The sequence below is a fragment of the Schistocerca serialis genome, chromosome 3 (genome assembly GCF_023864345.2).
Source record: "Schistocerca serialis cubense isolate TAMUIC-IGC-003099 chromosome 3, iqSchSeri2.2, whole genome shotgun sequence".
In the NCBI taxonomy this organism is placed as follows: domain Eukaryota; kingdom Metazoa; phylum Arthropoda; class Insecta; order Orthoptera; family Acrididae; genus Schistocerca; species Schistocerca serialis.
Genome location: NC_064640.1, coordinates 773,856,273 through 773,978,168, shown reverse-complemented (window position 1 = coordinate 773,978,168; position 121,896 = coordinate 773,856,273). Strand labels below are relative to the sequence as shown.

At 40.1% G+C, this 121,896-nt stretch overlaps 1 protein-coding gene and 1 pseudogene across 2 annotated transcripts; both read left to right on the top strand.

The window, feature by feature from the left end:
• The first annotated feature begins 1,763 nt into the window (after positions 1-1,763).
• On the top strand, positions 1,764-90,942 carry LOC126470618 (WASH complex subunit 1-like). 2 transcript variants are annotated; one of them, XM_050098575.1, is made up of 9 exons: positions 1,764-2,077; positions 6,209-6,474; positions 14,712-14,855; positions 49,096-49,241; positions 57,226-57,437; positions 58,914-59,272; positions 67,343-67,474; positions 71,890-72,006; positions 90,199-90,942. In XM_050098575.1, the coding sequence occupies exons 2-9, from the start codon at positions 6,241-6,243 to the stop codon at positions 90,331-90,333; spliced, it is 1,479 nt and encodes a 492-aa protein (XP_049954532.1). In that variant the 5' UTR covers positions 1,764-2,077; positions 6,209-6,240; the 3' UTR covers positions 90,334-90,942. The 2 variants fall into 2 exon arrangements, with proteins under 2 accessions (XP_049954532.1, XP_049954533.1); XM_050098576.1 differs by lacking the exon at positions 1,764-2,077 and adding an exon at positions 5,528-5,703.
• On the top strand, positions 14,905-15,022 carry LOC126471723 (5S ribosomal RNA; annotated as a pseudogene).
• Positions 90,943-121,896: the final 30,954 nt, after the last annotated feature.

The following is a 121,896-nucleotide window of genomic DNA, read 5'->3' as shown; positions in this document are numbered from 1 at the left end:
ACTTCACTTGCTATGTGTCCAACAGAGCACTGTTCATCCATGTTATTGCATTCCAGTTAATCTCTCAAAATTAATTACAAATTACACACAGTACAAAGTACATAACACACTCTACACTCTCGATGAAGTATGTACATCCACTCTAACAGAGGTTTCAGAACAGACTGACTACAACAGTGCCACACCCAGGAATAATGTATTTCTACAATGCCACACCCAGCAATAATGTACTTCTTTATTGACAACAAACCTAAATGTAAATGGGCATTTCAAAAATGCATATCTTTGTTCTGAGTCAGATGTCAATGTTGAAATTTTAAAAGTACATTGCTATCATGTAGGTCTACAAACTGTGCAAAAATAATGTTTTTTGTGTTCCGTCTCACCTGAGATAACTAACACCAATATTTACAAAAATCGAAAATTTTCAAATTTCAAAAATTTCTAAAAAAAATTAAGGAAACATTTGTAAGTGTTCTTGCGCTATATGAGGCTAGTTGTGTACGATATCTAATTATAGGAAAAAAAAATAGACTCTCATAAATCACTAAAAAGTGGATTTTTGAATATTTGGATATGTAGCTTCGGAGATCATTTTGACTGGTTAATTTTGAATTTAGGATGTTTTGTGTAATAGACAGTTTTGTAGAGGACACTTCTATAAAAACAATCATGTCAGTTGCTGTGTTGTAACTTAAACCAGTGCAGAGATATTCAAATTTTCGCTAATGTCTCCAGACTGAATAATTTTCGCGCACCTACAAATAAAGATGGCCGCCATCCAGTAAAGTTACAAGATAAATTATTTTAAAAAACTGTTTTGAACGTCTCAAATATAGGGCAATCACATATCAAAAAATTAAAATATTTAAAAATGGTCAAGCAACCATCACTGGACCACTTCATATGGATTGACTCAATGCTGAAAAAATCAAGGTTTACATCGATAGATAATAAACTTTTTGGCATTTTTTTTGCATGACCTCTGGGCTTGGGTAAGGTCGTTGTAATGTCTGATTTGGAAACAATGAATACATCCAGCAAACTGACGAAAACAAAATTTCCTATGACATTCCATATCTTTTGAAGAAAGCTTATTTCAAACTCACAGTATTATTTTGGGCAAGATACAAGCTTACATACATAATCAGTTTCGTGCTTAGCTTTAAATTCAACAATTATATAATCATTATTTGTAGTTCACAGTCAAAGTTCACCAAATATTGTCAGTTTGGGCTCAGGTAAGCGGTTCTCTCTACTCAGATAATTGTTTCCTTCTCTTCTTAATTTTTCACCTCTGAAAATCTAGTTTCACTCGAGTGTCATTTGCAGTTCTGAATTTTTCTTTAGTATCTCTTTCTTATCCCTGTTCGTTCTAACTTACGCAAGCAACTTGCTCTACATTTTGTGGGGCTGTATCTATCAGGTTTCTGCCTAATCCTGTTCGCATCAGCCCAGTTTATGATGACTCGGTCATTTCACTTATTGGTTGAGGACCATCAGCCAAGAGGTTTCAGCTATCAAGCACACTATTTGATGTCCATCTATTTCTCACTGTCAATCAAATGGGAATTTTTCAACTTTTTTAAATACAGATATGACACTGAGAGCAGTCATTGCCAACACAAGAGGCCACGGTATAAATTGCAGTCTTTGCCCTATGACATCAATTTTGATGTGGAGATCTAGTGCAGCTAAAACGTTTTGTCACAAATTTTACATACGGTTTTCTTTTATATTGACCTAACTTTACATTCATGCTGTGGCGTTGCCGAATGAATTCACATGAATTCTTCCTCAGCATAAAAGTATTATCACATAACTCACACATTCCGAACTGCCTTGTCTGTGTATCTTTGAACGGAGCAAAGTGAAGTGGAACTTGCTTGAAGTTGACATGTCAACAAAAACTTGCGTACCCAGAGTTCTGTTCGGTCATCGTCTGTTTTGATGAATTGTATGGTATAAGTTTTCGCGAAATAGCTCCGCTTGACGTTTGCGGATTGTCAAACGTCATGAATGTACAGCATAACGTGATGCCAATACATTAATTATATAATAGTGCAAGCATAGAAAGGTAATTGTACTTGTTAATTATTGGTCCCAGGTTCATTTAATGTCCCATTGTACGAGGTGCCGATAACTACACACCAGCTTTAAAACATACACGACAAAGTCTGTACAAAATTGAATATACGCGTTAAACATTAGCGCACAGTGTGTACCACATGTCCCCGCAAACTTATGAGAAGGATTACTGGAAAATTTGTTGCTGTTACTCCTTTGGACGCAAGTAGTCTACTTCTGCATTGATTGTAATTCTTTCTCGTTGCGTTTAAGTGTGGCATAGTATTTGCAGTCGCAAGAACTGTCAGTGTTCTGTTATTTACCCGAACATATGAACTGTGTTTGCCACTAAGTTGCATAAACGATTGACATTCAAATTGCTAATCATGAATAGTGTTACGCACTACTGCATAGCAGCAAGAATAACAGATATAAGAACCTGAGCATTTCAGTTATTGCACACGAAGTGCAGTGTCCAAGCGCTTAATGATGATAACCACATTTAGTGCTTCTAGCCTTTGATGTCTATGAAGCATCAATTTAGTTTGTTAAGTTGCCTATACTAATTGCAAGCGACTACATAGGCTTCAAGGTTTTCACAATAAAAATATGTAAGCTGGAAGGCTGACACATGAGCATGTTTTTATGTTTCAGCAGAGTTAAAGCTTTCTTCTGTTACCTCTCTTTCCTCCTCCTTCTTTGTTGTTGTTGTTGTTGTTGTTGTTGTTGTTGTTGTTTGTGTGTGTGTGTGTGTGTGTGTGTGTGTGTGTGTGTGTGTGTGTGTAGGGCACTTCTGATTTGTACCAGTATACTGTGGTTTAGCATGAAGTTTAGTAGGAATGTCTGTTAGTAAATATGGATAGGTTGCACTGTACTTTCGTGAACCTCGTAAATATAGTACGAGTTCTGCTTTATTGAGTGAGATTTTACTGCTGGTATGTACAGTCTGCTGTCAAAATTTGCAAAATGAAAGGAATTTTCTTTCTTAATGTATCATTAGAGAACTACAAAAGTCTCGCAAAAACAATTCTACAACAAAACAGTATTATGTGACATGTAAATATACATGTTTGTTCATTTGTTGTGGTTGTCCACTCCTCAGGGGCGGGGACAGCCTTAACATACCACTGTCCATGCAGGTGAGGTGGTTTGTATGCTATGGATCCTGAGGGCCACACCGATGGTAGCTTAGCTACTGAAAGGGTCACCCAAGCCAGACAAAGTGTGTCCCACAATGGCCTATTGGTCCCTTTCTCCTATATGAAACCTCTCCTTACTGTGTCCTTTTTCCTGTCATCTCCAGCTATAAGTGAAATTTAGGTAGGACTCTTGGGCATAGGAAAGTCAAGCTTCCTAGGAGAGTAAACCCATAAAAGAACTTAAAATTTTTTTTTCTTTCTAAAATTCAGTCTTAATCGCACAACGTATGCTACAAGAACATAGGTGACCGGTTTCGGCCATATCAAATGACCATCATCAGACCCATGGAATCCTTTGAAGATGGTAGGTGGAGCACTCTTCTCAGCTGATGTGATGTCAACTGCCTTAAAAGAAAATTGGACAGGTTGGAAGGCTGCAAAGTAGCAGCCCCCACCATCCAACTATACTTGCACAACCCCCATAAGTTAGCCATATGAATTCTCCCAATTACTAATAGTACCCAAAAAACTGGGTACTGTAACAGGCAAAACAAAAGAAAGCCCTTATGCTTGAAGTGAAGAAGATGAGATGAAGAAGAAGAAATTTCTGCTTTAAAATTACAGACCAATTTTTAATGCATCCTGAATTTAAATAGCAATTTGTGAGCTGATTTTACAGAGAATAGAAATATTTTACTGCCAGGAACATAAGAATTCTTGGGAGGAAACAGTTGTGACTGATTTTAGTTTTCTCTGCTGTAAAAATATTTATATATATTTTACCCTGTAACATTTTTCCCCCGCTTCTAAGGAGATGCGACTTCAGTTGTAGCTCTCATTTAAGAACTTGGAGGTGTGGGTTGAAGAGGCAGGTTTCTCATTGTATTTATAATATAAAAAATTTGCAAGTGAGGTACACAATTAACATGATGTTTCTGGGTCTCATACTTGATTTAAAGTTGTCATGGTTAACACAGACGCATGTTTACTCCAGTTCTAGAAGGCTTGTGTGTGATTCTGGCTAGATTAAGAGTGCCCTCTGTAATGAGCAGTGAGACCTACCTATCTAAACAGCAATGATGGTATTGACCCAAAGGGATTGTGTTGGCAATATATGCCCACAATACCAGCATTGTACAAAGTTTTTTGGCTGAAGCTAGAAAGCCACTGTTGCCAACTGGTGGCAGTTTTTCATGATGATTTAGGCTTACTAATACTTTACTCCTCTGGAGTTCAAACTGTTTCTCCTTTTGTTTTAAAACCAGTCTCACAATTTATTTGTGAACAATTAGCTTGTTTCTGTTACATACATTTTTAATTTGATGTTTTGTGAAGTATTATATGAGCATATTCTTGGCTTCTCTATGGTTTTCCCCTGATAGTATCCAAAATACATGAGAGGCTTCATTGGGCTATTATATTCCCCATCTGCTCTGCCTAAGGAGTGCCCTTCAAACTATTCAATGCATATACTTGGAAGTTAAAATAACAGAGAAAATGCAGGACATCCTCTTCCATCCACAAAGCCTCATGAAGGAAGGTAATAAATTCTCCTGGCTTCCAGGACAAATGTTAATTCAGGGAAAAGAATAGCAGTTATTGCAGTTGAGAAAGCATGCACTGAAAAACTTGGGGCTCAGTGTTTTGTCCCCTACATTCTATTGTCTCATTGTGTAGTGTCGTATGTGGGTAACAATAAGTATGCCTAGGAGAGATGTACAATAAGCTCCTCCTAGTAAAGCCAACCAGTTGACAGTGGTGTGCCTCTTCCTACCCATTTAGAGGAGATGAGGTGTTTCTCATTTGTCTTTGTGTAGGACATAGCCTGATGATTTGTAGCTTTCTGTTCTGGTGAGATGATCCTACAACTTATGGTTTACAGATATTTCCCATCTCTGGCGACTACATTTTCCCATATTTTGGATAGCATACTAATCCCGTGGCGGAAGAACTGGGTGTCTTTTGTGGGGATCCATGAATCGATTCAATTTTGCACTTGTTCATATGTTCGGAAGTGCTGGTCAACCAGACTGTATGCCACTGATCGAAGAAGGTGGTAGTCAGAGAGAGCAATGTATGGAGAATACGGCGTGAGGGATAGGACTTGTCATTTCAATGTTTCCATGTATATTTTGACGGGTTTTGTGACATGGGGTCAAGCACTGACCTGCTGCGAAATTACCTTTACATGTCTATCACTGTATTGTGGCCATTTGTGTTTCAGTGCTGGGCTCAAACGCATCAATTGCTTTTGATAATGATGTCCTGTGACTGTCTTCATTTGTTTCAGTAGCCATGAAAACGTTCTGTCTTCCCACACCGTGCTGGTCATAGACATCAAAATCACTGTTCTTAAGGCGTTGAAAACATTCTCTGCACGTTCTTCCACTAATAGTTCCCTCACCATTGGTCTTACCCAGCATTTTAAGATCCACAGCCACAGATTTCTTCTTGTTATAGCAGAAAATTAAAACTTCCCGCAAATGGCCAAATGGATGTAAGTTAACATACTTAATCGAGAATAACCTTACAATGCAATCACAAATTGACTAATATTTTTATAGCATTATGTATACAGATGCCTAAGCTTATTGTATTACACCTATGACCAACCACCTGAACCCCACTTGCCACTACTGCCATCTAATGCAAAACAGCAGAAGCAAAGTTGTAGACCGAATAGAGAGAGAGAGAGAGAGAGAGAGAGAGAGAGAGAGAGAGAGAGTGGGGGGGGGGGGGGGGGGAGAGAACTGGTGGGAATGGTGTAGGGTAGGAGGAGAAAGATGTAATATTTGTGTCAGTATGGTATCTCATTGTGGATTTGAACATTTAAGCTTTTTCAAGTGTTTATGTTGTAGCAGTAACTCTGTGATGATTTATTAAAACTTTAATTTAGATAGTTTGATGTGGGCAAGCTCTCCTGAATAATAGCAGGCATACTGATATTTAGTATTTCTTTTCACTTTTATGGAGAATTAATCATTTTACCATTTTTCTTATAGCTCAAAGAAAAAGAAGAAAGAAATAAGAAGAAATGGGGCTGGTTAGCTATGAAATGCCAACTGTCCATTGTGATCTTCGTCAAGAAGAAATGATAATCCAAATTGCAGATGCCTTAGATTATTTGAATAATGTTGTGAGTGACATGTTACAACGGATCGACTCAAAGATATCGAAGAGCAAGATGAAACTAAATGAGCTGAAGCACAGAGCAGCTGTGGCCAATGCTAAAGTAAACAAACTGACTGGAAGTAAAAAAGCAACTAAAGTGAGTAACAGTTTTCCACATTGTGAATTACTAAAAATTATGAATTATTTAAACTATTTTGTGTTTGTTGTCTCTGTTTTTGTTTATAAAAGCTACTCATTCCTGTTATGGTACAACTGATGTGCAGGAGTTAGTTACCATTGACTAAGTTTTAATCTGTTGCCATGTATTAGATCATCTGTGTAATTGTTCTAATTTATGAGTCTATTTTGTAGTGGTTTCAAACGTAAATTCCCCAACCCATTGGCCAGAAGTGGCCGAGTTGGGCTTGTAGTTTAGTTTATGCTGACAGCCCATAAACCCTATAAATCCCATGGATTCCTCAACTACCATTGTGGGACCTAAGGGTGGAATATATTGTGTTTCTGAGATCAAGGAGCTGGAGTTTGGTGAAGACGCAGATATCTGCAGCTTATGGTGAACAACTTGAAAACTAGTGAAATAGTTGTTAACACGGAGTATTTTATCTCCAATAGACAACACCCCATAGATCGGTTACATTAAGCTTACTGAGTTGTGTGGAATCTGCCTGGGAAGCCATGTATTTTGCTTGATTATTGCTGCAGACCAATATGGAACCCAACAATAATTCACAGAACACATTGGTAGAATGAAGAGTTTGGGACAAGTAACAAAAACATGTGAAGCTGTGTGGAGTTTGGCAAAGTGGTAGTCTTGGAAAAGTGTATTTTAAAATGTTGTGTGGGGGAAGGGGGTAGAGTGGAAAGGGGGGTTGATAGGAGTGTGTGGAGGGAGGCTGGAGGCTTTTGCTATGTAAGGAAAAAAGCATTCTGAAGAGGATCAATGTCAAGGGTTTGGTCACATTTTTTTGATATGAAAGGGGAAAGTAACTTGAGGGAGATGCAGTCCAGATGCACACAAAATAGATACTACAGTCAGACATGCAGGTTTTAATTATTTGAAATGATGGTAGCTGAAGTATGTGAGAAGACATGTTCTTTCATGCGACCTTTAAGTGAATACATTTTTGTGCACCTGGTGTCACATCTAGTTGTCAAAATCAAATAACTGATATAAGTTTTCTGCCCATAAGGTTTATACCATAGATCTTTCCAGGAAATTGAGTGTCCTATTGTACCCTTTCATCATAGCTACTCTTATCAAAGGAGGTGCAGGTAATGAAAAGAACCAAAGAATAAATGAAATCAGTCAAAGCCATAGAAAATCAGTGAAGATGACCGTAGCATGGGAATAGCAGACCTACAAAGATATATGAAATTTATTTTACCACTCTTCTCTCCACTGCAAAATTGTCGCTTATCTGGAAGAACAAATCACAATTCAATTTTTCTAAATAGGCAAATGATGTGAAGAAAGCAAAGTTTACATTGCAGTGTGGATTTATGTGCCCACATTTAAAAGTAGTACTTGCTTCTTTTCTTAGAGAGAGAGAGAGAGAGAGAGAGAGAGAGAGAGAGAAACTTAGACAACTTGAGCATGGAATAGCGCTGGACTGGGGAGTTTGAAGAAACCAGCCACTAGACAACAACCCCTTATCACATGTTATATTGTTTTTCACTGCCTCATATAAGATTGTCTTGCACTTCGTACTACCCATGATGATATTGTCAGACAGACCATTACTGGAATTACCCAATTGATTCACCACATAAGTGATTGTGAATCATGTAATATTGTGTAGCACTCGAGGTTGAGTAAGTTATAACCATAGGATCCTTGTGCCTTCAGAGTAAGTGACAAAAATTTTGCCTAATGTCAGGGTCATCTTTTAATGTGAGTCCACTTCCTTGCTTCGTGGATACTGCCCAGTGAAGTTGGGAGTGTATGTGATGATTGAGAAAGCAGTGACAGAAACAGTCTACAGCACTGGTGTTAACTAGTATTCACAATTACAAATTATTCAGTTTAGTTTTAACTGAAGTGGTGCAGTTTACTGATCAGGAAAGCAAAATTCTTTAAGACAGATGATGCTATCCACCATGATGGAATTGGATTAGCACTGTAGATTTTGTAAAACTGCTGCCATATAGTCATGTAACACTTAATTATTGACATAAATCATAATCAGTGAAGTGGTGTGTGTATGTGCTAGTTAGTCTTGTGGAATCAGTGCAGTGAGATTGGTCAACATGGAGATGTGACAGAATGGTGGAAATGATCTAGTGTTTAGACGTGCACCTGGGTACACTGTGAATGAAGTTGCTAGATTTGTTTGTGTATCAATGCAAACTGTCCAATGTACGTACAAGGAAAACTGTACCACTCCCAGCCACATAACAAGGCATAAGGGCAGTAGGCATTAAAAGATCCTGATCTACAGGGACTGGATACGTGTGTCATGCCTTGTCAATTACAATAGGTTTCGAACCCAACAGGAATTGCTGCCATCAGTGAATGTAGGTCTGTCCCAACTAGTTTCAGAACGAACATTGAGAAAGGAACTGCATGTTGTGGACATTTGAAGTTAGATACCCTGCAGAAGACCATTGCTCACAGCACCATAAAAGCAGCACATCTTCATTGGGGCAAACAACACAGAAACTCGGCAGTAACTGACTAGAGGAAATGGTGTAATCCAGAGTTATGATTTTGTCCCTTCTGTTTTTTTCCAAATGATGCAAGGCACAGAGTGCACTGTTGGCAGACATACATGGTGTTGTGGAGGATTTAGTTCAGGCCAGAGGAAAGTCTGTGATGTTTTGGAGGTGTTTTTCATTCTGTGACTTGGGGCCACATATTCAGTTATCCCCCTGCGGGTCCTGGGGTAAGAATAGGTCTGAGGTATTTCTGCCTGTCGTACGAGGTGACTAAAAGGAGTTTCACACGTTTCGGCCTTTATGTGATGGTTCCCTGTAGGGTTTGACCTCCATTCTTCAAAATTTTCCTGAAGTGCGAGCCAACTGGGGAAGAGCACCTTACGTGGTGCATTGTGCCGATCGTGCATTGAGAACTTGAGCCCACTTTCTCATCATCGCATTGCAGTCCCACCCATTCTCTATCTCTTGGGTGAGGACACCTTCCTGGGTGCGTTTTCCACCATGCACTATGCAGTGTCGCTTTCTGCATCGACGATAACCATGGACTTCTTTGCACCTGATATCCAGCACAGTAGCCAATCCGTTGTGGTGGGGCTGCCCCTGACCACACAGGGATCACTCTGCTGATGCCTGCGCCGTTAACTACCCATGTATGCCCATCCCCCTGGGGCATCGGGACTCCTAGCAAAGGCATCCTGCCAGGTGGCCTTTGCTGCAGCTGGGTGGCGCCCGTGGGGAGGTCCCCTGGTCGGAGCGGGTGGCATCAGGGTGGATGACACGCAGTTAAGCATAGTCCGTCATCTCTTATTGGTGGTGAAACACCAGCAGTTCCTAAGCATTCACGAGCTCAAGTCAACGCACAGAATTATGACCCCAAATCGTTCCCCTCCCTGGCCACACAAAGGGAGGGATGTCAGGCTAAGTATGGCAGCGGATCTTATTTGCCCCAGTACCTGGGGAATCTTTCATGATGATGAAGCCTCAGTTTCTTGTTGAGAATTTAGAGGACAGGTTCTGGGAGGTGGAGGGCTTATCCAAAATGCGGTCAGGGTCGGTCTTGATCAAAACAGCATCCTCTGCTGAGTCATGGGCGTTACTCACTTGTGACAAGCTGGGGGATGCTTCTGTAACCATCACGCCCCGTAAGAGCTTAAATATGGTCCAGGGTATCATATTTCACAGGGACCTTCTTTTGCAGTCTGACGATGAGCTGCGCGCCAATTTAGAGTGGCGAGGTACACAGTCGTGCACAAAACGAGCGAGACCCCTCGCCTTTTCCTTGTGCTGATCCGCACAGCTTTAAAGTCTGCTACACAGCATAACAGGCAAGGCAACGAAGTGCTACCAACATACTATGCATAGGTGTGAAATTGACAAACTACCCGAACTTTGTCAGACTGTATTCGTCACATGTAAGACCATATTAATGCTGATTATTGTGTTAAACACAACACGTAAATATAAAAAGTAAATGAAAGAAGAAACTGTAATTGGTATGAACTGTACTAATAAAAAGGAATTTCAGCTTTTCAAGATAAGATAACTGTTTTATTAAGACAAAGTACCCAAGATCATTATGAATTAGCAAAATAATTATGCGCATTCGGCCGCGAAACGATCTGTGTCAATGTTGAGACCAGTCATACTGGAATATCGTTGCTGACCTACCATGAGAGTGTGCAAATTTAGTAATGCGTGAAGATTCATAACAAAATTCAGTTAAAAATCATTCAGTGCCACACGTAACTCAATTCAATTGTTGACAGAAGCGGAAAAAGTAGGCAGTAACAAGTATGAAATCCTACAAGATCTTCACATTGACATCCACAGGTTGCCGGTACAGAATAAAGGTAGCAATAAAACGAATTGGGGGCGCAAGAATTTCTTAAAATTGCTTTGCTGATGGTCTACCTCCCATGCAGTAGCAAACACCTTTCCCTACGCTAACAGACAACCCAGGCAAACAGCCCTCTATTATTACCCCAGACATGAATAAGCTGGCAATTTCGCAATGAAAATGGCAAAATGATCTGCACTTTCTGTTGCATAGAGCTTTCTGGACTCAAAAACAAGAATTTTCTACTGTCATAGCTATTGAACATCTCTCATCATCTTCAACTGGATCTGGTGCGGTGGCGTCTTTCCACTGCAATGGTGGGAGAACACCATCATTCCAGTGCCCAAACCCAGTAAAAACCCGCTTGATGTGGATAGCTATTGGCCCATCAGCCTCACCAACATTATTTGTAAGCTGCTGGAATATGTGGAATGTCGATGGTTAGGTTGGGTCCTGGAGTCACGTGGCCTACTGGCCCCTTTGTCAGGGTGGCTTCCGCCAGGGTCGCTCTACCACTGATAATCTTGTGTTCATTGATTCTGCCATCCGAACAGCCTTTTCCAGGTGGCAACACTGCTTGCCATCTTTTTTGACTTACGTAAAGCATACAACACTACCTGGTGACATCATATCCTTGCCACATTGTATGAGTGAGGTCTCTGGGGCCCGCTCCCGATTTTTATCCAAACCTTCCTGTCGCTTCATACTTTCCATGTCCAAGTTGGTGCCTCCTATAGTTCCATCCATATCCAGGAGAATGGAGTCCCGCAGGGCTCTGTATTGAGTGTCTGTCTATTTTTAGTGGCCATTAATGGTCTAGAAGCAGCTGTCGGGCCCTCCGTCTCACCTCTGTATGCAGATGACTTCTACATTTCATACTGCTGCTCCAGTACTGGTGTTGCTGAGCGTCGCCTATAGGGAGCCATCCACAAGGCACAGTCATGTGCTCTAGCCCACGGCTTCCAGTTTTCAGCTGCAAAGTCGTGTGTCATGCACTTCTGTCGGCGTCGTACCATTCATCCGGACCCAGAACTTTACCTTCATGACGATCCACTCACTGTAGTGGAGACATACCGATTCTTAGGAATGGTTTTCAACGCTCAATTGACTTGGCTTCTTCATCTTCGTCAGCTTAGGAAGAAGTGCTGGTAACACCTCAATGCCCTCCATTGCCTGAGCAACACCAATTGGGGTGCAGATCGCTCTACAGAGGCCTTGTCCAATCCCGAATGGACTATGGGAGTGTGGTTTATGGTTCGGCAGCACCCTCAGCGTTGCATTTTCTCGACCCTGTGCACCACTGTGGGTTCGACTAGCGACAGGAGCTTTTAGCACAAGTCCGGTGACCAGCATACTGGTGGAGGCTGGGGTCCCTCCATTGCAGATCAGACATGCATTACTACTCGCCAGTTACGCAGCACACATTTGTAGTTCTCCTGAGCATCCTAACTACCATCTCCTTTTCCTGCCCGCAGCAGTCTATCTCCCACATTGGTGACCTAGGTTGGGGCTAACAATTGCGGTTCGCATGCAGTCCCTTCTCTCTGGACTTGAGTCCTACCCTTTACCACTTCTACTCGCGGTCCGTTCATGTACACCTCCATGGTGTACACCTCGGCCGCAGCTTCGTCTGGACCTTTCGTGTGGCCCGAAGGGCTCCATTAACCCTGCACCCTGAGGCTCTCCGCTGTCACTTCCTCTCGATTCTTGATGTGTTCCGCGGCTCTAAAGTCATTTACACCAACGGCTCGATGGGTGATGGTCGTGTTGGCTTTGCCTAAGTTCATGGGGGCCATATTGAACAGCATTTCTTACCCGATGGCTGCAGTGTATTCACTGCAGAGCTGGTGGCCATTTCTCATGCACTTCAGTATTTCCGTTCATGCCCCGGGGTGTCTTTACTTTTATATACTGACTCCTTGAGCAGCCTGAAAACTATTGACCAGCGCTACCCTCACCATCCTTTGGTAGCGTCCATCCAGAAGTCCATCTATGCCCTGGAACGGTCCAGTCGTTCAGTGGTGTTCATATGGACCCCTGGTCACATCGGAATCCCAGGAAATGAACTTGCTGACAGGCTGGCCAAACAGGTTACATGGAAACCACTTCTGGAGATGGGCATCCTTGCAACTGACTTGCGTTCATTATCACGCCACAAGGTTTTTCAGCCTTGGGAGACGGAATGGCAAAATCTCAGTGTGCACAACAAACTGCGAGCCATTAAGGGGATCACGAATGTGTGGAAGTCCTCGATGAGGGCATCTTGAAGGGACTCCGTGGTTCTCTGCTGGCTCCGTATTGGCCATCCCATGGTTTCTTCCTGCGCCGTGAAGACCCACCTCAGTGTCGGTCGGCGCCCGGTTGACAGTGGCCCATATTCTTTTGCTATGTCCTTCTTTGGCTGCCCTGCGACTTCATTTGCGGTTGCCGGACTCAGTATCACTGATTTTAGCAGACAACGCCTCATCGGCTAAATTGGTTTTATGTTTCATTCATGAGTGTGGGTTTTATCATTCGATCTGAGTTTTAGCGCATGTCCTTTGTCCCTCTGTGTCCTCCAACCTAGTGCTTTTAGGATGGAAGTTTTTTGCTTTTTATTTTTGTGGTTGGCCAGCCACTGTAATCTGCTTCCTTGTTTTACTCTGTTCTAACTGTTTCCTCCATCTCTCTGTTGTTTTCTTGTCCTCTTTTTGTTCCATTTAGTATTTCATTGCCTTTCCTTCGTTCTTGTGGTCTTTCTTTTCTTTCAGTTTTTTGTTATATGTCTTGTCTGTTTTATTCTCACACTTGTGGCATTGTTTTATTAGGAACAAGGGACCGATGACCTCGTAGTTTGGTCCCTTTCCCACTCTTTTAAACCAACCAACCGACATTCAGTGACCATGAACAAGAACCAAGATATTAGTTTCAACGTTCTCCGTGACAAAACTTTGCTTGGTTTTCTACATCTCCGTGATGAGTATGGTGTGGACACCCATGTCTTCCAAGATAACAGCCCTGTTCTCACAGGGCTGCATACATACTTCACCGACTTGGTGAACACTTGGGCACCCTGTTGCATCTCAACTGACCTGCTAACTCAACTGATCTCAGTACCACAGAAAATATCTGAGACTATTTTGAACAGGTGGTGAAACATAATATTAGACATCCCCACAATTTGGTGGCTCTGTGGAATCTAATCATCAGTGAGCAGCTCCAGATAGATATGGCATGCTTGAAGAAACTTGTGGAGAGTATTCCTTGGTGAATGGAGGCTATTATCAACACTAAAGGTGGTGCACACAACATAAGTGTGATGTCTTCTTAACTGAAGTACTGTTCTCAGTTTCATACTGCTCTTTTTCATCAGTGTGCCATATACAGTGCTTTTCACAGGGATACTTATTACTAGATGTGCTTTTCTCCCTTAGTTGAAAACCTGTGCTTTTATACTGGGACTTGAATATATTAGGTACAACAGCAGCAGATCGAGCTGTTGTTACGGCAAACGAGCTGTTGTTACGGCAAAATACAATGGGAAACCTTACTCTATCATCAGTGTTTGTAATGTTCAGTGAAACAGTGGAAGATTGTGACACCTCACCTATTTGTTGCATCATTACACCACTTCCACACTTTTCATGTAATGTCTGCTGATTTGCAGTGGTTATTATTCCCCCCTCCCCCCTTCTCTCTCTCTCTCTCTCTCTCTCTCTCTCTCTCTCTCTCTCTCTCTCTCTCTCTCTCTGTGTGTGTGTGTGTGTGTGTGTGTGTGTGTGTGTGTGTGTGTATTTTCTCATCTATCTTCAGAATTTCAGAGAGTATCAATAATCTATTACCTGATGCATCTTAGTATTGCGTGTACGTATTTTAATGCAGTTGCCTATTTTTTTTGTCAGGTCCTTTCCAGTGCTAAGTATCCAGCTAAAGATGTTCACAAAAATTATGAGTCCATATTCAACATAACCAAACCATTGGAATTTAAATATTCTGATATAAATATCAAATCTAAACATCAGCATCCAGATGCTTCTGAGTTGCAGGTAAGTGCAATTTATTTTGAAAATTTGAATGATAGAATAACCCTGTGTAGCCAACGGCCTTGCCGCAGTGGTAACACCGATTCCCGTCAGATCACCAAAGTTAAGCGCTGTTGGGCTGGGCTAGCACTTGGATGGGTGACCATCCGGTCTGCCGAGTCCTGTTGGTAAGTGGGGTGCACTCAGCCCTTGTGAGGTAAACCGAGGAGCTACTTGATTGAGAAGTAGTGGCTTCGGTCTCGGAAACTGACATTCGGCCAGGACAGCGGTGTACTGACCACATGCCCCTCCATATCTGCATCCAGCGACGCCTATGGGCTGAGGATGACACGGTGGCCTGTCGGTACCATTGGGCCTTCATGGCCTGTTCGGGAGGAGCTAAGACTAACCCTGTGTAGCTATTGACAAAGGATTAGTGTGATCAGATTTGTTATGTTACTAGGTCAAGGGTCTAATCTATGTTAATTATATTGGTTATTCATTATTCATAAAAGGGCCACACTCATGTGCAGGCTATATAGGTTGCAATCTAGGGGCCCACACAAAAATTAAAATAAAAAAAATCTTAGCTTTAATACTATGAAGCAAGGCCACTTTTAATTGTAAGATACAGACGTGATTGCTTTATATAGGGTTATTTGGCTGCAATGTTTTCAGTGGACAGCTGATAATTCATATCGCCTTTCAAACCACGTGCAGGCTCACATCAAATTCTAATTATGACTGGTCAGGATCGTGATATTACAGTTGGAAAAATCACACGAGACTTGACAGAATTTTTACGATTTGATGCGAGCTCAATTTTGCAGAAAGCTGACTTTTCTGTACCTCATTTCATTCAAATCACGATGCATTACATTATTATTATTATTATTATTATTATAAACCTGAAACCATGCAAGTTATAACTTAGCAATACAAGATCTTACAATATAAAATTTCATCTTCACGTGCCTTCCAATAGTTTACAAGGTGAGGACAAAGTTGATGATTTTTCTAAGAACAGCTATTTTTTAACCACTTTTACAAAAAAGTCTTTTACAAACTCTTTTTAAAGCATTTTTCATTAGAAAGACTATATTTGTAAACCACTTAAAAACTGGATTTGGGTTTGCAAAGTGAGCATATAAGAGCCTAAAAACAAAAAGGTGGAGGTGCATTGAAAATGGGGCCCATATTCTTTTGGTACTTAAATCTGATGTCTTTTATTATGTTCTAAAATTGAGTAATACTCTTTGTGGAAGGTAATATCAAAAGTTTTGATGACCAAGAAATGAGCTTGAGTCAGAAAAACTTGAAATGAATAATTTTTTGTTTTTGTTTTTTAAACACCTCTACAGCTTTCAACTCTACAAAATTCTTTTATAAAAAATGAAATGGAATAAGGAATTCTATAAAACATATAGTTTTCTCTTTTTCATAGCTCTAATAGTTTGAGGTGATCACATTTGAAAAGTGTAAGTTTTTGGTTTCTGCCTTATCAAAATTTCATCCCAATCAATCCCATCAGTGACATCATCTGACAGCCATTGTAGTTTTTCACGTGACTTTCTACGTCAAATTAATGAAACCTGTAAAAAAATTAAAGTATCTTGAAGTAAACATAAGCCTAGGCCATAAAAGAGACCTTATCTGACTTTACCGAGCAAGGTGACACAGTGGTTAGGACGACAGTTCAAACCCGCGTCCGGTCACCCTGATTTAGGTTTTCGTGATTTCCCTAAATCGCTTCAGGCAAATGTTGGGATGGTTTCTTTGAAAGGGAATGGCCGACTTCCTTCCCCATCCTTCCATAGTCTGATGGGACTGATGACCTCACTGTGTGTTTCAGGTTTATCCCACAATTACTTCCAGAAATATAAAAAGGTAAAATTTACATTTTATCAAGCGTCTGTGTGTTTTTTGTTTTTTTAATTATCCATATGAAAATTGTTCAGGAAATCTCTTATTTTTTGTTATTTCACTTAAGGAAGTGCAAAAAGTTGTACAAGATTGCTTAGTTTTATTTCTTTCAAGAAAATATTGCCAGAGCATATAATGTCTCAAAGTTTCCGAAAACTCATTGTTGCACTGTTGGTAGCTGCACTATGGGGTAGGGATGCAAAAACAGACCAGTTAAAACTGATACCAAAACTTTAGTTCTGAATAAGTGGTATTTTTCAGTGTTTGTTATGCTTCAGTTGTTTAACAGGTTTTTCATTTTTACTAATAACAGAGTAAAAGAACCGGCATATCAATTTGCCACAGCAGCTGTACTAAAATTTTCGGTTTTTAAATAAAACTTTTTTAAAAAGTGAGTGGTCTTTATCCATAAAATTCTCGTTGCTCTCAAGTATTGGATTATTATAAAAATTGGGAAAATCGATCAGCATTATTTTAATATCTACACCTATAGTTAGAAACTAGCAACAAATGCACGACATAAGTATCGGTACAGCGATGTAGAGACAGTAATGCCATCTCTGGTGTAGCCTGTTTGATGGCATGTGTGAAAGTGCAGTGTGAAAGATTTTCCCCCACCTGGTTTATACGGCAAATTCTCGCTGTCGTCCTCGGACATAGATTGATTTGCAAAATGGCATCATCCCTAGTTTGGAAATATTTTACGAATGCTCTATTTGCATTAAAAGATTAAAAGTGGGTGGAAGCACTTACGTCATATAAGGAGGAAACATCCACAGAGTTCTTTGGAAGAGATGGTAAATTTGAAACATATACCTTTAATTTTATTGTTGTGCTATAAACTTGGGATAATAGCTGAATCCTTAGTTTTGTGGATGAAAAATTGATGCCATCGAAAAGCGACTATGCAGGGAACTTATCAACTTGTGACTCTTTGCTCTCGCTGTCACTTCACCCCTCTCCTCCACATTTGCCATCTTTGCTGGAGACAGTGAGACCGATTTCTGCCACAGCCTCAACCCCATTCTGATCGTCCTCTCCTACTTATTCACCTTCATTAGAATTTTTCAGTATTTCTTTGAAGTCTTCATTTATTACTGGAAATAGCAGTAATGAAAAATGGAAAATCGATTATATGAGAAACTGGCATTTTTGAGTCATTTTTAATTACTTTTACTTTACTTTACATGAGTAGGCCCAGAGCACCGCACGCTGCTGCAAGGTTCCTCCTCCTTCTTCTGTTTTGTGACTCCTGGCGCCAATCATTCTCTATTCCAATCTGCAGCAAGTGCTCAGGGATTCCATCTCTCCATCTCTTCTTTGGTCTTCCTAGTGGATGTCTTCCATAGGGAGTATAATCCATAGCTTTCAAAGGCCATCAGCATTTATCCATCTGACTGACATGTAATGCCTATACAGGGCACTTGGTTCTCATCAGTCCTACAATGTTTGGTCTATTGTACATTTTGTCTGGTTCACAATTATGTCTGATCCTCCATTCTCCGGTGATCTCATCTTGTACCAGACCAAAGATTTTCCTTAAGACTTTCCGATTGAAAACAAGAAGATTATTCTAGTCTTTTTTCCGGACACTCCAACTTTCACAACCATACAGTACTACGGGTTGAGTCATTGTTTTATACAGCTGGAGTTTGAAATGCCTCGAGAGACCACGCAATGCAACAAACTGACTGAGACCAAAGTATGATTGGCTGGCGGCTTGGATCCTCTCTTTGATTTCTGCTTCGCATGCTGCGTCTTCTGTAAAGATTACCCCCAGACATTTAAATTCACAAACCCTTTTGTATGATCGGTTTCCAACTATCAAAGGCTGGAGTGGGTCTCCTGAATAAGCATGGGTCCTGCTCATCACCAGATATTCCATCTTTGATTTATTCACAAGGAGTACAATTTTGCTTGCTTCCGCCTCCATGTTTTCACTCATCCTCATTAGTTCCTCATTAGATCTGGACAACAGGGCCACATCATCAGGAAACATGAGATGTGTGATTTTCTCACCCCCTACCGGTATACCCTCAAAGCTTTTACGAGAGACTTCTCTCATTATCTTTTCAAGTGTCAAGTTGAACAATACCGATGACACACCATCTCCTTGTCTCAGCCCTGTCTTTAGCTCTCTGCGAGTTGGTTCCCGAGCTTCACTTCATTTTTTGAATCAGTGAGACAAATTCCAACTAGGCTGATGACTTTCTTAGGCATTCCAAACTCCATTAGGCAGGTCCTCAGGCTCTCACTGTGGATGCAGTCATATGCTTTCTTAAAATCTATGAAGAACAGGTGAAGTTCTTCGCCATACTCTCACAACTCTTCGGTGAGTTGTCGCAGCACAAAGATGTTGTCGACATGATATTCACCAATCACTTCTTCTGCAAATGGCTGTATTCTATCCAGTATACAGTTGGACAAGATCTTGTAGCAGACATTCAGTAGGGCAATTCCTCTGTAGGTAGTGCCATTCATTTTGGCACCTTTATTGTGTATAGGGCATATGACAGCTGTCTTCCAATCATCAGGAATATCCTCCAGAATCCGGATCCCCTTGATTAATTGGTGAATTTTTTTGTGGAGTCCCTCCCCTCCAGCTTGAATGATTTCTGCCTGGATTCCATCTTCTCCTGGGCTTTTGTTCTTCTTTAGCATCATTATCTGATTCTTTATTTCCTTCAGTGTGGGTGGAGGATAGTCTAAATCTGCAATGTCAGGACACTGAAGTTCATACAGGTCTTTAGGTTCCTCACAGTTGAGGAGTTCCCTGAAGTATTATTGTCACCTTTTAGCAATGTCAAGCTCACTAGTGAGTATGCTCCCATTATTGTCTTTGATGAATTTTTGGCGGTTTTGATATCCCTTCTTGAAGAATTTTACTTTCTGGTACATCTTTTGCACTTATTTCCCCAAGAAATCTTATTGAGCCTCATCTATCAGTCCTTTAATGTACATTCTCTTTGCTCTTCTCAGGGTTGCTTGAGTAGTTCTCCGAGCTGTGCTTTGCCTTGTGCAAAATCAGCCCCTTGTTACCAGCTCTCCGTGGCTTTTCTTCTCTTATCTAATGCCTTAATACATTCATCCCCAAACCAAATCTTTTTGCCTCTGATCCGCTTCTTGATGACTACATTCGCTACCTCATTTATGGCATCCTTAACTTCTTTCCACATTTCATCTGGTTCTCTTGTGATACCTCTTCCTGCAGATTTTGAAAGCAGTTGCTGAGCTGGAACTGAAATTCTTCTTTCTTTGTGTTGTCTTTCAGCGCATCGATAGGATAGTGGACAACTTGTGTAAGGTTGCTTCTAACTTTAGGTCTGGTTTGTATTTTTAGCCAGCTGTTTACAAGGAAATGATTACTCCCACACTCTGCACCCTTTGCTGTCTTCACGTCCCTCATCCAGTTCTTTGCTTTGATATCTGTTGCAATGTGGTCTATCTGATTAACTGTTTCACCATCTGGCGGTACCCAAGTTCCTTTATGTATATCCTTCCGTTGGAAATTTGTGCTGCTTATGAATATACCTTTGGATGTTGCAAAGGTTATGAATATGATGTCATTGTCATTGCTGAGTTCATGAAGACTGTGTCTTCCAGTTGTTGACTGGAATGCATTCTCTCTCCCAACTGTAGCATTCATGTCTCCTAATAGGACTTAACAATTATTTTGGAGGATGGCATCTATGACTACCCCCAGTTCCGCATAGAATTCATCCTTAATGTGGGATGTACTTTCTTTTGTAGGTGCATGGCAATTCACAAATGATATTTTACATCTCTCTCTGTTTTTTTTATTAAAACTGCTATTCTGTGGCTCACAGCCTCAAACCTAGATACATTAGCAGCCAGAGCCTTACTCACAGAAAATGCCATACCCAGTTTGTGCCCTGTCTCACAGCCTCCATAAAAGATTGCGTACTTCTCAATATCTGTCATTTTAATAGCCAGGTGAAACTGGAGAAGAAAAGAACTGGTGGAACCAAAAACCAGGTGTTTCAGTAGTAAATGCCATCCCTATGATGGGGTCAAACAAATGACTATATATCCAGAAGTATTGAATTAGTGATAGTGAAAATTTGCCGGTGTTAATTGGGTACATGTGCAAATGTTCATACACAATTTCATCAAAATCTGTGACAGATGTGCGGGAACATCAAAACCACTTAGCATGGAATAATTATTATTATTATTGTTATTATTATTATTATTATTATTATTATTCTTGGATAAGCCAACAATGGATCACATGCCAATTTTAATTCATTGTTCTCTTCTTTTCTTCCAGTATTCTTTCACATGTTAACTGTGTTTTCTCTTGGTTTCTTCTGACCACTTCAGACCAGTTTCTTCACTCTCCTACCTTTGAATCCTTTCACATTCAATACTTTTTCCCTAAACACTTCTTCAGTAGTTTCTTCAGCTTTTATATTAGCTTTTTTTTTTTCTTCAAAACCCTTTTTTATTTTGTGGAGATATCGTGTTGTTGACTTCTTGTCCCACAAATATTTGTAGATCTTTTAGGTTATCCACACTCCTGCATTTAATATTAATGTCCAGAAAATACCAGTCATCTTTTTCTTATTACTTCGTATATGTTTTCTCAGTTTCGATCAGTTTCATTAATACTACATGATTTCCATCTGTCCATAGTTTTTTGTGAGCCTAATGTTTTTTGAATGATTCACCTTTCTAATATTTCTATGTTATTGAAATTATAGTTTAATGCTTTACGGTCACTTGCATATAGACAGACTGGCTTCGTTATTGTATTGTGATGCCTTATTTTTTATCTTTAGATAGGCATTTTTGTTGTAAAGGTCTTCAGCTGTACCATATGCCCGTCCCATTTTATGTATCATTTCCTCAATACCAGCGTTTTCCAAACCATCTTTTTGGACTATGTCTCCAAAATATCCAAATTTTTTAACCCTTTCGATTTGTCCAATATCTGTTTTCAGAAAGTTCGGTACATTTTTAATGTTTGTAAAAAATCTGTTTTTTTCTGCAGAAATTTTTACAGTACCTACTGGCTATTTCTTGTAAAAGATTAATTTGTGTTGCAACAGAAGTCACATTTTCAGATAGTGTAGCAGTCATGTGCAAATGCAAGACAATTTACTCCTCTTCCCAGCCTTATCGGTCAAATCTTATATTCATTCAATTTTTCATTCATAATTCTTGCAGTTCTTTCTAGAACTCAATTAAAAAGAATTGAAGATAGGCTATCACCTTGTTATGTACCACTGTTTATTTTGAAGGGCTGAGATATTTGTCCCATAAATTTAACTTTAGATACTGTCTGTGTTTCACAAATTAGATTTTCTGATTATTATTATTATTATTATTATTATTATTACTAATTTTTACTATTATTACTACTATTATTTTACTTTCTGTTACCAGATGTGGATTCTTCAGTTCTTGAGGCTGGTAAAACCATTTTTAGATAACTTTATTTGTTAATGAGATATTGTGGGAAACATAACAGATGCATTAATATATACATTGTGTGAGAGATAGTTACTTGTGATGTCATAGTGAAGTCATGCGACCTCCATGAACACTTGTGGTAAAGAAACTTCCTGGCAGATTAAAACTGTGTGCCCGACCGAGACTCGAACTCGGGACCTTTGCCTTTCGCGGGCAAGTGCTCTACCATCTGAGCTACCGAAGCACGACTCACGCCCGGTACTCACAGCTTTACTTCTGCCAGTACCTCGTCTCCTACATTTCAAACTTTCCAGAACATCTGGAAACATCCCCCAGGCTGTGGCTAAGCCATGTCTCCGCAATATCCTTTCTTTCAGGAGTGCTAGTTCTGCAAGGTTCGCAGGAGAGCTTCTGTAAAGTTTGGAATGTAGGAGACGAGGTACTGGCAGAAGTAAAGCTGTGAGTACCGGGCGTGATTCGTGCTTCGGTAGCTCAGATGGTAGAGCACTTGCCCGCGAAAGGCAAAGGTCCCGAGTTCGAGTCTCGGTCGGGCACACAGTTTTAATCTGCCAGGAAGTTTCATATCAGCGCACACTCTGCTGCAGAGTGAAAATCTCATTCTGGAAACTTGTGGTAAAGTCGAAAGTCACATAAAGGGATGTGTATAAAAAAATATGAATGTATTTTACAAAAATATATTTTGTGGTAATAATTATACTGATACCAATATATTTGTTCACAGCTATGTTAAATAGCGTGGTGAACACCATGATGATTTCATTCTGTAAATTTTTAAATGTTGTTAATTTATTAAATTACTGTATATTAAAATATTAGATGTTGTTGTTGTTGTGGTCTTCAATCCTGAGACTGGTTTGATGCAGCTCTCCATGCTACTCTATCCTGTGCAAGCTTCTTCATCTCCCAGTACCTACTGCAATCTACATCCTTCTGAATCTGCTTAGTGTATTCATCTCATGGTCTCCCTCTACGATTTTTATCCCCCACGCTGCCCTCCAATACTAAATTGGTGATCCCTTGATGCCTCAGAACATGTCCTACCAACCGATCCCATCTTATGGTCAAGTTGTGCCACAAACTTCTCTTCTCCCCAATCCTGTTCAATACTTCCTCATTAGTTATGTGATCTACCCATCTAATCTTCAGCATTCTTCTGTAGCACCACATTTCGAATGCTTCTATTCTCTTCTTGTCCAAACTATTTATCGTCCATGTTTCACTTCCATACATGGCTACACTCCATACAAATACTTTCAGAAATGACTTCCTGACACTTAAATCTATACTCGATGTTAACAAACTTCTCTTCTTCAGAAAAGCTTTCCTTGCCATTGCCAGTCTACATTTTATATCCTCTCTACTTCGACCATCATCAGTTATTTCGCTCCCCAAATAGCAAAACTCCTTTACTACTTTAAGTGTCTCATTTCCTAATCTAATTCCTTCAGCATCACCCAACTTAATTCGACTACATTCCATTATCCTCGTTTTGCTTTTGTTGATGTTCATCTTATATCCTCCCTTCAAGACACTGTCCATTCCATTCAACTGCTCTTCCAAGTCCTTTGCTGTCTCTGACAGAATTACAATGTCATTGGCGAACCTCAAAGTTTTTATTTCTTCTCCATGGATTTTAATACCTACTCCGAATTTTTCTTTTGTTTCCTTTACTACTTGCTCAATATACAGATTGAATAACATCGGGGAGAGGCTACAACCCTGTCTCACTCCTTTTCCAACCACTGCTTCCCTTTCATGCCCCTCGACTCTTATAACTGCCATCTGGTTTCTGTACAAATTGTAAATAGCCTTTCGCTCCCTGTATTTTACCCCTGCCACCTTTAGAATTTGAAAGAGAGTATTCCAGTGAACATTGTCAAAAGCTTTCTGTAAGTCTACAAATGCTAGAAACGTAGGTTTGCCTTTCCTTAATCTTTCTTCTAAGATAAGTCGTAAGGTCAGTATTGCCTCACGTGTTCCAGTGTTTCTACAGAATCCAAACTGATCTTCCCCGAGGTTGGCTTCTACTAGTTTTTCCATTCGTCTGTAAAGAATTCGTGTTAGTATTTTGCAGCTGTGACTTATTAAACTGGTAGTTCAGTAATTTTCACATCTGTCAACACCTGCTTTCTTTGGAATGTTGTCTACTCCGGGGGCCTGGTTTCGACTCAGGTCTTTCAGTGCTGTGTCAAACTCTTCACGCAGTATCGTATCTCCCATTTCATCTTCATCTACACCCTCTTCCATTTCCATAATATTGTCCTCAAGCACATCGCCCTTGTATAGACCCTCTATATACTCCTTCCACCTTTCTGCTTTCCCTTCTTTGCTTAGAACTGGGTTTCCATCTGAGCTCTTGATATTCATACAAGTCGTTCTCTTATCTCCAAAGGTCTCTTTAATTTTCCTGTAGGCAGTATCTATCTTACCCCTAGTGAGATAAGCCTCTACATCCTTACATTTGTCCTCTAGCCATCCCTGCTTAGCCATTTTGCACTTGCTGTCGATCTCATTTTTGAGACGTTTGTATTCCTTTTTGCCTGCTTCATTTACTGCATTTTTATATTTTCTCCTTTCAACAATTAAATTCAATATATAGTCAATATTAGATAGTTGAACAATAAACCTTTTATTTAAAAAGTCTTTAAAATGATGATTTTATGTGTTAATTGACTTAAAATTTCCCCTGCTAAGGTCCGCATCACAAATTCAAGCTAGGGTCCATAGATTCTAAGTATGGTATGGTTCACTTAGTTGTAGCAAATCACAGTTGGAGAGAATAATTAAAGTAATGCGAGTGTGGGGGCATTTGCAATTAAAATTAAATGGCTTAATTCACAATACAAATTATCTGTCTCAAACCCTAGCTAAATTGCTGAGAGCTTCTATTTACAAAATTTCTGTGAAGAGTTTAAACAAAAACAACCAACATCTCTCTACCACAAACTAAAAATACCGATTCTGTTAATCATTGTGTCAGGGTGATTTTTCTAGTGAGGAGTTATTAATGACTTTCAGACAAACTGTAGCTATTAATGACTTTGAGACAAACAGTACATTAGCACTTGTGAACTTTTACTAGTTTGCTTTGGTGCATTGTGATTGTCTTATGTGTATCAGTAGCAGGTGGTAATTGCTGTATCAGCCATGTTTGATTAGGCATGGGATTTGTGCTACACATGGGAGAAAGTGACATGTGCAGGCTGTTGGTGTTAGGTTTGTGTAGAGACACTCACAGGCTGGACTGGACTATACTTTGTACCGTGAAAGAAGAGACCAGGCTACTGGCAGTACTGATGTTGCCAGCTTTCAACTGTGATGTAGAAATAGCTGCTGGCAGTACTGAAGCCATGTGACAAAAAACGATAGCCAGCACCACCATAGTATTTTTAGTTGATTCCAAAATCACGTTACGTGATCAGTCAAGGTAAATGCACGAAGCAGCCACACAGGGGCCACTTTATCTGTTGGGCCACTTGTTTTACTGTATGGACTGTAGGTATCTAACGGAAATGACTCGGATAATAATTGTTTATGCAGCCAGTCAACTGACATTCAGACATAAACTGGAGAGTCGCATGTAAGGCGTAGCAGCAAAATGTCCCTGAGTAAGAGTACACTGAAACCCCAGTAGTGTTCTGGCTTGGGGGTTGCCTTGCTTTTGTTAGCAGTTTGTCACCCTTGTCTTTGATGAAAGTAAATATAAAAACTGACAGAATATTGAATGAAACCAGTGTTATAGCTTTCTTTGAATTTAATTGGTACTGAATGCATAATTTGTTGTCAGACTGTAAGATGTATTCAGGAAGGGAGCAGAAACAGACTATGCAATTTATTGTTTTGTGTGTTTTGCGCTTGCAGTTGTAAAAGATTATTCAAGGATAGAAGGTATATTTCTTGATTTTGCAACATAATTTGATTATGTAGCCTATGCTGTAAATTTGCATTATATGGATCATTCAAGAATTGGGGAAACACCTCCACAATGGTTCATTGCATATCCAGCAAATAAGGAGGAAGAATATTTCTTTCAATGTCATCAAACAGGGATCAGATTTGAATCTGACTGGCAAGCTGTAAAAAGAAAAAGTGAAGGGGCGGGGTCCACTGCTTTTCGTAATATATATCAGTGATCTACCGCTAAACATAATGGAGTATTACAAAAATTTTCTTCGTAAAATATGTAGAATGTGACATTACTAATTCAGCAGACAGATTCATTGTTAAGTTCACCTCATCACTTACAGAGAAGAGATTGTTACTTAAAAGCAACAAAACACTGCTTTTGCAGTTTCTGATGCAGAATTCTTGTAAAAATGAAATGTTACCACAGGGTGATCAAATAATCAGTAAAGTCAAACATTAAAAATTGTAGGATTGAAGACAGGTTAAAAGCCTTTCTTGTATGTAATGCATTCAGGAACTTGTGCAGAAACTCAGTACTGCAATCTTTCACTGTAAGAATAGCCTCCACTGTCACTGAGAACGAAACACGAAAGCTTATTTACTTTGCTTACTTCTGCTCCATTTTCTCTGATGGTATTATAGTTTGGGTAACTTTTTGTGTTCATAAAAATATACTTAGATTAGAAAACGGTAGTCAGGAAAATTTATGGTGTCTGTTCCCAAACTTCATTTGAACCATTATTTGAGTGTCTTGGTATTCTAACTCTGCCATCCTTTTAAGTATACTGTCTTGTGAGATTTCTGGTTAATAATAGAGTCACATTCAAAAGGAATTAAAACATTCACTCAACAGAAAAACTATTTGCATTTTTGAAAATGCTTCTTAACGATTGAGTAGAGAGGTGTGCAAAACTCAAAGTTGAGGGATAAACCTCAGATTTTAAAATCTAAGTTGACAGGCTTCTATGTGGCACAGTCCTTTTGTTTTCATCAGTGTTCCGTACAGTGTAATGTGCCATTCATTTTTATGCAGTATCTGACCAAAAAGCATCTGGACAGCCCTTTGTAATGTGAAATTGACCACTAGATGTCATGAGACGCAGACCCGCCAGTATAACCGGTGGTGGAGTGAGTATTGTGTTGTCAGTAGAGAAGCAGTAACAGTAGACTGAGCTGAGAGAACCTCAAGTAATTACAGGTAGATGCTGCTTTTTTGCATGAAGTCCACAGCCAGGGCTGAAAGAGGGAATCCCCCTGGCTACTAATGTAGAGGCCGAGGTTATGTTTTTAATTGAATGGGTACGGGAAGAATTGTACCCCAGATTACATTTTGATACTACTTTTTGCATTGCCGCCAAGATTTTATTAGTGTTTACACCACTGGGTCTAAGCAGGGGGACTTTGTCAGCTTCTCTGTCTTGTTTCCTGAATTCGTCCTTAAGAAAGGGTTCTGGGATCAATTTTTAGTTTACTCATGTAGAATTGTTTCCTATCTTGTAAGTACTAGAGCAGATGAGATGGCACCTGCTCAGATTCACAAAAAGTGCTCATCTTGGTATTGGTCAGATATACCCAGCGGTTAGGGTGGCACAAGAAGTCCAGGACTCTCTCTCCCTCTCTCTCTCTCTCTCTCTCTCTCTCTCTCTCTCTTTCATAGCAGAAAAAAGAAATAATTTACTGTTGGGTTCCAGGGTCCAGGGCACATGGGGATTCGGGGGCAATAAATTTAGTGATGCGGCTGCCATGGATGCTTGGTCCCTTCCATCACCTGGTCACTGTTCAGTCCCCCTGCGATCTGTTACCACATATGTGACTTGGAAGACCATGTGTTGCTGGAAGGCTCAGGGACTGTAAATGAGGAGCAATAAGCTGCAGTCATTGAAACTTTCAGTGTGACATAGCTTACTTACTTCCGACCCTGACAAGTCAAAGAAGAGTGGGACATTGTTCATTGACACATGGCATAATCTTAAGTCACGAGGTGCCACCAGTGTCAGACGTGAAACACAGCTGTCAAAATGACATATTGTAATTGAGTGTGTTTTATATGACAACCTGAGGGTAGATGTGGATCTTTCACAGGACCTGCCCTTTAACTGATACTGAAGCAAGTGCGGTTTGTGTTTTAAGGTTTGATGTGACGTCAGGACTCCTTTCCAAACTGTTGGGTGTGAGATTTTAATGTGTAGAGAGTGGTTTGTTCACCCATTATTTCTAAGTACTCACCATGTCACAATAACCTGGACCCTGTTCACTAGATCTGTACTAGTTGTTTAGCCTTGATCCTATCTTGTTATTCTGCAGTGTTTTATTAGCATGTTGCCAGGACTTTTATGGATTTCAAAATGTCAGTGTTGTATTTTAAACTTTCATTTGTTGGTATAGCTTGCTATTAAAATTAAAATTTATAGTTACTTTTAATGTATATTCACCACCCTTATTTTCATTTTATGCAAGGGTGTTAATGACCTCATTGTTAAGTGTCTTAAAACACTAATCATCATTTTCATCATTAGTTGTCTGCCACCTGAGTAGCAAATCCATCAGGGACATTTCAACCATTCTAAAGCTGCACAAGTCAACTTTTAGTGATGTGATTGTGAATTGGAAACATAAAGGAACAACCACAGGTAAACTAAGTCGAAGCAGACATTATGTACTACCAGACAGGGACTGTGGAACATTATGGAGGGTGGATGTAAACTATCTTGTATCACCACCAGAAGGAATCACTCGAGTTCCAAAGTGCTACCAGTAGTCCAGCAGAGGGAGTAAAGAGTGAACAAGACTCTGGTACAATTGTTGAGCAGCTCCTTATAAGCCACCCATTTCTGTAGTCAAAGCACAGGGATGCTTGAAGTGGTGTAAAGAACAGCACCACTGGAAAGTGGATGACTGGAAATGAGTGATTCAATGATGAGTCATGCTACACCCTGTGAAAATCCAGTGGAAGGATTTGGGTTTGGTGAATGCCTGCAGAACATTACCTGCCACCACGTATAAGTGCCAACAGTGAAGAACAGTACAGTGGAAATGCTGTTATGTTATGGTAGTGTTTTTCTTGGTTATGGTGTGGTCCCCTTATGTCCCTTGAAAAACCCTAAATGCAGAAGGATATGAACACATTTTACAGCATTGTGTACTGTGCACAGCAGAGGAATAGTTTGGAGACCATGACTGTATCAGCATGGCAGTGCATCTTGTCATAAAGCAACATCCTTTGAGGCAACAATTTGTGGGCAGCAAACATTCCTGAAAAGGACTGGCCTGCCCAGGGTCCCGACCTGAATCGTATGAAACACCTTTGGGGTGAATGAGAATGTTGACTTCGCTTCAGACCCCAATGTCCTACATCAGTACCTTCTCTGGCTTTGGCTGCTGAGGAAGAATAGGGTGCCATTGCTCCTCAGACATCCAGACACCTGATTGAAAGTGTACCCAGCAGAGTCCAAACTGTCATAAAGACAACTGATTAAAGTCCACTTTAAGTGTCCAAAAACTTTTGATGAGAGAGTGTGTACAGTGAAACCTCTATATAACATTTTTCAAGGGACCACAAATTCTGAACACTGTATAGAGCTGTGTCCGGCCATCCTGCTTTAGGTTTTCCGTGATTTCCCTAAATCACTCCAGGCAAATGCTGGGATGGTTCCTCTGAAAGGGCACGGCCAACTTCCTTCTCCATCCTTCCCTATTCCGATGACCACGCTGTCTGGTCTCCTTCCCCAAACCAACCGACCAACCACTGTATAGAGGAAAACACTATAAAGAGGAAGACTTCCAAATAATAATTATAGGGCATTACTGAAGATCGGGAACCACTAATCAGCTTTGACAAATGGTGCCATAGATGACATTTTAAATTTTCACAACACTGTAATACGATACTCATTGCAAATGATCATGTATCAGATGGTTAGTTTTTTGTAATTAAAACATGGGGCGCGGTAGGTGGATGGGTGAAAGTAAATGGCGCTAAAAAGATCGCAAGTAGAATGTATGTCATATATCACATGACCAGGTTCTACCACTGACATATGAAACACGCTGAGCGCGGGCTTTCTGAGCCGGTGCAAACTGTGAATCCACACAACGGAAAACGATGCATCTACATCCAGTCACTTAAAAGTTATAAAGAGGTAAATAACTGACCAGGGTTCCAAAAATATAAGCATTACATGGAGGAAATTGCAATAGAGAGGAAAAGCAGTCAAGAGGAAAATTTAACATTGTTTATATGGGCTTTTAGCCGGGACTGAAAAAAACAGATGTAACATAGAAGAAAACATTATATAGGGGACCGTTATAAAGAGGTTTCACTGTACTATCCCAAATCCTTTGTTTCAAATTTTTAAAGACAGTTAAGTGTCTTTAATTTTTAAACCAAACATCATCCTGTGAATTATGTAGAGACCTGCTCATATAGTATAATGCACAGCAATCTAGCTTGGAAGGTATGGAGGTGAACAAGACTTGGATCAAATCTGCGTGGCAGATTAAAGACCATGCGGTGATACACTGGCCAGCCTGATGGTGCTTTTAGCCACTTTCCCACACTTGTTTAGGCAAATGCTGGGCTGGTCCCCAAATTCTGTCTCAGAGAAGTCCATATTCATACAGTTAAAATGCAATAACACATAGAATAAAGTTCACACTATTCACAGGCAGACGACACAAGACGGAACCTTAGGTTACATTGGCGAGTAACGAATCAGGAAAGGCATTGAGCCACAAAGTTAAATAACAAAACAAAATTTGCTAAATCCTGTAAACCTGGACCCCATACGAGGTGGTATGAACGCTAGGGAGAAGAAGAAAGAAGACTGTGTGAATTGTGTACCGACTTTTTTCATATTCAAGTAGCTTTGGCTCGCATGATCTCTCAGATCCATAGAAATATAAATAAATAAATAAAATTCTCCACATAATGCATAATTAGTTAATTTTGTAACTTGCGGCTGTGTGAAAAATGAGACGAAAAATATAACACACATGAAGAATAGGTTGCTTGTAGCAAGTATTCAAAGATGAAGTGAGTTTTTCTGCATAGCAAACTGGAGTTGAGATTCAATTAAATCAAAAGATGAAAGAAAAGAAAATAGGAGGAGATATCTATTATTTAGCCTTTCGTGGCTGTTGCCATAAAATGTAAAATCTTCTAGACTATTACACTATGTCATATTCCTCTGCAGTTTCTTCTTACACATTTGACACTGAGGCCTCTGCTGAGATCATATTCAGGATCTTCTGGTGTTCCCATATAGCTGAACACTGTTAAAGATCAGTGTCGATTTTACTTACAAAAAGGGAGTTTTCTGACACTTATGGAGAAGTGGGATTACTGGATGAAATTTTTCCAACCACTATTAATGGACCATCATCCTTGGATTGGTAGGGAAACAGGCAGAGCAGGAAAGGGGGAATTTCTTCAAAATATTAATTGGCGTGCAGCAGAGGTTGCTTCCTGGTAGTTGTTTATGTTACTTACACACCATGGCTGCATATTTACTTCCTAGATGGTGAGAAGCCATGAAGCTGGGAGACCTATAGTCATCATTGTGGCATCTGGTTCTGAGCTGAGTGGAAGGCTTCAGTCAAAGGCTTACGTGTTAAAAAGTCTGCTGTGATCTGTGCCAGGGGGAGGCAAGTGCAAAAGGTTAGGGGTCTGTCAGTCATCAGAATACCTGGCTAGGCTGTGACTATCTCAACATACACCACAGGGTTGATGAATCATAGGGTGCCATAAATGGGTCAGGTGTACACCACACATCAGAGTCTGCAATACTGGTGACTGATTGTGAGTGGGGTACACACAAGATTTTTTTAGATTAAGGGAATCTCCATCCAGTCCAAATAACTACAGTTGTAGGATACCACAAAGTGTTAGTGTCAGATCCAAAGAAATGGCTCCCATAGTTGAGACTTTAAAATGACAGTGATCAACTGCCAAGATATTCACAACAAAGTGCCAGAGTTTGAAGTTAAAAAAAAGATATTATACAAGGTACAGAAAGCTTACTAGAACTCAAAATCGATACTGGTGAGATTTTTGGGGTAAATCTAAGCATATAATGAAAGGATATATTAATGGAAAATGGAAGTAATGTTTTTGTTGCAGTAGACAGAATCTCAAATCTACAAAGATAGATATTGAAGCTGCATTTAAGATTTTTTTGAGCAAGACTCAGGATCAAGGAAGGACATAACCTTATAACTGGGTCTTTAACCTCAGATACTAGGATGTTCAAACTGCATGGTTGGCCGGGTGTGATGGGAATTAGTAAGTATGTGCATGGTTTGGTTTAGCAATCAATTCCACTTTTATTTGGATGGATGGGTTTCTCAATAAGTAAAATTGGCGCATATGGGGACTGAGAATCCACATTTCACAATCGAGAAGTCTCTTCACCCTCAATGGGTGACTGTGTGGTATGCAATTTCCAGTCACGGAATAATTGGTGACCAATATGCTATGATGGCACGGTGACTCCTGAACAGTATGTGAAGGTAGTGTAAGATGATTTCATTCTCATTATCCAAAGTGACCCTGATTTCACAAGACGTGGTTCATGCAAGACAGAACTCGACCCCATCGAAGCAGGAGAGTGTTTGATGCCGTGGATGAGCACTTTGCGGACTGCATTCTGGCTCTGGGGCACCCAGAGGTCACTGGCATGGGCCTTGATTGGCCGCCATATTCTCCAGATCGGTACACATGAGACAGCCTTTTTGTGGGGCTGTATTAAATACAAGGTGTACAGCAATGACCCCAAAACCATTGCTGAGCTGAAAACAGCCATTCAGGCCATCGACTGCATCGATGTTCCGACACTTTAGGGGGTCATGCAGAATTTCGCTATTTGTCTGCACCACATTATCGTCAGTGATGGCAGGCATGTCGAACATGTCATGACCTAAATCCGAATATCTGTAATGACGTTTATATGTTGAATTAAGTGTGTGCACACTATAGTTTGTAACTAATTTACATTTTTTTCATATAGTTCAATAATAATAATAATAATAATAATAATCATCACCATCATCATTTAAGACTGATTATGCCTTTCAGCGTTCAGTCTGGAGCATAGTCCCCCTTATAAAATTCCTCCATGATCCCCTATTCAGTGCCAACATTGGTGCCTCTTCTGATGTTAAGCCTATTACTTCAAAATCATTCTTAACTGGATCCAGGTACCTTCTCCTTGGTCTGCCCTGACTACTCCTACCCTCTACTGCTGAACCCATGAGTCCCTTGGGTAACCTTGCTTCTCCCATGCGTGTAATATGACCCCACCATCTAAGCCTGTTCGCCCTGACTGCTACATCTATAGAGTTCATTCCCAGTTTTTCTTTGATTTCCTCATTGTGGACACCCTCCTGCCATTGTTCCCATCTACTATAGATGTACCTGCAATCATCCTAGCTACTTTCATATCAGTAACCTCAACCTTATCGATAAGGTAACGTGAATCCACCCACCTTTTCTCCCATACAACAAAGTTGGTTGAAAGATTGAATGGTGCACAGATAACTTAGTCTCAGTACTGACTTCCTTCTCAGAAGAGAGTAGATCGTAGCTGAGCACTCACTGCATTAGCTTTGCTACACCTCGCTTCCAGTTCATTCACGATGTTGCCATCCTGTGAGAATATGCATCCTAAGTACTTGAAACCGTCCACTTGTTCTAACTTCGTTCCTCCTATTTGGCACTCAATCCATTTATCTCTTTTTCCCACTGACATTACTTTCGTTTTGGAGATGCTAATGTTCATACCATTTACTTTTACTTTACTTTACTTTACACGTGGCTAAGGCCTTATCGACCATACACCTGCTCTACGAGCCTCTTCCAATTATTTCTATCCAGGGAAATTGTTGTCCAATCAGAGTTGATGCCCATCCTAGCTGCATCTTCCCGGATATTCTCCATCCACCTAATTCGAGGTCTTCCTCTTCTTCTCTTTCCTTCTAATTTCTTAGTGGATGCTATTTTGGGTAGTCTGTTCTCCGGCATCCTTGCTACATGACCAGCCCAGTTCAGTCTTCTCTTCTTTAACATTTCCACAATGGTACTATGTTTGTACAGCTCCCGTAGTTCTTCATTTTTCCTTATCCTCCACTCCATGACATTTTCATCGAAGATTGGTCCAAATATTTTTCTTAGTATTTTTCTTTCAAATATCAACAGTTTTTCTTCATCTTTTTTCCTGAATGTAATAGCTTCACATCCATATAATGCTACTGGTACAATAGTTGTCTGATAAAAACGGATTTTGAATTCAGTACTAAGTGATCTCATCCTTAAAATTTTGATACAGCTGTAAAAAGTTCTATTAGCTGCTGCTAGACGGGCGTCTATTTCTATTTCTGCTCCATTGTCTCTGCTAAAAAGACTCCCCAAGTACTTGAAGTGGTCAACTGCCTTGAAAGTGAGACCATTTACGGTCAGTGGTGTATTCTTTTGGAGTTTTTTACTTATGACTAGATATTCTGTCTTTTCTTCATTCACATGAAGTCCAGCTTTCTCAGCTATTTTGTAATAATTTTGCATCATCCTGATTAATTCAGCTTTTGAAGTGCTTATTAAGGCTACATCATCTGCATAAGCAAGTCTAGTAATGTTCTGTCCCTGCAGTTGGATCCCTTGTGGATTAGTTTTGGTGAATTCTCTATCAATCTTCTCTAAGATAATATTAAATAGAATAGGTGAGATGGCATCCCCTTGTCTCAGTCCAGTGTACACCTTAAAATTTTCAGTCTCTCCTGCAGGTGTCTTAACTTTGCATATGGTTTCTTCCAAACACATTTTAACTAATTTGATTAATTTTAATGGTATTTCAAATTCTTTCATGGTGTTTAAGAGTGTCTGTCGGTGTATGCTATCATAGGCCTTCTTGAAGTCTATAAATAGAATATGGATATCTACATTAAATTCCCATGCCTTCTCATTTATTTGTCTCAATGTGAATAAGTGATCCAAAGTGGATCTGTTAGTGCGGAAACCACATTGGTAGTCCCCAATCAGTTCTTCGGTTATGGGAATCAGTCTGTGTAGTATACACATCGACAAAATTTTATACGTGACATCGAGTAGGGCAATTCCTCTGTAGTTATCACAGACAAGGGGATCATTCTTCTTAAAGATGGGGCATATAATTGCAGTTTTCCAATTGGCCGGTATGTTTTCTGTCTCCCAAATTGTTTCAATTAAGGAATGTAGTTCTATTTCCAATTGTGGTCCTCCATTTTTTAAAAGCTCAGCATATACCTGGTCTTCCCCACAGGCCTTGTTGTTCTTTAATTTCTTTATTGTTTGTCTTATTTCATTTACTGATGGTGTGGTGACTTGTATATCAACTGTATCTGGTTCTTCAAATGTAAAGTAATATTGTGGATCATTGCAGTTGAGCAGCTGTGTAAAGTATGTCTTCCATGTTTCTTGTATGTCATTCTTGTTTGTAAGTATTTTCCCATTATGGTCCTTTATAAACTGTTCCCTTTTAGTGAATTTTCCCAAGGACTTTTTTATATTCTGGTACATCTGCCTTGCTCTGTGATGCTTGAAATCATCCTCCGCTTCTCTTACCATGTTGTTGTAGTGTTTTCTCTTCTCTTGTCTTAGAGTTCGTTGTGTTTCCTTGCGGATTTTATAGTATCTCTCCTTTAGTGTAATATTGTCCATGTCTTGTAACCATGCCTTCCTCGCATTTTGCCTCTCCAGTACTCTTTCTTGGCACTTTATATTAAACCATAGTCCTTACATTTCTGATCTAGCTCTGAAATACTACTTTGCAAACTTTCAATCGAATCTGCCATCACAACTAAGTCATCCGCATATGCGAGACTGCTTATTTTGTGTTCACATATCTTAATCTCACCCAGCCAGTCTATTGTTTTCAACATATGATCCATAAATAATACGAACAACAGTGGAGACAGGTTGCAGGCTTGTCGTACCCCTGAAACTACTCTGAACTATGAACTCAATTTACCGTCAACTCTAACTGCTGCCTGACTATGTATGTAAAGACCTTTAATTGCTTGCAAAAGTTTGCCTCCTATTCCATAATCTCGTAGAACAGACAGTAACTTCCTCCTAGGAACCCGGTCATATGCCTTTTCTAGATCTATAAAGCATAGATACAATTTCCTGTTCCACTCAAGAAAATATCCACACACATTCTAAATGAACACACAAACTTAAACACAAATACTATCTTGAAAACATTATTGACATAATAAATATGAAACGAAATTGTTATATGGAAAACATATCATGCAGAGGCTATAGACAAAATTCAAAGGAAAATAAAAACAACAAAATGTAACATCATATCTGTAATAAAGAACTGTCAAAATATTGATCTGTCAACATATCTACCAAAAATGTATTTTTTTTTAAATTACAAAAAATATACTCATCACAACTTGACAGAAAAAATTTACTGTAGATGGAATATGATTGTCACTTCCAACTAGACGTAACTACCATCCAACTAGACGTAACTGCCAATACAAATGTAAACATAAAACAGTCACGATTTATGTATAGATAATCTTATCACTTGATAATGGCAGTTAAGCCGAAACAGGTCTGTCGTGTAAAATATAAAACAAATTATCTTATTGCAGCTAGTTTTAGAGCTGTGCAATAGTTGTAAAACAAATCGTAGAGCTATATAGATAGAAAAATGGTAAATAAAACTTGTCTAAATGTCAGAAGTGAATTTGTGAAACCTTCAGTGACTAGGCCCGCGGTATTCCTGCCTGTCGTAAGAGGCGACTAAAAGGAGTCTCAACTGTTTCGGCCTTTAATATGATGGTCCCCTAAGGGGTTTGACTACTACATTTCAAAATTTTCCGTTAGTGCGTACCATTTGGAGAAGGACGCCTTACGTGGTGCATCTTACATCCATCTTGCCCTAAGATCTGGCACACCCAGTCTTGTCATGGAGTTGGATGTACATCGAGCTTCAGGCCACGTCCGCTGAAGTGTGTTCCGGATAGCATACATTCCCTCCATTGTGCACTTCCATCTTTGCCCTCGTGATGTACATGGATATTTCGACACCCGACATCCAGCACGGTAGCCAGTCCGTTGTGGTGGGGTTGTCATGTACCCCCTTGGTGGTAGCCCCCTGACTACACAGGGATCGCACTGCTGATGCCTGAGCTGCTACCTCCCCACGTATGCCGAGGAGTAGATGCCTATCCCTCTGGGGCATCGGGACTCCCGGCAAAGGCCATCCTGCCAGGTGGTCTTTGCTGTGGCTGGATGGCGCCCATGGGGAGAGCCCCTGGTCGGAGTGGGTGGCATCAGGGCGGATGACCCGCAATGAAGCGTGGTACATCGTCTCTCGCTGGTGGGATTCCTCCAGCAGTCTCTAAGCGATCGAAGTCTAACCTCAACGGCAAGCAATTCAATCCCAGATCATTTGCCTCCCTGGCCACTCCGTGGGAGGAACGCATGGCTAAAGACAGCAGTGGAGATTATTCACCCCGGTACCTTGTCTGTACGCTGGTCGATGGTGAATCTTTTATGCAAACCAAGCCTCAGTTTTTTGTGGAGCATTTAGAGGACAAGTTCAGGGAGGTGGAGGGCTTGTCCAAAATGCGCTCTGGGTCGGTTCTCATCAAAACAGCATCCTCTGCCCAGTCGCGGAGGTTGCTCGCTTGTGACAAGTTGGGGGATGTTTCCGTCACCATCACTCCCCATAAAAGTTTAAACATGGTCCAGGGTATTATATTCCACAGGGATCTTCTACTTCAATCCGACGATGAACTCCGCGCCAATCTAGAATGACGGGGTGTTCACTTCGTCCGGCGCGTCCATCGGGGTCCGAGGGATAATCAGGTATCCACCAGTGCCTTCATCTTGACCTTCGAAGGTGATGTTTTACCCGAAAAGTTCAAGGTGATGGTTTACCGCTGTGATGTGAAGCCATATATCCCTCCTCCGATGTGATGTTTTAAATGCTGGAAGTTTGGGCACATGACATCCCGCTGTACTTCCGGCATCACATGTCGAGATTGTGGACGTCCTTCGCATCCTGATACTCCATGTGCTCCACCTCCCATCTGTGTTAACTGCGGAGAACACCATTCCCCCTGCTCGCCGGACTGTAGGATCTTCCAGAAAGAATGGAAGATAATGGAATATAAAACCCTGGACCGCCTGACCTACTCTGAGGCTAGGCGGAAATATGAGAGGCTCCATCCTGTGCCAATGACATCAACGTACGCCGCTGCTGCAACGACGGTTCTTCCATCTCCTGTGTCGTCCCGTACGGTTGGTTCTATGATTGGTCAGCATCCAACGGCCCCCTTGATTGTGGGGGGCACTTCACACCCTGTTGCTCCTGCTCCATCTTCTTCAGGAGCAACACCCTCCCAACCATCGGGGACGTCAGCTCCCCCTTCCCAGCCGGAGAAGCGTAAGACTTCTTCGGCTACTCTCGCCCGTAAGGGATCCCTTGGGGACCTCCCTTCGCAGGTTTCGACCAGTGGAAAAGTGGACGCCCGCAAGTGGTTGAAACAACCACCAGTCCCTGGTCGTAGGGCCTCACGGTCGTCGTCTGTCCCTGAGACTGACCCAGTGAAGCCCATGAAGCCTGAACCACCGAAGGCACAGCGCGACAAGCAGAAGAAGAAGAAAGTCCCCAAGACCAACGATATTGCGGTGGCACCCGTCCCACCGCTTCCTACAAGCTCTGCCTCTGAGGACGAGGTGGAGATTCTGGCGTCCGCTGAGGACCTCGATCTCGCCGGTCCCTCGGACGCACTGGATTGCATTTGCACGGGTGCTCCATCGGAGGCAGCAGGTGACCCAGCAGCGTAATCTGCCTTCCCAGTCCCGTCACGCCTTTCACAGACATGGAAAATACCATCCTCCAGTGGAACTGCAGCGGTTTCTTCCACCATCTAGCTGAGCTCCGGCAACCTATCAGCCTTCACCCTTTCTTCTGCATTGCTCTTCAGGAAACTTGGTTTCCAGCAATGCGAACCCCCGCCCTCCGAGGCTATCGGGGTTATTATAAGAACCGAGCAGCTTATGAAAGGGTGTCTGGTGGTGTCTGCATCTATGTCCTTAACTCTCTTCACAGCGAGTCCGTCCCTCTACAAACAGCTTTAGAGGCTGTCGCTGTTAGGGTGTGGACGCCACAGGCTATTACTTTCTGCAGTCTTTACCTTCCCCCGGATGGTGATGTCGCGCAGCATGAGCTGGCTGCGCTACTAGCCCAGTTGCCGTCACCTTTCTTCTTACTGGGCGACTTCAACGCCCATAACCCTCTGTGGGGTGGGTCAGTGGCAACAGGTCGAGGCGCCACCATTGAGCATTTATTGGCACAGCTCGATCTTTCACTCTTAAATGATGGCTCCTTCACCCACTTCAGCGTGGCGCATGGCACGTACTCTGCCATCGACCTTTCGATCTGTAGCCCTCGCCTCTTACTGTCTGTCCAATGGAGTGTGCATGACGACTTGTGTGGCAGTGACCACTTTCCGATCCTTCTGTCACTGCCACCACATCACTCTTCTGGTCGCCCCAGCAGATGGGCTATGAATAAGGCTGACTGGGACTTGTTTTCCTCCACTGCCGCTATTGAGCCTCTCTCTAGTGATGACACTGATGCGGTGGTTCAATCGGTCACCACCGGCATCGTTACTGCCGCCGAATCTGCCATTCCCCGTTCTTCTGGGTCCCCTCGGCCGAGGGTTGTGCCTTGGTGGTTGCCTGAGATCGCTGACGCGATTAAAGATCGCCGGCGGGCACTCCAGCGTCACAAGCGACATCCCTCCATAGACCACCTTATCGCCTTCAAACGGCTGCGTGCGCGGGCCCGCCTCCTTATCCGCCAAGGCAAGAAGGAGTGCTGAGAGCGGTATGTGTCCACCATTGGCCTCCATGTCACTCCATCGCAGGTGTGGGCCAAGATTTGACGCGTCTTCGGCTATCGGACACCTGTCAGCGTCCCTGCGCTCTCACTGAATGGAGAAGTTTGTACTGACTCCGACGTCATTGCATACCACTTAGCAGAGCATTTTGCTATGAGTTCCGCTTCTGCGAATTACCCCCAGGCCTTCTGCTCCGTTAAAGAGCGGATGGAACTTCGGAGTCTTTCTTTTCGCACCCACACTTCTGAATCCTACAATGCTCCATTCAGTGAGTGGGAATTTCACAGTGCCCTTGCCGCTTGCCCTGATACCGCTCCCGGGCCAGATAGCATCCACTGTCAGATGCTGAAACACCTTTCAGTGGACTGCAAGCGACGTCTCCTCGACCTGTACAACCGTCTCTGGGTCGAGGGTGAGTTTCCGTCGCAATGGCGGGAGAGCATTGTCATCCCCATTTTGAAACTGGGCAAGAGCCCTTTGGAGCTGGACAGCTACCGCCCCATTAGCCTCACCAACGTTCTTTGCAAGCTTCTCGAACGGATCATGAGCCGGCGCTTGCATTGGGTACTGGAGTCTCGGGGCCTTCTGGCTCCATCTCAGGGTGGGTTCCTTAAAGGCCGCTCCGCCGCCGACAATCTGGTGAGCCTGGAGTCAGCCATCCGTACTGCCTTTGCCCGCCGTCAGCACCTGGTCGCTGTCTTTTTCGACATGAGGAAGGCGTACGATACGACATGGCGTCATCACATCCTTTCTACGCTTCATGGATGGTGTCTTCGGGCCCCTCTGCCGATCTTTATCAGAAATTTTCTGTCGTATCATACCTTCCGCGTGCAAGTCGCGGCCTCATATAGTTCCTCCCACGTCCAGGAGACCGGTGTGCCACAGGGTTCTGTTTTAAGTGTCTGCCTGTTTTTAATAGCCATTAACGGGCTCGCTGCGGCCGTGGGAAATTCTGTCTCCACTTCCCTGTATGCTGACGACTTCTGCCTTTACTACAGCTCTACTGGCATTGCAGCTGTTGAACGTCAGCTACAGGGCGCTATCCGCGAGGCGCAGTCTTGGGCTGTAGCTCATGGGTTCCAGTTTTTGGCAGCCAAGACCTGCGTTATGCATTTCTGCTGGCGACGTACTGTCCACCCGGAGCCGTGGCTTTCTCTTGCCGGCGAACTTCTTTCAGTGGTGGAATCACACAGGTTTTTGGGGGTGGTTTTCGATGCCCGGTTGACTTGGCTGCCTCATATCCGGCAGCTTAAACAGGCGTGTTGGCGGCATCTAAACGCTCTGAGATGCTTGAGCCACACCCGCTGGGGCGCCGACCGATCTACCCTGTTGCGGCTCTACCAGGCGTTAATCCAGTCCCGTCTGGATTATGGGAGCCTGGCTTATGGCTCAGCATCCCCATCTGCATTGCGGGTGCTGGACCCAATTCTCCACAGCGGGATACGCCTTGCCACTGGTGCTTTCCGCACCAGCCCTGTGGACAGCATACTAGTGGAGGCAGGTGTCCCTCCACTGCGGTTACGACGCCAACACTTACTGGCTGCTTATGCTGCCCATGTTTTTAGCTTGCCCAGGCATCCAAATTACCGTGTCCTGTTCCCGCAGTCAGTCGTCCATCTGCCGGAACGTCGGCCCCGGTCAGGTTGTCCGATCGCCGTACGTGTCAAAGAGCTCCTCTCTGGGCTTGGGTTTCTCCCTGTTCCACCTCCTTTCCGGGCACCTCTGCGCACGCCCCCATGGTATGTGCCTCGCCCTTGCCTTCGGCTCGATTTGGCACAGAGCCCGAAGGACTCAGTCCCTCCGGAGGCCTTCCGATGCCACTTTTATTCCATCCTGGCCATGTATCAGGGCTGTGGAGTTGTTTACACTGACGGCTCGATGGTTGCTGGTCGTGTCGGCTATGCTCTGACTTTAGGGGATCACTATGAACAACATTCATTGCCAGCTGGCTGCGGCGTTTTTACTGCTGAGCTGGTCGCCATCTTTCGTGCCCTAGAGTATATCCGCTCCTGCTCAGGTGAGTCCTTCGTCATCTGTAGCGATTCCTTGAGCGGTTTACGAGCTCTCGACCAGTGTTTCCCTCGTTCTCGTCTGGTGATGGCTATCCACGAGTCCCTGCATTCTCTTGCCCGTTGCGGCCGTTCTGTGGTCTTTGTGTGGACCCCCGGTCATGTCGGTATCCCGGGCAATGACCATGTTGACCGCCTGGCCAAACAGGCCACCAGTGAACCCACCCTGGACATTGGCCTCCCGGAGAGTGATTTGAGGGCAGTCTTCCGCCGCAAAGTTATCTCGTTTTGGGACGCTGAATGGCGCGGTCTGACTACCCCTAACAAACTCCGTGCCATCAAGGAGACGACGACTGTGTGGCAGTCCTCCTCGCGAGTCTCTCACAAGGAGTCTGTCGTCCTCTGCCGACTGCGTATTGGGCACACGCGGATGACCCACGGCCACTTATTGCGCCGTGAGGTCCCTCCTCTCTGTCGCTGCGGCTCGGCATTGACAGTGGTCCAAATTTTGTTGGACTGTCCACTTTTATCTGTGCTCAGGCAGACGTTTGCGCTGCCTGACGCGCTCTCTGCACTTTTACTAGATGACTCTGCCATGGTGGACTTAGTTTTGCATTTTATTCGGGCAGGGGGTTTTTATCATTTAATATGAGTGTTTATGTTTTATTTTCTTGTCTTGTGTTGATTCTGGCCTTTGGCCTACGGTTTTAAACTCAGTTTTTAATGTGTTTTCGGTGGTTGGCTTTTCCTTTTTTTGTTACTATGGTCGGCCAACCACAGTCACACTCTGTGTGATTTTATTTCGTTTTGTCTGGTCCTTGTCTACGTTTCTTTTGTTCTGTGTCGTCTGTCTCCTATTATGTTGAACGTTTTTAATTCTCTGTGGGTGTTTTTAGTATTTGGAAAAAGGGACCGATGACCATAGCAGTCTGGTCCCTTTAATCCCACAAACCAACCAACCAACCAACTACTGTGATAGAATCTTATTAGAATAGCTCATACAGAACCTAAAAAATTCTGATCATACATAAAGGCTGTCAGTGACACTAATGTTAGCATTTCCAGGTATCTGTGGATGACACAGGAACTGAAATTGAGTGTAGCAAAACAAAAGTAGAAATGCTGATCTCCGTTTTCAAATGTTCCTTTACAAAATAAATTCCAAGAGTACAAACATATGGGGTATCAAATGAAATTTCTGGCTGGATAGAGGATTTAGTGTTAGGGAGGACACTGCATGTTATCTTGGACGGAGTCATTGACAGGTGTAGAGGCAACTTCTATGGTGTCCCACAGAAATGTGCTGGGGCTTTTGCTGTTCACATTGTTTATTAACCTTCTGTCACTCGCTTGACAATGGAATGTGGATGGAATGTGTCATCTAAAACATTAGCAGTGAATTTGGATTCTTTGAACGGTCTATACAAATGATTTTAGAAGTATTTTATTTAAATCTAAATATAATACACGTCATACACAAATACAGTGAGGTATACACTAGATGATAAAATATTTTTGGTAACCGTGCATAAATAGCTCCAGTTCCTCTTTGATAGCAGGCAACTTGTCATTCTCTCTGTGAATACATCTATCAAGAATGCTATAAAACTTCAGACATCTCAAGTGCGACCTGAATCAGTTTTCACTTGTGCATAAGTAGCATGATTAAAGTCCATTGCCCAATGAGTTATCCCACAACTCTACAACATTTCAGACATCCACACATATATTACAAACCGTCTGCGTGCTTAGCTGAATTGTAATGTGCTTACCTCCCATGCAGCGGGTCCGGGTTCGATTCCCGGCCAGGTTGGAGATTTTATCCACCCTTGGACTGGGTGTCATGTTATCATCATCCTTTCATCTTCGTTGACTCGCAAGTTGCCCAATGTGGCGTCATATGAAATAAGACTTGCAACAGGGTGGCCAGACTTCCCTGGACAGGGCCTCCTGGCCAATGCCTTACGATCATTTCATTTCATATTACAAACCAATGAAAGCTCTGATCTCTCTTACATCTGTCTCTTAGGCATTCCTTTCCCTAGAAAAGTTACTACAAACTTCTAACATTAGTTGGATATTTACTTTTCCTCCATTCAGCTATTCCATCATTTCCTAAAAGAAATATGTCCTCTTGGATTACTTCTTCCTGTGATTCATATTCATCATATTCTGATACTTTTTGTTCTGTGCCTGAATCATTGCCACTTTCATGTACACAATCCTTGTTCCTAGAGTCAGCAATATCACTGCCAAATCTTCTTCACTCAGCTTGTGGAACCACTCCAGCTATACATCAGAACCTCTGCTAAACTTGTCCCTATGGGTTTTAGGAAAGCCTGTGACATTTAGTCCGTACACTAAAAGTGTAGAGAATATTTCCTTGTTGTAGGTAAGTAATCTAGATAAACAGCAAATTAACGGTAATTATTTTAAGATATGCCTAAAATTACACATGTGAAAGTTGGATTGCAACTAGGCAAGCAGTGAAGTAACATACATTTACTTTCTTTTAGATTGTAGCAGTAGTGCTCTCATGGATGACAGAGGTCCTCAAAGACATAATAATGTTTCATAAACACTGCAACCCTGCATAACAGAAAGCCACTGATGGCTGAAGCTAACGGATGGAGAGTTAATGGAAAGGTACTGAAAATTGCACAAACTGCATCCAGTCCAGTCAGACAAAGTAGAGTGGGAAAATCATGTAACTGACGAGTGCCATCTGTGTGAGCAATGGAGAGTTATGACTTGGCAGACAGTACTAATAGTAACCTCAGACTTTCTGCAGATGATGCAGCTATCTGTAATAAAGTACTATCAGAAAAAAGCAAACAATGGAAAATCCAGGATGGAATAATGACAGTATTTTGGAAAGGATAGCTTGCTACTCATCATATAGAGATGATGTTGAGTCAGACAGACAACGAAAAGACTACTAAACGTGAGCTTTCAGCTAAAAGCTCACATGTTTAGCAGTCTTTTTGTTGTGCTTATCTGTGACTCAACATCTCTCTATGGTGAGTAGCAGTCCATCCACTTCATAATGTTGTCACTATCAGAAAAAAGTTGCACAAATATTTAGTCCTACCTTGACAAGATTTCAAAGGAGCACAAAGATTGGAAACTTGCTTTAAATGTTGAGGAATGTTGAATATTGCACTTTATAAGATGCAGAAACAATATCAATGAATCATGAGTGATATCATTCAAATACCTGGGGGTCACAATTTTTGGGGATATGAAATGGAATGATCACAGAAGCACACTTGTAGGCAACGCATTTGGCAGACTTTGTAGGAAAGGTAGTTGGCAGACTTCGGTTAATTGGTAGGATATTGGGAAAATGCAGTTATTCTATAAAGGAATTGCCCACATAACACCTTTGTGACCCTTTACAGAAAATTGCTGAAGTGTGTGAGACTCATAACAAATTGGACTAACATGGAATACTGAAGAAATACAAAGAAAGGCAGTGCAAATGGCCTCAGGTTTATTTGAACCATGGGCGGATGTGAATCAAATACTGAATAAACTGACTTGCAGATGCTTGAAGATAAAACACCAAGTATCCCATGATGCGTACTTACAAAGTTTCGAGAACCAGCATTAAGTGTGTGTGTGTGAATATACAACCACCCTCCACCCCCACCTATTGATCCTGTGTTGACTGCAAAGGCAAGATTAGACTACTCACGGCATGTGCAGAGGCACTGAATACATCTTTCTTTCCGCACTCCTTATATGAATAGAACCAACCAACCTTATGTGAATGAAGCAGCAAGAATCTCTAATAAGTGGTACAGTGGGAAGTACTGTTTGCCCTGCACTTCACAGGGGTTTGCAGAGTCCAAACATGTGTAAATGTTGGATTCTACAATGAACAGATGTCAATGATGTGGAACAACAGTAAGTTCTGATCTTCTGGGGAACTTTTTTGAGTACTGCTCTCCTCTACTTGATCAATTCTTTTGTTATTGCTACATCCTTGACCAGCACAACTTCGTATGTGCCATCTGCAACACCTTTCCTCAAGTGTGAGATTTTGCTGTCTTCTGTCATATTTGAATCCACTATGTTGCATTGGTCCAGAGCATTCTGTTTGTAAAACTGTGTCATTTCACTGTGACACTTGGCCCTGTTCTTCAATTTCTCTGGCTGACTTACTGTGGAGTCTCACCAGATTTTTTTCTTTTATTCGGCTTGGAATTTGTCCCAACTGTTTAGCTTCTTTTCATTGTTCCTGAACCACTGCTGGGCCGTGCTGTACAAGTAAAAGCACATATTACCAAATACATCATGTCATCACACCTTTGGTGACTGAGGACTCAGTCAAATCCTTCGTCATTTGGCAGGTTTTGACCTCTCTCTCTCCCCCTGGGAAATACTGACGGATGCCTGCTATGCAGCTGACTTGCAGCAATCCATTGGTCTCTGAATATATGGGCCCTTGGAATGATGAAGTGCTTGTATTCACATTCTTGTCAATGTAGGCTATGAATTTTACTTTGGCTAGTTACAGCCATACTGATGTAGATGTTTTGAAGTATCTGGCATCTCTATCAAATAATGTCATGTTGTAACCACAGTTTAGTCCAAATCCAAAAGCACGGTCATCAGTGAACCACAACACTTAGCACTGAAAGCAAGTTTACACTAACATACAGTCAGAATAGAACCGAATTCCTGTGTGGAAAGTGCTGATTTTCTACAAACATAGAATATTTCAGAATATGCAAATGTAATAAGTTTCAAGGACCTCCCAGAAATGACACAACTAAATAACAAATATTTGCTGGTGGCAAGTTTTGAACTGGTGACCCGCAGCATGCCAGTCAGGGTGCTAACTGCTACTCCACAAGATGCCAATACGAGATTCATTTTCTAAGATGCTGAGCTTGTTGCTTTATTCAGTCTTGTATACCACCCTATTAGTAAATAAATTCTCATAACCTAAATTTTCTACTTCCTGTCTGATGAGTCTGTTTCTTCTAACTTTGCATCTATTTTTACACTGTATCTTAAGAAACCATGATGTATAATTAATATGTTATTTAATGCTTGTACTTATTTGCATCAGTAATATCTTTTGTTTAGTTTTAGATCAAGTTTATCCATTCCATCAGAGATTTGGTCTGCCTGTAATATTTTTTTAATTTTATTGTCTACGATAAAGTCTAGACTTGCTCTGTTCCTCAGTAAAGAAATGTATATCTGGATTTAAATTTTGTGGCTGCTTATATTTGTGATGGTACCTTTAGTTCTTAAAATGTTGGCAGGTAGCAGTGAAAATATGTTTCACATTTATTGTGATTCATGCAACATGGGATTCAAATTTTCTCTGTAGGCTCTAAATATTTGCTAAATTTAAAGAATCAACACACATGGGTATAAAAGATCTTTGGTGAACTACGAGAAAGTATAAGATTTAATATTGATGTACCTCCATATCCATTGCTGTCACTGATTACCTTAGTTCCTGGGATTTGAAGATTCAAATAAATCTTATTACATTCTACAGTGGCATTTCACACTGGTTTTTAACAACATAGCCCACAAGTGTAAGATATAGAATAAGACTTGATTCCCCCTTGGGTTCAGATTTCTACCGGTCCCCCCTTACCAGGTCACGCATGCAATCCACTCAGTAAGCAGCTAGTCCAGTAGCAGAGTATGTGTGCAATGCAGATTTATTTTAAAAACAAAAAAATCAGGTTAGGGAAATCCCACTGTTTATCAGCTGCAGTAAAGTGCCAAACCATGTGCGGATCAGCAACAACACAATCAGTCGCTACTATTAAACAAAAAGTTTAAGGCATAAGGATAATTCTGATTAACAAGTGCAGTAGAAAAAGGATTGGAACAGATCTGTGCACTCGACAGCAAACATTCAGGTGGGAGAAAAAGAATGTAGAGAATCTCTGGCAGAAGTTCATACATATTCTAGGCTACGTGCCAAATAAATTGATGTCAAGAAGACAGTGAGAGATGGTAAAAACTCATCACATTTCGGCAATAATATTAGGGAAAAAAAAAAATAGGTGTATAGTCGATTAAAAAAGGGAAGAAGGCTGAACAAAGCAAAAACTAGTGCAAAGACAACCATACACGAAGCATTCAGTGAATTTGAAAGTAAAATCTCACCTTCTGAGTTGTTAAAAACCCTTAAAAAGGTTTGTTCCTACATAAATCAGTCACCGGAACAAAAAGATCATCTGTCTACAGGTTCTTTCATGATAATAGCACTGAGATGGAAGATGACAAATTCAGTGTTCCAAACCTGCTTTACTGAAGAAGACCATAGTACATATCATAACTTTGACCATCACACAGATGCAAAAATAACAGGTATGGAAATTGGGACTGCAGAATTGAAAAGCAGCTCAAATGGCATGGTGCAGGAAAGGCCAGAGAACCTGATGAGGTGTCCGTTAGATTCTGTATTGAATATATGAAGGAAATGGCACCTCTTCTAGCATTCAGATTACCACAGGTGACTGGGTCAATGAAGTGTGCCACACGACTGGAGAAGGCTACAGCCATTTCAATCAGTAAGACTTGTACACAGAACTATAGCCTTGTAAGTTTCCTACAGAATTATATTGTGCCAGCATATTGTGACTTTCCTGGAGCCCAAACAACTCCTGTATAGGAATTAACAAGGATTCTGCAAGCACCAATTGTGTGAAATGCAGCTTGCTTTGTTCATTCACAAGATTTAGGAGACAGGAAATAGTGGAGCTTATAGTGATGCAAAGTTTATTGAGTTTTAAAAAGCCTTTGATACTATTCAGCAAACAGTGAACTTGGGGCTCATTTTGAAGGGTAGCAGCAATCTTCACACACAAACACACACACACACACACACACACACACACACACACACACACACACACACACACAGAGAGAGAGAGAGAGAGAGAGAGAGAGAGAGAGAGAGAGAGAGCATATGTGGTGGTGGTGGGGGGGGGGTGTAATATTTTCAGGCATTTCTGGGAGATGACAGCCTAGTTTTATTAGTTTTGCTTTGCATTTCATTGTTATAAATCTGTTCGAAATCTTTGTTCCAGGACAGATTGCAGTTTTTTCATGTAAAAGTTAGCAGTAAACTGTTAAGAAGAAATATGGAAATTGCCCCTGAAGAAGGACTGGGGAGTCTCCCTAGTGATGTGGACTCTATTAGCTCCCTACTCCTATTCAACACTTCTGAAAACCCGTAAGTGATACTGAGAGACATGCATCACAATAGACTACATTGTGTTGTCAGTCCAGTTCTCTTATTTTACTGTTCAGCAATGGAGTGCTTCATGTATGTAAAAGAAAAAAAAATTCTAAGTAAGCTGGTACTACACATAACTCACGTTTACTTTCACTTTGATGTGCTCGGTTCACATCATACTGATGTATATTTTCAAAGAAATATATGATGACATGTAAAAGCCGAATATATAAATCTCCCTGAATGAAGTCTCTCGTGGAATGGTGCACAGTCCAGTATCCATCTTCCTGTGAGATTTAAACTGTCTGGACTGTGCATCATCTGCTGTTGTCATTGTGCCTAGTTCAGTAATTGAAGCTTTACTCAGCTCTGTCTCATGTTAACTATGTCCACAGAGAACCTCCTGTAAATGTCACTCTCAAACAAACCTTCAGGTTGTTGCAAAACAGTGCTTTATGTGAACTGATTTCTTAATGGCATTCTTGTTTTTGTGGACTTTCTACTGAGCATGTTTGGGGTCTGCAAAACTTGTAGAAGTTCTGTCAGGGACACACATTTGGGAAGTACTTTGTTATACAGCACTCCAAATTTGGAGCAGAGATGTTAATGGAATACAAATCTACATCTGTATCTATATCGACATCTATATTCATACATAACCCACAAGCCACCGTATGGTGCTTGGTGGAGGGTACGTTGTACCACTGCTAGTCTTTCTCTTCCAGTTCCACTTGGAAATAGAGCAAGGGAAAAAGATTATCTATATGCCTCTGTATGGGCCCTAACTCCTCTTATCTTATATTAGTGGTCCTTACATGAAATGTATGTTGGTGCACCAGGATCATTCTGCAGTCAGCTTCAAACCCGAGTTCTCTAAATTTTTTTTAATAGCTTTCCTTGGAAAGAACATTGCCTTCCCTCCAGGGATTCTCAATTGAGTTCCCGAAGCATATCTGTAATGCTTGTGTGTTGTTTGAACCCAGTAACAAATCTAGTACCCCACCTCTGAAATGGGTCAATGTCTTCTATTAATCCAACCTGATTGGGATCCCAAACACATGAGCAGTACTCAAGAAATGGCTGTACCAGTATTCTATAGGGTGAACTGGAAGGAAGGTACATGCTTTGAGGGATGATGGTAGTAGTAGTAGTAGTAGTAGTAGTAGTAGTAGTAGTAGTAGTAATTCTGAACAAAAAAGGTCATACGAACTTAAGTCCTGTTCTTAAGTGTTTCTGATGAAACTAGTGAAAACAGTACAGAACGGGACAAATGCAGGTGATAGTGAATGAAACATTGTGCTCTAATATTTTGTTTAATTGTGTGTGTTTCCTCATAAAAGGTGTTCAAAAAGTCCACAGTCAACTGCAATGCATTTTGCAGCTCTTGTAGACAGCTGCTGTGTTGTTAATCTGAGCTCACTTGTATGGTTCTTTAACAGAGAACATGCATGTAACATATGAGCAAGAAGTTCCACCGAGCGAGGTGGCGCAGTGGTTAGCACACTGGACTCGCATTCGGGAGGACGACGGTTCAATCCCGTCTCCGGCCATCCTGATTTAGGTTTTTCGTGATTTCCCTAAATCGTTTCAGGCAAATGCCGGGATGGTTCCTTTGAAAGGGCACGGCCGCTTTCCTTCCCAATCCTTCCCTAACCCGAGCTTGCGCTCCGTCTCTAATGACCTCGTTGTCGACGGGACGTTAAACACTAACCACCACCACCACCACCAAGAAGTTCCTCCTTTGTGTCAACTCTGCACTTGTGGACTCCACTCTTAAGCCAACCCCACAAATGGTAATCCAACGGAGTAAGATTGGATGACCTCTGTGGTCAAAGAATAAATCCGCAATGACCACTCCAGTGCTTGGAGGACTTGTTGCCCAACCCTGCACAAGTGAAGTGTGCATTGAAATGGTCAGTAAAGACAACACTAGGTAGCCTATGTCGCTTTGGTTGTATTCTCATGAGAGTGCTGGTGAAGGAGGACTTGCGACTGACACCCGTGAACAATGCTTACTAGTTTGTTCTATTTCATATTGCTTTGCAACATTGCACCTAGATATTTAAGCGACCTGACTGTGTCAAGGAACACACTACTAATGCTGTTTTCAAATATTACGAATTTGTTTTTCCTACTTATCTGCACTAACTTAAATTTTTCTATATTTAGAGCCAGCTACCATTCATCACACATACTAGAAATTTTGTCTAAGTCATTTTGTATCTCCTGTACATGTGCAGATGAAGTGACAAATGAAATTTGTACAAAGACTGGGATTCGAACTCGGGTCTCTTGCTACCTATTTTATGACATGCATGTTAACTTTGCTTTACTGAATTTTACACATTTACTCTGACCAGTTTTGGTTTTTCAGCCATCATCCAGGGACTATACAAAATAAACAGAAATGAACAATATATGTTACTGACAAAAAATACACAATCCATATTCGTTACGTACTAACATCTTACAAAGCAAAAAATAATACAACTTTTACATTTCATATATCATGCTATAGATGAATGCCATACTCCAGGGCATATTATGATACACATCAAAAGTTACCATTGAACTACTGTGACTAATTCAACTCAGGTACAGAGACTAAGCATCAAGGATACCTGTAGAACAACAGTAAATGTATGACACCACACCAAAGAGTGTATCCATTGAAGATGTTACAAACCAAGAAATAAACATGATTTACAATCGATCATTATGAAAATAGCTAATGTATAATATAACATTTTTTAATAGTACAATATATTCACAAATTCACATCTGCATGTTGCCAGAATATCAAAGTAACATCAGTAATGTCAGACTAATACAAGTACCTAATAGCCTAGGAATTACCTCATATACATGCGGAATACTTCATTGTATTGAGTATGGTGCAATGTCTAAAAACAATGAACAGAGAAATCTTTGAAAATCATGTGAGTAGAATTGTTGCCAAGCAATAAAAACTATTAAAAAAAATCACATACCACATAAACTCCAGATACACTATGTGATTAAAAGTATCCGGCCACCTGGCTGAAAATGACTTACAAGTTCGTGGCGCCGTCCATCGGTAATGCTGGAATTCCATTTGGTGTTGGCCCACCCTTAGCCTTGATGACAGCTTCTACTCTCGCAGGCAATCATTCAATCAGTTGCTGGAAGGTTTCTTGGGGAATGGCTGCCCATTCTTCACGGAGTGCTGCACTGAGGAGAGGTATCAATGTCAGTCGGTGAGGACTGGCACGAAGTCTGAGTTCCAAACATCCCAAAGGTGTTGTGTAGGATTCAGGTCAGGACTCTGTGCAGGCCAGTCCATTACAGGGATGTTATTGTTGTGTAACCACTCCACCACAGGCCATGCATTATGAACAGGTGCTCAGTTGTGTTGAAAGACACAGTTGCCATCCCCGAATTGCTCTTCAACAGTGGGAAACAAGAAGGTGCTTAAAACATCAATGTAGGCCTTTGCTGGGATGGTGCCATGCAAAACAACAAGGGGTGCGAACCCCCTCCATGGAAAACAAGACCACACCATAACACCACCAACTCCAAATTTTGCTGTTGGCACTACACATGCTGGCGGATGACATTCACCGGGGATATACCCACCCACACCTTGCCATCGGATTGCCACATTGTGTACCATGATTCGTCACTCCACACAACGTTTTTCCACTGTTCAGTCGTCCAATGTTTATGCTTCTTACTACAAGCAAGGCATCATTTGGACTTTACCAGCGTGATGTGTGGCTTATGAGCAGCCACTCAACCATGAAATCAAAATTTTATCACCTCCCGCCTAACTGTCATAGTATAGTACTTGCAGTGGTCCTGATGTTGTGTGGTACTTGCAGTGGATCCTGATGCTGTTTGGAATTCCTGTGTGATGGACTAGATAGATGTTTGCCTATTACACATTACAATCCTCTTCAAGTGTTGGCGATCTCTGTCAGTCAACACATGAGGTCGGCCTGTACGAATTTGTGGTGTATGTGTCCCTTCACGTTTCCACTTCACTTTCACATCGGAAACAGTGGACCTAGGGATGTTTAGAGTGTGGAAATCTCGTGTACAGATGTAATTCTGCTCTCTCACGATGTCTAATGACTGCTGAGGTTGTTCATATGGAGTACCTGGCAGTAGGTGGCAGCACAATGCACCGAATATGAAAAACGTATGTTTTTGGAGGTGTCTGGATACTTTTGATCATATAGTGTATGTGTATGTTCGAGGAGTATTGCATCATAATTGAAGTGTCATAGAAACAAGAAGTATAGGTCATTAAATGGTAAACAGGGAATGTCTGGTTAATCACCAGTACGAAAAAGTTTCCAAATATTTTTTGAATATGAAAGCCATCCATTCACAAATATACTAACGACTTTATAATTACATCACTGTTCTAATATGTACAACATCTAAACTCCATCTTCTTATATGAGAGTAGGTAATAGGATGTAAATATCTAAGAGAGAAACATTGAATAATATCAAGTACCTAGACATATTTCTGGGACTGACCATCATATAGGATAGTCCATCCATGGGTCAATGTAAGTGTAGAACACCAGGGAAAAAAACAGTAGTTTCATCGCATTACCAGAAATTATATGAGAAACTGAATACCATTTTTATGGGAACATCATAACAGGTCCTTGACATGGTGTAGTCGACCACAAATGACGAATGCATCATGCAACAATGCCTAAAGTACACGTTTGACACTAAACAAACTGTATTACACAGAGTAAATGTGTGATACTGTCTTTACATAAGCTGGTCCACCACGGCAAGGTCATATCACATTGGATGGGAAAAATCGGTGTTTAATTGTCCTGAGGCCAAAAACAGCATAAAAGCATCAATCAAAATCAAATCGAATTATTAATGTACGTGTGACTGGTGCAAAACATGTTCAATATGCTGTCCACCATTTTCTGCAACAAGTTGAAATCAAGAAACAGCATGTTCCATAAGGGATTGAATTGTTTCCGGGGTCACGTTCAGAATGTGTTGTGCAGTGTGTGCCTTCAATGCAGCTAAGTTTGCAATTATAACACTGAACACAAAATCTTTCAGACAGCTTCACAGCCAGAAGTCACACAGATTAAGATCAGGTGATAGAGATGGCCAGGCTGTAGGGAAATTGCAGCTGATAATTCTAGCATTTCCGAAATGGCACTTCAGCAGCTTCTTAACTGTATTTGCAATGTGCAGAGGTGTGCCATCTTGCATAAAAATGATCCCATCCACACATCCACTCTGTTGGAGAGCGCAAAAGACACTTGCAGCACTTAAAAGTGACTGTACAGGTAACAGAACTGGAAGCACCTGTCTCTTGTGGTCTGTTGGCTGCAAAGCATGTTCTGTAAGAGCTGATCTGTAAATCTCTCCTCTTTTGCAATTGCCCTTGTGCTCTTCTAGTTGTTTTTGATCATTCAAAATGGTCAAAAAACAACTAGACTGAGCATAGACTTTCTTTGAATGACTCTAAAACTGTCATGGTGGAACTGGGTGGCCAGTAAAAATTCCAACAATTAACTTGACAGTGGCAAGATGGCCGCAGGATCGGCTGTATGTTGTTAGCTCCACATTTATGTGGTGTTTTTTCGTGTTGCATGTGCCACTTTTGGCAGCTGGTTCCTGCACTTGCAAGTAGTGAAATGTCAATTATTCAAGTGTGCATTTTCTTGAAGAGACATTAAGTGGAAAGAAGGCAGGGTGAGTGACTTAAAGTTGTAAGTGGGATCGGTTGCCGCCAGCTTGAAGAGTTCGCATTGGCGTTTGCTCTGCATCAGCTGAGGAAAGGCACACAGACCACAGTGCTGTGTCAGGTGCCCACTGCTGCTGCTAGCTGCTCCGCCATCCCGATCAGCCATGACCAATATGAGGTGAGCCACACCTGACACCCACTGTACAGTGCTGCTTATGGTGACTCAATGGAAAGCAACATAAGTCAGTGGTGCAGTGTGTTTGACATCAAATGGGCTAACAGATGTAGTCACGATGGCTACCCGGAAAGGAATGGTTCTGATTCACACAGCTAATTTAAATGATAATGCTGAAGGGAAAACTGCAACAATTAGGGAAGCAGTAAATTTACAACAGTGGTATGAAGAACTGATGACATTTATCAAAAATGAATTTTCTGGACAAAATATGACACAGGCAAGTGCAAGTGAATGGCAAGTGGAATTACGGGATAAAATGTCGCAATGGGCGGTAGAGCAGGTTTTATTAATTGGCAGCTTGGAACAACTACAAAAAGTAAAGACAGTTATAGAAAAAAATTCACAAAAATGGTTGAAAACATAAGCAGTTGCGGTGCTAACAATGCCACCTTGTAGAGGCGTAACCAAAACAGCTTCTGCAGCTAAAATTGTGGCAATGTGAACAATGCAACAAAAGTAATGACCTTAATAAACTCCACCAAAGAGAAAATTTGTATAAGGAAGATCAAACAAACCAATATTATAGTCGTGATGGAAACTGCTACATGAAGTGGCACAGAAAAGATAATGAAGAGCAGAAAGGTGCAAGAGAGACTGATTTGTGAACAGCCTAAGAAAAAGAGACCTTTAATAGTACTATGCGACATCCCAGAGGAGACAGATGTAGACACTAAAAGACACAATATAAGTGCAAAACCTTGAAGATGAACTGACTAAAGAAAGCTTAGAAAGCGGCTGTATAGTATGATTAGGGACAGAACCAAGGTGAAGAAAAGTGGTCCATCAAGTTTTTGAAGCGAGCCCTCAGGTTACAACAGCCCCCATGAAGCAACAAAAAGTATATCTTGGGTTTCGTTCAGTTTCAGTGAAAGACTATCTAGTAGCGAGGTGGTGCGTTCACTGCCAAGACGTTGGATATTTGGCAAAATATTGTGATAAATAAATAATAATCTGTGGACATTGTGGGGAAGAAGGCTACATCAGAAAAGATTACAATAAAATTAAACAAGCGGCAGTGTGTCAGCCATGTAAACATATGTGTAAAGAATGCACAAGGAACACAGATGGATGTCACTCGTATCAAACCCTCCTAACAATTCAGATTTTAAAAACAGATTATGGGTAGACGTTTCATAACACTAGAAAGCAATGAGGACTCTAATGACACCATCAAGTGCTGTCTATGTAAGAAACATAAATCACAATCAAGGAGGGGGGACACTGAAAGAGCAAGAAATTCCTGGCAGAAAGTGAGCATAAAGTATCATAGAGCATACAACACAGACAAAAGCAGAGCATCATGCACCTACGAAAAAGCAGGAAGAAGCTTCTGGTGAAAACTCAGAACTCTGAAGTGTAACAGAGAAGCAAGATCAGAGGCAGATGTATAAGTGACATATAATACCATGCAATTAGGAATTTGTGACACAAATTGGGCAGTTGTACTTAGACTGCAACAGCACACATCCTGAGGAATACACTGCATTGCCTACAGAAATAAAAGAAGATTCTCCAATGCAGAATGTGAATCTGCAACAGAAACACTACGAGACTGAGAGTCAGTTCGTACAGGAAACAAACACCGACTACAAAGAAGTAAGCAATAAAACATGGGCTAGAACTGATCAGTGACAGATTTATGAAAGCATAGAGAACATTTTGCAGCTCACTAGATTGGAAGAGCCGATGATACCTACTACAGCGTTAAGACATCTATGAGGTTTGAAACTGAAATAGTGGCAACTAATTATTCACAACCGATACAAAAGAGTTAAATGTTTTCACCTGTTACTGTCCTTCAAAGTAGTCACCAGCGTTGTGTAGAACCCCTTGCCAGCAATGTGGGAGGTGTAGTATACCGTTAGCAGAGCCTGTTCTGTTGATGGTGCAGCAAGCAATTGATTTAAATAAGTTTAAATCTGTTTCCATCATTTGATTCTTTCTCTTGTTTGCTTTTGCCATTAAAACCAATGCGGAAACAAAGAAAATCAAAGGAAAAATATGAAGACTAGTTGTATTTTTCAGGTACAAGCGTTATGTCATGCTGGATCCTCTTGGTGCTCTAACAAAGTCTCGGCAAATTTTGGATGAAGACGAACACCATATGGAAGCTGCTCCACTGTCAATATCTCAGCGGGAGCAGCTAGAGCACGATACAGGAGAGAACTACTTCTATTCACCAGATCTTGGAGAGGTCCCACAAATAGATGTTCCGCTTGATCTTCCTGACTTACCAGGTTAATTTCTTTTTCATTTAAGTATTTTACCATGAGGTGCAGTTTAAAGGATCCAAGACAGAAATGAAGTGTATGGTTTACATACATTGTCTTTGATTCATGATCTGACTCCTGTTCGTCTCTAACATACGTTACAAATAATGTGTAGTATAAAATCAGTGAATCGATCAAAATTCCTCTTAAATATAATTACAAGTATACAACACAGTGCTTAGCATGTTGATAGGTTTAGGATGTTTAAATTTTTGTTTAAAAACTTGGTGAATTAATGTACATTTGTTAAATGAACCATTGACTAGCTTTAAACAATATGCAGTGACAACAATGACGTGACTTCATTTTTCTTTTCAGTGTTACGGAAATGTTTCGCAGAATATTTCACAGAATTTGTGTCATTAATTACCCCAGAAACTTATAATTTCTGTAATGTATCCAAAATTGTGATCACGATTAGGCTCTATGTTCTCAGTCAGTGAAATGCAAATTATTAGGCGCGACATCAGCAGATCAAAATTTAGACCAGGGGCAATCCTACCATCAGAGCAGTGGCATTCTGAACAGGTCAAAATGGTTTACAGACTTTTAATACAGTGTATGCAGACAAGGATAAGACTTGCAGATGCAAATAGGTATAAGGTACTTGTGGATGCAGGTAACTCTATTATCTGTACAGGCTTCTACCTATTTCCTATCCCATTGATATTCAGTCTGAGCATGTCCTGTTTCTTACATGTAGATACAGTTGATCTTGTTTTCCCATCATAAAATTTCAAAGTTAATGAATAGAGAAATTGATGCCTACTAAACTTATCTACTGTCGTAAGAGGTACTCTAAGACAGAAAAAGAAGTATTGTAAAAACATCTCTGTAGAACATTCCAAGAAACAGTTGTCATTGAGGAATTTAAATAATCTTGTAGTTGTTTTACAATCTCCTCTTAGACAATGTGAAGATACAGTAAGACTGTATAAATTAAAACTTGTACAGTGGAACAAAAGCAGTTTTTCTCACAATACATCCATTAACGAGATGGGAAGAACGTATAAATATGAAACAAAAATATTATGCCATCCAATTTACAATGATTTGAAGAATATAGATGTACATATGTAATGCCTAAATTCCTGACATTGATTCTGCAGTAACACTAATTTGCTATGAATAACATGCAGTAATTTTCTTGAAACTGAAATTTTGTGTTTTACATAACCCACATTAGAGGAACAAATCAAAATAATAAAATCTGTAAAGCCGGAAGAGCAACAGATGTTGGAGTAGCATTTCTCATTATGAACAGATGTGTGGTTTAAAAAATGTTTTGAGGTTCACTTCACATAATTTCTAGTTATCACTTAGCTGTTGGGAAAATGAGGAGGAGTGGTGGCCATCTCCAAGTGTACCTTACTCATACAGCTTTTATAATAAGCAGAACATTGTTTCTCACTCTCCACTATATACGACATTTGTGTGTGTTAGGAGTTGCCGATGACCTCCGCTACAGTACGGATTCAGAGCCTACGATCGCACCATCAGTTACTACAACTCCAGCCATGCCAGACCTGCCTGGTCTGCTGTCAGAAACACCTGTTTCGTCAATGTCTCTCCCGGAGCTGCCAGCAGTACCTTCGGCAGTTATGGCAGTGCCTGAAGTTCCGCCAGCAGGGCCTCCCCTATTTTCATCCTCACCAGCCACTCTGCCTCCAGCTACTGCTTCTCCTCCACCGCCTCCACCTCCACCCCCACCACCTCCACCACCACCCCCTCCACCTCCACCTGCGTTACTTCCAGGTGAACACAACACCACCGCTCCTACTGATGTTGACTCTGTTAAGGAGGTATGTAGATTTAGATTTGTACTTGTAGGGTACTGCAACTGGTACAGTATTGTACTCAGAATGTGTGTGTGTGTGTGTGTGCAGGCACAACTCAATTCAAGCCTCTCTCATCCCTAATGACCTCATTGTCAATGGCACATCAAACGCTTCCTTCTTTCCTCCCTCCCACCCTTCTATATCCAGTCTGGCTGATGTACCAGACAAATGATTATGCAATACTAATAGTTTATTTATTTATTTACACATCAAGTTACGTATGACCAAATTGAGGAGCAAATCTCCAAGGTCGTGAAACGTGTCCATACATGAAATTTCAACATAGACTATGTGATCAAAAGTATTCGGACACCCCCAAAAACATAAGTTTGTTATATTAGATGCCTTGTACTGCCACCTACTGCCAGGTACTCCATATCAGCGACCTTAGTAGTCATTATACATCGTGAGAGAGCAGAATGGGGCCCTCGGCAGAACTCACGGACTTTGAACGTGGTCAGTTGATTGGGTGTCACTTGTGTCAAACGTCTGTAAGTGAGATTTCCGCACTCCTAAACATCCCTAGGTCCACTGTTTCTGATGTGAAAGTGAAGTGGAAACATGAAGGGACATGTACAGCACAAAATCGTACAGGCCAACGTCATGTGTTGACTGAAGAGACCGCCAACAGTTGAAGAGGGTCATAATGTGTAATAGGGAGACGTCTATCAAGGCCATCACACAGGAATTCCAGACTGCATTAGGATCCACTGCAAATACTATGACAGTTACGTGTGAGGTGAGAAAACTTGGATTTCATGGCATACCGGCTGCTCATAAGCCACACATCACTCTGGTAAATGCCAAACGACGCCTCGCTTGTAGTAAGGAGCGTAAACATTGCACGACTGAGCAGTGGAAAAATGTTGTGTGGAGTGACGAATCACAGAACACAATGTTGTGATCTGCCGGCATGGTGTGGGTACAGCGAATGTCATCTGCCAGCGTGTGTAGTGCCAACAGTAAAATTCAGAGGTGGTGGTGTTGTGGTGTGGTCGTGTTTTTCATGGAGAGGGCTTGCACCCTTTGTTGTTTTGTATGGCACTATCACACCACAGGCCCACACTGATGTTTTAAGCACCGTCTTGCTTACCACTGTAGAAGAGCAATTCGGGGATGTTGATTGCATCTTTCAACACGATCAAGCACCTGTTCATAATGCACGGCCTGTGGCAGAGTGGTTACACGACAGTAACATCCTTGTGATGAACTGGCCTGCACAGAGTCCTGACCTGAATCATATAAAACACCTTTGGCATGTTTTGGAACTCCGACTTCATGCAAGGCCTCACCGACTGACATCAATACCTCTCCTCAGTGCAGCACTCCATGAAGAATGGGCTGCCATTCCCCAAGAAACCTTCCAGCACCTGATTGAATTAGTGCCTGCAAGAGTGGAAGCTGTCATAAAGGCTAAGGGTGGGCCAATGCCATATTGAATTCCAGCATTACCAATGGGGGACGCCACGAAGTGTCATTTTCAGCCAGGTGTCTGGATACTTTGATCACATAGTGTAAAAGCAATAACAGATGAAAATAAAATCTTTATGAATCCAAAAAAAAAAAATTCAACCCATAAGTTTTAGTAAATGCAGTCAACAATATAACAGAAGAATCAGCTCAATTTTTCAATGAACTCCTCAATAGAATAGGAGTGACCCTTGAGGAAACTCTTCAGTTTCAATTTGAAAGTGAGATTTTTGAATTATTGTGGTAGATTATTGAAAATGAATGCACCAGTATACTGCACACCTTTCTGCTAAAGAGTTAAGGAAGTCCGATCCAAATGCAGGTTGGATTTCTGCCGAGTATTAACTGAGTGAAAGCTGCTTATTCTTGGGAATAAGCTGATATTGTTAACAAGAAACGACCATAAAGAATATACACTCCTGGAAATGGAAAAAAGAACACATTGACACCGGTGTGTCAGACCCACCATACTTGCTCCGGACGCTGCGAGAGGGCTGTACAAGCAATGATCACACGCACGGCACAGCGGACACACCAGGAACCGCGGTGTTGGCCGTCGAATGGCGCTAGCTGCGCAGCATTTGTGCACCTTGCTCCGGACGCTGCGAGAGGGCTGTACAAGCAATGATCACACGCACGGCACAGCGGACACACCAGGAACCGCGGTGTTGGCCGTCGAATGGCGCTAGCTGCGCAGCATTTGTGCACCGCCGCCGTCAGTGTCAGCCAGTTTGCCGTGACATACGGAGCTCCATCGCAGTCTTTAACACTGGTAGCATGCGGCGACAGCGTGGACGTGAACCGTATGTGCAGTTGACGGACTTTGAGCGAGGGCGTATAGTGGGCATGCGGGAGGCCGGGTGGACGTACCACCGAATTGCTCAACACGTGGGGCGTGAGGTCTCCACAGTACATCGATGTTGTCGGCAGTGGTCGGCGGAAGGTGCACGTGCCCGTCGACCTGGGACCGGACCGCAGCGACGCACGGATGCACGCCAAGACCGTAGGATCCTACGCAGTGCCGTAGGGGACCGCACCGCCACTTCCCAGCAAATTAGGGACACTGTTGCTCCTGGGGTATCGGCGAGGACCATTCGCAACCGTCTCCATGAAGCTGGGCTACGGTCCCGCACACCGTTAGGCCGTCTTCCGCTCACGCCCCAACATCGTGCAGCCCGCCTCCAGTGGTGTCGCGACAGGCGTGAATGGAGGGACGAATGGAGACGTGTCGTCTTCAGCGATGAGAGTCGCTTCTGCCTTGGTGTCAATGATGGTCGTATGCGTGTTTGGCGCCGTGCAGGTGAGCGCCACAATCAGGACTGCATACGACCGAGGCACACAGGGCCAACTCCCGGCATCATGGTGTGGGGAGCGATCTCCTACACTGGCCGTACACCACTGGTGATCGTCGAGGGGACACTGAATAGTGCACGGTACATCCAAACCGTCATCGAACCCATCGTTCTACCATTCCTAGACCGGCAAGGGAACTTGCTGTTCCAACAGGACAATGCACGTCCGCATGTATCCCGTGCCACCCAACGTGCTCTAGAAGGTGTAAGTCAACTACCCTGGCCAGCAAGATCTCCGGATCTGTCCCCCATTGAGCATGTTTGGGACTGGATGAAGCGTCGTCTCACGCGGTCTGCACGTCCAGCACGAACGCTGGTCCAACTGAGGCGCCAGGTGGAAATGGCATGGCAAGCCGTTCCACAGGACTACATCCAGCATCTCTACGATCGTCTCCATGGGAGAATAGCAGCCTGCATTGCTGCGAAAGGTGGATATACACTGTACTAGTGCCGACATTGTGCATGCTCTGTTGCCTGTGTCTATGTGCCTGTGGTTCTGTCAGTGTGATCATGTGATGTATCTGACCCCAGGAATGTGTCAATAAAGTTTCCCCTTCCTGGGACAATGAATTCACGGTGTTCTTATTTCAATTTCCAGGAGTGTAGTATATTGAGAGGCCGATGTCAAAATACCCAGACTAGTGAACAGGGGTCAACAAGAGGTTTGTGAACTTGCACCACATATTGCCTGAACCGCCTGTTTCTGAGCCAAAAATATCCTTTCAGGATGGAAGGAGTTATCCCAAATTATAATACCATACGACATAAGCAAATGAAAATAAGCCAAGTAGACTAATTTTTGCGTCGAATGATCACTTACTTCAGATACCGTTCGAATAGTAAAAATGGCAGCATTAAGTCTTTTAACAAGATCCTGAAGGTGGGCTTTCCACGACGGTTCAGTTTCACTAATCAGATGGGCATTCTGTGAAATTTTAACGTCAGGTTTTGTTGAATTGTGTGTTAAAAACTGTGAAAACTGAGTCTTACTGTGATTCAGCATTAGTTTATTTTCTACAAGCCATGAACTTGTCATGAACTGCACTGTTTGAAATTGAGCCAATGTTGCACACAACATCCTTTACTACCAAGCTAGTGTCATCAGCAAACAGAAATATTTTAGAGTTACCCATAATACTAGAGGGCATATCTTTTGTATAAATAAGGAACAGGAGTGGCCCCAATACTGATGCTTGGGGCACCCCCCATTTGACCTTACCCCACATCACAGCCATTCTCAACACTGTGAATAATGACCTTTTGCTGTCTGTTGTTAAAGTAAGAGGTGAACCAATGTGAGCTACTCCCGTATTCTGTAATGGTCCAACTTCTGGAGCAATATTTTGTGATCAACACAAACAAACACCATAGTTAAATCAAAAAATATGCCTAGTGTTTGAAACCTTTTGTTTAACCCATCCAGTACCTCACAGAGAAAAGAGAATATAGCATTTTCAGTTTTTAAACCACTTCTTAAGCCGAACTGTGCATTTGGTAGCAAATTATGTGATATAAAGTAAGTTATCCTTACATGCACAGCCTTTTCAATAGCTTTAGCAAACACTGATGGCATAGAAATAGGTCTAAAATTGTCTACATTATCCCTTTCTCCCTTTTTATAAAATTGCTAAAGGAAAAATTACAAATATGGCTAAGTACTGGACTAACATGTGCAGCACAGTACTTGAATATTCTGCTATACACTCCATCATATCCCTGAGAGTCCTTAGTCTTCAGTGATTTAATTATTGGCTCAAACTCCCCCTTGTCTATATCACAGAGAAATATTTCAGACATCAAGGCATTTTCCAAGAGAGTTATATGATTCCTTGCAGTAAATTTTTATTTAATTCACCAGCAATGCTCAGAAAATGGTTGTTAAATACTGTACACATATCTGATTTATCACATAACTGACCATATGGTTTTAATTTTATCCTGTGAATTAGCTATTCTATTTTTGCACCCCTTCCTAATAACATTTTTAAGCACCTTACAATACTGTTTGTAATGGGCAACTGTAGCTTGATTGTGACCACTTCTAACATTTTGATATAATTCCTGCTTTGTTCTACATAATATCCTTATCCCACTGGTCAGCCACCCATGCTGCCTTTTAGTGCTGGTACCCCATTTGGAACATTCTAATGGAAAGCAACTCTCAAAGAGCATGAGAAATGTGTTAAGGAAAGAATTATATTTGTCTTCTATGTTATCTGCACTATAAACATCCTACCACTCTTGTTCCCTGATGAGTTCTAAACAACACTCTATTGCCATTGGAATAACTTTCCTACATAGTTCATAGTTATATGCGACATTTGTTTGAGCACAAAAGCCTTTTTATGTTAAAATCTGTGCATCATGGTCTGAAAAATGAGAAAAGGTGCCTCTCACTTCCAACATAGGCAGTACTGTATTGTGTTTTCTGGTTCAGGAAGATCTTGTGTGTGGGATCCATCAAAGTGAAGTGCTCAGTATTAACAATGTTAATGATTCATGTAGCATTTATACGCATTATTAGCATCTGAAAGTTTTACTAGTTATAGTGACATATTTTTAATAGAAATACACAAAGCCTACAAACACGTCCTAAGACCAAAGAATGAATGTATCGATGATCAAAGCCTTGCACTGCTCATTGAGGACGTAAGCATCTAATCTGACAGATCAGCTGCTCTGAACCTTACTCCAAGTGACTATTGGCACGGGATGCATTTGAAGGGCTATTTAACCATTAGGCAGTGCTTATATTTTGTGATTCTTTTCCCCCCTCAGAAATTTTGGCATATAGTCTATAGCAAAGTATATGCCAGTATATGTCATTAGTGCCAATTACACTGACCATCCCACTGCTTCTTGAGAACAAACTTGAAATGCTGGATCTGTTGTTTTGTCTATTAACATGTTTCTCAATTAGTATTGAGATAGAATCTGCTGCTTCTACATTAGGTTAGTGGAATATACCTTCTGCTAAAGACTACTGATGGATGAAACCTGAACCATCATCATCATGTTCGATCAATGTATTTAACAAAAATCCATAAACTTATGCTGTAATCTTGCATTCCATATGCAGTATACTTAAAGTTGTTGCTGATGGTCTCTTGGTTATATAAACAGTTTCGCCATCAACAACCTCTGTCACCAGTAAAAATTTGATGTCACAATCAACTGGAACTGATCATTCCAATACCTTGGAGACTGTTTAAAGCCATAAAGACTTTTGAAGAGTTTTCTTACCTTACTGATACCACCTCGAAATCCCATACACATTTCTTCCTTCAGCAGACCATTTAAAAATTCTGACTATTTCAGATTGTGCTAACTTGAAACATTCATTAGCCACAACAATTGACACTTTATATTATGTAATATAGAGTGAGTGACTGATGAACGTTTCATGATAGCTAATTCCTCCATGTTTACTGCAGGACTGTACAACTAATTGGCCTTTATAATGATAAATTTATCCATCAACATCTCATTTGACAAGAAACAAAATGAATGATTTTAGACTGCCTAAAACACTGCTGGTGCCTCTGTCGAAAGTCTCTGTAGAATTCTGCATCTAGTGTTCATTGTCGTCTTACACTGATAATTTCCAGTTACTATGACTTGATTGGGCCATAAAAGTTTTTCACTATCTTTTTCTGCAGTGTAAATAAGACCTTAACAGATAAACTCAAATGGAAAAAAGTAGGTACAGAAATAAGCATTGACTACACAAATACCAGCAAAATGAAAAGTATAGTGTAACATACTAACTTAGTGAAAGTTTGACAAAGTATTTGGTAAGTAATTATTGTATTACACTTTAACTTGCTATAAATAAATTTTATAAAGTGATGTTACTTTCACCCAATTGGGGCATCATCAGACTGTGTAAAAGTAGTTGGATATGTAACCCATCTGTCACAAAACTAAATAAAATGGAAAACGGATGCAATAGTAACTGGGTATGTAATCTACCCATCATAAAAGTATATAAAATGCAAGGTGGACCTTGAGCACACCAGCTTACTCACCATAGCAGTACAAAGTGGGGCCACACTTACAAAATGAACACAGTACAAGTTTATTTATAGCAAGTTAAAGTGTAATACATTACATTCTTGTAGCTTTGTTGCTTTTGATTTTGTGTTAGCATGTATTCCAGTGCTAAACTGTACATACACTGTTGGCCACCCAAAATGTAACATCCTGAAGGAAGTACCATTGCACCACTGCTTGTGATTACAGGCACATTGTGTGCATGGCAGTGATGGATTGTTCTGCCACATCACGAACTGTACCACAACAAATTTGGTGTATTGCGCAACAAGCAGCACATGTGCATTTCATTTGACGTTGTTTGCAGCAGAGCGTTCTGTCCGTAAGGTGTCCATTGCTGCATTTACCACTGAGCCAACACCATAGGCATTTGTGCCGGCAGTGGTACTATGAATGACAGACATGGACAACCAAATGGAATGACATTGTTTTTACTGACAAATCTGATTCTGCCTGCACCACCACAATGGTTGGATTAGCCTGGAGACACTGCGGTGAGAGACTGTTGAACTGCTGGCTTATGCATTGCCATACTGGCTCTGCACCTGGTGTTATGCTATTGGATTCCACTCCCGCACCACCCTAGCGTTGCCAGTATGCTAACCAGCCAGCCTTACATCTCTGAAGTGTTGGAGCCATTGTCCTCCCATACCTTTGGAGGCTGCCGACAGCCACATTGCATCGGTATAATGTGTGATCACATGTGGCACACAGTGTTAAAGACTTCTTCCTTACCCACTGGCTTGCACTGTTGCCTTGGCCTCCCTGTTCTCCCAGACTCTCGCTTAGTCTGGTCGACGATTGCGGGATGACTGGTCTGAGATACACCACCCACTGCTACACTGGATCAGCTTTGGTAATATGTGGAAGCAGACTGGATTACTATACCCCAAAAACACATCCAGAGCCTCTTCGATTCAGTGCTGAGGCCTGTAGCAGTGGTTACAGCCAGCAATGACGGCAACGCTCAATACTGATTTCATCATCTTCCTGATTTCACATGGGGCTGTATTTTCAATCATGTGCTCTTTGTACAACGTGTAAGCTCCCAAATTAATTTGGCAGTGATATCTAGGGTGGTTCTTGGTGCTGCATTTTGGATGGCCAGCAGTGTAGTTAAAGGTGACAATAGAAATGCACTTGAAATATGTTTTTCCAGCGTCCACCTCCCAAAGGTGACTCTGGTACTGATGTCAGAGCTAACTTGATGGAAGCTATCCGAAAAGCTGGAGGCTCAAAAAATCTCAGGTCTGTTAAAGACAGGAAGATTGAAGCCAAGAAGAAAAAGAATGTAAGTTTTTTTGTGTAACATAATGTAACTGAAGTGTGGTTATATAATTATTCTGCAGCTTTTACTGTAAAAATTCTTGGGGATTAATAATACTGCCAGATAAGAAGATACAAATAGTTTAAGTTCCTCAGTTGTACTTGGCTGTCATTATTGGTGACCATTTGGCTCTGCAAAAATAGTATATCATTACCTTGAGAAGTTGAGGTGTTCATTGAGGTGCCTACGAAAAATAATATATTTGTGTTGGAATTACATTGTCAGTATTATGTATGATTATTTTTGTGGATATACAGCCTTCTCACAGTAAATCATAGCAAGGGCAATATGGAGTATGGTAGCCTGGAAAAGAGCTACATAAGAGAGTTAACATTAAAAGTTTGATCCAACATATTACTGATGAACTTATCCTGAACTTCTACAATCAGCTTAAGTAAGTGAAAATCAGTTTCTGGGCAAGTATATGTACCTTTCAGGTGCATGAAAAGAGGAGCAGCAATCAGTATGGTTTGTGGGAGACATGGGAGGCCACCAATAAACATAAAATGATTCAGGAGTATCTGCTGACAATGACAGGCTATGTTTCATCGGTCATCACCACCAAAAACTTGGGGCAGCAAGGGTGGGGTGAGGGGGGGGGGGGGGGAAGTGGGGCAATTGGTACTTCAGATCCAGCACAAGTGAAGAGTGCAGCTATCCTTTTTCCATGTGGGTGCTGAATTTTGCATTGTTTGCGGATTCTGAAACTTCACCTGGAAAGGAGTGCATCATGTTAAGACAGGAAATGAGATGATATGATGGTTGACTGGAGACTTCCTTAAGTATGGAAATAAAAATAATCTTTGCTCCATCTTGATGCCATTGCTCTTATTTGTATTTTAATTTTTTCTTCAGTATCTGTGAGTTAAAGTTTCTGAAGTGTGTGGTCCACCTGACTCCGAGAGTCTAAGAAACTGATGTACTGTGTTCAAGCTATATGATGCACCTGAAAATCTGTTTCGTGTGACACCATGTTTGTAACAGTCATTGGTGATACTTTATTTACAGTTAAAACCCAGTTCAGTATTCATTACATGAGGATATATTTAGCTACCTTGTGAAAAGGATGGTACGTGTAACTTTTAATCATTCTACCTCACAAATTTAACCTTGGTGAAATGTGTTTGCAGTGAATTGCTCTCAGTTTCAAAGGTTCAGGGAGGGTTTGGAACTCTTAAAATTAAGGCACACTGCAGCAGCATCCAAAGGATGTGAAGCTCAGAGGCAAAATCAAAATGTCACAGCCATAGGCCACAGGGAGCAGTCTGTTTATTTCTGCACTACAAGACTTATGCTCAAACGTGACCTGACTTTAGGTGCTCAGTTATGGCCATAAAGGCCATTATATTTTAATATTGTCCATGTTGTCCACTTTGGGTTTTCAGAAAAATCCACTACAAACTGTATCTGCTCCTACCTTCTTCTTCTGGCCCATGGATTCAAACCTTCTGTTTACACCCTGCAATTTCCATATCTGCTTATGAAGATCATATTATTACTGCTCAATACCAATAGATTTAGTGTGTCATTATTTCATAACATCTACAAACTACTGTTAACCAGACTTCTTTCATGTATTAAAGACACAAGACTTATTTCATGCATTAGAGAGACCAATTACTTATTGGATGATTTAAAATTTCCACCTGTGTATCTCTACCTGGCAGGATAACCATGCATCTTAGTGCTTGTTTCTGGGTCAGGGAGGCACGCTGACTCCAGTTTGAATCCGTCCTACAGATTACCGATGAGGGCTGGTGTGCTGGCCAGACTGGATGTGATTTTCCCCACTAGGTGAAAATCTAGCTGGAACCTATATCGCGCCTCCTATACGCGTTTTGCAAGCATTTACAAGCCTTTCTCACACTCGCACAGAAATAACACTAGACGCAGACAGATGGGGTTTACTGATTTCATCCTGGGGGTGACTAGGATACTGATGATCTTAAATGTTTAGTCTCCTCAAAACCCATAACCTAAAGCAGTTGTACACATCCATTGTAAATGAAAGAATGAACAGTGTAGCACTGACTTATTATATTCTTAAATAACTTCCACACAAAACATGGGTTAACCGAATGTGGTTTTGCTTTTTAAGCAGATTGGACTTGTATTTGGGTGGATGGAGGCTCCAATCTTCATCCAGCCATTCTGGTTTAGGTTTTTTTGTGGTTTCCATAAATTATTTCAGGCAAATGCCTGGAGAGTTCCTATTATAAAACTATGACCAACTACCATAAATATCATGTTAGTCAATCCACTTGTATGACCAGGGATTTGAATAGCAACAATAATAATAATAATAATAATAATAATAATAATAATAATAAACACCAGCAGTTTTTTTTAACTACCAGATTTTACTTAAGTCTAGGCTGTCTTGTTAAGGAAACCTGATGTAGCACAAAGTCCATTACTGTTTTTCAAAGCCCCAACCACCTCTCATCTGAATGGTTGGACACCAGCACAGTACCTAGTCTATTGTGGAAGTGTTGTCACGTACCTGTAAGTTCGTAACATCCCTAACTATGCAGGCATCTCACTCTTGATTCCTGACAAGTGATCTCCTAGTGTGTGTTGTGGAGTATGCACCCACGTAATTTTGAGCTCCGGCGTTCCAAGCAATAGCTACCATGTCAGAAAGCTATTGTAATGGTGGGGAGACATGACACCAATGACAGTCTCCACTCATAGTGACTAGAAATTTAACTGATGATCTGCAATGAAACAATAAGTAGAGACATTACTAGTAGCTAAAATTAAGCAATAATGACAGTTATGAGGAATGTAGTGAGTACAATAGGAGAGACAACACAAATAAAAATAATTACATAGTTAATACAAATCTAAAATACTTTTTTCAGAGAATAAAAGATATTGCACTAGTTTAGTAGCAAACCGAGGCGGGCAACATTACGTTAACAATTTGGCTCACATACTTTCATGTTACATTGTTCACTTCTGTTAAGTTTATAACAATCATTTTGCCAGCTGCAGTCTTGCTGCATGTTTTTCCATGCTATTTCCACACATTCTTAAAGCCAAAACAGGATCTTGCACTGTTCAAAATCTTCAGGTGTTTGCATTGCAATTTCTTTCTGACACCTTGGTACATCAATCAGCACTGTTTGGTCTTTTTCTCCTTAGCTTGGGACAGACTGGCAATGGAGGATAGTGCTGTACTGGTCAGTTTACAGGAGACTGTTTACAATATGCTCCTTCATTTACCTGAGCTGAGAAAAGGAATTTAATCTTGATGAAGTATGACATGTTCACAGTGAAGTGATCCAGATGATTTAAATTGTAGTCTTTGTATCAGTCTATGATCAGAAGAGAGTTGTGTTTTTAATTAGATCTGATTACTAAATTTAATCAGTAATCAAATAAAATAACACTCTTGTAATCGGAGAGTAACAGAAATACTATAATTTCGTGAATGTAGTCAATGTACGGCCCACAGTGGTGGTGTATGAACAACAGTAAAATGTTCCCAATGTACGGCCCACAGTGGTGGTGTATGAACAACAGTAAAATGTTCCCAGTGTCTTCTTTCTTTTTGTATACCATCAGAGGTACACACACTAAAACCCCAGTTGTGATGCTGCTGCTGCTGCTGTACTGAAACTGTGACAGCAACTACCTTCACATAGCTAACCCCCGCCATTGAATTCTGAACTGTCCCGCTGTATTACAAGAGATGATGATCCAAAAAGCTACTGTCTATTAAATCGCAACAATGATGCAAGAATTATGTGATATCAGATACTGTGTCTGGAGGGGTTCACACACTAATACGCTTGTATTTCAGTGAGCAAGGGGATACACACAAATATAGCAGTTCTCAGTTAACTTCGTCAGGACGTTTTTTAATCTCCAGTCCTGCTACATGATTATTGTTGTTGATGTCTGACCAAAATTCACGTGAGTCAGTCATGCAGTTATTTTGGAACACTTTTCCTTCATAATTACCTGAATTTAATCTCATAGCATGAATTCTAGAACAAAAAAACAATTGTTGCAGTTCCCAGGGAACTTAATGTTTTTTTTTTTTTTTTTTTTTTTTTTTGGTTTTAAGTTCATCTATTGTTTTCATTTTTGATTTGTTTTACAGACAGACAAGTACAATAATTAAGATTGGTCCTGGTAGTAAATTAATGTGTATGTCATTCTCTTTTAAATCTCTGATTCATAATCATGGCTCTACTATCTCCGTGTCAACAATAAATAATTTCATGTTAGTTTATTTTCAAGGAAATGGAACTTTTGTGTTCACTGTGAAAGAAATGTGTTAATCCTCCTTGCCAATAAAAAATACTAATGTTGATGTGAGATCTTGTGTACTGTTTTCTAGAAACGATGTCACTGAGGTTTTTTTTTAGGAAGAGAAGCAGACTGGTGTGAGCAGCAGTGGTGGTGCTGGCAGCAAGCCACCTGATGTTGGTGGTGGTGGCGATTTCATGGCAGACCTGCATGCAAAATTAGCAATGCGAAGAAAGGTTTGTATTTACTTCAATGTTAGAGATTTTTTTTTCTTTTTTTCTAGCTAAGTTTTGTCCATTTATATGTATAGCTGAAGGCCTTAATGCATTGAGAAGTCTGGTGGAGGTCTTGCCCCAGCAGTGGATGTCAAATAGGTTATGGTAAAGTATGATGTGAGGATATTACTGTCTCAAAAGAAAAACAGTAACATATTGAGGAGCAGAATACATTAAAGTACTCCCGAGAAAGTAGAAATTACTTCGTAAATAATCTTTTTTTCTGTACTATAATGTCAAAAGGATAAATCAGGAAAACTTCCTTTGATAGATGTATAAAAGAACACTTTCAGTCTGGTAGTTTTTACAGCTATCTAAATTGTACAAGAATGCACAAAAAAGTGAAGCCAAAGAAACAGAAAATTACAGCACAATTTCCAAGCTGTCACCATACACAAAAATAATAAAATTAGGTTGTAAGTGAGGCTAATGAATTAAATTTGAAAAAAATTGGTAAAGGAGAATTTGATTTCAGAGATTTGGATGCAAACAAATTGTACTTTAGGCTATAGACAAGGTTGCTTATGCAGTTGGTATAATTGTAGGTCTGTTTGAGGCTGCTGACATGGTTGACCACATCTTATTACATATTTACAAAGCTGAAGGCACTGGGAGTTACGTGGATAGCTGCTGAGATCTCAGATTGTATGTGGGAAGCATAGTGTGTTTAAATATAAGTGTCTGCATCTAAAGTCCCAAATATACCGACAAAGTAGTTCCTGAGCTTAGTGTGTTAGTACCCATGCTGTTTTAATACAATCAATGACTCAACAAACACAATTATGCACAGAGAAAAATTATTTTTCAGGTGATAGCAATATAATAGTTTCAGATAAAATGTCAGACCACCTGGTACAGAAACCAAATAAAACACTATGGGATGTTTACAAATTATCAGTGTCCAATAGAGTGATCTTTAAAATGAAGAAGTCTGACACTTACAGCGCCTTAAAAAGAAGAGAAGGGCTTGCCCAAATTGAACACAAATGATAACTTGCAAATTGTGCATAAAACCCAACATTCTTAGAATTCGGATGATTGAATTAGGTTGAACTCACCACATGCTATTGTTATGCACAATGGAATGCCGAACAGGCAACAAATGACAATCTGGGCAGGACCACTGGCTCGCCCAAAAGGGTAATGACACTGAGGACCGAAAATCCGCACTGGGCAGGAATTACAACACTGCAAGTGACTTGATCCCGCTGAGCTTGATGTGAGTCAAGATGGGCAGCATAACGATGCCGCTGCACCGGAACCATCAAAGGTGACAACACAGTGACTTGGTGGGAGGCTTGGTCGCCAAGGATATCTTGCAGGACACCAGGGGCTGTTTACCATGCTAACCTAATTGGGACACCTGCAATTATCAGGAAGGATGTCGCTTGCTGCCGCCTTAAGCTCATGCGGTTTAGCAATTTGGACAACTTTAGTTAAAGACGGATCAGACATAGCCATGCCCAAGTCTGAACCTTGTGATCAGGAGCTAAATGGTTAATCATGTCCCAAATTAGGGAGTCTGATAAGAGGTAGCACATTTGGGGCACTCAGAATGACACTTGGCTGAGAGGCCCTGAAAATCAGCAATCCAGGCTGCATACAATTGCCGAGCTTCTTGCAGTCTTGGTTAAACTGCCACCGTGCCGCCACCACATGGGTTTGATGACTGAAATACTGCTTGAGCAACTGACAAAACTTGTCAAAGGTGAGTTTCTCAGTTGACAACTCCGTGTGAACCTGCACTGCTGGACAACAACAAGGCGGTCAACTGGATTGATGATACTCCTTATCTGGTAGCGCAGCAAGAACTGGTGCAGGTGATTCTCCCACCTTTCTGTAGACTCATTGAAACCAGCAAACAGCATTGGGGACAGAGAAACTGCCCAGTGGGAAGCTGCTGGTAAAGGCAGGGGCATGGAGCAAGTCCGCATTGTGGTTGATCAGCATCTGCATCTGCATCTGCTCCTGTTGCTGCTGCCACCGCTACTGCTGCTGTTGCTGCTCCTTGTTCTTCTGTAGGCATGACTGTTTTGCAAGCATTGCAGAAATGCCAAACCCATTGTAGTCCAAAATTAACACTATGAAAAGGGGGGGGGGGGAGGAGGGAGAGAAAAGAAAAGAGTCACATGAGTAAGGATGTCCTTCATCACCACTTTAGTGTTTGCACAGGTGTAACAATACTGCTAGTCTACACTGTTAGCAAATTTACTCACTGGCTGACAGTGACTCGATAGCAACCGGGAAACAGAACCCAATGAGGGAAAAGAGGAAAGAAACCATGGGAGTCAATCTATTAGAAGCCATGTATACACATGCATGGCACTAACTTTGCATATTACTGGCTAACAACTAAGCACAGGACACCATCGCTTGGCATGAAGTACAAGCTGAGGTCTGTGGTAGTTGAGCTCAGCATGAGCACTGGCACGCTCCGCTTACTGCCGCCCACAAGTAAACACTTGGATCAGGGTGTCTGCCCATAATACGCGACACAAGGGACCTGCATAATAGGTTTCTGAACTACTACTCTACTCATGCCAGCTCATCTGTCTCCATCACAATGTCTGCTGCTGGGGATATTAAACCACATTTTTTATGATGGCTGGTTATTTATTTTTTGAACTGAAGACATTTCTGCCTAATGTCTGCGAAACATAGAAAAACAAAAAGAAACCCTTTGTCTTCAAAATGTTGCTTATCCTATTTGAAATTTTACCTATAAAAGGTAAACTACACTATTTGCTTTTCAGTCTCTCTACATTGTTCACTGGGTGCAGTAGGGATCTTTCTCACTTCTTCATTTTTTTAATTGAGAATTTTGCCAATAATGTTGGATTCAAAATAATTATTTTTATTGTATTAGGTTCTTGTCCATAGTCTTCTAGGGACATGGTGGTTGAAAGGATACAGTGAATCATGTGGTGGAATGCTGCATGTTGTATGTTGAAAGGAAGCTGGCATGAATGTGTCGGTAAAGGAGTCTTTCTAGTAAATATTGAATTTATGGCTGTTGTTTTCTATTTTTAAGTTGATGTCTAGGAAATTAACAGTGGAATCCTGTAGCTACATACTGATGCTTATGTAGTATGCCACTGATTCACCTTTTCCAAGAACTTCTGGAGATGCCTAGTGGAACATTTCCACAGATAGATGACATTCATATGTTTATCCATAGTTTTTGTATATGCTGCTTAATGGATTTTAAAAATAAATACATATGTAAATGCATCAAAATTGTTAACAGAGATAATTTTTCTAGTTTAAGTCAATTATCAGTAGATTAAGAAGTTGACATGTTTATCTTTGTTTTGTTCCCATTTTTGGGATCAGTTGTGTACTAGAAAATGGGCATATACCTTGAAACCTAGGTCGTTCAGTAACAATAAAATTTGTGAAACAACATTAATAAAAACTGTTTCATTTAGTTAATATACTATACAAGGTTTCACCAAGAATCCAAAGTTGAATTGATTTAATAAAAATAAAATTTACATAACATAATAAGGAAACCATTTCTAATTGGAATGGCTGTAAATAATAATGATAATAATAATAATAATAATAATAATAATAGTTACAACTACTGGTTTATATAGGAGCACTCACTACACTAAATATACACACTAGGCAGAGATCAGAACCAACCAACACACAGAAGAAACCCACAAAACCAGCATGACAACACAGGCTACAGATCAGAATAGAAAAACTGAGAAAAGACATCGGACAGCTAACACAATTTATAAGAAATGTAATGTCAGAAAAAAAACGAAAAAGGTTAGGTAAAATCTCACAACAAGAAGCGATAGAACAATTAGATGAAAAGAAGCAGAAATTACAAGCATTGGCCAAATGACTTAGAAGATACAAAAAAAGTGAAAATAGAAGGAAACAAAACCAAACATTCAACACAAACCAAAAGAAATTTTACCAGACAATAGATAACACACACATTAAAATAGACAATCCACCAAACATAACAGACATGGAATACTTCTGGAGCAACATATGGTCAAACCCGGTACAACATAACAGGCAGGCACGTGGATACAAGCAGAAACAGACACATACAAGATGATACCACAAATGCCTGAAGTGATAATTTTGCAACATGAAGTCACCCAAGCAATTAATTCTACTCACAATTGGAAAGCCCCTGGAAAAGATAAAATAGCAAATTTCTGGCTAAAGAAGTTCACCTCAACACATTCACATCTAACTAAATTATTTAACAATATAATGGAAGGAAACATTCCACGTGGGAAAAATTATATATAAAAACAAAGATGAGGTGACTTACCGAACAAAAGCGCTGGCAGGTCGATAGACACACAAACAAACACAAACACACACACAAAATTCAAGCTTTCGCAACAAACTGTTGCCTCATCAGGAAAGAGGGAAGGAGAGGGGAAGACGAAAGGAAGTGGGTTTTAAGGGAGAGGGTAAGGAGTCATTCCAATCCTGGGAGCGGAAAGACTTACCTTAGGGGGAAAAAAGGACAGGTATACACTCGCACACACGCACATATCCATCCACACATACAGACACAAGCAGACATATTTAAAGACAAAGAGTTTGGGCAGAGATGTCAGTCGAGGCAGAAGTGTAGAGGCAAAGAAGTTGTTGAAAGACAGGTGAGGTATGAGTGGCGGCAACTTGAAATTAGCGGAGATTGAGGCCTGGCGGATGACGAGAAGAGAGGATATACTGAAGGGCAAGTCCTTCGTAACCTGTTAGTTCATCCCTATGAAATCCCCAAACCACCTTCCCTACCCTCTGGCTCCTATCCTTGTAACCGCCCCCGATGCAAAACCTGTCCCATGCACCCTCCCACCACCACCTACTCCAGTCCTGTAACCCGGAAGGTGTACACGATCAGAGGCAGAGCCACGTGTGAAAGCACCCACGTGATTTACCAACTGACCTGCCTACACTGTGATGCATTCTATGTGGGAATGACCAGCAACAAACTGTCCATTCGCATGAATGGACACAGGCAGACAGTGTTTGTTGGTAATGAGGATCACCCTGTGGCTAAACATGCCTTGGTGCACAGCCAGCACATCTTGGCACAGTGTTACACCGTCCGGGTTATCTGGATACTTCCCACCAACACCAACCTATCCCAACTCCGGAGATGGGAACTTGCCCTTCAGTATATCCTCTCTTCTCGTCATCCGCCAGGCCTCAATCTCCGCTAATTTCAAGTTGCCGCCACTCATACCTCACCTGTCTTTCAACAACTTCTTTGCCTCTACACTTCTGCCTCGACTGACATCTCTGCCCAAACTCTTTGTCTTTAAATATGTCTGCTTGTGTCTGTATGTGTGGATGGATATGTGCGTGTGTGCGGGTGTATACCTGTCCTTTTTTTCCCCCTAAGGTAAGTCTTTCCGCTCCCAGGATTGGAATGACTCCTTACCCTCTCCCTTAAAACCCACTTCCTTTCGTCTTCCCCTCTCCTTCCCTCTTTCCTGATGAGGCAACAGTTTGTTGCGAAAGCTTGAATTTTGTGTGTGTGTTTGTGTTTGTTTGTGTGTCTATCGACCTGCCAGCGCTTTTGTTCGGTAAGTCACCTCATCTTTGTTTTTATAAATTATTTAACAGTTACATTGCAGACCCATACACATTCTCTGATACCCTTACACATGGAATAACTTATCTGAAACCTAAAGATCAAGCAGACACAGCAAACCCAGCTAAATATCACCCCATAACATGCCTACCAACAATATACAAAATATTAACTTCAGTCATTACACAGAAATTAATGACACATACAACACAGAACAAAATTATAAATGAAGAACAAAAAGGCTGTTGCAAAGGAGCACGAGGATGTAAAGAGCAACTGATAATAGATGCAGAGGTGACATATCAAGCTAAAACTAAACAAAGGTCGCTACACTACGCATACATTGATTACCAAAAAGCTTTTGATAGTGTACCCCACTCATGGTTACTACAAATATTGGAAATATATAAAGTAGATCCTAAATTGATACAGTTCCTAAACATAGTAATGAAAAACTGGAAAACCACACTTAATATCCAAACAAATTCAAATAATATCACCTCACAGCCAATACAGATTAAGCGTGGAATATACCAAGGAGACTCATTAAGTCCTTTCTGGTTCTGCCTTGCTCTTAACCCACTATCCAACATGCTAAATAATACAAATTATGGATACAATATTACTGGAACATACCCACACAAAATCACACATCTGCTATACATGGATGATCTAAAACTACTGGCAGCAACAAATCAACAACTCAACCAATTACTAAAGATAACAGAAGGATTCAGCAATGATATAAATATGGCTTTTGGAACAGACAAATGTAAGAAAAATAGCATAGTCAAGGGAAAACACACTAAACAAGAAGATTACATATTGGATAACCACAGCAACTGCATAGAAGCGATGAAAAAACAGATGCCTATAAATATCTAGGATACAGACAAAAAATAGGAATAGATAATACAAATATTACAGAAGAACTAAAAGAAAAATATAGAAAAAGACTAACAAAAATACTGAAAACAGAATTGACAGCAAGAAACAAGACAAAAGCTATAAATACTTATGCTATACCAATATTGACCTACTCATTTGGAGTAGTGAAATGGAGTAACACAGACCTAGAAGCACTCAATACACTTACACGATCACAATGCCACAAATATAGAATACATCACATCATTCAGCAACAGAAAGATTCACATTAAGCAGAAAGGAAGGAGGAAGGGGATTTATCGACATAAAAAACCTACATTATGGACAGGTAGACAATTTAAGAAAATTCTTTCTAGAACGAGCAGAAACTAGCAAAATACACAAAGCAATCACTCATATAAATACCATCGGCTACACCACTGCAATTTCATAACCACTTTTACAACCCTTTAGATCACATAACATCAACAGATACGAGGAAAGTAAATTGGAAAAAGAAAACACTACATGGCAAGCACCCGTATCATCTAACACAGCCACACATCGATCAAGACGCATCCAACACATGGCTAAGAAAAGGCAATATATACAGTGAGACGGAAGGATTCATGATTGCAATACAGGATCAAACAATAAACACCAGATATTACAGCAATCATATTATTAAAGATCCCAATACCACAACAGATAAATGCAGACTTTGCAAACAACAAATAGAAACAGTAGATCACATCACAAGCGGGATGTACAATACCAGCAAATACAGAATACCCCAGAAGACATGACAATGTAGCAAAAATAATACATCAACAGCTTGCCTTACAACATAAACTTATAAAACAACACGTTCCCACATACAAGTATGCACCACAAAATGTACTGGAGAATGATGAATACAAATTATACTGGAACAGAACCATTATAACAGATAAAACACCACCACATAACAAACTTGACATCATACTCACCAATAAAAAGAAGAAATTAACACAACTAATTGAAATATCCATACCCAATACAGCAAATATACAGAAGAAAACAGGAGAAAAAATTGAAAAATACGTCCAACTGGCTGAGGAAGTCAAGGACATGTGGCATCAGGATAAAGTTGACATTATACCAATTATACTTTCAACTACAGGAGTCATACCATGCAATATCCACCAGTACATCAACGCAATACAGCTACATCCAAACTTATATATACAACTACAGAAATCTGTAATTATTGATACATGTTCAATTACCCGAAAGTTCCTAAACGCAATGTAACATATACCATACAGTTAAAAGGAAGTCACGCTTGATCAAGGTCCGCGTCACTTTTTCAATTTTTAACCAGACATAACATCTGAGACAAGAAAGAATAATAATAGTAGTAATAATAATAATAATAATAATAATAATAATAATAATAATAGTAATAGTAATAGTAATAATAATAATAATAGTAATAGTAATAATAATAATAATAGTAATAATAATAATAATTGGGATTGGGAAGTGCCTGGATAACATCAGGGTCTTCAAAAAACACAGGAGTTCGCAGAAAAATTAATGCAGCACTGGAAGACAGAACTATTTGTCAGAAATGAAAGTTGTGAACTAGACAGTTTTCAGTGGGCTCGTTGGCTCTACTGCTGTTTATCATCGCCTTGATCCCACTGTCAACTGTCTTACAGAAAAGAAACCTGGGCTGTCAAACAGTAAGAAATTATCCCATGTACTGTACATGGAAGACCTGAAGGTCTGTAGAAAATATGAAACTGAAATCCAGTGGTGACAAATACAGTTAGAATCTTCAGCAGTGACATTAGCAAGGAATTCACCTTAGATAAGTGCACCACACTAACATTACATTAGGGCAAAATCTCAGAAAGTGAAGACATCAAAATACCAAATAGGCAAACTGTGAAGTGGAATCAGCCAGAAGCCTACAAATACCTAGGCATTTTGAAGTTGTGCATCATTAAGTAGGTGCATGTAAAACATCTGATCAGAAAACAGTACACCGAAAGGGTCAGAAAAATTTTGAAAAGCAAACTGAATAGCAGCAATACCATCAAGGCAGTTTATACCAGGGCCATACCTATCATCAGATACACTGTAGGCATCGTGTGTTGGATGCAAAATGAGCTAGATAATTTGACAGTGTAACATTCCAGTTCTTAATAATCTCGTGAGGATAAAATTATTTATATCTTTTTTTCAATTTTTATATATTGTTTGCTTAAAGTTCTGCAAAAATCCTGTTGCAATTAACATTGCTATTATTAGCACATAATTTATGCTTCTCTAGTGTAAGCTGTTGTCGAGAATTGTTTTTTTCCATATCTGATTAATAAAAATTGCCCAGGTTCTATCTTTGGAATATGTTGATTTCTAACATGCAAGTCGTGGTTGTTAATTTTTTAAATGACAAGTTGAATTCTGTGAAAAATGTATTATGTACTCATTTTATTTAAATTCGTCTGATCTGCATTGTAACAAAATCTTGCACTCTATTTTGAAGCATCAAATTCAGAAACTAGCTGCCAAAGCTAACGTAGGCAGTAGGTTGACATTCTCTGATGAACACTCTCCAAACAACCCACATATAGTGAAAGCAGACAGTGTTCAGGGCAAAGGCACTTTGACAGTCAAAATGTAATCAGTAAATTGTCAAATTATTCATATCACCCGGATTTAGTGCCCTCCAGAGAACATCTCATGGCCAGATTATTCTACGAACAGAAAGCTGGCTGAAACCTGAGGCAGAAAGCCCTGAGATATTTATCGACTCAAAGAATATATATCTCAAAGACAGATTAGATGCCATAGTAGTGGGTATGTTCGTTGGAGTTGACAAAAATATTCTCTTTACTGAGGTTGAATCCAAGTGTGTCAGTGAAGTTATCTGGTAGCATGTAACAGGTCTAGATGAAATCAAGTTAATTGCTGGATGGTTTTAATGGGCCCCAATACCGCTCTGATGATTTTGGAATCGTTGACAGAGAGTCTACCGTCAGTAGTGCAGAAATACCCAGATAATGCAATATTATTGTTCGCGTCATGTAAGAAGGCGGCCCAATTTTCAGCAGTTCTGCACATCCCCCTCCACTAGCCACTGGCAGCCAATAATATTCATTCTCTTTCCGAGCGTCTAGCGGAGAGTTACAGCCAGAGAATGAGAATCTCACTTCTACATGTTGTACCGTTGCCATACTACATGACAACTGAATTATTCATTCAACTGTAATTTTGTTTTTTGTTTCCTTTTTTCCCTTGCAGCAATATAGCTGTGTATTTGTATCTGTAAATGTTTAAGTGCAATTAAAAAGAAAACCAGGTGGCGGCAATAAATGTGAAGTGCTTCACAAGCAGGTGAAGGGGATTATTTACCATATTTATAACTTTTCAAACGTGAATTTGAAAGCAGGTCTCCTACTTTCAATATTTGAAAACTTAAGAACAGACTCCTGAACCATGTGGTGTCAGCAAGAGAACTGTAAACGAAAGTGTCAAAGCTGTAGCAACCATAGAAAAAGTTGGTTTTATATCGCCTGAAAAGCATCAAAATCACAAGGAACCTGGAACATAAATGGATAGTTTTAAAAACGATGTTTTAAAGCACTCCATGTGAATGATGAATGCTCGACATCACAAAAATGTGTTACAGTTAAGCAGGCTTCAGTGGTAAGCACTTCGTCAATGTAAAGAATATTAAAAGACATTGGTTCCAGATATGTTGAGAAGAGAGTTTTTAGTTCAAAGAGATGGCATAGGTGCAGCACGAACTATATCCTATATAGTTTTTAGTTCAAAGAGATGGCATAGGTGCAGCACGAACCATATCCTATATAAAGATTAACGATACAAGAGGAGGAGATGGTTCAAGAGTGTATTACCTTGATGAAACATGGGTCAGTAGAATCATTCCAGGAAGATCTGATGGGAAATGAGTGATGGTACTGACGGTTTTAAAGTTCTCATAGGAATAAGTTCTCGGATAATTATTCTGCATGCTGACTCTTGTTCTGCTTTTGTTTCTGAAGATACTCTTGTATTTACATGTAAGAAAAACAGTGACTACCATTCAGAAATGAACACTGTCAATTTTGTGAGGTGATTCACAATTCTTGTCACACCTTGCTACCTTGCTTTGAAGTTGGTCATTGCCAGTTATAATTCAACTGTTACAGAGAAAACACCAAGTACAAACACTAGAAAATGAGATATTTTCCACAGCTTGAAGATAAAAATATTAAGCACAGTGTAATCCAGACTCATACCAATCTCCTGCAGCTCATTAATTTATACAAGTCATGTGACAGAATGTAAAAACTTCAGTTCTTTACACGTGAATGGGGGTCACACAGTTTTGCATTTACCCACATGTCACTGCCAGCGTAGTCCCATAGAATTAATATGGACAAAGGGTTTTAAGGCTATGTGGGAGAAATAAACCAAACATTCAAGATAACATATACTGAATTGCTTGTGCACGAGGCAACAGACAACATACCAACTGTAGCGTGGGCACAGTCTGTGCGCCATGCTGAAAAGCTTCAGAAAGAAGAAACTTGACAGTGATGATGGATATAAGCCTTGAACCTATCGTCGTAAGTTTACAATCAGATTGTCCAGAAATCCTCAAATAGAAGTGACAGTGTTACGATGTAGACTTTGGAGCAAAGTAATAATTTTCTTAGTTTTAAAGACTTGTGGTTTAAAAAATGTGTTTGTCGACATATCAGTTGCATACATAATAATGAGAACTTCCTAGCCTTTTTGATTAGGACTTCGTATCTTTTTAATTATGCAGACTATAATGTTAAACATATTGCCCAAGGAGGAGTTAAGTTTCTCCCACCATGCTGTATGCTCTAATAACAAACGAGAATGCAATTGGATAAATTCATCAGAAGTCCGATATTTCCACATGTAAACCTCTGTCATTTTCGAGGTACGAACTGGATAAGGCTCTAAAATGACCGTAACCGTTACTTGTCGAGATATCTGTGGTTTTCGATGTTATCAGTCAGCATTCTCTTGTGTTATTCGCAGCTGTTGGTTAATTGTTTGCTTGTTCAATGGGTCATAAATACTGTCTGTCACTGTAATGTCAAACGCGTTTGTTTACACTCATAATGCCCATTACCAGCGAAAAATATGACAACTTACTGACCATTTTTATGATAGTATTTTACATTAGTTTTTCTACCACTAATTCTTTTTTACATGCAGTGATTACACGTAACTATAGTTAAACACATCCACACACACACACACACACACACACACACACACACACACACACCTACACATTTTTAAAAGTTCTATTGAGGAGAAGCAGTTGTCAAGCAAAAAAAATGATTTCGGTTTGTTCTTGAAGATAATTTTGTTGTGTATTAAATTTTTACTTGCAATGCAGTTAAAATTGCAATAAATGATAATTATTGTAAGCAGTTTCAATGACCTTGTCATTAGACAATTGTCATTTTGAGAGAAATTCTACTTCACATCTTCACAAAGCTGTGTCAGCTGTTCTCGCCTCCTGACGTCACGCAGAGTAAATCTGTGGAACAGTGGACGCAACGTCGTCAAAAGATTAATTAATATTTCTCTCATGACAATTGATGGAAATTTGTTTTAATATTTATTATTCCCTTCATAGAGTTGAACATGTAATATATACAATGTATATACATTACATAATGTACCGTAGGCAAACGAGCCTGACTGTTGTCCGCAGCAGCACAGTTCGACAACGTGAGCTTGTTTGCCCACTTTCTGCTGCCACGTATGCGCAGTTCTTATCCCCCCTCCTCTATGCGCAGAAGGGCCATCCTAGGTGGTGATGCAGGCTTTGGTTGGAGGTGACTTCAGCCTACCGAGTATAGATTGGGACGTCTATGGGTTCATTGCAGGGGATACAGATAGACAAGTCTTGCAAAGTTATTTTGAACACAGTTTTCCAAAAGCTATCATGAGCAGCCAGTTCAACAGCCCACACACAGTGTAAATACTTAAGACTTATGTAGCTACAAACAGACCTGACCTAATTGGTGTCAGTATAGGTAAAGGGACTAGTGACCATGATGTCATCATAGTGACATTGGTTACTAAAGATAATACATCAATCAAGAAGGCTAGGAGAGTATTTCTGCTAGGAAGGTAGACAGACTGTTGTTAACATATCAATTAGGCAGTGAATTGACATCATTTAATTCCAGTACAATGTACGTACAGGAATTATGGGCAAAGTTTAAATAGATCATAAATCATACACTGGAGAAGTATGTGCCGAGTAAGATGATTAAGAACGGAAAAGATTCACTGTGGTTTAACAACAAAATTCGAAAAATGCTGAGGGAGAAAATGCTGTTTCACTCTCAATTCAAGGGGAAACTCGCAAATGACAAGCAAAGGTTGATAGAAGTCTGTAAGTCTGTAAAAAGATCAATGCGTGAAGCTTATGACTACCACCATCATACCTTAGCAGTAAATCTTGCCGAGAACATTCTGGTCCTATGAAAAATTGCTAAGTGGGAGTAAGGTCTTCGTCCAATCATTTGTTGACTAGTCTGGTGTGGCAGTAAGTTTTAAATTTTTTCATTTAAGAAATCATACAAACAGTCTGCATTTGACCATCACACAGACTCCTATATGGAGAATAACTGTCACTGGTAGAGAGAAATAACTGAAAGTTGAAAGCAAATGAGTCATCAGGTCCTGGTGGAATCCCAATTTGGTTTTACAAAGAGTACTCTACAGCACTGGTCCCTTACTTAGCTTGCATTTATTGTGAATCTACCACCAAGTGCAGTGTCCCAAGTAACAGGGAAAAAGTGCAGGTGACTAACATATATAATAAGGGCAAAAGAACAGACCTGCAAAATTGTAGACCAATACCTTTACATAGGTTTGCTGCAGAATCCTTTAACATATTCTCAGTTCTAATATATTAAATTTCCTTGAGAGGGAAAAGCTACTGTCCACAAGGTTTTAGAAAGCATTGCTTGCGCGAAACTGTTTGCCCTTTTCTCACACAAGATCTGGCGAACCATGGATGAAGGGCAACAGGCGGATTCCATAGTCTTAGATTTTTGTAAAGCATTTGACATAGTGCCACACTGCTGGCGGTTAATGAAGGTACAAGCATAAAGAATGGGTTCCCAGGTATGTGAGTGGCTCAAAGACTTCTTAAGTAGCAGAACCCAGTATATTGCCCTTGATGGCAAGTGTTCACTGGAGACGAGGGTATTGTCAGGAATGACCCAGAGAAATGTTGTAGGACTGCTGTTATTTTCTGTATACATAAATGATCTGGCAGACAGGGTAAGCAGTAGTCTGTGGCTGTTTTACTGATGATGCTGAGGTTTATGGGAAGGTATCTGTAGAAAAATGTAAGTTAATGCAGATGAGTAGGGGGGACAAAAACCATAATGTTAGAGTGCAGCATTGGTAGTATGCTGCTCGACACATTCATGTCGATTAAATATCTAGGCATAATGTTGCAAAGCAGTATGAAATGGAATGAGCCTGTAGGGATTGTAGTAGGGAAGGCAAGGTGTTGACTTTGGTTTATCGGGAGAATCTTAGGAAAGTGTGATTCATTTGCAAAGGAGACCACATATTGGACATTAGTGTGATCCATTGTTGAATACTGTTAGTGTTTGGGATCTACACCAGGTTGGATTGAAGGAAGACATCTAAGCAATTCAGAGGCAGGCTGCCAGACTTGTTACCGGTAGATTCGAACATCACGCAAATGTTACAAAGATGCTTTGGGAGCTCGAACAGGAATTGCTGGAGGGAAGACAATGTTCTTGTCACAGAGTGCTGTTGAGAAAATTTAGAAAACCTGTATTCGAGGCTGACTGCAGAATGATTCTATTGCTGCCAGTGGACATTTCCCTTAAGGAACATGAAGCTAAGATTAGAGAGATTACAGCTCGTATGGAGGCATACAGTCTGTCTTTCTTCCCTTGCTCTGTTTGTAAATGGAACAGGAAAGGTAATGACTGGTAGTTGTACAGCGTGCCATGTGCCACGCATCATACAGTGGCTTGCAGAGTATGTATGTAGATGTAGAAAACCTTACTACATATGAACTGCTACTATCGTAATACCACTGCCGTCCTGCTGCTGCTCTTCCTACTCCTCCTCCTGCTGCTGCTCCTCCTTGTACTACTACTACCACTACTACTACTACTAATACTACGAAGTTGAAGCCTTGGCAACATAAACTGCCCGACAAGACAGTGAAGCATCCAGAAGATATGGTTGAAAGTCAGTGTAGCTTCGTACACATACACACTCACAGCGGCTATGCAAATGATTAGAGTTGCAATTCTCTGTGACAGGTAGAACAGCCACTATAGTGGATTAGTGTTGTCCATGTTTAGTGCTGTTACCAGGCCTGGGAGGGTATATGAGGGGCAAGGACTGTCATATTTTACGTAATCACTGTGAAGGACACAGAGATGCTGTGCACTTATGGGTGACAGCTACTAACACCCAACAGACATTGAAAAGTACCTTATTATGGGTCTCCATTTGGCTGGCTGGTCAAATCGTGCAATATCCAGATTTTCGGAGCATTTGGTTGTGACAGTGGCTCAATCTTGGACTGCATGGGAATGCAAGGGCAGGCATAGGAATGCGAGGGCAGGCATACTCGTCGTCAATGTTCCGGTCGACCAAGTCTGACCACCACAATGGAGGATCACCATATTGTGCACCAAGTACATCATAACCCTATTGCATCTGCACTTGCCTTCTGAGAACAAATAATTAATTCCCTGAAATATTCTCTCTCATCTTGCACCACTGTTCAGAGATTAGTAGTAGTTTGAAAAAGGAATTACTGACCCATGCATAGGCTACCATTAACACCACTATACAAATGGCGACATTTGGGTTGGTGTCGTGAGGTGCGAAGTATGGACTGCAGATGAATCGCACTACCCTGGACAATCATCATCATTTAGTATGGCAGCAGCTGGGGAGAAGTCCCATTCTTCCAATGTGTTGGAGGTGTTACTCCTGGCATAATGGTGTGGGGGTCCATCAGGTATGACTCAGGTCACGGCTGGTAGTGATTCAAGAAAGTCTGACGGCCAAGCAGAGCATAACGCCGCAGACATTCCGCATCCTCACATGTTACCTCTCGTGTGAGAGTAACTTACTTGGTGCCACTTCTCAACAGCGCAGGAGCCATTACACACAGAATGTGTCTCGGTGAACTGTCTGTGTGATGTTGAGGTATTCCTATGCAAGATCCCTACATCTGTCCCCACCAGAAAATGTCAGAGACCAGCTCAGATGTCAACTTCGTGCCAAAGCCAGTATATCAAGGACCAGTTACACTGTTTTTGTGAGGCAGTGTATTGTAACAATGTCAACAGCCTTAAGCATTATTATAATTTATGTTATATGTTAATTACAGTGAAAAAAGGTTAATATATAACATTTCACATGTGATACAGAGGTCAGCAGAGCACAAAGACATTTTTTAAACAACAAATCTTTTGCAAAATGTAGAGACTGAGTGTCAAATTCCACATTATGAGAACCTTTAACAATGAATATTATAATATGCAAATTGGTGCTTAATTATTTTAATTACAACCATTTACAAAGAGTAAATGCAGATGTTATATTACTTGGTACAATCAATCATGTTAAACATTATTTTCTACTGAACTGGTTCCAATTTCAGTAATTAGTCATGACATTACACAGTGTTTTTCTAGAGTTTTCTATTCATTAACTTTAGAAAAGTGAACCAATTTCTTTTTGGAGTAGGAATTTTTGTTTTAACAAAATGAAAATGTGCATAAAGTGAAAGTCCAAACTCAATATTGTGAATGAAATAGTATAACTTCAAACAATGGAAAATCCAGGATGGAATGTAACAATATTGTAGTATAACTTATTTGCACGACATTGTTACTCCAAATAGTGACAGAGAATAATAACTGTCAAAGAGCTAAACATAGATGTCAGTATAAGATAACAAAATAAAAGATACAATGTCTTGAGTAATAAACTAAACATTGTGTATCATGATGATTTTTAAATCGCATTTTTCCCTTGAAAATTCATGCCAATGCACCAAAGATAGCCAAGAACTGCTTCTGAATGAAGTCAATGACAGAAAACTTGTTAAAAAAAAAAAAAAAATCAAATCAATGTTTGAAAACTGAAACAGTACTAGGCTGACAGCTTGCACAATGAAGTATTGTGTGGGTAGCATTTGGAGAAGATCAAAGGCAAAACAGATAATGAAAAGACATGTTACTGGCAGACCAACAGAACCCTAAAGAAGGAAACTGAAGTACTGGTTTTTGCTATTCAAGAACAAGCCACCAGAAGTCATCCTATCAAAGCCAGAATTGAGAAATAAGCAGAAGACCAAAAGTGCAGCCTCTCCAAAGAGGCTGAGGAAATGACCACAGCTTGAGCTGTTGCAAAAAACTGCGCAGACTGATTACAAGCAGAACAACTATGCTGCGGCACAAATGATCCACTGGAAATTCTGCCAAAATTACCATCTGCCAATGGCAAAGAACTGGTGGAACAATAAGCCAGAAACAGTTGTCAATAACAAACATGCAAAACTACTGTGGGACTTGAGACAGACAGACAGACAGACAGAATGCTGGAACACAGTATGCCATTGATCAAAATTGTGGAGAAAAGAAAGGCTGGGTTATTGACATTCCCATCCGAGGTGAAAGAAGAATCGACGAGAAACAACTGGAAAACTTAGCAGATACAAGGACGTGAAAAGTCAAACTACAGCAGAATTATGCTGGTATAAACTGGTGAAAGTGGTTCCAATGGTTCTTGGTACACTGGGAACAGTGCCACAAATCTTGATTCTTGAAAAGTATCTGCATTGATAAAATTGCCACTTTATTGAGATATGCATGAATTGTCCACAGATACATCATGTGTTGCTAGGTGCTTGGGAAGTGCCTCACTAGTGATGAAATACAAAGTCCAGTGTAATGATCCTAGTTGCTGTGTTTACTGTTAAGAAATATAGCCAAAGGTCAAACAAATTAAAACAAGAAATAATGTGAAAAATGAAGTGATGCGCCACAATGGAAAAAAGTTTGGAAATTAATACTTCTAACCAAACTGCATTGCGTAGTCAGATAATGTATATGCTCACGGTACCAAGCATATCTACAGAACAACTATAGAATTCACAGAGATGACTGCATGAAAGTTTGTGTCATATAGTATGCTACAGTGTCTAGTCATTGATATTTTACCAGCTGACAATCATTGGCATAAAAATGAATAGTAGAAGAGAAAGTGGTTTTATCAAAACAGAATACAAATACAGGATTACCTCTATCCTAGCCAATTCCACACTGTCATAAATGAAAAAAATTAGCCTGATTTCAGCGATGTTTTTGAGAATTTTTTGACAGTTCACTCAGCAATACTGTTGAAACCTTCTTCCAGTAAGGTGGTTTGAAGTTATCAGTGTTTTCATTTCTTGAATGTTATCTTAGCATAGTACCTTAGAATCAACGCAACTTTCTTTCCTCTTCTATTAAGTATCAAAAAAAAAAAAAAATTAAAGGTCATTTATGTAAACTGTTTGAAGAAGAAGCAACGAGGGCTTCTTGTTGTTGTCATTGTCTTATGAATTTAATCTTGAATGTATGTTTTTTGTTTAGGGAATATCTGGAGCAAAAACAGATTCCCCAGCTGCAGGTGTGATGAGTAGGGTTTCTGCAATGATCCCACCTCCAGAAGCAATACCTGATGCGGCATCAGGAAGTGCAGATTACAATGATGATGACTGGGACTAACTGAAATTTGCATGTAAAAAGCTATAAATCTGTAAATGCTATTTATTACTTAAATTTGATTAAGTTAAATTTACATTTTGAAGATTTATGGAGATATTTAGCAAAATTGTGAAAAATTTATATTTATTGAGTTTGAAATTATTTGTTTAATCATCGGAAGAAGCTTTATTAAATAGGTTATAGAGTCAAAATATTTACAGTATTTTTTATATATAGATCATGTTAATTTATGATATGTGCATTGTAATATAGCAATTGTTATACAAATTAAGGAAAATTATGTTTTTTTGGTTAAAATAGCAAGTTGAATTTATACATGATCCAGTTTAATGATGGTGTTATTAGTCCAAGGAGTGAAGATGGGTGGTGATCAGTGTTAATTTGAAATGTTCTTTACATGTGAAAATTTTTTTTGACTGTTTTCAATGTGACAATGAACAAAAGTTATGCTTGGGGAGTAGACAGAGCATAAATCTCCCAGGCATTAGTCAGATATATATTACTGATCTGATTTGTATTGTCCACCGAGAACATCATACATGAAACTGTTGGATTTTGGGCACTATAATGGAATTTTCAATCTCAATAAACTTCACCAACAGCTGTATACTTTAAGATATTTTATTTTATTCTGAAAGCAACCAGTTTCAGCAATTCATTTTGCTATCTTCAGGCCCTATCCACTTTTATCCAAATAAACAAACGTATTGAATAGCTCCATAAAACAATGGGTATTGTGAATTCAGATCGTTTTACAAATGCTTATACGAAGATGTTACAGCATCTTTTTATGGCACTATACGATAAATTCGCTTGTATGGATAAAAGTATATGGGGCCTGGGGCCCTATTCTATATTGTTCATAACAATTGGTGCAGTAGATTACTCTCGGTAGTGGCGTCATTTTCCGTTTTTTATTCGAATTTCCTATTCAGTAAGCTTTTGAGAGTTGTTACCTAATGGTCCTCCCGCCGATTTTTCGACACAACTGTATCGAGAGGTTTAAGATTTTGGTATGGCCCTGTTGTTCGGTTTTGTGGTTTATTTACACCTATAATTTGTTATTTTAAAGATATTCAGCGGCATTAGCATTGGATTTAGTGAATGTGTTACTAAAGGATCACCACAGCATGAGTCTGGTTGGAAAGTGAGTTGAGAAGACTATTTCCTTTGTTAGAAATATGGTTAGGTTACATTGTTACTGTGAATGATTACAGTGTCAAAAAAAAAGTTTTCGGTCAATATCCTCTCAAAATACCTGTTACTTTTATGCAATTAAGAGTTTAAAGATCATTAAATATCAAGACATTGGATCTGCTTACGTATATTACATGAGTGTTAGCTGAAATTACAAGTGACTTCGCGTACTCTTTTCTGCAAATGGTTTACTTATTAACTTTCAAAACACGTTTAAAACTGTTAAGTAACAATGCAAAGGAATTTTGTGAAGTCTGATAGAAGAAACCCTCCAAAATTTTCTGCATTTACAGCTTATGCCCACATCATTCTGCAATGAAGTCAACCTGAATTTCTCTTGAATGGAATTACATAAAATGAAGCGCCGACAGTATGCGAGTCATAGTAGCGAAGTTGGTAAGATGTGAACTGCCGTGGCACAGGGCGTAGGTTCGTATACTAATGCATGTGAACATTTTTTTTTGCTCTACGTGTTTGCAACACCTTCTCAGACTTCATTAATCATCAAAGTTAAGCATTTTTCTGAAATATTCATTGCAATTTACACGTATGAGCATGCTTTCTCTTTAACTAGTATCCCCCATTTCGTGACTTCCAAACGTTTAAGAAATGAAAGATGAAATTACTGTGTGTGAAACAACTAACAGTGACATTTATACTACTACTTGTCACAAATAATTCACTTTTTTTTTTCTTCCCCTTCAGAATACGTAGCGATTTTCGAGAATGTGGCCAGACAGGAATCTAAGAGCACAAAGTAAATTACTGTGAATGAAACTAGCAGTAATCGTCTTTATACTCTAGCTTGTCACAAGTATTTATCTGCGATCGAATCCTTAACAACAGTAGACAGAGATGAAAGTTCCTGCCACAGTATTTTCAGACTATACCACGATATATGAAACATTTTGATTCATCAGATGCATGTTATAAACTACAACAAACTTCTATAGCTGCACTCGCCACACACTCTCGAAAAGGCGATTTTTTAAATTTTGTTTTTGTGAACCAAATCGTTGATGTGTCATTTAGGGAAGTAGGCTACTTCATCATTTGGTTCTGTAGGAGGCGAGCTACAACCACATTCTGTGCATCTTCTTATTCGTTAACACTCCCTTAAACAATTTTTTGGGTTCGTGGAGATGTGTTATGTCTATGCAACTAATTGAAGGTAGTTTATTTCCATACATGTTTCGCTTCTTTTATATGTGAAGCATCATCACGAATAAAGGAAGCAAAACGTGTATGGCAATAAACAAACTGCCTTCAATTAGTTGCATAGACAGAACATACCTCTATGAATTTTGAAGCAACTAAGGAACAATGAAAAACAGAAAAAATGACAAATTTTTTGTGTGTTTCTACAGATGTATTTGAACATTGTGGTACTACACTCCATTCCTAACTCATATTCCGAAACGTAAAAGCCAAAACAGACGTTGATGTGAATGACAATAAAATGACATAATGTGACATTTATGACAGTTTCCAGAACATGTTTAATATTCTGTAGTTATCCTGCATTCGTGGAAGCCTGTGGTCAGCGAAATTTGAACAGTATTACATACTCTAACCACACTTTTCGGTACTGTGAAGAATGGCATGCCTGTGTCAGCTGCTGGCCACTTAGAGTTTGTGCTGCTGTGTGCATGCGCGGATCTGAGGCAGATTGCTTTTCATTGGTTGGTGCAAGGATAAATGGCATTTCGGTTCGCTAGGACCATTCAGCATTGCTTTTGAAATGCTTACTGAATAATGTTGGGGCTCTGTTTTGAAAACGAGACCGTTCGGTGCACTCGCGTACTGAACTAATCAGCAAAATGATGGAAAGATGTAGAGTAGGACCCCTGGCCATGATGGACCAACAGAGATAATGGAATTTGGTTAACATACACAATATCTATACTCAAAATTATATGTAGTACCAGATCCACAACTCAGAGAGAGAGAGAGAGAGAGAGAGAGAGAGAGAGAGAGAGAGAGAGAGACAGTCAGTCAGTCTTGGTGGAATGGAAATAATTTAAGAAGTAAAGCTAAATCCTTTTTCAAAGCTATAGAGTGAGTTGTTTTTTTTGGAAGGATAATTATACTTTGTCATCATCATTTTAAATTTTTGATGTATCAAATAACTGAAGTAAATATGAAAAATAAATCTTGAAGCTTGGTCTTTTTTTTTAGTGTGTATTACTCTTTGTTGTTGTTGTTGTGGTCTTCAGTCCTGAGACTGGTTTGATGCAGCTCTCCATGCTACTCTATCCTGTGCAAGCTTTTTCATCTCCCAGTACCTACTGCAACCTACATCCTTCTGAATCTGCTTAGTGTATTCATCTCTTGGTCTCCCTCTACGATTTTTACCCTCCACGCTGCCCTCCAATACTAAATTGGTGATCCCTTGATGCCTCAGAACATGTCCTACCAACCGATCCCTTCTTCTGGTCAAGTTGCGCCACAAACTTCTCTTCTCCCCAATCCTATTCAATACTTCCTCATTAGTTATGTGATCTACCCATCTAATCTTCAGCATTCTTCTGTAGCACCACATTTCGAAAGCTTCTATTCTCTTCTTGTCCAAACTATTTATCGTCCATGTTTCACTTCCATACATGGCCACACTCCACACAAATACTTTCAGAAATGACTTCCTGACACTTAAATCAATACTGGATGTTAACAAATTTCTCTTCTTCAGAACGCTTTCCTTGCCATTGCCAGCCTACATTTTATATCCTCTCTACTTCGACCATCATCAGTTATTTTGCTCCCCAAATAGCAAAACTCATTTACTACTTTAAGTGCCTCATTTCCTAATCTAATTCCCTCACCATCACCCGACTTAATTAGACTACATTGCATTATCCTTGTTTTGCTTTTGTTGATGTTCATCTTATATCCTCCTTTCAAGACACTGTCCATTCCATTCAACTGCTCTTCCAAGTCCTTTGCTGTCTCTGACAGAATTACAATGTCATCGGCGAACCTCAAAGTTTTTATTTCTTCTCCATGAATTTTAATACCTACTCCGAATTTTTCTTTTGTTTCCTTTACTGCTTGCTCAATATACAGATTGAACAACATCGGGGAGAGGCTACAACCCTGTCTTACTCCCTTCCCAACCACTGCTTCCCTTTCATGTCCCTCGACTCTTATAACTGCCATCTGGTTTCTGTACAAATTGTAAATAGCCTTTCGCTCCCTGTATTTTACCCCTGCCACCTTCAGAATTTGAAAGAGAGTATTCCAGTCAACATTGTCAAAAGCTTTCTCTAAGTCTACAAATGCTAGAAACGTAGGTTTGCCTTTCCTTAATCTTTCTTCTAAGATAAGTCGTAAGGTCAGTATTGCCTCACGTGTTCCAGTGTTTCTACGGAATCCAAACTGATCTTCCCCGAGGTTAGCTTCTACTAGTTTTTCCATTCGTCTGTAAAGAATTCGTGTTAGTATTTTGCAGCTGTGACTTATTAAGCTGATAGTTCGGTAATTTTCACATCTGTCAACACCTGCTTTCTTTGGGATTGGAATTATTATATTCTTCTTGAAGTCTGAGGGTATTTCGCCTGTCTCATACATCTTCCTCACCAGATGGTAGAGTTTTGTCAGGACTGGCTCTCCCACGGCCGTCAGTAGTTCCAATGGAATATTGTCTACTCCGGGGGCTTTGTTTCGACTCATGTCTTTCAGTGCTCTGTCAAACTCTTCACGCAGTATCATATCTCCCATTTCATCTTCATCTACATCCTCTTCCATTTCCATAATATTGTCCTCAAGTACATCACCCTTGTATAGACCCTCTATATACTCCTTCCACCTTTCTGCTTTCCCTTCTTTGCTTAGAACTGGGTTTCCATCTGAGCTCTTGATATTCATACAAGTCGTTCTCTTATCTCCAAAGGTCTCTTTAATTTTCCTGTAGGCGGTATCTATCTTACCCCTAGTGAGATAGGCCTCTACATCCTTACATTTGTCCTCTAGCCATCCCTGCTTAGCCATTTTGCACTTCCTGTCGATCTCATTTTTGAGACGTTTGTATTCCTTTTTGCCTGTTTCACTTACTGCATTTTTATATTTTCTCCTTTCATCAATTAAATTCAATATTTCTTCTGTTACCCAAGGATTTCTACTAGCCCTCGTCTTTTTACCTACTTGATCCTCTGCTGCCTTCACTACTTCATCCCTCAAAGCTACCCATTCTTCTTCTACTGTATTTATTTCCCCCATTCCTGTCAATTGCTCCCTTATGCTCTCCCTGAATCTCTGTACAACCTCTGGTTCTTTTAGTTTATCCAGGTCCCATCTCCTTAAATTCCCACCTTTTTGCAGTTTCTTCCGTTTTAATCTACAGGTCATAACCAATAGATTGTGGTCAGAGTCCACATCTGCCCCTGGAAATGTCTTACAGTTTAAAACCTGGTTCCTAAATCTCTGTCTTACCATTATATAATCTATCTGATACCTTTTAGTATCTCCAGGGTTCTTCCATGTATACAACCTTCTTTCATGATTCTTAAACCAAGTGTTAGTTATGATTATGTTGTGTTCTGTGCAAAATTCTACCAGGCGGCTTCCTCTTTCATTTCTGTCCCCCAATCCATATTCACCTACTATGTTTCCTTCTCTCCCTTTTCCTACACTCGAATTCCAGTCACCCATGACAATTAAATTTTCGTCTCCCTTCACAATTTGAATAATTTCTTTTATTTCATCATACATTTCTTCAATTTCTTCGTCATCTGCAGAGCTAGTTGGCATATAAACTTGTACTACTGTAGTAGGTGTTGGCTTCGAATCTATCTTGGCCACAATAATGCGTTCACTATGCTGTTTGTAGTAGGTTACCCGCATTCCTATTTTCCTATTCATTATTAAACCTACTCCTGCATTACCCCTATTTGATTTTGTGTTTATAACCCTGTAGTCACCTGACCAGAAGTCTTGTTCCTCCTGCCACCGAACTTCACTAATTCCCACTATATCTAACTTCAACCTATCCATTTCCCTTTTTAAATTTTCTAACCTACCTGCCCGATTAAGGGATCTGACATTCCACGCTCCGATCCGTAGAACGCCAGTTTTCTTTCTCCTGATAACGACATCCTCTTGAGTAGTCCCCGCCCGGAGATCCGAATGGGGGACTATTTTACCTCCGGAATATTTTACCCAAGAGGACGCCATCATCATGTAATCATACAGTAAAGCTGCATGCCCTCGGGAAAAATTACGGCTGTAGTTTCCCCTTGCTTTCAGCCGTTCGCAGTACCGGCACGGCAATGCCGTTTTGGTTATTGTTACAAGGCCAGATCAGTCAATCATCCAGACTGTTGCCCTTGCAACTACTGAAAAGGCTGCTGCCCCTCTTCAGGAACCACACGTTTGTCTGGCCTCTCAACAGATACCCCTCCGTTGTGGTTGCACCTACGGTACGGCTATCTGTATCGCTGAGGCACGCAAGCCTCCCCACCAACGGCAAGGTCCATGGTTCATGGGGGGAAGGTATTACTCTTTAAGACATATTAATTACATATGTGCCAGTAACACTTTGAACAAAAGTGGCTGGTCTTCGAAGTGTTAATGGCCTATTGAATGGTCCTGGAGAGAATAATGATCAGTGCACAAACGAAGAAACATAAGCAGTAATGAATCGTGATAGCAGCTGTAAGGTTCCTCTTCACTGCTCAATTTGATGGTAATTATTCATCTCATGGTTGATAATGGAATGTTTCATTATTAGTATTATTTGATGCTTGTTGATGTGAATTTCATTATTAAGCCTCGAGTGGGCGTGCCATTTTTCATAACACAAGCAGGTGTGCGGTGCACTTTGTACACATGTATAGAATAGCTTTCTTTATGTTACCAAGGTACGTCATGTATGATCAAAATCACAGTTTAATCTTACTTTATTTAAACAATGAGAAAATAAGCTTGCATAATATTAGCTAAACCACTGTTTTATTAAACAATAATTAAATAAATTTTCACTATAACACTCTGTTGCCAAGGACAGCAGCATTAAGCAGTGTAGTTGCATCAGATCCCAGCCAGTTGCTTATTCAATCACCAATTACCTCGTAGACAACTGCCTCAATGTGGGAGTATGTTGCTAGTTCATAATCGGGGTCTTTCTTTTTTTCTTTTTTTTTTCTTTTCCACGGATCGTAAATTTTTTCTCACCTAGCTCACTTGGACGTATGACAACACAATTTATCGCTGTGTTACCTGAAGTAAATAATGAAGGAATAGGTATGGGTTTGCAGTTATGAAGCAACAATGGAACCGTGCAAAATAATTTTATTTTTGGGTGGTGCACTTAATACACAGGTGCGCCCACTCAAGGGTTAAGCACAATGGATGGAGAGGCTACTGTTTGTTAATTATATCCTTTGTTGAGAGGTTTTATTGAATTATAGTAAACAAAATCATTTCACTTGATTTGAACAAAACTTCCATTTCCATGAATGCTTCATTCTTGCAGGACATTTGCTACTTGCAAACTACTGTTCAATATTCCATCCAACATGTGACATATCAAATTCAGAACACTACTTGGCTTTTTTTTTCGATACTATTTCCGACCAAGTGTTTGTGCCCAACCACAATCATAGACTCCTTTTTAATTACTACTGCATCATGTACTCAAAAACAGAGAACCATAAAACTCGTTGAGCCCAGAGATACTTAGCCATGTATTGTGTTGCGCTTCACAGAGGCTGTATTTGTTCTTACATGGGTTGAGATGCTAGAATGGCATCATACACAGAATTCTTAAAATTTTTGTCCTTAGCTTCCTCATGTGAATGAAAAATCCAAGGCATCAAAGTCCAAACAATGCCATGATCGAAAACTCCCAAACTGTCCAAGAAAGATAACAAAATTTTAATAAAGTTCAGTTAACATTAACATTGTGGCATTTCTATAATACACTGGTGTGCAAAATTTAGGATGCAAATTACTTTCAGACGATATCATTCCCAACTAACGTAACTCAATGAAACATGAACTATACATAGAAAGAACTGCTCCAGTATGTAAAGAAAGTAACTGAAAGAAATGCGTAATGAGAGGAAGTGAAATGATGATTTATTATGGTCCCCTGGATATTACAAAAGGTAGAACATTGGTTGATAAGAGGGTGTTTGATGACCATACACAGCAATGCATGTTCTGTAGCATGCTTCCATGCTAAACGTAAGGTTGGTAACAAGTTCCATTCCTCTACCAGTACGGTTGACAATTGCTGGATGGTCACTAGTACATGTGGATGTGCAGCAATAGGTCTCCCCAATGCATCCCATACATGCTCTGTGGGAAATAAGTCAGTGAAAAGGGCAGGCCAGCCTATTCACCAAATATCCTCCCTTTTCAGAGCTGCTATTTGATGTGGTCACGCACTTTCATCCATAAAAATGAAGTCAAGGCCAAATGCACCCCTAAAAAGATGCACATCAGGAAGGAGTACAGCATCACAATACTGTTGAATGGTAAGCGTCCCATCTTCAAAGATTTGAAAGACAGCACTCACATGCAACGTAACGCTTCCCCACACCATAACCTCAAAAATGATGGTGTTTGACAATGCTCCTCGGTGAATTACATGTTCCCCCTCTCACCGTGAGAAGGTACATCTAGCATTGTCAAACATGATCATTTTGATGGTCTAGGTGGTATGGTGTAGGGAGGCATAATGTTGGAGGGGTGTACTGACCTCCAAATCCTTGAACATGGTACACTCATTTGTCATTGTTATTGTGATACTGTACTACTTCCCGATGCGTATCTTCTCGGGGTTGCATTTAAGCCTAACTTCTTTTTTATGGACGATAGTGCATGGGCGCATTGAACAAAACAATTGAAGGGGCTCTTGGAACCTGAGGATATTCGGCAAATGGACTGGCCTGCCCGTTCCTCTGACTAAGGCTAAGTGCAAATTGAGACGTGTATAGCACGTGTGATGTGACACGACACTACAGTGTGCTGCGCACGTTCCGCATGTCACACTGGTCCAACGCATATTGTGACACACACATTTCGCACGTGCCGATTGGCGACACTGCGCTGAAAGAACCAAAGCGAGTGCACCCTGTTATCTTTCTCAAATGATTTTACAGAAACTATTCACTGAAAATATTTGATTTTTGCCTTACTTGTAGCGTTATATGTTAGCTTCGTGGCGATGTGCCCATCATCTCACTAATGGTTATGCTTATTGTGATATACACATTTTAGCAAGATACTATGCAAAACTCAAAAAATGATGACTACCTGAAACCCTCAGCTGCCGACAGGTGTTATTGATATACTTCGATGTGGACAGCTGAAAATGTGTTCCAGGGAAAAGCTGCACGGTTCTTTCGAGAACAGTTACGGTCTTCATATAAAACTCAAAAAGTTTGCAATGAAAAACGGGTTGCTATGATTTTGCATTCAGTGTGTATTACACCATATGTTGCTGTGTATGAAATTTAGCTACCATATTGAATTTTTGTTTAGATTTGGGAGGAGGTCTCTATCTGCCTCCGATATCAAGAAAATGGATCCTATGTAGCGCATTCACTCCCGACCTCACTCCCATGGGAATGAAATAATCTTACATTCCTCGTATCTCCTAAACTGCTTGAGATTTTGGCTAATAATGGCACACAAGGAGGAGAGTACTCTGCCAGTTCATAAAGACACTGAACTTTTTTACCTGTGATGATATATCAGAAGTTGTAATTTCTATTTTATTTTTTTCATTCCAGTGACTGTAATTCTTTAAGAGTTATCGACAGCTAGTGAGACGAGAGTTTCCTAGTCTGAAAATAAACATGATATTTCTTCTCTTATGTTACCACAAACTGACACAATGATGTTTTTCATAAGCTATTGGGTGCTCTGGTCGCCAATTACTTGTTTAATGAGACACTCTGTTTCAGAATCCTGTCACAATAGCTGCTGCAAAGATGAGTTTGTGCAAATTATAGTGTGTTTTGGTAAAAGAAGTACTCTCAAACCTGTCAACAAGAGAAATGTGTCTGTTACTCGTAAATTGTGATGCGGCTTCGAATGAGAAAAGGTTAACAATTCACACAAAAATAAATCGCCAATTCGGTTGGAATTTTGGTTGAATCCCATAACCCATTGTATTTTTAACACTGAGCAACTGGAATGGAACCTCACCAAAGGGTTTTATTCCTTTTCTTCATCTGAGCAGTATTAAAGTAATGACAAGCGTACACCCACATGCCTGATGCTGGTTACTCACCTATGCCTTGCCAAACTAACAATGCATGATTCACGAATAAAATAGTAGTTGTTGATAAAAGTAAATGATTGATACGTGGCACAACACAATGGTCAGTGTATCATCAGCAGCTGAGAATAATGCGTGTAGCAGGAATGGGGAAGCTAGCCAAGTGTGCTTTGTGAGAAGAAGAGTTCGCGTCATTCGAAAAACATTGTCATGAAAGTAGATCTGCCGTTGTCAGCAATATATTTCAACAAAATAAATACATCAAATCACCACACACTTTTAGGATACTCATATTTGTGGAATAATACTGACCACTGCTTCATTTGTGTAGCCTGTGGGGGCTTCTCGACTGTTTCTAGCTTGCAGTGGAAATGTGATGTCCACATGTACGTAGTGTAATGTCTCTTATTAGACTCATATCCACATAATGATAGTGAAACTTATGTACTTCATATCTCGGACACTTTTTACCAGGAGCACAAAGGGGTCATACCTATGGAAATTATGTCTTTTTGTAACAGTCCCTAGGATACGTCAGCATAATAGGCAGCAAGTAAATAACCTTGTTCTACTTTCCTGCCTTGCTTCTTGATCACATGATTTTATAATAGTCCTTACTTCCTTATTTACTACCCTCACGATAAACCTTCTGTCCCTTCTTACGATCTGAAAATATTGTGGAGGCAGAAGATATACTTCCGGTGGTTAATGGCTCACCAGTTATTGAACTGTGCATTGTTCTTGACAAAAGAATAAACAAAACAAAAAAGTATACAGATAAATGTAACTGAAAACTATTATGAACTAACGGAAAGATACGGAGCGCTTAAATGGCGAAAAACACAACACTACTCAAAAACTCAGTATACTGTAAGGCTGATTTTTCAGACGGGCAGTAATTCCACTGCCCATATGCGCTATGCCAAAGTGAGAATATGACAGGACTGCCTTCCCACTCCCCGCATCACCCCTCCTGTGATGCTCGTGTGAGGCGTGGTGCGAGAAACTGTGCCACAACCACAATGCTGTGTGATCTGGCGCAGGCACGTGTCTCGTCCCTGTCGTGTTGTGACACAATTTGCACGGTCCCATTTGATGCTGTGAAGTTACAAAAACGTGCGCTGCGCCATGCCACATGCACTATACGCGTCTCAGTTAGTGCCTAGCCTTAAATCCCATCAAGCACATGTGGGTTACATTGGGGAGATGTAATGCAGCACTTCCACATGCACTGATGACAATCTCACAGGTGTGAACTGTGCTGGTGCAGAATTGAAACGCCCTACCACAAGAACTCCTTACCAACCCTGTGGCCAGCATGGGAGCACACTGCAGAGCATGCACTGCCATCCATGGCGAACACATACTCTGTTAAGAACCACATATTTACATATTTTGCAATGTACAGGGGACCATCATGACTTGCAGTAACTTCAGTGTAATTATTGTCTTTGAATAAAAGTGTCATTTATGTTTGTTTCATTGCTATTTCCTTCAATTAACTTCTCTGCTACACAGTAGCAGTTAAGGCTACTTTCACCCTTAAGTTTTACGCACCAGTGTATGTTGCCTGCCTAATGTAGGTTTATTCAATCCAAGCGAGCAAGTGACAGTATTCGCTGTGGCATTTACAGAATTGAAATACTTCTTTTGTGGTGGATTGTGGAAAAATTATTATTTGCATCAGTCCTTTTCATGAGTGTCAGTCAATTTTAGTGTATGGATGGATGTGTCCAATACTAGCAGTAAGCACTGCAGTATGTTCGTAATGTACCCAAGCATAATCTACCATTGTGTAAGGGTGAATGTATCCAGTATTAACAGCACTGCATCACAGAATGTCAGCAAAGTCTTATCCACAACCAAATCTTGCGTACTAATAACGACAGCAATCATAACAATTACCGAATAATAAACTTACTGAAGGATAGAGTAAAATGTAGACGAAAAGAACTGCCAAAACTTAGCACAGCACTTTACTGTAGCATAAAGAAAATGAATAACTTGTTATCAATGGTAAGGACAACATTAACTGCGAACTTGAGTACATCCTTAACTTGTTATCAATGGTAAGGACAAGGTTAACTGCGAACCTGAGTATATCCTATGAAAAATGGGCTGTTTGAAGCTGTGTACAATAGATACACTATAATTGTAATCTCACAAAAGATTGTAAACATACCCTAATAGACTATCAAAACACTTAATCATAGGTGCAAGTCTAAATAATTGCGATCATAGAAACAGAAAAAATTCTCTGTAACCTGATTAAATGTATGAAAACTGAAAAATAATCATGTAGGATCGGCGAACTTTTCTACAAGTATTAAAAAAATTTATCGTTTGAACAATATTAGCATAAACATCCTAAAATTATCTCACATTAAAAGTACTTGTTCACATGAAATAGGGGAAAAAAACACACACACAAGGAGTAAAAGCCTACAAAATATTTTACAATTTACAACTTTATATAGAGCACTTGTTCAACACACTGAGAAAACACTAATCACACTGAGTTCTGCTTTTAGTGAACCACAGATATTTTGGATGTAACCCACACATCACCACAAAATCTCCAGTGATCATTGAGGGTAAGAAGGTGCAAAGCAGCAGGGGGCTGGTGTAGCACTGTGATATGTGCCCATTCTCGAGGTACAGAGGGTATTTGGTAGCACCTTTGAACTGTGCTCTGGCAACGTGGATGTAAACAACTTCGGATGAGGCATAAATGCAGTAGTACTCTTGCTGTGCAGGCAGTGGGGATGGCCTGTGGCCATCCCGATGCTTGCACTCCAGCAACATATAAGTGAGGCTCTTTGAGTGCAGGAGGTAGTGATGAGTCAACCACAGAACATAAGTATACCTTAAAGCTGACAGGTTTAGACAATATTCGATACATATAAATGAAACACACATGTGGTACACACCTGCCACAAGGCTATCACTAATCTTAACTCTTGGCACACATTCTTATACAAGAAGAGTGGTAGTCAGTCTTGGCACTGCCACCCACTAGTGGTGTTCCAGCTTTCGTTGGGCAACAGGGATTTTAAAAGCATTTTCATTAGGCTTTCATAAAGTATTGACAATGTATTTGGTAAGTAATTATTACATATTTTAAATTGCTGTAGCTCTGCTTTATAAATTTTATAAGGCAAAGTTACTTTCCTTCTTTAAAAATCACCATTACGGTATTGTGGAACCGATCAGCTGCTAGAAAATTTTACTAGAAACACAGATACAAAAGCGGACAGGTAAAAAAAAAGGTTGATTACCTGTGGCCTATATGGCACAACACTTTTATTTTTTTATATTTTATGAAGCTACCCCAGCCAGACTATTCACATGGAAATGAACACATTAGGGTCAAACAAAAAGAAATGAGCTGGAGACTGTAAAATAAAAACTACTGAACAGATCAAAATGCCACTGCTTCACAGAAGAAGGTTTGGTCCCAATAAGAGTGCTGAGACCACCTCACCACTAGAGGGACATGGGTGCACACCCATGTGATGACAGAGTGAGCATGTGCACATGCTGACCGTACACTGCACTCAGTAATGCTGAAGATAGTGAAATAGGGGCCCCAAAAGCAGACCAACAGGGTGTTGCGTGTTTCTTCACAGGGGAAGGAGTGGGAGGAATGGAAATTCATCAAAGAATGGCGTAAGTGTACGAAGAGCACTGAATGTTCGTTGCAATTCCAATGACCAATCGGAACTCTGGGGCAACGGCTGCGACTGTAACTCACTGGTCTTCAATACTGAGGGCATCCACATGCTGGGGAATGGTATGGGTAATGTGATGGTGGTGGTCCAGATTGTGTCATCGGCCAATGACGTCCCCACCTTCCTTGAACTACTTGTGCCATGCCTTGACTCCTGCAGTGGATGAGTAGTGCTCTTTTTACACCTGTGACATTCTTTGATGAATTTCTGTTTCACACACTCCTTCCACTGTCAGGAAATGCACTACATACCCTTGTTCTTCTTTTGAAGCCTCCATTTCTCTGTTTACAGCTTGACTGAGTGCAGTGGATGGTTGATGGGTGCACATGCTCATTCTGATGTCACATGGCTGTGTACCCATGTCCCTCTAGGGCAAGTTTCGGGCCTCAGCATTCTTATAGGAACCGCATCTTCTTCTGTAGGCAATAGCATCGTGATCGGTACAGAGGTTTTTCATTTTACAGCCTCTGACTTGTTTCTTTTTGAAAGACCTTAGTAATATACACTGCGCACACATTGAAAGATCTTGAATGTAGGAAATAAAGCTCGTTGCGACGAAGAAAGTCCAGCAAAGAAGCGATGGTAGAATCCAACAAATTCTGCATATGCTTCCACATTTTTTATTGTGTTGATACTGTATTCACCATCTGTAGGTGAGAATAATTCCTTTTTGTGCAATCACATGTCCGAGAAATCGTATTTGTTTTTTTCCAAACTTGGACTTTGCCAAGTTGACAGTGATTCCAGTTCTCTTACACACATTGAGGACACAATATATTCTGTCAAGATGCCCTCCCACAGTGCTGGAGCAATTAAAATATCATCAACGTACATTGTAAAAGACTTAAGTAATTCTGGCTCTAATACCTGATCAAGTGCTCTCATAAAAATGGCAAATGATACAGTCAAACCAAATGGGTTTCTCTTAAATTAATAGCTCGGCCCGTTATACAAAAATCTCTGTATTTTCAGCTTTTCGGGTGCAATAAAAGTTGCCAGTAATCGCTTGTGAGATCTAAACAGCTCAAATACATGACACTATTAAATCACTGTAGTAGCTTCTCTAAATTAATGGGTTGATTACTTTGCAGAAGAATGATCCTGGCGATTGCTATGGCATCTAATAAAATTCTCACAGTTCCATTTTGCTTCATTCCTGAATGCATGAGATGGCCATACTCGCACACTGATCACTCAATAATTCCCATATCTAGCATTCTTTGAAACTGTTTGTCAAAAGCAGGCTTCTCGGCTGATGGTACATCATAAGATTTCACATAAAATGCTTCATGACGTTTTATTTTTAATCTTTAAACACATCCTGTCGTCAGTACAGGCTAGGAAGAAAATACATCTTGGTGGAAATGCAATAAATGGTTCAACCCTTTATTTTGAGCTTGGCAAGTTTGGTTAGTTTATCTAATTTCACTTGAATATCTGCAGCAGCTTCATTCATTCACATCATCCCACAGTTTCATGTCATCTTTACCTGGAAACTGCATAATCACAACTCCTGTGTCTTCTTTCATGCTAATGCCTTTAAAGCAAATCTTTATCTCTTCCTCCTGATTCTTCACGTAAACACACCCTTCTACAAAATCTAACTGCCAACATCTTTCTGTCATTCAGTATGTACTGAAAAGGCTTCAAATGCTCAAAAATGGAGTAACAAAATCTGGATGCTTGAAATATTCTCCCAAAATTCAACATTTCAACTGAACTTGGTCTGTCATTGGCTTGCTTCAGTTCCCAACAGTGGTTACAATTTGTAGTCCATTTGGTGGAAGAATGGGCATCTTGACACGATCATTGAGCTTTGAAATAATTTCTCTGTTACTGCATTCACTTCCGAAACAGAATCCAATAACATATTAAGATCAGCCCTGCATAATTCTGCTGTAACATGCAGTTTTTCACTATTTATTGCTTTATGTTTTTGCAACATAAAAATTAGGACAATTCTTTTGCCTTCCAAAAAATACTGCATTAATTTGAAAAGATGAAGCCACCTCCATGAAAGACACCTGCATATACACATTGTGGCCATTGCAGTTTCATTTGTAGTACCAACTAGTGGACCGAGCCTTATGTACATTCACAAATCTGTAAACAGCGTCAGTTGTATTGTTTTTACAATGTTTCAAAGATGGTTGAGAAATCCATTTCTGTGTTTGGGTTTGCTCAGTGTTTGAAAAATGTGGTATCTGTGTCACAAAAAGCACTCCTGTAATTAATTAATGTGAACTGGATTGCATTCCTTTTTTTCATATTCCTATGGCATTAAATATTTTATACACTTTTATTTGCGTACTGTCTAATGCTGTATAGTGCACATTCATGATGATTTTATCTGTGATTCCATTTTTGGGATATACTACATGTGAATCATCTTCTAGAGAATTATAGTTATATTTGAATATTGCTACCTATTTCTTGAATTTGAGTGAATTTTCCTTTGTGACAAACTCTACAAAACAAAACAAGAAACTGACTGCACTGTTCCCATTTATTTATATGAATAAGTAAAGAGACACAATGACTGCTTCAAAAATCCATATAAACAGAACTATTTGAAAGATCAAGTTTACTTTCATCTTGCATTATTATGCTAGTACCAACATAACAAAAAACAAAATTTAACTGACATTAATGCCATCTCTGTGCCAGGTCTAAAAAATGTTTCCATGCCAGTGTAAATAACTCAAACTGCCAGTTATCTGTAGCTTGTTACACTGCTTCTGACCCGACCTGATAAAGTATGTTAAGACAGTTAAATCAGTGGTTGACGGAAATCCTCCCTCAACTTTTTACTGAAATATGGTTGACACGAATGTTTTCTGACTCGTGGAATGAAGCCATTGTACTACCACTATTAAAACAAGGACAGGACTGTACTTACTCAGGCAGTTACTGTAGCACCTGTCTCGCTAGAAATGGTTAGGAGCCCATGATGCCTACTGTGGATTCTTGAAACCCAGTTACTAGTAAGTCAATTTATGTGTGGGTTTATAGGTTACCACTCCACTGTCAGTCACCTTGCTCAGCTGTAACTGACAATTCAACAAGCTTCCCCATGCAAACAAAGCTCGTAAGAGTATTCCTTGATCTGGATAAAGCCTATATTGCTTGGATCCATAACATTCTGCTGTAGTTCCACAATTGGGATTTTTGTGTAAATCTCCCCGTCCACAAGCCACCATGTGGTGCATTGTGGAGGTACACTGTACCCCTGGTACTCATTCCCTTCCCTGTTGCACTCACAAATAAAGGAAGGGACGAAAACCTCTCTGTATACTTCTTTTATTTTGTCTTTGCAGTCCTTATGTGAGATATGCATTGGTGGTGTTAGAATCGCAATGCAGTCTGTTGCAAATGCTGGTTCTCTAAACTTTCTCAATAGTGTTTTGCAAAAGGAACGTCTTTTTCCCTCCAGGGATTACCATCTGAGTTCACGGAGCATTTCTGTAATGCTGTCATGTTGATCAAACCTACCAGTAACAAATCTAGCAGCATGCCTCTGAACTGCTTCATCTTCCTTTAATCTGACTTGGTGGTGATTCCAAACATATGGACATTAATCAAGAAAGGGTCACATAAATGTTCTGCACATAGTCTCCTTTAGATACGAGCTATATTTTCGTAGAGTTCTCGCAATAAACTGAAGTCAACCATTTGTCTTCCCTACAACTGAACTTATGTGCTCCTTCCATTTCATATGACTTTTCAATGTTAGGCATAGATGTTTATATAATATGACTGTCAAGCAGCATACCACTAATGCTGCATTCTAATATTACAGAATTGTTTCCCCTACACATCTACATTAAGTTACATTTTCCATGTTTAGAGCAAGCTGCCATATATCACACCAAATAGAAACTGTCCACATCATCCTGTATCCTCCTACAGTTGCCACTTTCCAGTACACTACGGTATCATGAACAAACAATCACAGATTGCTTCTTATCCTACCTGTCAGATCATTTATGTACATAAAGAACAAGAGCAGTCCTATACACTTCCCTGGGGCACTGTGTCAAATGCTTTCCTGAAAGTTAAGAATATGGAAACTGCCTGTTGTCCTTCATCCATGGTTTGCAGGATACCATGAGGTAAAAGGACAAGCTGAGTTTTGTATGAGTGATGCTTTCCAAATCCGTGCTGATTTTTTAACAGAATCTTTTCTGTCTCAAGGAAATTTATTATACGAGGGCTGACTGAAAAGTAACACCTCCACCTTTGTAACTCTTCAACAGTTGGGAACATGGGTATGCGGCAGGTAATGGATTGTTCCGTAGCCTCTTCTCTACAGCTCCATATGGCAGGAAGCCTTAGCATTTAACGTTTGTGTTGTTACAGTGTAAAGAATGGAACCTGCAGAGACAGTTAGTCAATGTGATTTAAGCAATGTGCAGTCATTGAATTCTTGACAGCAGAAGGTGTCACCCCGAAGGAGATTCATCGTAAAATGATAGCAGTTTATGGTGATTGTGTTGATGTGAGTACTGTGTGTCACTGGGCGAGTAAGTTTAAAGATGTTGAGGCGGGAACATCTGACCTGCATGGCAAACAAAGAGTTGGATGTCCTGTGACAGCGACCCCTGAGTTTCACAAGCAAAATGTTGACAGATTGATTCAGGATGATCGTCGTCTCACTCAGAGATAAATTGCAAGCACAATTGGCATTTCACAAGAACGTGTGGGTCACATTATTGTTTTCCTTGGCTATTGGAAGATTTGTGCACTATGGGTACCCTGGATGCTGACTCCTGAAATGAAAGTGCACAGACTTGAAATTTACCAGGAACTCCTCTCGCGTTACGAGAATGAAGGTGACACCTTTTTCCATTCAATTGTGACGAGACGAAATGGGGGTACATCATTACAACCCAGAGACAAAACGTCAGTCTATGGAATATTGACACAAAGACTCACACCAGGAAAATAAATTCAAGACACAGCCCTCAGCTGGAAAAATCATGGTCACAGTGTTCTGGGACACAGATGGTGTTATCCATGTTGATTTTCTCGATCATGGAACAACAATAAATTCAGTGTGTCACATCACAATGCTGCAAACTCTGAAATGATAGCTAACAAGGATCTGAAAGGAAAAGGGAAATGTTTTCCTGCAGCATGACAATGCCAAACCACACACTTCACGTGCCACCACAGCAGAACTTTAGAGACTGAATCTCACCACTGTACAGCATCTGCCATACAGTCCAGATTTAGCACTGTCTGACTTCCATCTGTTTCCGATAATGGAAGACAATCTACGGGGACATCATTATGCTTCTGATGAAGACATTGAGAGAACTGTGAGACTGTGGTTGCAGAAACAGAGTGTCAACTTCTTCCATGATGGCTTCAGAAAACTTGTTCATCGTTGGCAGAAATGTATCCAATTGGTTGGTGATTATGTGGAAAAGTGAATATTGGTAATTAAAGATAACATTCTAAGAACTATTTCTGCATTTGATTTATTAAAATATTCCCATCCAAACCCAATTAACGAAGGTGGAAGCATTACTTTTCATTCAACCCTCGTATTTATTCTGAAGAATTCTGCAGCAAACTGACATTAAGGATACTGGTCCATAATTTTTTTATGTCTGTGTTTTGCCCATCTTATACACAGGAGGATAAATGCAAGTCAGGTAAGAGGCCAATGCTGAAGTGTACTCTACGTAAAACCAAATTAGGATTCATCCAGACCTGGCAACTACTATTTTTTCAACTCTTTCAATTGCTTCTCAATGCTAGGGATGCCTATTTCTATGTGCTGCATATGGGAGCTTGTATGGCAGTTGAATGATGATATGTCTCCTCTGTTTGAATAATTTTTTAAATGCAAAATTCAAAACTTCAGGCTTTCCTTCTGCTGTCTTCTACTGCCACACTAGACTGGCCCACAAGTGACCTCTGTTAGAGATTTTATGTAGACCATGAATTTTCCAGGATTCTCTGCAAAATCTTTTGCTAAAGTATGACAGTGAAAGTTGTTGCTCATTTGGCACATTGATGTTTTTACAGACACACAAATTTCTTCTAACTTTTGAACATAAACATTTCAGCAATCTTTTTTGAACTGAGGGTGCAACATTCTCAGTTTTCTCAGCATTTTCCAAATTTTGTTATTAAACCACACATACCTCTCATGATTTATAGTTAGTTTAAGCTTTGTCAATAATGCCTCTATAGCTGTCATACTGAAACTAAATTATGTCAATTCATTGTCTAAACAGGATGCTAACAACATTTTATCTGCTGTTTCCTGTGTGAAAAATCTGTTAGCCTTCTCGAGGGATTTATTAACTTTAGTAACCATCACAGCTATGATACCTCGATCACTAATCCCTGTCTCTGTACTGACACAGTAAATAAGGTCAGACCTGTTTGGATCTACAATGTCTAAAATATTTTCAGTGCATGCAAGTTGTGGAACAAGTTGCTCAAGACAGTTTTCAGAGAAAGCATATGGTCCTTTCTACCAGCAATAATTTTTAGATACTAATAAGGCAACATCATATTGTAATTTTTTAAATATTTTTGTTGTAACAGAGTCCACAGGCAAAATAAATTTATATAATGAAATAATCTGCCACAAAGGCTGTTATAATGTGGACTTGAATATCCTCCTGTTTAGTCTTTCCAGTTTTGTGGCTGTGTAGCCATTCTCAAGTGTCAGGCATAACCCGTCAAATGGACAAATTTGAGTTACTGTCAAAATTTATGTTGGTCATTCATTCTAAAACACTTGATACCATGTAGGTAATTTTAAAGTCCAGCCCCAACTGCATTTTAACAGTGTATGATCAACATAATTGTTGTCTGTAACCCACAAGACACCTGAAAATGGCTGCACAGTCAAAAATGTGTAGTTGTGAAAAATACATCATAGGCCTTGGGGAGAAGGCCAAACACACCATGCTCCAAGTCTATTAAACCTTTGTGCAAACTCAAGTACAATGTGGATGCTAGACATTTGTACCTCAAAATACTTGATGCAATGCACCCTGAGAGAATTAGCTCGTAAATTGTGGCTTATATCAAGTCCAGTTACTAGCATGTGTGCTGAAGCTGGTGAGCCCCAACTGTTCACACGACAGCTTCTGCTTGTGGTGCAGCAAAGCATATAGGTCCTTGTCTGCTCCAAAATTGCCATAATCTGTTTCCAGTGTCTGACAACCACTGGAACATTTATTTGACAACTGTTTGCAGACATGAAGTCATTTGGGATTTGTGTGAGGAAGAGAACCTTGAGGTTCTTCAGGTTGATGGAATTAAGGTCCAAAGCCAGAACTGGGGTAAAAGAATCCCTTTGGCTATTAAAGTGTCTCAGTGTAATTTTGGAACTAATTGGGGGGGGGGGGGGGGGACAGGAAGGTCAATACCACAAATTACATATTTAAATATAAATTTTACAAGATATATAACTGACAATGAGATCTTATTTGTGTTTATGCTGATGGGCCGAAGCAGTGGCTTTATTGACTGCCCAGTCGTGTTCTTCAAACAGGTCCTCAGGACAGGACTTGAAAAGCAATTTTCTGTCCACTACACAGAAGTGTTTCCTACACAGAGAACATTAGAGTGGATGGGATGACCTCATAACAAGAAATTCCTCATCTGCTCTGATTCCCAAAACTGCCCCTCTTGCCACTGGGCAGATGTGCTCAGCAGACAGTCCACTCGCCTTCTTTGGCAAAAGCAGGGTACCAGCACACCAAGGCATGTAGGAATTTGGGGGAATGAAATTGCTGATATAACTGCCAGCTCTCCTGCTTTCACTTATTCATTGCCTCTGTGAGCAGTCACTACATACGTGGCCAGGAGGGCCACTTGATGGTGGCAGGGTCAATGGATGGAAGTGAGGGGCAATAAGCTGTGATCAGTGAAATCCACAATGTGACCGTGGCTTGCCTCCATTCAGCCAAGGCCAGCAAAAGTAGTCTTGATGTAGTGAACAGTGGGACATTAACCATTGACACATGATTTTTTCCTATAACAGGAGAACCCACCGGTGTGTCAACGAGTGGAAGACGTGTGTCTATTCACCATATTTTATTTGTGTGTGTTTTATTTTGTGATCAGTGGGCTAGTATGTGTCTTCCACAGGGCCTGCGCACTATTTTAAATGACTGCCCGCATCTTCCCAAAATATTAGGAGGAAGATTTTGGCGTATTACAGAGTAGTTGGGTCACCCATTCTTGTTAAGTGTTTACCCAGCCACAGTATATGGCCCCTTTTTAAATGTATACATCTTCTTGTTTTATAATGGCTTTTATCAACAGTTATTCTCGATTATTTTTATCTGTATTATTGCTTTTGATGATCTTCTTTAGGTCAATATTGTATTTTGAATCCTGTCTGCTGTGTTCATGTGGTGTTCAGTTTTAGACATTGCACTTTTAATTGATTTTCACCACATTTGTCACTATTTAGAATCTTATCAAATTCTCTAACCTGAATTTTTTTAGCTTCTAGCAGCAGTTCTCAGCTCCAGGTATTGAGCAACAAGCTGGACAACCACGACAGCTTGTCATTTTTCATTGGTTGTTAGAAAACAGACATGTTAACCAGCTTCCTCTCCACGATATAATAGTTACAAGAAAGTGTGCAAATGTGCAGATTTAACTTTGCAAATAAGTGAGTCAGAATATGATATTCTTTTCCAAAATTCAGCCATCTTATCGGCATGATCCTACAAAAACCGGTATATTTTTGTGTTGCAGAAATTCCAACTCTGTTACTTGTCCCATAGTTTGAAATGGTGCACCAATATCATTTGTGTTTTGAAATTAACTGTTGTATATAAGGTACAATGTAACCATCTTTGACTGCTGATGTTTCATTTAGGTGGTGACTAGGTGACTATTATTTGACTATTATTGGGCTCATAGTTCTGTTACTTTACATGACAAGACAGGCCCAGGTTTTCTGTAATTACATAGTGAAATTTAGTCTTCACCAATGAGTGGTAATACAGAAAGAAAACCAAGAAACTTCAGAATTTCATGGAGTTAAGATGCAAATCTGGAAATCACAATTATTCATCCTATGAAAATTAAGTCTAACAGAGATGCAAGGAGGGGGGCAGGGAGGGGGACGGGGGGGTTGGAAAGTACGAAGAACTGAACACACCACAGACAGATTTACATGGGAGTATCGGCTGCTGCTGCAGGTTCCCTGACAAAGTACTTTATTAGCACAGAGAATTCCTTAACTACCAGAGGCACGTAATCCAATTGCAGCAGTGGCGCTCTTCCAACTACTAACATATTAACCAAGCTATATATTGTGCAGTTTTCATAACTTTTCGAGTAAATAATTCATAAAAATGTGATTCTTTAAATTTTTAGTAATAAATATTTACATAATAAAGATAGCTAGAGCAGAGAAGATATTTTTTATAATTATATCAGCTGTATATGGTAATACAACAAGGAAGTTAGTACGCTGTGACTTTCCATATCAGAAAAAATATTTTAAGTAGAAAAAAATTAAATTTTTTGCATTTTCTTCCTAAATTTGTAACTTAAAAGAAAGCCCATAAGTGTGTGCATGTCAACTAAATTTCAACATATAAAGACAGTGCTTTACAGCAAAACACCTGCCAGGTCTCCAGTTCTTTTGGTTTATTAGTTATATATTTTTTTAGTTCTCTGCTGTTTTAAGTGTTATTTACAAAATATACATTTTTTAAAGGACAGTACCATTTACAAAAACCAAGATAAAATGAAAATATTTTATTTCTTAACATATGTGATTCAGAAGTCTAACACAAATGTTTTCCAGAGAAATTCATGATCATGAATTGACACATTTTGTATGATTTAAGACAAAATTACCCTGATAAAAAAGAAGTAGAGTAGCTTGGTGAGCAACAAACTACAAACCCACAGGTATCATGTTCGATCCCCAGTCAATCCTAAGATATTAATCTGTCACTTATCACTTCTGGCAATGTTTGTTGATGTGAGAAATGCTGAGTTGCACCATAGTTTGAAATCCATGTTAAACTGTAGCTTCCCCTATAATTGGCTAGGTAAGTCTGTTTAAAGGTCGCAACGGCAAACCACCTTCAACAGTATTGTGCCTAATAAAGCACTGTGGCATTCAAAGCAATCTTCAGACTGGTGACTGCTTTACTACAAAGAAGGATTAATGAAATTTAAAGGAATTTCCAAACAAGAATAAAACACCAGGACAAACAGATACCAGTACTACGGTTTGCAGAGGTATAGCTTTCTGGCCAAAAGTACGTGAATCTTAAAATAAATTTACATTGGAATCAGCACGCTACAAAAATTGTGCTAAGCATAAAGAAGAAAGCAGATTAGTGATCTGCGAGAAATGAAAGTTGAGGAACACACATAGATGGTGAACCATAATCATTGACTACAAAGGAAACTAGTGGAATCACACAAAAAAACTAATACTGGCATTATAACTTATTGTCAGACACACACTGTGTGATATGGGAACATTGTCAGTACTGTATGCACTAATGCAAGGCAAATCACTGCAGCATGATCGTGTGCACTACAAGCATTCAGTCAGTTAGTTGCTGTGGTTGACAGAAGATGATGGAGTACGGAAATTATGATTTGACAGTTATGGTTCAGGAACATCAGAATTCTGCTGCTGCTGCCTGTATGCTCTATGTTTTCCTGGGAGATGACATCCCAGTTGCTGAACATTTGTGTCACTAATTCATTGTCTCAGGGAAACAGGTTGCTATACACCAGTGATGCTCAATGCCAGTACTCTGTGACTTCATAGGACAGTTCCAGTAGAGGAGGCAATTCTGCATTTTGTGGAATACACACCAAATAGTATACTTGGAGATCAGCTGCCCATCATCAACTGTCACAGTAGTCTGTGTGAAAACAGTATATGAACAGTTACTGTATCCCTCCCACGTGCAACCACTACAGAAGCTGAACCCCGATTCTGATTTACAATGCTGTAGAATATTCAGTGATTCACTGCTGAACTAACATACCACATATCAACAATTTCTCAGCAGAGAATTGGCAATGACAAAGCAAGAATTACCAGAAATTGCATTTTCAGTCAACACAAGTACCATCTTTAGGTTGAAGAAAATCCACATGCCATCTTGGATGTCCATACCTAGCATCAGTTTTTCATCATCGTTTTTAGGCAGGAATCACTGGTGATACCCTACTTAGACTATTTCAACTACCTAGATGACTACAAGATGTCAACTACTTGCAGTTTCTTCAGATCATTCTTTCTAATCCACTGGAGGATGTTCTGCTGGCAACATGATAGAACATGTGTCTGCTTCATGACGAAGTCCCTGCACATCATCAGCATGTTGTCAGTCACTATTGGAATTAAAATTATGAAGGAAGACGAACTGGATGTCACAGACCTGTTGTATGGCTGCCATGATCTTCTGATCTCATACATTGTGACTTCCAGTTGTGGGGTGACATAAATAAGTTTGTGTTCTCCAAATGGCACAATACAAAACAACATCTGTGGAATGCAATGGTGATGGCTGGAAATACGGTTCAAGGTACACCACAGATTTTCCAACGTGCTCCGAGTTATGGTGTAGAAGGGCAAAGCTGTGTTCTGATACAATCATGGGCACTTTGAGTACCTCTTGCAGGTGCTTTGAACATCCTGTAAGTGTGAAATGTAATCTATGAGTATGAAGAATGCAATAACTTTATAACTGTCTCCTTCTGTTTCTGAGTGTTCCTGGCAATAAGTTGTAATGACACTTTTAGTTTATGGTTTAGTGTGGATTGCACTGGCAACCTTCATAGTCAAAAATTATATGAGCCACCCTGTATAATTTTAAAAAAGTGAAATGATATTAGAAAGCACAATTCGCAAAATAAGAAATGTGGCAGACTACGGGAGGACATTTTTGCAGGCAACAAAACCTTTCATCAATAAAAGGGCCACACTGACATTGAATATTGATACAGAATTAAGATAGAGTTTCTGCAGCTCAGTGTTTAATGGCAATGAAATGTTGTCCACAGGAAAAAACCGACAGGAAATACATTGTGACAAAAGTCATGGGATACCTCCTAATATCATGTCGGACCTCCTTTTTCCTGGAGTAGTGCAGCAACTCAACATGGCATGGACTCAACAAGTCATTGGAAGTCCCTTGCAGAAATATTAAGCAATGCTACCTCTACAGGCATACATAACTGCGAAAGTGTTGCCAGTGCAGGATTTTGTGCATGAACTGATCTCTTGATTATGTTCCATAAATGTTCAAAGGGATTCACATCAGGTGATCCGGGTGGCCAAATCATTTGCTCATATCGTACAGAATGTGGCCAGGTGACATGGCACACTGTCATCCATGATTCCATATTGTTTGAAAACATGAAGTTCATGATGGCTGCAAATGTTCTCCAAGTAGCTGAACATGACCATTTCAAGTCAATAGTTGGTTCAGTTGGACCACAGGACCCAGCCCTTTACATGTAAACACAGACCACAGCATTATGGCACCAACAGTGCCTTGTTGACAACTGAGGTCTGTGCCACACTTGAACTCTACTATCAGTTCTTACCAACTGTAATTGGTACTCATCTGACCAGGCCACAGTTTTCCAGTCGTCTAGGGCCCAACCAATATGGTCAAGAGCCCAGGAAAGGCAGGGCAGGCAATCTCCTGCTCTTAGCAAAGGCACTTGCATTGGTCGTCTGCTGCTACAGCCCACTAATGCCAAATTCCAACACATGGTCCTAACAGATATGTTTGTCATACATCCCACATTGATTTCTGTAGTTACTTCACACAGTGTTGCATGTCTGTTACCAGTGACAACTCTATGCAAATGCTGCTGCTCTTGGTCATTAAGTGAAGGTGGTCAACCACTGTGTTGTCCATGGTGAGAGATAATACCTGAAATGTGGTATTTCTGGCACACTCTTGACACTGTGGATCTTAGAATACAAAAGAGAGGAACACAAGTGGTAGGAGAACTCTCATACCTTTCCTGGAAAATTCTTGAATTGTCTTTCTTTTCAGTTTTTTGGTCAGTTTTTGCATCTTCTCTGTGGCTTCACCCTTGGCGAGGGCCTAGCTCACCGACCCCTCAGTACAGCACTGCCTGTAATACTTGTACAGACTGAAAAGATTGATACAAGATAAGAACAGATGGAGGATAGGATCAAGCCAGTCAAAAGGGTGATGACAGTTTAAAGAAGGACATTGAGCCCTACAACAAACTATCACTTTACTGTGTTCTGGAAAAGATCTGATTACGGTAAAAAAAGGAATGTTGTTACTGGTGTTTCTCAAGAGATAAAATTTTGAATCTCACCTAAAGAAAGTCAGTCGTAGAGGTAGTAGAGGACTGGCTGGGGGTGGTTCTGCTTGTCACTAAGTGAAGAATTGGGAAAAACTCATCTCACAGTTTCTTAAATACATCTACATCTACATACTCCACAAGCCACCATACTGTCCATAACGGAGGATATCCTGTCCCACAGTAACTATGATACACCAGTATCTGTTCCACAGGAATCAAGTTACAGAATCCTAGGTCTTTATTGGTTAAAGGACAAAAATTAGAAAAATAAGTTATCGAAATACTGTAGTAAAAGTGAATACAGAAAAGCTGATGAGACAGTATCTCTTGCACCTATATCAATGATAGTGGAGCAATCCTAAGCTCTGCAGACAAATAAAAATGACAAGAATAAGGTACCCATTAGAGATAGTCAGACACTGTTGACAGGACATTACCTAAACATTTAATTTTCTGATACAACATGAAATGCTTTAGCATAACATGCTAATTAAGCTCAGAAAACAGTAGTAAGTGTGTCTTAATTAGTTTATGTGCCATACATAGGCCACAAGGGTTTCTCAAATGACAAGGCTGTTCAGATGAAAAAGAACTTTTGCCTTTGAAAAATGCTTCATTTTGACAGAAAAAGTAAATAGATGAGTATTTTCTCAAGTTATCACTGTAGTATAAAAACAGAAAACAGTGAAGAATGTTTCACTATCCACCATGGGTCCACCCTTTGTAGCAGCTGCTGCCCTTGGTAAGGAAACTTAACCTTCCTCTATTATGGTAGGTCGTATGTAGCCCAGTTCAATGTTATATTTCATGCCACGGCTAACCTAGAGGACACTCCATGCTGTCATCCAAGGGCACCTCCTCATCCGTCGTGGGGAAACCATTGACCCGCTTACATCGATAAAGTACAAACACTTCTTTACTTATCCCCCCCCCCCTCCTTGGTCAGATCCAACCCTACAGTAGTATATGTGTGATCTGAAACCACTGTAGTAGAGGAAGGTTAAAATTATACCACTGTCTGGGCATCACTCCTAGATGTAGGGACAGAAAGAGTTAGCGTTTTTGGACTATTGTAAAAGTGTTAGTCAGAAAGCAAACCACCTAATTTACTTCATGTTTAATTCACAAGTAAACAAAGAGACATTTATACATCATATCGTCACAACCTTTGTGAACTGAATAACTGTTTAGTTTTCAATATGGTATCTGTCCATTTCAACAATCTTCATCGATATTCGGTCAATGGCACATAGAAGTTCCGCATCTGTCCCCCAGTTATGTCTGTATATGGATTTTTTTTCAGTTTCTTATCTTCAAAGTCTTGACTGTGATAACCTACTTTTAGTGGCGTTCCCATCTAAGTTTTGAAACGTCAGCAGTGCTTTGCACACTCGTGCATAGTCTTGTACATTCATATGAAAACATCAGAGATTTTTAAGAGTGAACTTGGTGTAGAAATATCTTTAGTTTCTTCAAAAGGATGACAATATCCACCAAACTGTATGTTCATCCCTTCTCCAAAAAAATCCAGCAGGACTGAACACTTTTTCTTTGGATCAGGAACCAAGACTGATGGTACTTTATTGCCATTGATCATTCTGATATGAGACAGGCTTTGTCATCAATAAAGGTCATAATAAGGTATGTGATTTTTGTCCAGCATGTGGAACATGATGTTGCGGGGTTAGCAATTGTAGCAATCACTTGAAATCAAATAATGTATGTAAGTACAGCACAGGAAAATTGTTAAATATTCCAAAAATCTTAAAAGGTACTGCCATACTTCATAAAGTACAGAATAATGTAGTAGACAGTTACAGCACAGCAAAATTTCAAATTTCTTAAGAGAGTGTGTCACCACTGATAAAGTAAATAATATAATAGGTGAATATGTACAAGGTGTCCCACAAAGGGGTTTACACTGTTTGGACTTTAATAACTGAGGAGGTATTAATGAAAAATTGATACAATTGTAATTATATGGTGCTCTCATGAACTAGTGAGTGAAGTCATTAATTTGTTTTTCTTTTATTTTCAGTTACCAATACTACACATACATAACAAGGGACTAGTAACTTGTTCTCGGAGCAAAGAAAGTAGATTTTAAAGTGTTACTGGAAAACTGAAAACATGAAACAAGTGAGCCGAGTTTGATACTGCACTGTCATCACATGTAAGAATAATGAAATTATGTGACAAATTTGAGATGAAAGAGGAGTGGATGCAATGGTACAAGTTTCCACAACATCCTCAATGAAGTCAATATAGTAAATTGTACATGAATCAGGTGTAACAAAATCAAGTGTTCACTGCATTTTAAAGCAAGCAAAGTGGAAACTATACATTTTCAGGTTGCTTCATACCACGAATGAGGATTATCCATATAGGCACCTCAAATTTTGTGAACAAATATGCAATAATGAACAGCTGAATGATGTCACTGTTTAGTATGATGAGGTGACATTTAAACTGAATGGAACAATCAACTGCCATAACTGTGTGTACTGGGCATGGTATAATCCCCATGTTATACAAGAACAGGCTATTAATCTTCCTATCTTCCTGGATTAACCGTGTGATATGGCACATCTGTTACAGGAATTGTAGGGACATCCTTTTTTTTAAAATAACAGTGAGAGGTTAATAACATTATTAATACAGTCATCTTGTTTGTACAACATAAATTTAAGGATCTTAAAATGTTCAAAATAGTACTTGTGATCTACTCATTTATCTTTGGCATTTCAACACTGGAAGTACCACATATAGCACCTCTAGTCAACTGAATCAAGAAATACATTTACATCACCACTGGAGACCTATACAAACTGACTATTATGTTATTGTCTAACAGTCTTACACAATAAAGTTCTCCATCTTGCTCTGAATAATGTATTGTAGTGAAACAACCAATTTTTGACATGTTCACTCCCTATTTAACAAAACTTCCAGCACCATCATTCTTTCTCTGCCATATAATACTTTCAAGGAACACAAATGTCTGCTCCTTTTTCTGCCAACCAATGTTCAGATATTGTTGTCTTCAGTCTGATGAGAGGTTTGGTGGAGCTGTCCATGATAGCCCATCCTGTACAAGCCTCTTCATCTCTACTTAACCACTGCAACCTTAGTGCATCTGAACCTGTTGACTTCAGCCTTATCTTCCTCTACAAAGTTTACTCCCCCACCCTATATTTCCCTATTCCTTGATGCCTCAGGACATGTCCTATCACCTGATTCCTTTTTTCCATCAAGTTGAGTCACAAATTTCTTTTCTCACTGATTCAAATCAGTACCCATCCATTAGTTATCTGATCTACCCATCTAATCTTCAGCATTCCCTTGTAGGACCACATTTCTAAAGCTTCTAGCTGCTTCTATCAGTACAGTTTACCAACCACAATTCACTTCTGTAAAAGGCTACGCACAAAACACATTCTTTTATTAAGCACTTCCTTATACTAAAATTACCAGTCTATTACAAGTTAAAATATTACTCTTTTTCAGAAATACTTTTCTTGCCATTGTCAGTATGCATTGTACATCCCCCTTACTTCTGCTATCAGCACTACTTTTCTGTGAAATGGCAAAACTTGCCTATTACTTTTACTAGCTCGTTTCCTAATTTAATCCCCTAAGCACTGCCTGATTTTATCCGACTACAGGCCATTATCCTTGTTTTACTTCTGCTGATGTTCATTTCATAACATATTTTCAAACCATTATCCATTCCATTCGACTAATCTATGAAGTGCTTTGCCATATTCTAATAGGATTATGTTATCAACAAAACTCAAAGCTTTTTTTCTTTTCCATGAACTAATTCCTTTTCAAATTCTGTATGATTTCCTTTATGGCATAATCAGAGCAACAGATTGACTAACATGAGGGATGATCTATAAACTTGTCTTACTTCCTTCTTAACTATTAGTAAGATACTGCTCCACCTTCATGTCCCTCAACTGCTATAACTGCAGTCTGGTTTCTGTGGATAAACTTTTGCTTCCATTCTTTAACACTGCTACCTTCATAATTTCGAAGAAGGAATTGCAGTCAACAGTTCTCTAAATCTAGAAATACTACAAA

Coding starts and splice junctions, on each gene's coding strand:
- LOC126470618 (XM_050098575.1), top strand. CDS start 6,241: ATGGGGCTGGTTAGCTATGAAATGCCAACTGTCCATTGTGATCTTCGT. Junction 6,475..14,711: donor GAAGTAAAAAAGCAACTAAA/GTGAGTAACAGT, acceptor TTTTTTTGTCAG/GTCCTTTCCAGTGCTAAGTA. Junction 49,242..57,225: donor TTCAACACTTCTGAAAACCC/GTAAGTGATACT, acceptor TGTATTTTTCAG/GTACAAGCGTTATGTCATGC.